The sequence below is a fragment of the Amphiprion ocellaris genome, chromosome 3 (assembly GCF_022539595.1).
Source record: "Amphiprion ocellaris isolate individual 3 ecotype Okinawa chromosome 3, ASM2253959v1, whole genome shotgun sequence".
Taxonomy (NCBI): domain Eukaryota; kingdom Metazoa; phylum Chordata; class Actinopteri; family Pomacentridae; genus Amphiprion; species Amphiprion ocellaris.
Genome location: NC_072768.1, coordinates 18,413,458 through 18,538,036, shown reverse-complemented (window position 1 = coordinate 18,538,036; position 124,579 = coordinate 18,413,458). Strand labels below are relative to the sequence as shown.

General features: G+C 39.4%; 1 protein-coding gene and 9 non-coding genes across 14 annotated transcripts; all 10 read left to right on the top strand.

The window, feature by feature from the left end:
• The first annotated feature begins 5,808 nt into the window (after nucleotides 1–5,808).
• shisal1b (shisa like 1b) lies at nucleotides 5,809–120,444 on the top strand. 5 transcript variants are annotated; one of them, XM_055009148.1, is made up of 6 exons: nucleotides 5,809–5,904; nucleotides 43,704–43,745; nucleotides 71,126–71,253; nucleotides 97,254–97,464; nucleotides 103,500–103,713; nucleotides 108,131–108,449. In XM_055009148.1, the coding sequence occupies exons 4-6, from the start codon at nucleotides 97,398–97,400 to the stop codon at nucleotides 108,447–108,449; spliced, it is 600 nt and encodes a 199-aa protein (XP_054865123.1). In that variant the 5' UTR covers nucleotides 5,809–5,904; nucleotides 43,704–43,745; nucleotides 71,126–71,253; nucleotides 97,254–97,397. The 5 variants fall into 5 exon arrangements, with proteins under 5 accessions (XP_054865123.1, XP_023134351.2, XP_023134349.2 ...); XM_023278581.3 differs by lacking the exons at nucleotides 5,809–5,904; nucleotides 43,704–43,745; nucleotides 71,126–71,253 and adding exons at nucleotides 78,341–78,521; nucleotides 78,604–78,742; XM_023278584.3 differs by lacking the exons at nucleotides 5,809–5,904; nucleotides 43,704–43,745; nucleotides 71,126–71,253 and adding exons at nucleotides 78,528–78,742; nucleotides 117,194–120,444 and having other exon boundaries at nucleotides 108,131–108,445.
• Nucleotides 8,967–9,107, top strand: LOC111574150 (U4 spliceosomal RNA). Its single transcript, XR_002746607.1, has one exon. It is a non-coding gene; the product is annotated as a U4 spliceosomal RNA (small nuclear RNA).
• LOC111574152 (U4 spliceosomal RNA) lies at nucleotides 9,608–9,748 on the top strand. Its single transcript, XR_002746609.2, has one exon. It is a non-coding gene; the product is annotated as a U4 spliceosomal RNA (small nuclear RNA).
• On the top strand, nucleotides 10,491–10,631 carry LOC111574149 (U4 spliceosomal RNA). The gene has a single exon (XR_002746606.1). It is a non-coding gene; the product is annotated as a U4 spliceosomal RNA (small nuclear RNA).
• Nucleotides 11,157–11,297, top strand: LOC111574148 (U4 spliceosomal RNA). Its single transcript, XR_002746605.1, has one exon. It is a non-coding gene; the product is annotated as a U4 spliceosomal RNA (small nuclear RNA).
• Nucleotides 12,827–12,967, top strand: LOC111574151 (U4 spliceosomal RNA). Its single transcript, XR_002746608.2, has one exon. It is a non-coding gene; the product is annotated as a U4 spliceosomal RNA (small nuclear RNA).
• LOC111574146 (U4 spliceosomal RNA) lies at nucleotides 13,623–13,763 on the top strand. Its single transcript, XR_002746603.2, has one exon. It is a non-coding gene; the product is annotated as a U4 spliceosomal RNA (small nuclear RNA).
• Nucleotides 14,504–14,644, top strand: LOC111574145 (U4 spliceosomal RNA). Its single transcript, XR_002746602.1, has one exon. It is a non-coding gene; the product is annotated as a U4 spliceosomal RNA (small nuclear RNA).
• Nucleotides 15,176–15,316, top strand: LOC111574147 (U4 spliceosomal RNA). The gene has a single exon (XR_002746604.2). It is a non-coding gene; the product is annotated as a U4 spliceosomal RNA (small nuclear RNA).
• Nucleotides 16,233–16,366, top strand: LOC129348626 (U4 spliceosomal RNA). Its single transcript, XR_008601250.1, has one exon. It is a non-coding gene; the product is annotated as a U4 spliceosomal RNA (small nuclear RNA).
• Nucleotides 120,445–124,579: the final 4,135 nt, after the last annotated feature.

Here is a 124,579-nt window from a genome sequence, read left to right as displayed (position 1 = left end):
AAACATGAAAGGGTCAGTTCACCTGAATGACAACACTAACAAGTCATCCTGTGGTGCAATCACACACATTGTTTTGTTTTTTCTTGCAAGTGGTTCAGGAATATGCTGCCACCAAAAAAGCACAATAAAGATTTTCCCTCCAACAGATGCTGTAGGAAAGTCGTAATTATTAAACATTTACGGTGGTTCAGTTTTTCAACTCAAGTGTCTTGCAAAGCTGTGACAGTGGGTCAGCCTGAAGCAGCTAAATGGAATTCAGTCATAATTAATGTTATTATTTCCATCTCTACTTTCCTACTCATTTCAAAATGTCTTGTGTGAAAAAGCCTATGGAGGTTTGAAATAGAGAGGTCAAGAGTAGAAATTCTTCCTGCCGCAATTCTACTCCAAACCAGCAAATGTTTGACACCATAATACCTTTATTTTATTTTCATTTTCACAATTTCAAGCAGATAGGAACTTTCCTACCGACAACACACTTGCCCATTTCTCACTGAAATTGCCTGTGCACGGGGACAGACGGCTCCTAATGAGTTGACGGCAGATGCTGTGGCTGTAGTGCTCCTGAGATGAAATGCATGGTTTCGTGAAGAGCATGTCTCCAAGGGATTTTTTTCCTACAAACAATCAGCTGTTGAGTGTGAGAGGAGAAGAACAAGTTTGCATGTAGACAGTCATTAGTACAGCAACAGGGAAGGTTTAGTACAACACTGTAGCAGAGGTATAGGCGTTAACATTAACAGTGGCTCAGTTGTTTTTCATTCATGTATCCACAGACAATACCAGGACCCTGACACTGAAGCAGCTATATGGAATTCAGCCATTATTATTGTTATTATATTTACCTGTGCTTTCTCTACTCATGTCAACATATAGAGGTGCAGGACTGTAGTCAGGATTTATGAAATACTGAGATCGGGAGGTGAAATTCTTCCTCCCGCAACGCTACCACAAACCAAAAAATAATGTTTGAAACCATAATACCTTTATTTTATTTCACTTTTGTCTCAAAATAGACGATTTGAAGACTTTGTACAATGTGCAGTTTGTGTGTAACTGTGGAGTATAACCGTCTCCTCAGCTCTTTTCTCCACCTTCCAACAGGCAATATTGAGGACATGACCTCCGCATCTGAGCAGCCACAGCCATTTCACTGCAGCTGTTCACAACATTTGAAGTCCCTCCACGGTTATCGATTCAACCCCTAAAAGCTCATCTCCGTGTATCAAAGTTATTTGTTTAGAGGTTTTTCACTTGAATATAATCCCGTTCTGCCTTAAAATGGTTTCAATGTACCTCTGCGCTGTCGCTTCCTCTAGAATGCGAGGCTCTATCATGTCCCTGCTTGTATCTACATCCACTCCGGCCCGATCACTGCAGCTCAAACACACCAGCTCACCTAGAATTCTGCTCAGACATTAAAACTTCTCTGCATGTATGTGATCCAGGAAATCCGCATCCGTGTTTTTGACATTGTCGTTGGTACACTGTAGTTTCAAGGTGGAATTGTTCAGTCATGGTGATGACTGTTTGTTGTGCATATGATGTGTCTTCCAGCATATAAAAAACGCCATATAGCAACGTATAAAACTTGATTTTTATCATCTTTTGGGGTCATTTGAAAATACATCTTGCATTGTGTGCCTCTCCAGAAATATCACGTTTACTCAGGAAAATCAACAGACATCACTGTGGACAGCTCCTGCCATATATTGTGTTGGACAGATATACACCAGCTCCCAGTGAAAGCTGTTGACAGGGAGGTCTGTTAGTTTTCCAGGGAGAGATGCGTTGCTGTTGAGTTACCATTTGTTGAGCATCACCCTACAAGTTTCCATTCCTGCTGCTTTGGGGTGTCAGCTACCTTTAAACCGAACTGACAGTAATTGTAAATTAGCTGTCACTACAAACTCTACGTGCAGCATGTCTGTTATATTTTAAGTGACTGAGTGTAATGATGTTAATTGCGCTTTTCCTGTTAAATAAACAACAAAACAAAACATAAATAAACCATTGGTATTCCACACAAATGAACACAGATTAATGTGGAAAGGGAATCTGGGGATACTGCTGGGTATAAATATATTTTCTGAAGCAGCCACTCCTCCTTTATTTATATTTCACTGAGCCCCATTTGCCTATGTCCTTACAAGAGCCGTATTAGTAGTCATTATGACACAAATTATTGGTGTGCTCGCTCTACCTTGAGCTGTTGAATCGTTAATCACAAGATGTATAATTTTCTAGCTCTTAAATCTAGCTAAGTTTTCGAAAGTGCAACAATCTTTCATTGCCCCGTGAATATGTAACAACCTCTAAATCGGCCATATGTCTCGGTCTCTTTTAGTCTGAACTTCACAGAATCTTGACACATTCAGGCAGCGAGGGGCTTAAAGTAGCATTGATTTCAGATATGGGCCATATGTGTTTAAGTACTGCTCAAGCTTGATTGGCTCTATCGTCACCCAAGAGGCTTTACAAATAGCTCCTCTTTCTCTTCGAGCCTACTATCACATAACGCTGCAATTCGGCACACTGAGTTTTGTGACTCCGTGTCACGCCTTGTTGTGTGGCTGGGTGTCAGTTTTGTGAGTGATTTATGGGCATGTAAATGAGGCTGTCTGTTGAATGAGGGAGATGTGCTGCCTTTGCCCAGCGGCTCCCGGAGCAAAGATTGGAGACTGCGTGGGTGTGAGTCAGTCCCTAACTGCTGACACAGGCACAGCGCTGGCAGAGATTCACAGAGCAAGATGGGGAGATGGCCTTCACAGGTCCTCACATTGACTGATGAGATCAAGAAGAAAGTAGGCCAAGCCAGACAAGTGTCAGGCAAACACACACCCAGAGATAGAGTGAGAGAGACAAACACTCCCCAATCACACGTAGAACTGGGAGAGTGGAAAGTGGCGGGGTAGTGCCGGGTTGTTGTGGGTCTGAGTTCAATATGTCCAGATCGGTTTGTCTAAAGAGTAATAGGCTGCTGAGTCTTCGAACATGCCAGCCCAGGGGAACTTGGTTGTAAGGGAAGGCCAAGTCAAGGCTCTCTAAATTCACTAAAGTGGAATAGAAGTTCACTTTGTTCTACTAGATAGGCTGACTGTGATGACATTTTGATCAATGCGCCTATACCTTCCTGCAGCTTGCCTTTATGTTGCTTGAATAGTGATGATCTGTTATCATGCTGGTGTCAAACACTACCATTTGTCATGCAGAGTCCCTTAGCTGGCCCGGCCTGTAAAGCGTTTGACTATCAACATATTATACAACCTAATTTATGATGCCGTATTTCAGTTGTCCATAATGATGTAGTGGTCATATCACATTCAAGGTTCATAGTTCAGCCTGTCTGCCATGTGGACAGATTGCCCTCTGTTGGCCGCAGCTTGTACTGTCTCATAAGCTCATTAACAAACAGGAGTGTAACAATTTAAGTCCTCCCTAGCTAGCTTCTTTAAGTAGAATATAAATATTGCAGTGGTTTATACTGTAATTGTATAGCTTTTTTTAAAATTGTGCATGATTTGTCAGTGTAATGCAGTGTACTGTCAGTTCTAGCGTTCCTTAACATCCTATTACAACTGTGTTTCACTGTATAGCCATTTATTCTGTTTATACATCAGGGTCCAATTAGGGGAAATTAAATTACACACACACAAACACACACACACACACACACACACACGCAGAGACGCATTTGTATGAGATCAACTCTTTCCCTAACTCAAACCTATTTCCAGCCATTTTCCCAAAACCACATCTTAACCCTCACCTCAAACAGCTCTTTAACTCTCAGATGCATAAGTGGGTCAAAAATGACCTGATGAGGTTTTTTTCTTGCAATATCTGTGTAATGAAAAGTTTTTATCATTTCATTTTCCAGCTATTCCTCAAGAAACATGTTTTCAGTATCCTTCCATTTAAATGTTTAAGCTATGTTTTATACTTTTGTAATATTTGTATTAGTATCCCAAGCTCTTTATTGATGATAATATCATACAAGAGGTGATGCAGTGCACAAACATGAAGGGATGGAGAGTAGCAACAGATAGAGGAAAAGAGTGGAAAAATGTCAACAAAATGGTTGTTGAGATTCTTCTACTGCGGTTCTGTGTAATATTCTTCTTTTTCAATTATCAGAATGTTCAAAATATAAAGTGAAAAATAAACATATTTCAAACATGAAATCATTATTGTGTGGACAAAATTGTAATACAAACAAACAATACAAATTATTATTCTTAACCAAAATGGCATAAAAACACATTGATTCTTATACAGGTCATTTTTGACCCACTTATGGAAGAGTGTAGGGTCCAATCACTCGTGCATCTAAGGATTAAAAGGGCATAAAAATATGAGGACAGTCCAAAATGTCCTCAGTTAACACTCATTTGCACAAATAGAAAAACAATACAATCTGCAGTCCAGTACAACAACACTAATTAACAAGTGGTTAATTATTAACAAATATAATATTAGCACCTTGTTTTTGACCCTGTTCCCACATTTGTGTGTCACTTAGCAGATCTGGTACCATACATATGTTTCACGTGTGTTTTATCTGGATTTTTTTTCTTTGTGATTACAGTAAATAATTTGCATTTAGCAAGTCTTGGTTAATTATATGGGTATGCTGTTTTTTTTCACTCATACAGATGGTGTAATTATTGTGAATTTATGTCACACTAGGAAACATTGGACTTGCATAGAGGATGCTCTGTTAATTACATGCTATTGGGTAAATAATATATATCACTTGACCTTGGCTTACATTTAAAAAAAAAAATGCACTACAGCATTCATTTTTAATAGAGGAGGTTGAATGAGTTGCTGACTGTGCTGTGTTTATGCGGCTGTTAGCCAGTTCAGTACAGAATCAGGTAAATCTTATTCTACACACTCTCATGACTATGCCCTTGCTATGTAACTGTACTGTCAGTATGTATCAGTCTTGTCATTTCTTGTATCACCAGGTGAAGGTTGCCACATATACGGTAGTGGCAGAGACAACAGATGGAGCGGTTCACAGACACAGGAACTTGTCATGGTGGTGCGTGATAAAGGTGTGAAGAAAGACTCAACGGGGAGATAGGGGAGGGTTATTTAAAGCGTAGGCAACACTCTGAAATGAATGGCTTCCTGACCTAGCAAAGTGCACCTCCAGCTGTCAATATGACTCATAAGTAATCACGTAGGGAGGGCTGAGATGTGTGAGTAACCGTGCTACGCTAACTGTATGCAGACCTCACTTCCTTCACAAAGGCACGTGCGACAGGGAGACATCAGGTTTGGCATGAAACGGACAGACAGGCTTATGGTGCTGTTCTGACTCAGTCTGGGAATAGCCACAAGCTGGGAATAGCAGGGTGGCAGCAGCGTGTGGGTTGGTGTGAACAGTCTGCAAGATTGTGTGTCTGGTTCTGCATGTGTGTAGCAGTCAGAGGGAAAGAAAGAGAAAATATCTGAATTAGGAGATTGAATTACAAAAATGCTGCTTGGGTATAAAGTATATCACAGACTTGTAGAATTAATATGTAGACATATACTGTATAAATGTTCTGCTGCTTTGTGCCACCGAAAGTAAAATACTGAATATGTGGCTTTGACCTTGAAGTTTAGGTGGAAGCTAAAAGGAGCCATGAGCGACATTTGTCTTCTCTTATCAGATGTCCCTTTATGCTGCCTGAGCTGTCATTTTACCCAAGAAAAATGTCATTGTTTTCCTCTCTCTGCTCGTAACACAATCTAATCACAGTTTGCCCGGCTCATCCTGTATTGTCCAGGTGGCCCCAGTCTGAGGGAACAGAGGGACTTTCAGCATCAATAAATGTCTTTAACCAGGCTGATGTGATGTAGACCAGATTACACAAAGGCCCCTGTACGTCCCGCTACACTCATGTCGAGGTAAACAAATGCACAAACACTCCTGTTTGCATGCACCTGCTTTTAAAATCATGTGTCAGCCATGTCTTATTGAGTCACTAATCAGAAACTGAAAGAGGCTGTGGTCCTTGCAAAGGTCTGTAAATGTGTGATTACAGGGAGAAAGCTGCATCAGCCATGCTGGCACACACACAAGCTCTGGATTTAACTGACAAACTTTCATTTCCACAGTCTTACTGAAACTACTATGAGCTGCTGTACTGCATATAAGATGGGTTAGATCATGACCTGAGTATGACATTGTTTTTCCTCCTTTCTTATATGAGTGCTGTGATTGATGGTTCAGGGGGAAATTAGCTCTTGGCATATTGAAGACTGAGGGCTGTCCACTGAGCCCCCTTTGGATGTCATGGTATTATGTAGGCTGTCCAGCAGCCTGTGCTGAATGGCCGAAACAGCTAAGCCATCTGTTACACTCTATTTTCATCACTCTGTCTACCAGCGGGGAAGGCCACGGTCCAAAGAGACTTTCAGTTACTCTCACAGAGTCCTGTTTGTTCAACAGGTCAAGTTTAAACCTTGCAAGTGAGGGACCACCGAACCAGATCTCATTTCTGCCATGGCCCTGGTGATTATAAAACCCACACATCACTTGACTAGGCAGAACAGGTGATAAAAAGGAATATACTAATACACAAAAGTAGTCAGGTGCCTCAGAGAATTACAGGAGATTATTACTGTCACAGTTGTTAAATGACCATAAACCAATGTGTCCTCAAATTCGCTTTAAGCCAGGTTAAAAGGATCATCTTGTGAATTGAACTTTGTCCGTGTAGTATGTTCCTTGGGTTGAGAAGAGAGAAATTTGAGCTTTCCAGGTGAGGATGAAACAGAGGCTGACAGGATTCATTTGAGATTACCTAGCGCAAACATGGTGTAATCCCCTTATCTGCGTACTTACCTGTCCCTGACAGTGATCCAAGCCTACCTCTATGAGCCTCATTGGCCTGACATTCTGGCAGGAGCAAATCCCTGTCTAATGTGTCAGCCCAGGCAGCTTTAACACCTGGCACGCCAATGCTTATCTGCTGAGCACCCAGAAGCACCTGCATTATCCCACTGAAGCTTCACAACAAGTGAAAAGGCTTCTAATATCCACACGGTGAAATTACAGTTTGTGTTCTATGCACAGTCTGCAAGTGCATACCATTACTAAGGGCTTACAGCCTGACCAAAACACATGTACAATAAGAGACAAGCCTCATTTTAGTGTCCTTACCTCGGGTGGCTGACTCGGAGAGGATTTTAAATCTCTCCTATTATTTTTTAATTAATGAATGCCATTGCAGACTCATTGTATCCCTCTTCAACTCAGAGGCTTAGTAGTTAATCCCTAGAGATCCACACCAGTGATCAAATATGCCCAAGAATTTATGGTCTTTGTCCCCAAGCCTGTGCTCTGCAAAGAGAAGCTTTTGCATCCCTTTCGTGCAGAACTGTGCTTATTAATCTGGTCAGGATTCTGTGTTGACTTTGTCCTATTTATTTTCTCTAAAACACACACAACTTTTAGAAAACAGTTATATATTAAAATGAGGGGACGGGATGCAGGTGATTTAACAGGCGAATGCCTAAATAATTCCTAAAAACCAGTCACAGCTGCTGACAATAGTGCAACTTACCTGTTTAGAGCCTTTTTCGGGGACATTAACTATTCAAAGCCACGTGCTTCCAGAGCTGACAGTCTAAAATCGTCTCTGGCCCAGTGGAAAATGAATGGGCTTGGACATGAAATTTGTTTAGGGCAAATTCTGAAAGGTAATCCATTACATACACGCATAGTTAAAATACGGAAACTACAAGTTGTTTAATCAATTTCCTGTCCGGCCATTTTTTACTCTGGGCTAACATCACCAGAGAGCAGAGCAACTTCTTACAGGTGCTGATTGACCAGGTGGAAATTACTTCATCCTCTGTGCCCCATTTGGATTTATTTATTTGTGTTTGGAACATTACACTTGGAACATTTCTCAAGTTTTTCCTCCTGAAAGTTTTTCAAGCAGAAGTGAGCAGGTGAGAAAAGTTTTCCTCCCCATTAGCTTAATAATTGTATCAAAAAGGACGATAGTTGGAGGGACAAGCTTGCGTTTTCACGGTATAACATCAGTACATGCTAGAATATATTCAACTAAAGTGGTGTCTTCGCTGTATCATCAGCTCTTATAATTTTAATCGTGTCCAGACGGTGATAAATCGTGTTCAGCCAGTTAGGCGCCATTACTTTAATCGTGCTAATGGCTTCAGTTATGTAAACGTTATGAACCATTACATGCTGTATAACTGCTAACGTTTTCTTCGGTGCTTCGTACACATACCATATGCTGTTTGTAAAACATTAAATTTGAGGCCTTCTCGGCAAACCAGAGCAGGTTTAGCCCATAGACTGTATGGTTTAGCCTCGCCTGCACTGACATCTGGTGGAGGCTCGGTAGCATAGCCATGTCCAAACCTGGTGAACAGGAATTAGTCTTCCGGGACGTTGAAAATGCTCTTTTTCGAATGAAATTTCTGAGATTAAAAAAATCCTATTTATTATTATTAGACTAACGCATTTTCTTATTTTGTAGCACTATAATACTTAATTTCCCTTAAGGAAATGTAAACCCTCCTATACAGTAATTCGCGATTCAGTCAAATGAGCCACCGTAGACTGGCGACTCTCACAATCCGACTTTATTAAATGTTTGGATTTCATATTAGGTGTCTTATGGACTGTTTTGCAAAATCTCCGTACAGTATGATACAAACAGACAGTTTTAAAAGGAATAAACGTATATATAGAGGCGGGGCGGATATGACAAAAGACTGTGGGAGCTCCCATGATGCTTTGCGTCACGGCGACAGTTTAAAATACATTTAAACTTAAAAATGAGCAAATTTCAGCGATCGGCGGCGTTGGTTGAATGTACGTTTTAGATTGTGCTCTAAATGCCGTATGTTTTGTCTTCAGCTGATAAAAGTGTACCATTACTGAGGATTGTATGTAGCAGAAGGACACCCCCCGCCCTCACTGACTTCAAATCAGCTTTGCGCAGTGGCAGTATCGTAGCCTATGAGGTTTATCCGAGGCGCGATTATTGCTAGTTGAAAACTTTACCCAATACCCCGCCTTGACGACTTGAAATATAGTCGGCAATGGCAATTTTTGACGGTCTCTAAGGAGACTGATTTGTATGTTTACGAAAATACAGTAGACTGCTTAACGCTTCGAGTGTAGTTGCTGTGAGGTATGTATTTTACAATGACAGTTTTGCTTTTTGTTGTCGCAAGGACATTGATAGTTATAGTTTTCCTCAGAGACAGCGAGTATTTATCTCTAGCAGATGCTAAAGTAGTATTTGAGTGTTCTTAGAACAAGTATATTTACCGAATAATCTGTTTTATATCGTGTTTAATTTGTAGCATCTGATTTCGGCATGCTAACTGGCTTTTCTTTATCAAACGTTAATGCTGCCTGACTGGTTTCCTTTACAGAGACTATTCATTAAACACTATGTCCTCGGATGACCAGAGCCTTCTTGAGTCTCATCCAGTTTAGGCCACACCCTGTCTGTGACCTGGGTGTAGCCTGACTGGTTTCCTTTACAGTCACTCTGCAGTGTTTAAACCCTAGCAGAGGGCTATGTACAGATTAGAGACTCCCTCTCAGGCTTTGTTAAAATCCATTCTTTCGCAGTGGCAATATCGTAATCTATGAGGTTAATCTGAGGTGCGATTATTGCTGGTTGAAAACTTTAACCCAATACCCGCCTTAATGACTTGAAATATAGTCAGCAATGGCAATTTTTGCCGGTCTCTGTGGAGACTGATTGAATGTCAAAATAAAACGTATCCTGCACCTGTTGCACTTACAGATATTCGTTTGCTGGTGAATACTTTTTTTTAAGTCGCTTATGTATTATAGTGCAACTGTATTGCAGTCCGCTAATATACCGTTTTAACCTAAAAGGGACTGCTTTAGTTTTTGTCTGTATGATGCATTATAGTGTTTTGACAAGTCATACTTTTTATTCACGTCAATTAATTTGAGTATTTCTTTCTCTACATACTCTCCCCATTTTCTGTTTAGTTACATGTTTTAAATAGCCCGGTCAAAACTACTTCGTCTACGCGAGTGGGTTTAGGGGACATTAAACAGAGACGCACAGGATGGTACGTCATTTCCGAATATAACTTCATAACTTCTTTGCGTCTCTATTTAATGCTGTGCTGTGTCTTTACTTATCACTGTGGGTGAGTTTAGTGTTGGCTTGTTTGTCCCTGCCTTTATTCGTATTGATTACGAGTTACTACATGACTGTTCCACAAAATTACATCAATCGATGCTTCGTATAGCGACTGTATGAATATAGCATTTAAAGTGTATCTGAGTTTTATATTATCGATCTTTCCTTGCTTGCGTGGCAGTAATTATATTAAGTTCATCAGTAGGGATACAGTTGGATATATTTCGACATGATTTTAGCGTCCTAATGACGACCAGTTAAAACCCTGACAGAGAGGAGTGCTGCTCGGAGAGACTCCCCTGTCTGTTGACAGTGATTGCTATCTTTGCGCAGTGGCAGTATCGTAGCCTATGAGGTTTATCCGAGGCGCGATTATTGCTAGTTGAAAACTTTACCCAATACCCCGCCTTGACGACTTGAAATATAGTCGACAATGGCAATTTTTGACGGTCTCTAAGGAGACTGATACAGTTGTGCAAAAGAAATTTAAAGTATGAATAAAGCGCTTACATAGTAGATATCAACACATTGTAACTCTTTGTGATAAACTCCACTATTGACAATGAAACAAATTATAAGTAATGTTTGTATTCTTGAAACAAGTGTATTTAGTTTTTTGTGTTTTCTTTCCAGCAGTTGATTCATTTTTGATGAATTTCTGTTGTATTCTATTGAGATATGTATACATGTCTGTTGTAGATGTTGCTATGTTTACTTTTTAAAACTAATTTGTGAAGCATTTCACTTAGTTATTATTGTTCACAAGCATCCCAGGCACATCTATGATTAGTACCAGATCTGGAAATTCAATAAAATTACATCACCCTGTGACAACAGCAATTTCATCACATTTTAGTTGGCAATATTATAGTTACAATGACATTATTGTAGCCTGACTGGTTTCTTTTGCAATCATTCTGCAGTGTTAAAACCTAGTAGACAGGTATGTACATTTTAGAGACTCCCTCTCAGTACTTTGCAGTATTCATCCTTTCGCGGTGGCAGTATCGTAACCTATGAGGTTTATCCGAGGTGTGATTATTGCTGGTTGAAAACTTTAACCCAATGCCCACCTAGATGATTTAAAATATAGTCAGCAATGACAATTTTTGACGGTCTCTACAGAGACTGATAAGTTGTCTAGAGAAAAGATGTTTATAGTAAAAACATTAAAAGCTTTTAAACATAGGTGCTGCAATGTGTGTTAGTGACCTGAAAATTAGAATTCTCCATCAATAGTGTTGTCAAGGTCTAGATAAGCCTGGGGCTACAGTCTGATAACTGCACTATTTTCATGTTTTTTCAGAGTAAAGTAAATGTCAAACTGCTCTCTGCAAAGTAAGGTCACCCCACTTTGTTTTATGCTTACTCCATGGTCTACATCAAGATCCCAGTGAGAGAAGCGTTTCTCAGACTTTGTCTCTCAGAATTAATCTCATTTAAACGGTTTACATTGGCAGTATCAAATGTAAAGTTATGCATTGGAAATACTTGTTTTCATAAATTGAATGTAACAGTAATTTAAGTGACCAACCTCTTAAATGGTCAGGTCTTAAATAGTTGTTTTATGTATTATTCCTACTTTTGTGTAAAAGAAAAAACAATAAAGACAAAAGCACAGAGCTAGGCCTCAAACTATTTATTGAACAGTGTGTCATCAGATGCCCCGGCCAAACAACACCACTCTGTGACAGTGTGTGAAGTAATTATTCAAAATCAAGTGGTGTTACCTGACCTCCTCCTCCGCATTGAATGAAGTCTGGCAACTGCCTAATTTCTATGTTTTCATCTTTTGTCTCATCCAGCTGCTGGTCTTTAAGGAGACTGACATATTGTAAAGGAAAGATTTTTGGAATACTTTTACTGTATAAGTTGTTTAAAGCATAAAAGGCTTTCAAACAAAGAAACTGTGTGTTAATGACTTGAACAAGATCCTCCATCAACGGTGCTGTCAAGGTCTTGATAAATTACGGCCTGTATTAAAGTCTGATAATTGTACAATTTTCAAGTAATTTCAGGTTAAAATGAATATAAAATAATCAGATGTGCTTTCTACAAAGTAAGGTCATCCCACTTTCTTTTATAGTCAGGCCATGTTCCACATAAACATTACAGTCAGAGCAGGCAGGAAGACCAGTGGTCTATGTAGTTTGTGTCTTGGAATTAGTCTTATTTAAATGGTTTAAATTGGTAGAATCAAATGCAAGGTGTGTATTGGAAATACTTGTTTCATTAATTGAATGTAACAGTAATTTGAGTGACCAACCCCTTAAAAGTCAAGTCTTGGATAGTTGTTTTGTGCATTATTCCTTCTTTTGTTAAAAAAGGCAGAAGAAATAAACAAGAAAAGATTTAGGCCTGGGGCTATTTATTAAACAGTCAGGGTTATATTGACACATGCCCAGGCCCAACAACACCACTGTGCGACAGTGAGTAAAGTAATTATTCAAAATCAAGTGGTGTTACCTGGTCTTCTCCTCACTGGATGAAGTCTGATAACTACTTGTTATCTGAGCTTTCATTGTTCATCTCATCAAGCCAAGGCCACACCCTGTCTGCTGCCTGACTGGTTTCCTTTACAGTCATGCTGCAGTGTTAAACCCTAGCAGAGGGGTATGTACACATTAGAGACTACCTCTCAGTACTTTGAAGTAGTCATCCTTTCGTAGTGGCAGTATTGTAACCTATGAGGTTTAGCCGAGGTGTGATTATTGCTGGTTGAAAACTTTAATCCAATGCCCGCCTTGATGACTTGAAATATAGTCAGCAATGGCAATTTTTGACAGTCTCTACAGAGACTGATAAATTGTGAAAAAGAAAATATTTGAGATTTTTTTAAACAAAGCTATTGATGATGTGTCAGTAACTTGAAAAGTAAAATTTTTTTCCATCAGTGGTGTTGTCAAGGTCTTGATAAACTTTGGGCTGTATTATAGTCTGATAGCTGTGCTGTTTTCAAGTTATTTCAGGGTAAAATTAATATAAAATATGAGACACTGCGCTTTCTGCAAAGTCATGTTCTACATAATCATCACAATTGAGAGTAGGCAGCAAGACCAGTGGTTCTCAAACTGTCTAAGAATTAGTTTTATTTAAACAGTTTACATTGGTAGAATCAATTGTAGAGATGTTTATTGGAAATACTTTCATAAATTAGATGTACCAGTAATTTGAGTGTCTGACCCTTTAAATAGACCAGCCCTGAAAAGTTTTTTTTTTGTAAATTATTCCTTCTTTTGTGAAGAAAAAAAGACTTAGGCCTGAGACTTTTCATTAAACACTATGTCCTCGGATGCCCAGAGCCTTCTTGAGTCTCATCCAGTTTAGGCCACACCCTGTCTGTGACCTGGGTGTAGCCTGACTGGTTTCCTTTACAGTCACTCTGCAGTGTTTAAACCCTAGCAGAGGGCTATGTACAGATTAGAGACTCCCTCTCAGGCTTTGTTACAATCCATTCTTTCGCAATGGCAATATCGTAACCTATGAGGTTAATCTGAGGTGCGATTATTGCTGGTTGAAAACTTTAACCCAATACCCGCCTTCATGATTTGAAATATAATCAGCAATGGCAATTTTTGCCGGTCTCTACGGAGACTGATTAAATGTCAAAATAAGTTGTCTGATGCAACTGTTGTACTTAGAGGTATTCGCTTGCTGGTGAATACTTTTTGAAGTCGCTTATGTATTATAGTGCAACTGTATTGCAGTCCGCTAATATACCGTTTTAACCTAAAAGGGACTGCTTTAGTTTTTGTCTGTATGATGCATTATAGTGTTTTGACAAGTCATACTTTTTATTCACGTCAATTAATTTGAGTATTTCTTTCTCTACATACTCTCCCCATTTTCTGTTTAGTTACATGTTTTAAATAGCCCGGTCAAAACTACTTCGTCTACGCGAGTGGGTTTAGGGGACATTAAACAGAGACGCACAGGATGGTACGTCATTTCCGAATATAACTTCATAACTTCTTTGCGTCTCTATTTAATGCTGTGCTGTGTCTTTACTTATCACTGTGGGTGAGTTTAGTGTTGGCTTGTTTGTCCCTGCCTTTATTCGTATTGATTACGAGTTACTACATGACTGTTCCACAAAATTACATCAATCAATGCTTCGTATAGCGACTGTATGAATATAGCATTTAAAGTGTATCTGAGTTTTATATTATCGATCTTTCCTTGCTTGCGTGGCAGTAATTATATTAAGTTCATCAGTAGGGATTCAGTTGGATATATTTCGACATGATTTTAGCGTCCTAATGACGACCAGTTAAAACCCTGACAGAGAGGAGTGCTGCTCGGAGAGACTCCCCTGTCTGTTGACAGTGATTGCTATCTTTGCGCAGTGGCAGTATCGTAGCCTATGAGGTTTATCCGAGGCGCGATTATTGCTAGTTGAAAACTTTACCCAATACCCCGCCTTGACGACTTGAAATATAGTCGGCAATGGCAATTTTTGACGGTCTCTAAGGAGACTGATAAAGTTGTAGAAAAAAATGTATGATAAGGACGAAGTGCTTGCATCATAGATGTCAACACATTTTAACTGCTTGCAGTTTGTGATAAACTCCACTATTAACAATGACATAAATTATAAGTAATGTTTGTATTCTTGAAACAAGTGTATTTAGAGCTTTTTGTGTTATCTTTCCACCAGTTGATTCATTTTTGATGAAATTCTATTGTATTCTATTGAGATATGTATACATGTCTGCTGTAGATGTTGCTATGTTTACTTTTTAAAACTAATTTGTGAAGCATTTCACTTAATTATTATTGTTCACAAGCATCCCAGGCACATCTATGATTAGTACCAGATCTGGAAACTCAATAAAATTACCTCACCCTACGACAACAGCAATTTCAGTCTATTTCATCACATTTTAGCTGGCTTTTCTGCCCCAAACAATATTATAGTTACAGTGACATTATTGTGGCCTGACTGGTTTCTTTTGCAATCATGTATGTACATATCAGAGACTTCCTCTCAGTACTTTGCAGTATCCATCCTTTCGCAGTGGCAGTATCGTAATCTATGAGGTTTATCCGAGGTGTGATTATTGCTGGTTGAAAACTTTAACCCAGTGCCTGCCTTGATGACTTGAAATATAGTCAGCAATGGCAATTTTTGATGGTCTCTATAGAGACTGATTAGTTGTAAAGCAGAAAGTCTTTAGAGTTTTTTTTTTTTTAACTGTATTGATAGTTTATAGCACAGAATAGTCAGCAATGGTTTTTTTGATGGCCTCTAAGGAGACTGATGAGGTGTAAAGAAATAATGTTGTTTTTATTATTAGAAGTAATGTCATTCCATTTCCTCTTTTGCTTAGTCTGTGTTCCACATAAACATGATAGTGACAGCTACCAGCCAGACCAGTGGTTCTCAAACCGTGTGCCTTGAAATGAGTTTCATTTATATTATTTACATTTAGAAAACTTTATGTAAAGATTTTCAAATATAAATATTTATTTTCATAAATAAAATTTTTTATCAGTAATTTGAGTGACCGACCCTTTATATAGTGCAAGAGAAGATATTCAGGTGCTGGTGTGGGGAAAAAAGTTTCGCCATAAAATCTCACAGTAGCCCAAATAAATGGTGGTAAGACAGATAAATGGTTCCAGAACTATTTTTTAAAATTACCTTTTAATTGATTATAAAACATAAACAAAACAAATAGATTATAGTCTGTTCATAGAATATTCTGAGCTGAAGATGCTCAGTATGGTATGCACAATGAGTGAAATCATCATTTTAGTACCAGTGTCACTCTGGCATCCTATTTATTAAATGTAGTCTCACAACTTCCTCATTTCTGAACTTGTTTGGACATGTTTAGTCTCATCCAGCCCAAGCCACACTATCAATTGCTCAAACACACAAATAATTAAATATTTACATCTGTTGATGTTGATTGACACCTTGATCAGCAGCTGACTGAGGAGATGAACAGGCTTTCTTAACCTGCAACAATCATGCCATGACAGCAGTTTAACTTTAAACTGACTTTTCAGAGAAGTATGCACATATTGGAACTCGCCCCTCAGTTAATAAAGTGATTTGTCCTTTTCTAGTGGCACTGTGTTAGCCTATGAGGTGTATTTGAGGTGTGATTATTGCTATTTAAAAACTTCAACCCACCTTGATGACTTGAAACATAGTCCATAGATGTCATTTTTGCTGTTCTCTGAGGAGACTTGACATTATTGTTAACAAATCCAGGGAAGACTTTCATTAGGAATGGCTTTTAAGATTTAACATGAAATACAAAAAAAGGCCTTTTAAATGTGTTCTCCTGTTAAGTGCTTGAAATCTAGGTTTCTCCAATGTGATACAGACCTTGTACAATATTGCATTTTCTCCTATTTTTCTATCACAACTATTGTTTCCTAGTGTTTTCTCCATGTCATAAAAATAGATAGGATTGACCCATTAAATATATCAAGAATTTAGTAATTAAAGATGCTTTTTTTATTCAAGGCAATTTTATTTGGAAATTCACTTTGACAGATTGACACCTTTTATTTTACCTTTGATAATCTGGCAAAATTTACATAAGAAATGTAGGAAAATCTTCCTGTAATGTAGACATTTCCAAACAAGCATGATGTTCATTTCTAAGTTTCAGATCCAGTGTTCAAATAAAGATTTAATTTACTAAAACAGAACTGTATTTTGTCTACTTGAGTGTATTTTAAACTAAAGTAATACTGAAAAAATGTAGCACTTCTAACTGTTAAGTTGTTGGCCTGAAAATGCCTTAAATTTTCAGTTTAAAAAAGCAGTCAGCTCCATTTCCGATCTTCAGAATCAGTTACTTTTTAGATATTTCTCATGACCTCTATATCAGCAGCCTTCTTGTCCTCACTCTCAGCTGTTTTCATATTTGTGAGCTATATGAACTGAAAACTACTTTCTGAATGTCACTGACTATATTTTCGGGAAATACTTTATAAAATAGAATCATTTTGTCATCACTTGTGTCATTAATAGAGTATCCTCATTATAATGCAATGTACTTTCCAGAACAGCAGGGGGCACTGTAGGGTTATGGCGAATGGAAGGAGAAAGTAAGACTGACACAGATTAACATACAGCTGTATCTGTTAACCTTTTATCAAAGGGCCATTTAGTTTGTAGCAAGGTGTTGAAGAATTAACAGAAATGCTTTAAAGATCTTACACAAACTTTTTTGCAGCTTAATGGCGATTGCTGTGTCATAATCACCTGTAATGGAGATTCTCTTTCAAAATTGAAAATAACATTTGTCTAGTCATGTTTTAGCAGCCTGTAGAGACTGTTGATTGCAGTGATCTCTGATTAGAAGAAGGGTGGGTTTTAGGTAATCACAGGGGTTGAGGGTTTAATCAAGGCTGTGTTCTCATTTGGCAGATGAGCTCCGAGCCTCTAGTCACCCTGTCAGCACTCTTACACCCTTGCTGTCATGTGAATGTACTTAATTCTCTCACTTGCTCACACTGTCCGTATTTATAACTGTGATGAGGCTGACAGTTTTTACAAAATATTATATTCAGCTGTAGCACTGCTCACCAGAATTGAGGAAGCTATTTAATAAAATTGTAATTCATGGATTATTTTCCAAAATTGTATTACAACCCAGTGAATTATTCCAACTCAATAATGAATTTTCATCCAATTCAGCCGTATTGGTGTTTAAAAATTCATCAGAGATTAATGTTATCATAAGCAGTGTCAGTAGCTCTGTGTGTGAAATTAGTTTCAAGTTGTCTGCATGTGCATTTTCATCTACAGTATGGCAGTTAAAATATATTTTATCATTAGGACATGTTTCTGAGCAGACATGTAATTAGTCTGAGTTTCACATCAGTATCTATATCTGATCAGAGGTTCAGATATTTTGTAATGTGATTATTGTAATCTTGCTGCTTGTAATGAATCATTCCTCATCACTGGTAATCAGATTGTGGGAAAAAAATAGATAATGCTCTCAGACAAATGGAGCATTTGGTTGTCTTCATCAAAGGTGAAACTAAAGCTTTGAAGAATACTTTATATTTACATAAATTACTTGCAAGACGGCTCTTGCATTTAATCTTCATTCAGCATGACCCGCGAAGCTCTTGCTTTTACTGCCTGTTATACACATCCACTGAGCATTGATCTGCCTGCACCAAATGGAGCATCATGGCTAATGTGTGTGTGTGTGTGTGTGTGTGTGTGTGTGTGTGCGCGCGCGCGTGCGTGCGTGCGTGCGTGCGTGCGTGCGTGCGTGCGTGCGTGCGTGCGGTCCTCTTGACCTGCATGTGACCCAGTGTTTGATACACGTTGGGATGTAATTATGGTCTCAGACAAATGAAGTGAGATAAGCTGGAGCCCCCCACCCCCCCTCTGCCGCGCATTGCACACTTGAAATCTCTCGAACTCTGACCGTTGAGATTACACTGACAGGTGTTTATGTGTCAGAAATGAAATAGAAGGTATGGCTTTGTTCTATGCAAGTGACAGCTGGAGACACGCCAAACATAAACAAATAAATTGCACAGCATCACAGGACTAGTTCCTAGGTAACCATGTGACAGTGCCAGCAATTGCTATGGAAACCAGTGCATCCCCCTTCTCTCTCTTCCTCCCTCTTTCTGTCTCGCTCAGGTCTTTTAGGAAATGTGTGAGAGTATTCCCTTTCCTGTGAAATGGTTTTACTTTTCAGGTTTGACAGTTGTGGAGGAAGACACCATCACGTCACAGAAAGTAATTTCCCTTCATACTCTGTACAAGATGTTGAATAAATTCAGGTCGGCTTCTACACTAAAGGCTGTATACCAGGGGAGAAAAACATTGTTTATAATAAAATATCACAGGTAGGGATGGCAAGGCTTTCTGAAATATTAACTCTTTTTTTCTATAGCCACCATGCAATTAACTGCCCTGCTTTCATGCTTTTCTTCCAACTAGCATAATATGAATGCTGTAATTAGCATGAACTCCATTACAAATGAAGACATTTTTCAAGATCAGAGTAAACAAAAACTAGTTTTAATCATTTTCCTCAGATCTTTTGTTTCGCAAGCTAATTTGCAATCTGCTTTGCAGCAGGTCTTTTGTTTTGATCCTATTTGTCACAAATCCAGTTACGTACTACTCCATGCTCCAAATGGAAAACCAAGCTTGTCTTCAAAGACGGAGACATCACAGCCTATTCTATTTTTTTTTTAAAAAGCAGGTGCAAATCTAAAAGAGATGCTTTGATTTGCGGCCAATTATGGACATCCTTTTTGCTTCACCTTTCTGTGAGTGCTCTTCCTCTTCTCTGAACTGAGCCCGTTATTCTTGGCAGATAACCAGAAATGTAGAGATCACACGAATGAACAGAAACCTCAAAAGTTATCAAGATATTCAACACACCCAATTAAACTTGTTCCAATCCTCTAATGCCATCTCCTTCCTAATGGCTGCGTGGCGTACAAGGGGTTGCCCCCAATTAGCTGTCTCCTGTGACACCCTGACACGGGAGGTAGCTATCGTGATTGTATTTCAGCTTCAATTACTTTGAAAACACTTCATCCAGGGATAACTGTTTCCCTTGACACTTTGTTCACCTTTTTTCTGTTTTCTCTCCTTTTGATTGGTTAAAGATGTCAAAGGGTTGGCCATCTTGCTTAGGAACAAAAGAGCTTTAAATTGTAACAATTACAGTCATGTTGTGCAATGATTGGCAGTTCTGTGTAGATGAATAATCTGTTTTTATCTCCTGCTATGAAGTATTACACAATATGCAATGGTTTATATAGCACTTAGCTTTTCTTGCAGTGTTCATAGGCAGCCACAGACAGTAGCGTTAAAGAAATTCAGGCTTTTACCTTAGTGCAGGTCAGGATTTTCTTGACTTAGATTGGGCATTTGGGGCGTGACTACTGTTAACACAACAATAAAATTTGTCACCGTAAAGTGAAGACAATATGACTGTGTTACCTTTTTTGACAAAAATCTATACATTTTCATATTATTTCTGGTCAATTGATAAAGGAAAAAGACTGTTTTTTAAATCCTGGAGGACATACCATGAGAAAAATAAGCAGCCAACAGCATAATGGAGCATTTATAGCATAAAAGTGCAATGTTTGTATGTATGTATATGTCTCAAATACACCTATTCAGGTTTCATATGGACCAAATGGATGGAATCAACCCTTTCAACTTGCAAGGTGGACTGTTCTGTATTGCTCTACTTATGGATTTTCCTGGTTTGAACACATGTTCCTCCAGTTATACAACATGCCATTGTTTAGTGTGGAGTAGTTTTCCAGTGTTTGAGCAGAGTTGTAGGTGAGCTGAGGTGCTCAAGCTGCAGTAAGCTGCAAAGGGATGGTTTGAGAGAGAGATGCAAATGTCATAGATCCACACATTCTAGTGGAAGCTACCGTGTAATCATGTCTGAGCCATATTGTGGCAGAGAGGGATATATTTCATGGAAAACACTTCTAAATATGTCATTTTAATACACAGAGGTGAGTTTTTAGGGGTTTAATCAACGACTGGAGAGGGACTTAAAATATGGACCGTTGTAGGGACAGACAGTCTTTATGGTTAAATCCACAGATGCTACAAGTTTCATTCTTTATTATGTGTAAACTGGGCTAATCCTTCTAATTAACTCAGCAGGCTGACAATGAATAGTCACACAGTATAATTGCAATGTAACTGGGATGTCCGTAACAGGAGAATTCAATCTCGAGTTGTATAAGTCCTCGACTCCGTGCTGAATGTTGTTTGGAATGACAACTGGATGCCGTATAAATAGCGTGTAGATTTTGTAGGTTGCTACAGTATTTAATAGCTGTGCAATTTGAAGTTGGTGTGTATAGTAGTAGTGTACTTGTATGTGCATTTATGCACGTGTCAATGTACTGGTTGCCAGAGAAGGGAACCCCAGCTCCTTCAGACTATTAAGAGCAGAGCCCTGGTAGCCCCTGGTAGCCTGTGGCTCTCAGAAATAGCTTTTTAAAAGGTACCCGTCTCCCCTGTTTCCTCAGGATCCAGGTGCTTTTAATTGGATTTCTTTGACAAGATTATTGCCTGCTCTCAGGGCAAACTGGGATTGTGTGCAGTTTTAACAAGCATGCCCATATAGCCACTTTAATCATAAGTAAACTTCACAAAGAACTTTGATTTGATTGGAAATTACAATGTGACCAAATGTTGACCCCCTCCTCACCCACTCACCCTTTCTACTGGTGCAATTCCATGTAATCTTCAGTAAAGCCCATTGAGACTTTGAGTTTTACATTGTGAATCAAGTACAATATACATGTATATCTTTATGTAACACAACGACTTGGGAGAAATTAGAGACCCAGCACTGCTGAATATTTCCACGGTCAGTTTATATAACCACCTTCATCAAGGGATGAGCTAAAATCCCTGATGTGTGGACTGTATAAAAGCTTTAATTCCCATGGTCCCAGCCTCTCCAAGGTATTTTGACCTTCTTAAATGAAACTGAATTGAGGAAGAGCATGTACTAAAGGCAGTGCGTTATACCAACCAGCCATATAATCCCTTAGAAAATGGCTCCTTTAAAATCCTGTTATTACAGCAGAGCAGGTCCCGGCCTGGTCAAGGCAATTAGTCAGAGGAAGTGAACAACATTTCTGTGTCTGAATGAGCGCACGAATTGATAAAGACAAAAAATAACATCTTTTCATGCCAATTTGAATGTTTTATTGTTTTGTCTAATTTGAATTCATTGTCCCAGGCTACTTGGTGCTCATTAAAAGAGAAGAGGCTTACATGAGGGCAATTACTATATTAGTTGTTCTCACTTGCATGATTATTAACACTCCTATTTTGTGATTACATTTTCTAATTGTTTTGTATTTTGCTTGTAAGAAAAATGTGCTCCTAAATTAGTGCATTTGAGTGGTGGTGGTCCAGTTCAAATGCTTTGGAAAATTCTCAGAGAGATTTATGCCACTTTAGTTGTTGTAATGTTTTTACTTTAGCCAATGTGAAGAGCCAGAAGAATAAAAATCTTCAGAAAGTGCAGTGAGTTCACTCTCTAGAAGCAAAGTTTAATTATGTCATTGTTAAACACATGGGAATGTTCTGCCTGTTTACTGTTTAATGACTAGAAAATCTGAATTCACATTAAAGGAGCTGTTCAAGTAACTCTGCTGCAAAATGGACAGGCTGTGAGATATTAATTATGTCCAGAATTTCAGAACCTATTGTACAGTAAGTGCGTGGTCTTTGATTGTATTCTGTCACAGTGCTGCTGCGAGGCGTTGTAATTGGCTGACAGCAAAGTATGAAGTGAGACATAGGTGACTTTTCTTGAGGCCTGGGAATTTTAACAAGGTGCAGGGTTTTGAGGTTGGGACATCAGGTGGGAGTTTATTAAAGTAGTACTTCCAACTCAACTGTGTCACGCCCCCCTTGCTGTGTCTCATCTGTTCTTGTCTTTCTACTTGTTATAGCCAGCTAAAAATGGCTTCTGGTGCTGCTCGCGCTAATCTAACACCATGTGATTTTTTTCTGGGAACACTGGGGTGTTGAACAAATTGGAGTGTGATGTCCCTACTAGGGCTGGGTAATATAGCTAAAAAATTGACATGATAAAATGTTTTATTGCAGATGATAGGGATAATTATTGACAATTTTTAATGACCTATTTCTTATAAAGTCCAGGAGAAAAAACTTTTAATTTTAACTTAACCACATTACTTTGAATTACACCACTTTACCATTTACCAAAGTACTCAGGTCAGAATTTTTGATGTTAACACAAGCACACAAATAAATACATTTACACACCTCAGTAAACATAAGTAAGAATAAAGGAATAATCTTACCTCGAGATACATTAAATAAAAAAAAAAACAAACAAAACAAGTAAGCAATCATACACAGAGGTTGTTCAAGGTCCACTACAGGCAAAGGGAAAAGATAAAATAAAACGTATAATAAAAGTTAAATTAATTAAAACCAATAAGTAAAACAACACTAAAAAGCTTTAAAAAAGGACTAGAAATAAAAAAAAAATTAAAGCATGTTAGAGATCAAGTATAAAATAAAAATAAAAATTTACAGACAGTTTAGATAAGGGTGAATCTAACGAGAACCCTGCATGCGTGGTGTTCTCGGTGGGAGTCACAGGTTCTTGGGTGTTTTTAGACCGTGAATTAAATTGTGAGGTCAACCACCAATCCACGCTGGCCACAGTCGCCATCAGGGTAGGTCCGCCTGTGTCAGACCTGGGCATCCTTCGGCCCGCGGGCCACATCCGGCCCGCCGGATGACCCTGACTGGCCCGTATGAGGTCACTGGAAAATATTAAAAGCCAATGCAAATGTATTTCATCACAATACATGCAAACAATACGCCTGCACTGCTTTTATTTTGAAAGATCTGCTAAGTTAACGTTTTTTCGCGCGTGCTTTCCATACTTCGCGTATGCGCTGATTGGTTTGTTGGTCAGCTAACGGCAAAAAAGAAAGATTGATTCCGAATGCAGAGTTTTTAACAAGGCATGGACTTCCAAGTATTTCTTCACTGAAGTCAGAGGTAAAGCTGTGGGCTGGTTTGTGGAGAACAGATCGCGGTGTATAATCTGAATCGACATTACGAGACCAAACATGGCGGAGAAGTACAAACATTTGACTGATACAGAGCGGGGAGGATGTCTGAAGGTTTGCTAGAGAAACTGCTAAAGCAGCAAGGATTTTTTGTTTAACCAAAGCTCACATCAAGGGATGCAGCAGTCAAGACGAGTTTAGTAATATCCTACAAAATCGCCAAAAACAGTAAGCCATTCTCTGATAGAGAGTTTATAAAAGAATGTCTGGTGGACTCTGCAGCGTTTATATGCCCGGAGAAGAAGGAGCGTTCGTTAATGTGACCCTTTGGAGGCGAACCGTAACGAGGCGGGTGGAGAGCATAAATCTGGAGTTTCAGCTGCACAACAAAGTGTACGATTTTGACGTTTTGTCCTCGGCTCTGGACGAGAGCTGTGATGTCCGTGACACAGCCCAGTTACTCATCTTTGTACGTGGACTAACAAAAACCTTTGAGATGACGGAGGAGCTGGCAGCTGTGCAGCCAATGAAGGAACCACGACGGTGAGTGATTTGTTCACTGAGGTAAATACATGCATGAACAAGCTGGGACTAAAATGGGAGAATTTAGTTGGTGTTGCAACTGATGGCTGTCCAAATTTGACAGGGAAAAATGTTGGACTTTTGAAACGGATGCAAGATAAAGTGACTGAAATAAACCCAGAACAGAAACTGATATTTTTGCATTGTATTATACATCAGGAGGTGCTGTGTAAGTCAGTGCTAAAAATCAACCATGTGACTCATGTTGTAGCTAAAGTAGTTAACTTCATCAGGGCAAGAGCATTGAATTACAGACAGTTTGTTGTCTTTGTGGAGGAGATGATAGTGAACATGGTGACCTTGGTTACCAGACAGCTGTCAGATGGATCAGCCTGGGCAAGGTGCTTAAACGAGTTTGGGATCTGAGAGCAGAGATTCAAGAGTTGGGCATTGTACATCATTGTATTGTTTCATTTACTGTTTTTATTGAGATATATATTGAGCAGAGCTTTTAAGTGTACTGGTCTGGCCCTTAACAACCGTCAAAGTTTCTCATGTGGCCCCATATGAAAATTAATTGCCCACCTCTGGTCAAGGGACTCCATCTACCAAGGATATGATATGCTGTTTACAAGCTAGGGAGGGAGCACAATTAAGGTTTTGTTCATGCAACTAAATTTTGCGTTTTACTTTTGTTTTTATGGCATTTCTGTCTAATGCTTTCAGTGGAACTATCAAATACTGTAGTCTTTTGAGCGACGTTCCTATTGTTATTTATGAAATGTCGCTAGTACATGCTGTTCTTGTTTCATTGTCTACGCCTAGTCACTGCCCTGCAAAACTCCAGAAGTATCAAGTGTGAGAAATGTCTGAATTGACACCAGTTTTTGCTCAACTCAAGAGCATTCTATGTTAATCTGTCGAAGTAAGTGATTACGTTCATTACAAATCAAGATTCCAACACTCTGCTGCACTTTTGTGGTCCAGACTTAAATATCTAATAATATGGATTGCCATTATATGTTAAACAGATATTCATGCTCCCAAGAAGATGAAGCCGTCTGACTTTGCACAGTCCTGTGGTTGATGTTTGTTTATGTGCATAAAATGTCTGTGGAACTATGGGATGGATTGCCATGAAATTAAGTACACACATTTATGTCGCTAAATTTTGCTTACTGAAAGCCTATTCATAAAGTCGTCATCGCCAACCAAAATTCACTTCATTAGTAGCAAAGGAAAGATGTTTCAAGAGACTTGATGTTCTTGCCAAACAGTACATTGCTATTCCTGCCACCGTTGTGCCTGCAGAGAGAGTTTTACACTGCGGGGTAAGTGGGTAGCAGGCAGTTGGTGCCTTGGCCAAGGATGTGCTTGTTTTCTTTTACAAGAAATAGACTCAAACATAGCACGTACAGGCTTTTCATAAAATCTGAATGTTGCAATTTTGTAATACTAAGCACAAATGTGCAAGAAATCAGAGCAATTATTTATGAAAGACACGTTTATATATTTGTGCTGTTGAGGTCTACTTTATGCTGGGATCTTGGTCCTTGTACCATATTCAGATGGATGAGTTGACATGTACATAAAACCATCTTACACTTTGAGAGACTACCATAACTCTTTATTTTTAATAAAATACCCATTTCTGTTGTTTATTTTTAATGGTAATGTATAAACACTCTTGTATCACCAAAAATAATAAAACTCCAGTTGGTAGTCTTGTAAGATTTTTACACTGAGGAAAATTCAACTGCAGGCTCTACTGCAGAATACAATATTTAGTACTAATACAGGCAGAATTTGTTTTGAGAAGTCTGAACTTAACATATTGAGTGTTCCACTATACACACATTTTTTTCCCAGCTTAATTTAATTTGCGTTAATCTTGGCACTTACTCCACTTTAACATTTATGTGATATACATAATTCATATTGAAGCAGAATGTTTAATATAGCACGGCAAGTACATTCCCACTGATGTTGTGGTGATATCTCCCATGAAACATAATTAGAGGTCATAATCATTTTTGCTCCTTTATTGGCAGATAAATGGGTCTCCTCAGGGTCCTGCTGGTCTTGAGGAGGCTGCTATAGTTTCTATTCTTAGATAATATGATTTGCTCAGGTGATATGGAAGTGTCTGTCATTTTTTAGGCCTTATCATGTTGGCCAAATTTAATTATTAGCACTTAGAGATAACTGACTAGAGCACTAATCAACAGGTTTGCATTGTCTCAAAACTGAAAAGGAGACTCTTATATTTATTGTGGCAAAGAGTGGTAACGACAGCAAGCAACAGAAATGGCTGTGCTACATGTGTGATGCTGAAAAGGGTGAGATTACTGAGTGCTTCTTCACAACCAACAGCTTTCACCCTCTATCTGAAACTTGTCTGAGAAAACACAAGCAGCTCAAGCTGACCAGTTAGTTCTTGCAGCCTCGATAAGGCATCTACTTTGCCCCATGCTGTATAGTAGCTCTACGCTACAATTCACATTTTTGAAAAGGTGCATGTCAGCCATGGCAAAGTGGGATGCACATGTGTGCTCCAAAGTAACACACAGATAAAAATCCCCATTTAAGTTTTCAGTGCACTATAAGATGTTCTATATCACAAGGCTTAATTACCACATTGACGCCTGGAACAATGTGCACGCTGAAGGATGAGTTAGATTGACTGATAGCATATTAAGGTTCAAAGACAGTGAAGCCCATGCGAAAAGGAAAATCAGACAGTAATTGAACCCTAACTTTATCTAATAGATCTTACAATAGTGGGAACAAGAGCAGATAAAACTCTCGGCCACAGCCAAGATCAAACTGCACATACTGGTTTCACACAAACCTCACGAAGTGACACAATAGGCAAGACGTCCTGATGGAAAAAAATCAAATGTGTTTGACAGTTTAATTAGAATAAAACCCATTTTGAATGTCAGGAACCAGTCCTGAATTTAAATGGAAACCCATTTTTGCTCCTATGAAATTAGTTGAAAATAACGCTCTATTGAAAGTCTCCAACAGCTTTGCCATTTAACTACACAGACTGACTCAGCATGTCCCGATCTTTTGTTAGAGAAAGAATCATTGTTGTTGGTGTCAACCTGAACCATGGGGGCTGAACACCAGTCAATGAAACTACTCAGGTTTGACATTTGCCGTACAAAGCTCCTCTGTATCAACACCACTAAGTCAGCTCAATCAGAAAGCAGATTTATTGACATATGAGGAATGTCAGTTCAGGAACCAGCATGCAGGAACAAGGACTTAGCCAGGTTTATTATTGTTTCTGTCCTAACCTTCTAGCTCTTCCTATGTGAATGGCAATTATTTCCCAAAGAGCAGGCTGATCTGGGTCTGGTAGGTCACAAACACCCACACAGAAACCTGGGAGTGATGGAGCATCAGTAAATGGTCAACATCCAGAACAAATCTCCTGTCAGACAGGTTCTCATTCCACCTACTAAACACAGAGGGAAAGACATTATCTTGGAGGCAAGACTCCTGCATTTTAGGACACAAACAGCTGTACAGGATCCAAAACCAGAGACAGAAAAAATGACCAAAAAGGGTCTCGATCATTTTCTTTCTGTCAGGAACTGCAATTGTGCCTTATTTTGGGACGTGTCTTTTTAAATTTTACATTACATTGAAAATCCACCCCCTTGATAAAGTCTGACTCCTGTATTTAAGTAAAAACAGCCATATTCTTTGTTTACAAACTTGTGTGCATGCAACTGTATGAAATTAGTATACATTTTTTTCAGAAAAAAAGACATTTTGTTGCCAGCTAGACAGTGTTGAGCACAACAAAACCATCTGAAAGCTTATGTAACAAATACTAGTGATAAATAAAACCTATGGATCAAATGAAATCCATGCATTTGGTAATAGTATGAACAGTAAGCAATTCAAACTGCGAAGCAACAACACCATCTGGCCATACTTCTGTTTGTACTGTATAATAGTGATGATGTATTTTTTTGGAATATGCTCATACAAAACAATCAACGTAATCATTTCAATAAAAACATTTAGGGAATCCACTCAATGTTTTTCACTTGGTGAGTTGAGGAAGTCCAGTGGTGTATCATCATTGGAAAGAAACAGTTAAATACTTTTACAATACTGTGAAATCATAAAGCTTCCCTCAGTGGTAGTTGTGTTTCAAAAGTAATTATGTGGTAATTGCACAGCTTTCAATTAAACACAGAAGAAGCTTCTCAGGAGAATCCCATTTACTGAGAGAGACAGTTTGAGTCTAATAAATCACTTACAGATTAACATCTTATAATGTGGCAGTTTGAAAGTCAACATGCTTACCAGACAAAAAGGCACCAGAGACTTTGAACACCTTGTTCTCTCTTCAGACACTAATCAGACTAGAATTCAGGTTTATTTATAGTCTGTTTGTATCCTGCTGAAAAAGTTGGTGAAGGCGATATCATATGACCTTGTCCTTTGTTTTGATCTGGCCTGAAGCTATTGTCATCTGTCACTTTCTCCTTTCTGCAGTGGATGTCTGAATTAAAAGCAAATGCTTGAAACATGATGCGAAACACTGAAGAAGTGTAGTTCTAGCAGGAATGAGCAGCATTATACACATGGACAAAATTGTTGGTACCCCTCGGTTAATGAAAGAAAAACCCACAATGGTCACAGAAATAATTTGAATCTAACAAAAGTAATAGTAAATAAAAATTCTATGAAAATTAACCAATGAAAATCAGAAATTGCTTTTGAACAGTGGTTCAACAGAATTATTTTAAAAAATAAACTCATGAAACAGGCCTGGACAAAAATGATGGTACCCTTAACTTAATATTTTGTTGCACAACCTTTTGAGGCAATCACTGCAATCAAACCATTTCTGTAACTGTCAGTGAGACTTCTGCACCTCTCAGCAGGTATTCTGGTCCACTCCTCATCAGCAGACTGCTCCAGTTGTCTCAGGTTTGAAGGGTTCCTTCTCCAGACAGCATGTTTCAGCTCCTTCCACAGATGTTCAATAGGATTTAGATCAGGGCTCATAGAAGGCCACTTCAGAATAGTCCAATGTCTTCCTCTTAGCCATTCTTAGCTGTTTTTAGCTTTGTGTTTTCGTTCAATTATCCTGTTGCAAGACCCATGACCTGCAACTGAGACCAAGCTTTCTGACACTGGGCAGCACATTTCTCTCTAGAATACCTTGATAGTCATGAGATTTCATTGTATCCTGCACAGATTCAGACACCCTGTGTCAGATGCAGCAAAGCAGCCCCAGAACATAACAGATCCTCCTCCATGTTTCACAGTAGGGACAGTGTTCTTTTCTTCATATGCTTCATTTTTACGTCTTTGAACATAGAGCTGATGTGCCTTGCCAAAAAGTTCCAGTTTTGTCTTGTCTGTCCATAGGACATTCTCCCAGAAGCTTTGTGGCTTGTCAACATGCAGTTTGGCAAATTCCTGGCTTTTTTATGATTTGTTTTCAACAATGGTGTCCTCCTTGGTCGTCTCCTATCAAATCCACTTTGGCTCAAACGACAACGGATGGTGTGATCTGACACTGATGTACCTTGACCTTGGAGTTTACCTTTAATGTCTTTAGAGGTTGTTCTGGGCTCTTTTGTTACCATTTCTATTATCCATTACATCCATTTGTCATCAATTTTCCTCCTGCGGCCACGTCCAGGGAGGTTGGCTACAATCCCATGGATCTTAAATTTCTGATTAATATGTGCAACTGTAGTCACAGGAACATCAAGCTGCTTGGAGATGGTCTTATAGCCTTTACCTTTAACATGCTTGTCTATAATTTTCTTTCTAATCTCCTGAGACAACTCTCTCCTTGGCTTCCTCTGGTCCATGTTCAGTGTGATACACACCATGTCACCAAACAGCACAGTGACTACTGTAACCCTATAAATAGGCCGACTGACTGATTACAAGTTTGTAGACACCTGTGATGCTAATTAGAGGACACACCTTGATTGAACATGTCCCTATGGTCACATTATTTTCAGTCTTTTCTAGGGGTACCATCATTTTTGTCCAGGCCTGCTTCATGAGTTTATTTTTTTTAAATAATTCTGTTGAACCACGGTTCAAAAGCAATGTCTGATTTTCATTGGTTAATTTTCATAGAATTTTTATTTATTATTACTTTTGTCAGATTCAAATTTTTGCTGTGACCATTGTGGGTTTTTCTTTGATTAACCGAGGGGTACCAACAATTTTGTCCACATGTGTATATTTCTAATCCTTGGGTTTGTTAAAGAGTGAGCTTGTAATGCTTGTCCTTACCTTATCAACTACTGTTTGTGTGCCCTTGAACAATGCTTTGTGACCCTACCTTCTCTAGAGTGTATCACTAGTAGAATTCTATCAGTTTTATATTTTATTGGACAGATTATTTTTTCTTTTAAACTATCACAGCTATCAATCTCTTTAGGAGATGTTGGTATTGAAACAAATTCAGAGAACTGTAAACTCTCTGTGCAGTTCTTCAAATGAACTGACAAAAGAAACACTCAGAAGACAGAGACCTTTCACTTCCAATGCAGAATGGATTCTGTGTCGCTTAGACCCCCACATTTTGTTTTCAGAACAGTTATGATTTCTTTTGGCTGTTAAAAATTATGTTTTTAAAGACATTTAAATGTGCATAGAAGTCACAATTGGAGGATTGCACATCAGTTACATTGTGCTATTGCAAGTTTTACAAGCATCGCATGATGACGCAGCGATCATAGTACATTTTGACGAAGACAATGGTTGCTTCTCCTGTACTAGTCGAGTGATGTGAGCATTATGTCACTCCAATGATCAACTAAGACCTTTGCCATAGGCAGAGCTGTAGCTGACCTGTGGGGAAGAACACAATGTTTGTGCCATCTTGATTCAGCAAGTTTCTCCTTTGTCAGTCATGTAAAAGGATTTACCGGTAGAATAACAAGCTGTGGACACAGAAGGTAGAGCTACAGACCAGCAGCTTCTATCCCTGGTCCTGCTGTGACTGTTTTCTTGTACAGTTTCATTGGTGGAAAAGTACGCCATGGGACAAAATACGTAATGACAATGTAATGAAACCGAGACACAGAAACTACTCAGCAGTAGTGGTACATGCTAAAAAAAAGTTGTGAAACCACATAAAGAAACACTGTTATAAGTAAAAATGTATCACAAAAAACTAAAGTATCAGTTTCAAAGACTGTTTACAAATGTAGAAACACTCGTTTTACAGAATGGTCACTTCAGAATGGGTTATACCATTGGATTATAATGATAGAATTATAATCTAAAATATAATGTCTAACTCTGAATAAGATATATGAAGGGAAAACAATCAAGGGATTCCAGCTCGAATAGCATTTGGGATGGTCTGCTGTGCTCAGAATCTGTCGATGCTTAGTGTAAACAGGACTGGCAGTGAAAAGCTTAACAGGAAATCAGTCAACATCCCCTACAGCTTTGCATCAAACTGGGCAAAAGTAATTTAACCAGAACTAATATGTATCTGAGTGAGGGAAATTCTTAAATGTCAATACAAGCACAGAGGCAGCCAAGTTTCCAAGGTAGACTGATAAGGAAACATAGGACTGTGCAGACCCTCAGCTTTAATATCCGAAGTGAAAGAGAAGCAGAAACAGGAGATTGGCTGTTGTGTAAGTTAAGTCGTCTGCTCTTGTTTGAACGATTCCTCCAAATAGCAACTCGACAATTGATGGTAGATAGATTGCGAGAAAGTGTACAAAGTCACTTCCACACAATGTGGATTTCAGTCAAACACCGGCCCATGCTGTGACAACCGTGTTAGAGTCATTGGGTGAGATAAATGGTCTCCTCCAGAGACAGATTGCGAGCTGTTAAATTTAGAACACATCACCACCCAGTCAGTGCCTCCCAGTAGCGCAGCCAAAAAATATGTTGTAATGTGTGATCACCTTAAATCTCTAGGAGCCACAGCAGCAATTATTCTTTTTGAGTGAAGGAACTTTTACAGAAAACTGTATATATTTGTACTTGTGCCAGCACTTGTACCACCAGATCCAAGTTGCAGTTTTGGCTTGTGAATAGCTTCTTGCTTGTAATATCTGCCGATCTGGCCCTTTGTTTGGTCTCGCTCTAAATATCTTAATACAGTTGCATAATGTGCAGAAAAATAAACACAAAGAACACTCAGCAGGTCAGAGCTACTTTGGAGATGATGCACGTCTTTCCAACATCGAATCAATAATAATCACAGCAAGACAGCAGTTTGTTGGCACATTACACACAAAATTTTCTCTACTGCCGTAGTGCCTCCCATTTCTTGAGACGAGATAGAAATTCAAATGCAAAAACATTAGCTTCTGCTTCCTGTATGGATCCTGACTTTAATTCATGGGGCTTTCTGGTCAAAAGGGCCTACAAACTAACTTTTAATGGTGCCGGTTCACTGATTCGAAACCTTCAAAAACAAAACCTCAACAATTTTCTGCTTCATACTTTCAACCTCCCTTCTGTTTATTTTGGCTGCCATCCACAGAGCCATCTGAGCCACCAGCTCATTGACTAAGACCAAGGCTGACTCCCTCAGCTTGTTGCCCGGGGTGCTTGTCTGCCATCCATGCTGACATGCACAGCTCAGGCCAGCTCTAAAGGGTGGATGAATAATGGACGACTGCAGTCCAGAAGTTTTTCATCTCCCCAACCAGTGTGCATGGAGCTGTCTCTCTTTTTTCAGCCTATAACTCCCACATCAAGAGCCAGTGTTTCCAAGGATGTGTTCACTTCACCACAACACAGAAAGAGCAGAAATGCTTGTTGTGACATTTGCTTTGGACCTGCAGTTTAAAAAGCTCTTGTTAAAACTGTACTTATTGAGTAATTCTTTTGATTACAAGGTACATTGTGTGCTTTTGTATTTGCGACAATCCCAGTTGCATTTTTTCATATATTCCACATGCAATGAATCTGCTTTTAGCTAGATAAAAAATACTGCTGTTGTGGAATCAAAAAAATGTGCCAATAGCAGTTGCTAAGAAACTGCTGAGGTGTTGATGTCGGACAGTGATAATTATACTACTGGAATGTGATCACTTGTGAATAATTTATACAGCCTGTGATGGAGAGACGAGCATGGGGAATGTTGCGTCCTCCATATGTGTCAGAACCAAAGTAAACACAGTGATGAGAAGTCTGCTAATGGAGCCACTTGGAAGACCTCCGGCATAGCCAAATGAAAGATAGCCTTGCCAGCGAGTGTGATATAAATAAGTGTTATATCCATTTTGGCTTGAGGAATCCTCAAATGGAGAAAATGACAGAGTCTACATCAGGATTCAGTGGGAAACACAGCAGACATTGTAACAGCTTGTTACCGCAATGAATACAACAGCTGTCATAACTCGCCAAGTGAGAACTGAAGGGCTGCTCCGTTTTGTTGAGCGAAATTTGAATTGCTTGTCTCCTTCAATATACACATTGTTCAGATTTACCTTGGCTTTTGTACAAGAGAATAAATTGAATTTCTGTATTAACACTCCTTAGTAAGGTGTTGTTAACTGGGGTCATTAATTTAATTTTTCCACATGTGGAACAGTTGGTTGTGCTGCATTGTGAATCACCCAAATCCATCAAGTTGCATTGCGTCACTGGGAGTGTTTTTCCACTGCATAACAAGTTTACCTGAACTTCTAAAAAAGCTTCACTACTTCTGTAATAAACACACTCGATTTCCTGGAACTTCGTCACAACAAAAGCATCCTGCCGACTCACCAGTGGAAAGTTTTCGGTCTTAAGCAGGCAGCAAGAGGAAATATTCAGTTTCCATCAGCCACAACTGGTCTTTGATATCCCAGAGAACGATCAATGAACAGGAAAATAAGGAAGATATCCAACACACTCTGCACTCATACAGCAAGCAGACCGAACAGTCACAATGATACAATTGCCCATCAGCAGCCGTTCAAGCTTGTATTACCAATAAGGCAAAGTGCCAATAGAGTCCTCCAGGGCCGCTGAAAGCCCCAAGTTCATTGTGTGTTAATTGCTTTGTGCTAATTTAATTGTCAATTTGTTTGTGTAGATAATAAGGACCTGAAGCTGCCAGTCTGTTTCAGAAAAAGTAGTCGCTGGAAACCCACTCACATCACACCTTTCCAACATTGAATTAGGGGGGATCTATGTCTGAAACAGATAATCCGACGTTCACAACCACCATGACTGGCTGGGCAGAGGGGAGAAATGATTAATGGCAGATGGCCGCCCTCCCTCAGTCTGGTTCTGCTGGATATTTCTGCTGGAAGTTTTTTGTCCCACTGTTGTGAAGTGCTTTCTCAAAGTGAATCATTGGTTTTCTCCCTGTAATATTTATATGACAAGGTCTTGACCTTATTATGTCAGGTGCCCTAAGATTACTTATGTTGTGAATTTGTGCTGTATAAATAAAAGTGCTTAAGACTGAATCAAATTAAATTAGCAACATTCAGGTTAAACACATCCTTGGGTAGTATTTATCAAATTACAGTTGAATAGAATTTCCTATATTGTCATTGCAATTTGCAGCAAAATTATGGTCAATTTAATTGAATACATTTTAATTATGTAAAAACTTAATGCTCAAATAATCTGAATGTGCCCATTAGGAATGGTGCATGTGGTTAGATTTGATTTGGTTGATGGTAATCACACAACCCACCAACTACAAACAGATTCTCATTCAAAGGCTGCTGAATCGTGATCAATGCAAATTAATGACATCACATTTTCCATCTAAGCTTCACCTACTTCAAACCACAAATTAAAAATTAAACACTGAAATTTCCAATACGATGTTATAAAAAAAAAAAAAAACCTGAGAAAATAATGGATTCATGTAGGATCCAGTCACTACCAAGAACTTGATTGAGACTGTAAGTTTTCAGGGAAGTTTTAATGACTTTAGAGCAAAACTAAGAAGATCAGTTACTATTCTAGTATAGGTATACTGTACAAAATGTAGAGTGGTTGGAACAGACAGGGTTAACAGGGGCCCTTTACCATATGAATCCGGTCATGCAGCCAGCCACTAAATTTAGCCTATTAACAAATACAGCTGGCAGTATAGCAGCACTTAAAAGTTGCACATTGTTGTTGCTGGAAGTGTAAAATGGTTATAGCTGCATATATTCTGTACTAACTACCACCGTGGGGTTGAGTTAGCACATTGGTTTTTCCAGCGGGTGTATTTGAAGAAGATATGATATGACAGTGATATACTTTTCAGGCATTTTTTATATACTGACTGCCTACAGCAGTATCTTGAATGTCAGGACCAGCACCGTATCAATTATTCATCGTTGTGTGCAGCATGTTAATATCTCAATGTAGTGGACTCTGGTTGGTGTTACAGTGTATGTAGCCTTTGTAGAAATGTCCATCCACCTGAATATAACAGACAAGATGTGTAACACTTGGAATTTCTGATTGTATTTGAAGTAACTAAATTCAGACAGAAACACCTGTACTGCAGCTATTTGAACTCCAATAAAGATACAGCCACAGGCACAACTTTTGTTCAAAGCCAGTGGATTGCAGGCACCCCTGTTGTGTGTGTGGCAGCTGTAAACACACTCCTCTCAGTCAGAGCGGACAGGCCTTACAGGCTGCAGCTAGTTCACTGATGTGACACAACATGAACTTGCCTAGTGGCCTCTTCTTCGCTGCCAATCATTTTATTTTTGCTCATCATCTCCTCCTAAATCTGCCCAGAACCCCAAGCCAATCAAAGCAGGGCAAATGGGATTTACTTCAAAGGGCAGTCCTTTCAGAGATGCATGAAAAGCAAACCAATAATATTCTATGATGAAAAGGGGAGACGTACTGTTTTCCACATCAGTTTCTCATCCGTGCTTCATTTTTCCTGCATGGGTATTGATTTTGAAATGAGAACACCTGTGACTTTCTTTACTTTGTTGGCCCGAAAAAAATCTCTTTTTCACTATTTCATTGTTTATGTACGTTGTGATTGGATTGAGATGCATGGCGACCTGGCTGATTTCACCTCTCAGAAGATGGTAAAAATAACAGTATCTGACATTTTGCTGTATATAGTCATGGTTTAAACTGTTCACTTTTTGTAAATGTCATAGATTACATTTTGAAGAGAGGTGCTGCGAGAAAAATAGGTTTAAAAATCAACACGGCGTCTCCTTCAGACATGTTGGAAATCTTGGCATTTACAGAAAGAGATTTAGAGATACTTTACTGTACATATTTCTATCTTTTTGTGTATAATATAAATAAAAAGTACAATAAATGATAAGGAAAAGACTAAAAAAACAGGAAATGCTATCCTGCTAAACAAAGATGATGAACACTATACCTGTATCTGCTAAGCATCAGCAGTTAACGTTGTCTTTCTCAGCATGTTAGCATGCTGACATTTCCATTTAGCTGAAAGCACCACTGTTCCTAAGTACAGCCTTACAGAGCAGTTGGAGTGACTGTGGGCTCGAAATCGTGTCTGCAGAAAACAAAGAAGCATCAGCAAGTTCAGTAATTTTGCCTCAGTGAAAGTCATAAATATTTCAACCACCGAATAACAGGATTTCCTGATTGAAAGAACTCTTGATTAACTCAGCTGCACATTATGACCCTCATCTGATAATGAGTCCTAGTTATTGTGTCGTCTTCTGGGAGTAGCTTTTGTTGTCCTTCGTCCAAGTTGTTATCCAATCAAAACAACACAGTGGGGTTCCTTCAGTACATGTTAACTCCATTGTTTCCCTTTACGAGTGATGCTCTTGTCTGTGATAGATAATGATGGAAAGAGTGTCCTCTCTTGGATGGGGAGGTTGTTTCCTGCAAATGCATGCACGCGAATAATAACACAGGCACATGCACACAGCCATGTCCAAGCCTGTGGGCGGGACACTTCTGTCTGCTGTAATGATGCCATGTACGTTGAGGCTAAAGGTCAGCCTGTGTCCTTTTGTCTCTCAGCAGTACGAGCTGGAGGATATGTCCATGGTTACCAGTGCATATCAAGCAGACAGTCACCAGCTCAGCACAGCTCTCTGAGCTAGGTTGAACCTTACCGCACTCAATACGTAGCATGACCTTATATAAATAAATGTTTGTCTCTATTCTTTGTTGTGTTGTATCTGTTCTGCTCCAACAAATTAAATTTGCAGGTTTTGTTCTGACTTTACAGGCAGTTCTACTCTAAGAGAAGCCACACAAATGTGTGTGGACGCCTAAGATAAAAGCTGAAAGCAGGATCAGTAACGCTCAAATTCTTAAGGGGCTGTAAATTTCCCCTCTGGCTATTTTCCTCCAAGGATGAAATCAAAACAACTTTCAAAACCTCCCCACAATACATTGAGCTTAGAGGAGCGTCTATTTTTATTTTCTAAAAACTCCCAAAGAAGCTTAATAGGAACAGCCTCCTGGTGCCCTGTGGTAATAGATGTTCTCTCAGATGCTCTTGGCATTTCACGGTCACATGCTTCTCAAGTTCAGTAACTTCTTGCAGGTGTAAGTGCAAACAGATTATTGTATTTTGAAACTGATTTGAGCATATACATATGGATAATTTTAATAGTTTAGAGTTGGTGATTTTTTTTTCTTCAATTGACTGTATAAGGTAGTCAAATGTTGTATTGTGCATATTTCATGTGTCATGCCCTGTAAAGGCTTTAAAGTTTTACCCTTTACTCTTCTAAATTAAGCAGGTTCTAGGTTAACTCTTATCCTTATAATGTAAAAGAAATGTTATTGTTGTTATTTTAGACCAAAATATCAGCTTGAACACCAGTATCAGTTTTCACATCCAAGCACAATGCATTAACTCCGTGCTCTGACCTTGTAATGGTATGTTATCTGTGGCAGCAAATGATAAGCATGTAGTAGAGAGCTGACGGCTATGGCACTGGCTTTGTCATTGTCCTGGTAGCTCACTCAAGATAATTAGCTGCGGGAAAGTGGAGTGTCTTGTCCTTTCAAGCCTGTTTGTTGATCAAAGGCATTTGACGGACTCAGTAATCCCCACTGACTGGCTAGAAAGGAACAGGCGCATCAGAGTGTGGAGTGGCAGCTGACACACACAAGGACTTCAGACGTTGCAAACTGTTTGGTATCACTTTAGTTCATGTCTGAGATTTTCTCATCACAAATCAGAGAGCTTCTTGTAGTTGCGTGAAGGATGAGTGTTTGATTTTCAATTGTCAAATAATTCCACAAGTCCATTTTTATATCACAAGTCCCCTCAAGTCCTCCAAAGTCTAACCACAATGAAGATGTAAATATACAGTTAGAGTTCATTTTCACAGGAGGCTAAATCATTTCATAAAACAGCTAAAGAGGGCAGTTTTTAGGACATGTTTCCCATACAGGATTTGGTAGGGAATTTGACACTCGCTATTTTCAGCCACAAAGTAATACACCTTAGGTGCTACTGGGAGTATTTTCTGCAGCAGGACAGTGTTTGTAGGATGGACAAAAATAAACTATGGTGGCTTTGTTTGTGGTTTATGACTTTCTACGCTTTCTATTCCCACACTTTTGTGTCTCCACTGTAACTTTGTAATAAAGGCAAAAATATGAAAAAACTAAGGATAATGGGAATTTGTGGTGTAGCAATTTCACTTTGCAGACAATACTCTCATTGGGTTTGTTGACTGATGAAAATATGTAATATTTCTAGCTTCATTGTTTAAACATGCATCAGTTTTTTCATTTATTTTTTGGCATTTAGGGGCAGCTGCAAATAGCTGCAAACACTGACATATGCTGATCAGCCACAACATTCATACCAGTATGCATAACAATGACCACCTCATTGCAATACAATGTTCTGATGGGAAATGCTGTATCCTGGCATTCATGTGGATGTTACTTTGGCACGTCCCCACCCACTTAAACATTGTTACAGACCAATCAGACCCCTGATGGGAGCAGCACTCCCAGATGGCAGCGGCAGGACAATGCACTCTGCCACTGTGCAAAAACTGCTCAGAAAAACACCCACAGTGTTGACCCTGCTTTTAGAATCTGACTGAGCATCACTGAGATGCACCAGAACAAGCCTGATCCATGGAGGCCCCACTCTACAACCCACAAATCTAAAAGACCTTCTTCAGAGGTGTGGTGCCTATGATCCGACAGGTTAGAGCTGTTTTAGCAGCAGAAGGTGAAGGCAGGCGGTTTTATTGTTAAGTTTGATTGTTGTATTATCACATTATAAATATTTGAAATGATTTTCTCCATATTCTGCAGAAATACAACAGTGTTCGTATGTTTTTAGAGCTATGTCTGTGACCACCTGACAAACCTAACTTCAATAACCTCTCACCTCTGAGAACAAAAAAGTAATCACAAGTGTTTGTGTTAGAAACCACACAACACACATTAGGATAATCAGAGATCTTATTAACAAACAAAAGCAACACATTTCGAACAACACTTCATCAGGCTCCTGAAAGTGTGTATTAAGCCAAAGGCTTAAACATGCACACAGTATGTGTAATGATTAGCAGTGGCACACTGGTGTGCAAAATAAACCTCGCCGTCTTAGGCAATTAACAGAGCTGCAAATGTCACCAAAAACAAAATACCTCTTTCTGACAGAAACAAAAACCGAATGAAAGAAACAAAAAAGGAATGACAATAAATAATCTGATAAAATTAAAAAAAAGATGCCTCTTTAAACCTTTCGTACATCCTATTTATCCTTTTAACTCTATTTTGGTGTTCACTAACTCCTGAGGGGAAAATATCTGACTCTAGCTGTTGTAAACCTATCTGTCTGCTGTGTGGTGCAGGGCAGGAAGAGTACAGCAGGTTATTAGAATCATTTTGCAGGAAACCCCTGCCTGCTGTGGAAAGAAATGACTGTGCTCAGTATAGGTGTATGCTGCAATGCTGTGGGTTTGCCTCTGGAAGTGGCCCCTTTATTGTAAAACCTGAACATATCGATAGGTACATTTTAAAAAGAGGAGAATTTTGTGACAGGATATTTTGTTAGTTTTCATTCCAAATGATTTAGCATAACTGAATCTAAATACGGAATGTGGGGGCCATTATTCCCACTTTTCTTTGAGGAATTCTAAGGGCCAAAGTTGTCTCTGCAGTGCAATAGCCAGTTCCTTAGCTCTTTTGCACTCTTTTGGTCTCTGTCTCTCTCCATCACCTTCTCCCTTTGTGATTTCAACAGAGGCTCTTGAGCTGACAGCTTAAATGGGTCTTAAGGAGGACAACAAATACCATTTAAAATGGCAGCCTCTGTCACTGGGGAGTTTCTTTCCACGTCTGCTGATAAAGCCATTTGGGAAATTAAGTGAACAGCCAGAGTTTTCTAAGAACATCTTGCGGACAACACCACTATTGCTCCGAGAGAAGAGAGATAATGGCTTATGTGTTTTCAGTCACTGACAAAACTGCATTTAAATTCAAACTTGACAGTTTTAACAGATAGTTTTAGATCAGTGAGTGTGATTTAAAGTACCAGACTCCCTTAAGGGCAAAGATTTGCTCTGTGAAGCAAAAGATTCATTTTTGTGAGTGGAATTTAAAATGTAAATTAGTAACCTCACAATTAGCCCTGCCAAAGTGTTTAACTTTTAAGCAATGCAAGAGATGGTTTTAGCTGAGTAAGCTGTCAATAAAAAATAACAGTGTAACCTAATAACCATTTATTTAAGAAGCATTAGTATACCATCAAATATATGATCAAGTTTATTAAAGGATAATTAAATATGATACTAATTTTTAGACTAATATTCAGATGGTGGGTATTTTGGATTCATGCATGCATTACAGTACTACACATCCTGGGTGTTGTTTTTGTAGCTTTTGCTCCATCTTTATCACTAAAGAGTGCCATGAATCGTCTGAGTTTACATTTTAGATCAACAGTTAAGCAGTTGCTTAATAACTGCAGAAAATCAGGATTATTACCAAACTGCTTGCTTAATTTATTTATCCATAATTCTGTGGCCATAGTCGCTCTAGTTAATTACATACATACATTAAATTTTGAACAAAAAAAGCCATCGTCTTACGGTGGCAAGAAAAAGTATGTGAACTCTTTAGGACGTCCTGGTTTTCTGAATTAATTTGTCATAGAATGAGCTCTGATATTCATCTACAACTCTGGAAGTAATTATTTAGACTGCTGCGACTACCAATGTTTGTCTCTATCTTTGCTTTTCTTGGTGGAGCCACACTGTTTTCTTTTTAAAGTTGAAATGGACAGCTGTTTTATTGGTTTCGTGCCAGTTAGCAACAGCTCTCTTGCTGTATCCATCTTTGTTAATCACCAAGATGGCGGTCTTTTCATCATCTCACAATTCTCTTCTTTTAGGCGTTGTTGAATTTACATAGCGTATGCACAAAATAACAGATTTTTTTAAGTGTATCCCTAACCCTATCTAATGTGCATTTAAATTTTTAGATTGTTTCAATGCATCACAATATTAAATATATTTCATGTACTGAAGTATAGAAAGACTTTATTTTGATACATTTTAAAAGATCCTTTATTTATTTAACCACTATGATAAAATTCAAACAAAATCATCAAAGTTGAAGCCCTTTTGTGTAAACAGGTGGTCTTATAATTATTTCCAAAGCTGTACATGACAAGTATAGACAAACAGGCATAAGCTAATTGCACACAAACAGTTTGAGTCCTTTATGTCTTCATCAAACACACCGATTAAACATTGTTGGTGGAAAACGTAAGTGAACCCTTAATTTGTTAGCTGATTGAACGTCTTTTGGCAGCAACAAACTCAAACAAGTGTTTCCATCAGCTGCATAACAGGCGTGAACAATGTGCAGGAGGAATCCTGAACCTTTTTTCTTTACAGAACTGCTTCAACTCAATGTCTGGTGTGAACTGCTCTCTAGAGGATATTCCTCAGTATCTCTGTTGTGTTAAGATTTGGCCTCTGACTGGGCCACTCTCAAAGGGAGATTCTCTTTATCTGATCGTTATCTGTTAAGGGTCATCTTTCTGCCTCATAACTGTGTGATAGTGTTAAACCATGAAAAAGTTGAAAAATCATTTTCCCCTTGATGACGATAAGCTGCCTTTACGCTGGCTTTAGCTGTGTTTTTTTTGTTTGTTTTTTTCCCCATCTCATTGTGCATTCTGTGTTGCTTCTTAAGCCACCTTAACTGGGCAGCCACTTGTGGTAGAGTAGCCAAAGTGCTAAACCATCTGTATCTACCCCTTCATAGACACACTTGTTTAACTGTAGATTAATAAGTAGTCTCTTGGATTATACTTTGCAACTCTTTCCAGTTTTATGCAAATTGGCGTTTCTAGATGGTAAATGTTTTGAGGTCCATCAGCAGAAGCTTCTTGTGAATAGCAAACGCTATTTGACGTATGTCAAAATAGGTCTAATCTCCACCTCTAGTCTTGTTTTGTCGACTGGACTGCAGGTCTGCAAACTAACCCAAGGGTTCACACACATTTTCCAGCATACACTGTATATAATGTACTCATTATGGACAAGAACAATACCATAATTTGTGTGCCTTATTTAAAATATATTGTGTTGGTTTGAATTTGCAACATAAATGGAGATTTGACTATAACATAAAATTACATATAAATGCTTATAATTTCAAAATCACTTACATCTTCTTTCCAGTGCAGCTTAACTTCTGCTGAGTGTCAGTATGTATTAGCTGATGTTAAACATGTTTATGATGCTGTGCCATTCTCATACTAAGAAAAAATATCATAGAGGTGACTGAATTTGTGTCATATTTTGATTCGTTCAGGGCTGAAGTCCCTTTGGCTGTAAACATGCATAACGTCCTGATATTGCCGCTCATATATTAATTTATACATAGATATGCTTTTAAATGGCAGCTTTTCAGCGTAAACCCACAGTGTTGGCTACCTAATGAATTTGGTGTGTGAATGACAGCTAAACCTGTGAATTGTCAGTGTACCTTTCCATGTTTTGACGCTGTCATGTCTGGATGAGAGTCAGGCAGCAGGAACGCTGCACATCTATGTGGCACAGCGGCATTAATTAGTTTGTCAGCCAGGAATCGCAGCAAAGCAAATTGAATCTGGGTGTCATAAATCGGCTTGCTGCACTTCTTGCAGGGCAGTTACATGTGAACATGCTAAATATTATTTCAGAACCCTTGTCAAAATAAACCATTACGTAAATGCAGTAGCTGGAAAGAGATCTGCAATAAGTAATAATAATCAGAGATGGGGTAGCAATGATGTTATTATCAGGTAATACAATTATTGATTGTTTAAACATGTTAGGATTTATACTTTTTTGGAACAAAAGAGCTCATCAAACAGCTATATTAAGTACCCACACATTGGAGCTATGAAGACTACGCCCCACTTTAATACAGAAAAACAAAGAAATACTGTTCTTGCATGGTGATCAGTCAGATCTAAATGTTTCCGTAGCGAGTTTAACTTGTCTGTAATGTTAAAATGTGACTTATTTGTGTTAATTACAGGCTACCTTCACAGGGATGGAAGGAAGACTCATATGGGAGGAAGTAAGTTCTGATGCTGTTGATGCAGGTCCCATTAGTCCTCAGAAGAGGTCAGTAAAGGTCATGCATTACATAATACCCCTCCAAGTCAAAATATATTAAAATGAAAAGGCTGAATACTTGTTCCACCCCTGGGTATGCTTGGTCTAAACTTAACACCAGTGTGCACATTAAAGAGTGTGGTGTAATGAAATCGCCTCAGTCTTTGGAACGGTGTTTAAACTCCATATCTGCCAAAGCACACAAGGGAGATCATTAAATGTGAAAAGAGATTGAGTCCCATTTGCCAGCCACCTTACCAAACTCTGAGACCATCTATTAGTTTGGCACGGCAGTCCTATCTCTGTTTATTGCTCCATCTAAACACAAATGTCAGTAACCGTGAGCTTTGACACAAACAGAGAACCCTCAGTGGCCTGAGCCACCATTCTTTTCATGCCATGGCTGGTGTGAAAGGCGCCGCAGTCCAGTATTATGCAGACGCTCTAATGAATTTGCTTATAAACTGGTGTTTCAATAACATTTCTGTTCCCAGAATTGTGAGTATATTTAAGATGTGCTGCTTTATAACATGTTCACTGAGAAGTCTTAAAAACAAAGACATGGGTAGCATGTGGAAATGGGATCATTAAAAGTTTCTGGTTCATACGCTGCACGGGCTAAATCAAACAGTGGTAACATCCAATGAAAATTTCCTCATCCCTCATTACTATAGCCACCTGAGTACGGTCAACTGAACTGAACTTCGTGAGAATGAGTCATAGCTCGCCTTCTGGAATAAATGCACTCCGTGTGTGGAAGTTCACCTTTGAGTCATTCAGATCATTTACAGACTTTGACACTTTGCAGGGAGACAGACCTTCTGTGCTGTTATTGTCTAAATCACGAAGCTCAAACTTGGCTCGGTAATTTATCGAAATCTTCCTCTGTTCAGTTTGTTTAGCTGTGCTCGTATAGCAAAAAGGTTTCCGTCAAATTCAGTTGACCTGAGCAGCACTTTGCAGACAGGGGTGGAGTCCTGCTGGTGCTGTGCAAACTCATAGTTAAATTTTAATATTGAAGTTAATTTATTAACATAAAAGGTCAAGTTAACCTTGAATCACAAAAACTGCACTGTATGATTAAATAGCATATAGATTTGACTCCAATGTTCAATCATTCACTGCTATATACTACACATTATAGTGAACATTTAGACAGTTTAAAACGTTTCTAATTTTGCATCAAAGCTGATATATTAAGAGTTGAGAAACTGTTATTTTTACATTTAAAAAATGCGTCGTGCCATTTTGTTCCAGGGTTGAAATTTTGAGGAGCCATAATGGTATGTCCATACTAAAAATAGTGGACAAATGCAGTTCACTAAATTGTAAATCCTGAGTGGGTTCAGACACAGCATGCTTGTTTCAGGGATTCTTTCATCCACAAAAATACTTTTCTTGAAAAAATTATTATTGATTGCATCATTATATAATATGGAAATTCTCAGTTTAATGCATAACGCTTAGCCTAACCAAGTTTTATAAATAGCGGCCAAATGTAAGCTTAGCAGGGAGGATGAAGAATGGGAAGGTCATGATTCACACATTGCCAGCTAGATTAATAGAAAATACTAGTAGAAAGAGAGATTGACATAACTGAAGTCAAATCAAAGAAATAACAACTCTTCTATCAATACATATTATTTAATCAGTGTGAAAAACATTAGGTTAACTGCCGTTAGCCATGTTAACTGTATCCATGTTAGCTTATGTTTTTGAGCTAACATGAATACAGTATTTGGATGAGGAGGTAGAAGACACAGGAACTTCAACAGTAGTATTCCTACTATATTGTAGTATGGCTCTATCCCAGTGTGTCCATCTCATATAAACCATTATATCCCTGCCATCCCAGAGCATCACAGAAGCCGGATGATAAATCATCATGATCCCAGGGTCAGTGTGACTGTCTGTACTGTGCACACTGGAGATAACTCACAGGCATCATGACTCTGGAGTCGCGGGAAAACAATCAAATAAAATGTAGTCCTGCCTGTGGATCAGTGAAATGTACTTGGTGTCCCCTGATCACTATTATTGTTTGGCAAACTGTGTTCTCTTGTGTCCAAAGTGTTAACATGGTCTTTGGCAATGATATTGATTTTCTCAAACGGTCCAAAGACAGCTGTGCCAGGATGAGTATACTTTTGACTTCATATTGATCTGGATGTTAAATTAGGATTACATAAGATCATTGTGTATCCAGTGCAGCACTCTTTACATTTCCATGCACTCATCTGTTTTTTTTACATGCATGTACGCCTCCATATAGCTTATGTTATACTGCATAATGACTGTCAGTATGTGTTATCCTTAAGGAACTTTACCATTGTTTCTCTGAACAATCCATATCCACAGATGCATGTAGTTTGTATTGCAGCTACTTTGTACTAAAGAAATAGTCCCTATTAATTATCAACAGCATGGTCTGTGTGAGTTGACAAGGGGGTTGAAAAGGATTCAAATATGATGAATAAAAAAGGAATAAGGGATGCAATATTCAGATAAGATTTTATAAAATGCAATAAAAACGTAACAGTAGTTCTGTATATATAAAAAAAATATCTAACACTGACTACACACAGTACATTGACTTCCAAGTCCCAGAAGTTCAGTATTCATTATTTGGGTCCAAGGACCTTTATTAGCTTTCCATAAAGCCAGTATTCTATTATGAATGTGTAAATTACTGTGAAAACAATGTGACAGTAGTCAGTCGCTCATAGGTTCTGTAGGTTCTCTCAGCTGTCTCATAGCATTGATTTTAACTGCAGTAGGCTTTATAAATCCACTGTGAACTACCTACAGTCAGTAGACAAAGTTAGGGAAGTAAACTGCATCATTTAATAGTATTGTATCTAACATTTCTGCATTGCTGGGGCTTCTTTCATTCTGCTGTTTGTATTGATCACTCATGATGGATTATGATTATTTGAGTACGATTGTTGTGACTACAGACAACAGCCCTTGACTCACATAATGGCAAAAGCAATTTTTATTCATACATGTCCAATGTGCTAAAATGCAAAGATGAAATCGAACAATATTGGTATAATTATGAGAAAATCAGTAACATAAATAACACAGATAAAGGAATACAAGTAAAATGCTTAATCTGAGTCAACAAGGCATACACCCAGTGTACCCCAAACATACCAAACCCCCAAAAACTAACTTGGCTATAAAGATTACATTAGCTAACAGTACCTGCATCCATTTCATTTGAATGAAATGACACCATGTGAATATACTTGACTAAACATAACTTGACTAAAACTTAGATATAGATTTTAATTGTCAGTGAAAACGAAGGCAAAAACTCCCATGATGCTGCACTACTTCACAATGTCATGAAACTGTGTGCGTGTGTATGTTTGTTTTTTTAGCAGAAATTACAGACTGTGCATTTAATAGTTAAATAACTTCCTGAACAATGGGTGGAGACCAAAAACAGAGCTAAAAGACAGTTAATGTTGGACTTACTGGGTGGACACTAACAAAATGGACTCTAAATGAAAGCTAATATTGCTCTGTAATTATTTCCAACAGGTTAACCATGTCAGCTCAAAAAATAAATAGCCCCAAAATCTATTATTGCAGGTTTAAGTAATTACACAGTGAAATTACAGGATTTTTTTTATATCTGGTAACATGCATGGTGTGATCATGAAGCAGATTAGAAGTTGAAGATGCATAACTATTTTTATTCCTCTGCAAGGTGAGAGCAAAGGTGGAGGTATGTTTTCACTGCTGTTGTTCTGTCTGTCAGCAGGATTACACAAAAACTACCGAGCTGAATTTCATGTAACATTCCAAGATAGGGCAGATTTAGTCTGCCAGCGATTAAGCAGAATCTATCTGGACAATGTGCTCTCCCATTGAGTTTCTAATTTTCAAATAAAAAGTTATGTGAATAGAACAACACAGGTTTACACATCAGTCTTTCACCCCTTGCTTTTGTTGCTCCTCTGGAGAAAAGGGTAAATGACATTAAACAACTTTCTTAAATTAGGCCATCTTGACATTGTTGGCAAGATGTCAGCAAAGGTCAAGCTATTCTTTTTTTTTAAATGCGAAGCAGGGAAGCTTTGGGTGGTATTAACATATTAATGATATGCTGTTCTCCATATAAATAGGCCTGGTGGATAACTTAATTCTCTCGCCAGTTAAAGGTCAGTCACAGTGCAGCTTGTCAGGGTAGCATGAAAAAGAAAGAATAGCAAATAGCCTGACAGAATGCAATGCTGTGGTACCCTGTGAAAGGTTTTTTTTCCCCTATTTTTGCAAATTTCTTAAATGCGTCAAGAGTACTTTGCGGAATATTATGATATGCTGTAGAATTTCCAAATACTAGCTTATAATATTCTTAATAATACTCTGTAAAACATTCGAGCTTTCCCAAGTGTCATTTATTTACATGCCTGTGGCACATTTCGTGGTCTGAGTGGTTTTTCATGCCCTGCTTCCATGGAAGCTGAAGCATGAAATAAATTTTACATGAGCTGAAGCTAATCCACAGCGGGCTGATTAGGTGCTAAAAAGGGAGTAATTCACCAGATAATGAATACAGCTCGATAAAAATGTTCTGCAAATGTCAATGATGACGCATAATCCCTCAATAACTGTCACATTTTTTTTCTTCTCCTATTCCCCCCATGGCTTTCAAGTCACCTCCCTGTAATTCAGAAAAAGTGCACATAGTGAATGGTATATGTAGACACAAACATGCATGAAAAATGTTTTTCATGCAACCAACAACCTTTAGTAGCAATCTTCCACCAATCTTTCATGAAGTGAAAGGAAAGACGAGTGTTTTACAATTAGCACCGCTGCGTAGTGGCAGGTTTAAGCTCTCACACACAGCTTGACATGTCATTTAGATTAAGGTTGCAGCCTGAACATTTCCCACTCTTCCATGCTGGCTCATAATAGCTGCTCTTACGGTCCAAAAAATAACAAAGTAAACAGCTGTCTGAATAAGGAGGGTTTTCTAGCATTTTAGGAGAAAGAAACAAAGAATAGGAAAGCTCCGTGGAGGGGTGAAGTGAAGCAGGATCATGGCTGGCTGAGAGAAGGTCCAGGTTACAGTCCGTTATCTTCACAAACACACCAGGACACACACTCCCATCCAGGAAACAGTGGTGTGCCCATTGTCTGCTGGAGGCGAGGCACTCAGGTGACAATATGACAGTCGGTATTGTGTGCCAGTCCTGAGACGGGTACTTCATAATGGACTGGCAAAGCAGTGGCAGCATGTGGCACCGCGGGGCTGTCAGCACGATCTGTCGGCATGCATTGGCTGGGCAGATGTGACATTTAGCTGGCCGTTGCCCTGCTGGTCCCTCTTCTGAGCTGGAAGAGGAGATAATGACATGGCTCACTCTCCTAGTTAGAGAAGTGCTCTGTGTGCCTAATGTGACACATGACCTTTCACATTCATGTCACAATATTTGTCACTCTCATTTATCACAAGCTCACCTTGATGAATTCCCGTGCTCTCTTGTGGCCACAATCCTTCAGCTCCTGGCTGAAGCTACGAATCGATATTGAAATGTCAGCTTCTGCATTTTTGTGTGTATGTTTATGTGAGTGACTGTGTGTGTGCTGCAGTATTGTGATGCAGGGTGCACATGATGAGTATAGCCTTAATCAGTGGTTCATGATTAAACTAAGAATACCATAACAGCAGCAGAGAAGGTGATCTTGGGATTCACTGAAAATGAGAAAGAAGATGAAAGCATCTCTCAGCCTTTTTCGGTTATCCTGAAAGATAATAATCCTGTATGAGCAAAAAATAAGAATCTCTGAATGTCATGCGGCTGCAAAATAAGTCAGTGGTGCAGCACTGAAGTCAGTCTGTGGTTGTTCTTGTGTTGGTTAAAAAATTAATATGACAAAGTTAGCCTTATTGGGCAAGTGTTAAATTTACATTTACTTACTGTAGATTAAAGTATTTTACACTAAGAATTTTGGACAGTTAATTACTTTTAAATTTTCATATTTGTATATATTTTAAAATCAACAATAGAATTATCTGTTAATCTGGAATTAATAAACTAAAGAATTGAAACAATGTGATTCACCTTTCGAACTCCAAGCAGTTTCTGGGCTTTTTTTGTTCCTGACACATTTTTACTCATTTACAGCAATATAAAGTCTTGTACCCGGAAACACCATGGCAAGAAGTAGATAGGGGGGAAAAGATAAATAAATGCAGTATGCTTTCTTTTTTCTTTTTTCCCCAGAAATCTTATTTTTGAGTAGTTCAAAGGTCATCAGAAAGATGAAAATCCAACATTTTTTCTTAAAAGTTTCTTGCTAGGATAAATGATGCGGTTTTGGTGATTTTGAACCCACTGACACATTTTGGCATTCAGAAGGTTAAGAAACGATGCCAAAAATTCACATGCTATGGCTCTTTGAGAAATTACTTAGACAAAACGATAATGAAAATAATTTGCAGCCTTTGTAATCAAAATGATCTAGTATTATCCCAACTGAACAACTCTCTAGCAAACATTCAATTCTGAACAAAATTTGTAACACTCATCATTTGGAAACAGACAGAAAAAAATACTGTGGCCTGTTCGTCTGTCTTTTGCTGTCGAGCATGTGTGTGGAAAATGATGCCCTGTGCCCTCTCTGCTGTCAGTCGGAGCCTACTCAGAGTAGACCGCCAGAAGATGAGTAACTATTCCATCGTATGACATGTGTGCTTCCTTTGGCAGGTGGTGAAAGTCAGGGAGGAGATGGAGGAGGGGTGATGGCAGTGAGGTGGCGATATACAAAAATCTGGAACAAAGTTTAGTTGCTAAGGCAGAAAAGGGCCTCTGGAAGCCGTGGGGTGGCTTTGAATCAGATTCAAGCCGTGCTATCAGAGAAGTCAAGCAGTTCATTATTGCATGAAGTGCATATTAAAAGGGGATTATTGACGTGAAAGTGGGCTCAAATGCTAATCCTCTTCAACAGGTGCAAGAGTGTTGATTACAGGAATGCTATGAGTGGTTCAGTGAGTGTTGCCTCGCTGCTGCTGTAGATAGTAATGAAAAATCTTTGTTCTGGCTTAATTATTCAGTTTTCCAACTGTGATACGAATGTGATGTGTTTTCATGAGGTTTGCTACACAACACAAAAATCACCACCAAACAGCAATCAAAAAAAAAAAGTGCTGGAAAATTCAAAAGTTCAAAGGACTCCTGTTGTACTTGCAGAAAATAGAGCAAACACGTGTTTTTGCTTTTCCAAGAACAATGGAGAAAAGCAAGTTCATCAAGGAACTGTCCAGTTGTTCTGTTGTTCCAGCAGCTTTTCAAATGTAGGAGTAAATGCTGAGTCACTGTGGATGTGATTTTTAAATTGATAGTCATTAAGACGTCTTCCCTGCTTCATTATACATTCAAGATTATCATGAGGTGATTATGGCAGACCACAGGAGAAACAGGGAAACCTTTCCAACAAAACGGAGCGCGAGCTCAACAAGGGCAATCCTCTCCACTCTCTGGTTGTCATGGTTACTTATTATACTGGGAGGCTGAGTGGAGGGATGCACATTTTTCAGTCCTATTGGCTTTTTGCACACTTATATGGTATATGTCATATCTGTATCTCCATATTTAACTGTATTTAAATGTGCTATATGCTTTTATCTCTATTTTGTGCCTTTATTAAACTGTAGACTGATTTAACTATTGTACATAATGTGCTATATTTATTCATTTTGGATGCGTAAGAAGATCAGGCAAGGGACCGTTGAGGAAAATTATTCTTTTAGCAAACTTGGTTACATTTACATTTATTTGAATGTTAATTATGTATATTGCCCCCCCCCCCTTTTTTAAAAATGAAATTAAAATCGTATGCACATTTTTATGCATGATGTTGCATCTAGATATTACCAATGATCTGTAATGAGATTGTATGTAGACATATGGGCACTGCATCCACTTTTTAATCCAAAATGATAGATTTGAGAGCCAGCCAGCTGGATTTTTTCTTTAGGGACAGACATGTAAATAAGTCTTGTATGTCTCAGACAAGCTGTTTCTACATTACTGATGCTGCCATTTCAGCGTGAGCACTTGCAGAGCACAACAGGACAAATATTGCACAAGCTGCCAGATGGTGGCCCAACTGATGCATTCGTGCCATAGGGCATACACTGGCACAATACAGTCGTACTTTGTCAGGAGGGGTGTTAAATACACAGGAAACTCATGGGGACAATTATACTAAGTAGTACTAATGAATTATAAGTACTGTAATACATCAGATCTTGAATGCTTTGTGCACTTGAAACCACATTGATAATAGAAAATGTAACATAAATTATACTAAATGCACCTTTTGCCAAATGTGTTCTGTAATATACATCAGTCTTAAATTCGACCTGACTTCCGCAAAGTCCACAAATCTTCTCCTGTAAAACAGATAAAATCAGCTACTGTGAGGCTGTGATCAGTTAGCTGTAGTGAATGGGGTTTAGGTGATGTGAGTCAGGTAAACACTGGTTACCTCCACCACTACAGACACAAGCTAATCTATGGGATCGCAGTGGGAATTTATAGAACTCCCTCTCAACTCTGCCTGCTACGTTATCTCACTTTGGACAGCTGGCTAACGGCAGTGCGGTTGCCATGGAAACTTGCTCAATTTCTGACTGAGAGAAATAAGAGACAGAACAATTTTTATCATAACTCTGAAATATAAGGGAAGCAGTGGAAAGAATCTCTGCTACTTCCATGAAGGACAGTTTTCTTCTGACAATACAAACAACTGCCCCTTGTGTTTGAAGATGCAGAACTGTGGGCAGAATTTTACTGCCAGGAATGTCGAGCCTCTGTAAACTACATGTGACCCCTGAGACACAGATGCATTTCAGAGCAGTAAAACTGTTCTACACTGTATGTTTTACAATTGACTAATTGCTTCACTGTTTGTTTGCCAGTGATCTCTGAAATCTGTGCCTGAAAACAGCCGCAAGGCACGCTGCCCACTTATTAGAAATAAAAATATACAAAAATGTTTTTGTACAACTAAGAAATTAGGGCTTGCACAGATGGTTCATATTTCCTGTTGCCATTGAACTCCCACTAAACCTTTCCTGCTCATTCTCTCTCCTTCCTTTTCTACCTCTTTCCGAATTGAAGCCATTTACAAACTCATGATGAATTGCAGGTTGATCCATAGACCGGTTTAAAGTGTCTTTGGCACTCTCAAACTTCCATTATCCTGTGTGATATAGGTAAAATATTATAAGGAAACATACGGATGTTGTCATAGGAGAGAGTAAGTATGTTGCCGGTGGGAAAATGATCAAGACTACAATTTTTTCTCAGCTATGTTAGATTTTGTATTATTTTGATTTTCAGTGTTTATAATAAAAAACAATTTATCACACAAGCTGTCGGGAGAGCTGCACTTGGTGGGTGTAGAAGCACAGGGATCACGGTGATTGACTGATGTAATAGCATCAAGAGTGGCAGTATGTCCACACCAAGTGTAGCTACTGCTCCTACTGACTGTAAAACTGAGCCAGGCTGTCTGGTGTTAGATGTTGGTTAGCTGCTAATTTCTCCAAGAGCTGAGCCATTAGTGATTAAAAACGTGGCGGTGGGGCAGCTTGTAAACCTTTACAAAACATGATGTGGAAAAGTCTTGCAGCATGTAGCCAAAGTAGTTGATGCCTCTAAAGGTTTGGCTGGAAATGGAGCAACGCTACATCTACCTGATGGAGTACAGTTACTGTTCTTTCAAATGTGATCTAGGTACTTGAATTGAACACAACTGTATATCTATAAGAGCAATTGTAAAAGCATTGAATCATTACAACGATTTAATTTGAAATAAATACAAGAATATAGCCACAAAAAAAGGAATTATCTGTCCACATCTTCACTGCTCTTCTTGTGCATGAATGTTTTATGGACATTCAGTGCTGCACAGCTGTATTCAGAAGTTTTTGCAGTTTGATGTTATCTGATATGCGTCCTGTGTTCGAAGCAGTGCTGCACGTCCATAGTGTCTCCTCAGTTTAGCCATTTGTGGACTGTGACAGACTCTGATGTAGTGAAGACTACACAGCCCTATAAGCCGAATGAGTCACAAAGCAGAGGTGGATTCTGACACTGTCCATGTGAAGCTGCCTGAAAGCCGCTACTGATGATGCTGCTCCAAAATATTTGAACACATCCAATTATCTAATCAAACAAGCAGTGTGAAAAAACACGGCCGAATACAAAGACTTGGATAATACAAATCTTTGCTGTTGATTAAATTTTTGTTACAATACATTATAATCTGAAAAAGAATGAACTTAGCAACATTCTTTAAGAAAAGAATGCAGACAGCAGCCAGTTTATGTGGTACATTGCCTGGTAATAGCAGATGATGTAAAACTTCAACTGCAATGATTTTAAGTGAAAATGTCAAACATTTAATGGTTCCATTCTTTTAAATGTGAAAATTCACTTGACTTCAAATATATTGAAAATATCTATCGGTTGTAGTGCTAGAGGAAAATGTAACACTGAGCAAGGAAGGAGGAAAGGAGGAAACATAAGGAAGCTTTAGTTTTTATAATACCACTGCGATATGGAAATTCTTTAAAATATTCTAATGTAAAATACTGTGTTTTTACTCCACTGTATTTGTATATAAGTTATAGACAAATAAGTTTAGAGATTAAGAAATAATGTTTCATCGTCAAATAGATAAAACAGTAAATACAGATAGTAACCCAAATGTGGCGGAACTTCTTGTTCCCTTGCCCCCAGAGATCCCCAGTTCCCCAAGAAGTGAGATTTATCTTCTGACTTTTTGGAGTAGGGGTGAAAAAAACATCTATCCATTAGCAGTACAATTCTACAGTTTCATTTAGCAGCTGTGCTCCCTGTATCCTATAGAGGTTGCATAGGTTGGAGAATATCCCAGCTGACACTGATCAGGAGGTGGTGCGGAGTCAATCTCAGGGCTAACACAAGGAGACAGACAACTATTCACATCCGCATTCACGCCTACACCTAATTTAGAACCACAAGTTAAGCTACCATGCATGTCTTTGGACTGTGAGAGGAAGCCAGGGCACCTGGAGAAAACCCACGTAGGCATAGAGAGAACATGTAAACCCCAGCCAGTTGGCAGGTTCAAACCAAGACCCATATTGCTGTGATGCAACTGTGCTAACCACTGCACCATCATGCCACCCTGGACTAAACCAGATGACTGTATAAAATTAGATAGTTATGTCCAGTAGTTAAACTAGGTTCACTTTCATCAAATATGAATACATTTTTACTTTGCACATTGCATTTAATGTAAAGAATAATAATATGTCAGTCAAGGGAATTTATGTTGTTTTTTTTTAACGCACATTCATTTGGGTCCAGTAATGAGCTGATTAGAGTTTGACGTTCAAATACCAAGAAAGACAACTGTGACTTTACATGCTAATTAGAACAAAATTTTACACAACTGTCTAATAGGGTAAAATGATGGTGTGGTGACAGTTTATATCCAAAAGGTCAACTTCACTGTGGCAACATAATGTTCTGCAAAAACCCTTTGCCAATATTCAACCCTATAACTCAAAAAAGTAAGGAGAGATAGCGATCATATTTTACATTTGAGTGGATTGAATGCTGATTGTATCGATGTTTTGTGCAGCTGGGTTCAAGATGTGTGTGAAGCAGCATGGACATTTGAAGTATTGCCTTCTGTTATGGCTGCAAGGATGTGTTCTATCAGAATCAACTTTTCTGGCCAAACATGTCAACACATACAAGAAATTTAACTATGTTTTTTTTTTGTTTCTCGTAATGAACTTAGACAGTCCAAAGTCTTTACTATATGTATGTGTCTGGACAGACATGGATGGAAACTGAACTTTGATTGGTTGCCTGACACATACCACCATAATACATAAGGTGTTAATTCTAGTTTCTGATGTTTACATTACATCTTGATGATAAAACTTGTTTTACTAATAAAACTCAACTTATGTCAAACTGGTTTTACTTAAGTAGGGTTTGACATTGTGCTTCTGCCAGTAAATGTGAATAATCATTGCACCACTATAAGTAGTCATCGCTATATTAACAGGTGCTACTGCTTTAACTTGTTTTCATCTGACGTATGACTGTATCATAAACAATAGTTGATGAAATTAATGATAGTCAAGCAGGAGTAATATTTAGAAAGACACAAAGCAAATGGTGCTCATTGGTTTCCAGAGGCTTCAGATCAAGTCACATGAAAGCTCCTGTGACTTTACCCAGATGTGCTGGATATCTGCCTGAGATTTTCCATTCTAAACATCTAGGCACAGGTGTCTGCCTCCTCTCAGAATCATCCTGGTAATAATCTCTCTGACTTGCTGCTATTCCCAGACTAATTGATGTCTGAAAAGCAAATCTATCCAGGTCCTAGAATAGATCTGACTTCCACCCACTCACCTCGCAAGGAATCCAAAGTGGCGTTTGTCCAGCTCTGGAACTCTCCTGTCAGTGTGGTTATAGTGTATGACTAGAGTATAGTACACGTGGATGAGTCACTGAAGCCTCTGTTTATTTGTGCCTCACATGGGGGCAAGGTTTCCTGTTGAGAGAGGTTGTGAACAGTTTTACACGAATGTCAAGAATCTGTAATTGCAAAAGAAGCTTGACAATTGAAGCTGTTTTTTTTCTTTACAAGAAACCAAGGTAACAAAACTTTTCTGTATGCTGTGGAAATGCTTGTGAGATTACAGTACAGTTCAACAGGCAATCCAAGTGGATGTCTGTCTACATGAGGGCTTTCTATATGAAAGCAGATGAAAGTGTGTTACAGGGGCAAAGGTGGACAGGATAACAAGTGGCTCCCCTGACCTGCCTGCTGGCACTTTGGGCTGTGCTCCCATAATATGCTCACCTGCCAACCTCCACCCCTGTCAGCCTCTGATCCCACAGTCTTTTATTCTCATCTGCACTCTGAGTTACAATTGTCAAAAATGGAGCTCTCAAATTACAGTCTTGTAGAGCTTAAAATAGCCAACAACTGCATGTGTGTGCATGTGTGTACATGTGTGTGTGTGTAGGGAGTGTGGATGGTCCTGTTTTTGCGTCAGCCCTGCCATGACAACCAGGGTTTGCTTGTGAGCATCTCCCCTTTCCTCTTCAAATGTTTCTTTTCATTAACATCAAAGAAACTGTACAAACCAATACTGCTAATTGCATTCTGCTTATGGTGTGTTATGTAATAATCAAGCATCCAAACATGCATTTTGAAGTAGGAAACATTCACACACACAGTACACAAGGGACAGCAGAGACTGACACAAGTATTACATGGAGGCTTCATTGGTTCCTCTCTCTCCTGTTGTCTATGTGTGCAATATTCATAGTGCCTCTATTTACAAACCGCTGATAATCAGCTATTACGGATGAGGGCTAATCGAGGTTAAGATATTGAAATTCAGCAACAAAGCAGACAACGCAGTTCTCTTAATTACAACAGAATATTGCAGGGAAGCGTTACGTTAAAACATGCGGATATAAAACAGCTGAAGTGTGTCAAGTCAATTTTCTGTCAAGTGACTGACAACTACAGATGCATTTCTGCTTCATCAGCCTGGTGAGACATTCACTGTCAGAGGAAATGCCTGTAACTGCTTGTGTACTGCCAGTGAAGTACTTACACTTGATATATTTCACACAGAGCATGGTGAATCCCAATTTTCAGTCTTGATCTGTCACATCTGTATGTTAAACCTGCAAAAACAAATCTTTTTGACTACTTTTTGGTTAGGTTGTGAGCACATTACCAACATTATGTCCTCTTTTAAGCCTATATGGCAAACTGTTAGAAAACTGTTCTCTGTTTACACATCCGGTAGACCCAGTAGATACGCATAAACCCAGGATTCACTCTTCCATCGCATATATTATGCTCCACCAATGTGGGAATACTCGAGAAAAAAATGAGGGCAAGAAAACAATGAGATGAAAGATGTCTAACGCTCTGTATAGCTGAGGGGGCTGCAGAGTTGGGTTCATACGACCAGCAGACCCTTTCACATTACATCTATCCACTGTTATTATGATGCTGTGGATTATAGGCGCTGTGGGCTACTCCTATGGCCCTCGTGGTGGAGGTTTGTTGCAAGTCGTAAAAGCCGTGCAGGTTCAGAAGCATGTGCATATTGTCATTACTGCTCAACCTGTTGCACCAGCTCTCCCTTCTGTGCTTCCAGACGGAAAACCAAGCACCACTAGTCCAAGTCTGCCGACCCCCTTCAGGCCTGGTTTCAGTCGAAGGCCCTGCTGTCCCACATCTGTCCGCTTTTGGCCACTTCATTAAAGACTTGGAATCACTTTGTGTCTGGCATCTTGCCTGACTCCAATTTGACATGCGAGACACTCACCCATAATCTACTGACCCCAATAACCAAACTTCCAAGGTCCCGGAGACATGCAAACCCCTCTGTTATGAAGAGGTTACTCATTCCTAAACAGAAATTGTTTTCTCATGGCTTGAAGCTCATAAAATGAGAAAAATGAACAGAAAATAGACTACACAGATTTAATAACATACTTGAAATTCTTACTTCAGACAATGTAATTCTAATTAGAAATAAAATGCAAGTCTTGCAACCATTTTAATTTCTGTCATACTTCTAAAAACAAGAGCTGTCAAAATGCATGTGATAATGAGGCATTTCCACAATTTTACCTTTATACTTTAATAACGCTATTAATGCAGGTTCTGTTCTTTTTTTATACATTAGAAATAGTGAAGGTGTATTTAGATTCCCGATCCACACTCCATTTCAGTTGGTGACAGAAAAGCACCATAACATCTTTTACTAACCGCTATAAAAATCAAGAAGAACGCATTAGCGATAGCAATTACTAAATGGATAGCCACAATCTGCAGGCTAATGGACATAGTGGATCATGATTTATACAATTTGTATCATGTCCAGCGACTTAACTCATGAGCTGCCCTTGAGATCCACAAGGCCGTCGCAAGGATACATTAGCTGCATGCATAAACAGAGAGAGCAAAGCTAGCTAAGGAGTTGGAACTCAAGGTGATGATTGCACAAATGCTCATCACCCAGTAAGCATCAGCACATTTCTTTCATTCACACACCCCCGCAGAAGGCAAATAGCGCAATCAATGGACAACCCGCTTCACCACCTGAGTCACGGCTGCCCAGTAAAAATTGTGACTATCTACATAAAGTCACAGGGTTAGGCTCAATTCATTTTTATTGTTTGACCAAAAGGATGAATGACATCACATCTCTTGATCCATGTTACAATAGTTGTTAGAGTTAGTCCATTACAAATCATAGTATTAGGACCCATGGTTCAGTATGCTTTCAGTACAGTAGCAAAAACAAGAAATTGTGAGCGCATTACTATTGAGCTTTTGCAACCCTCGATAGTGCCTCACTAAAGAAGAGCATCTGGACCCAGGGATGGCTATTATGCTACATGTGGCTTCAGACTCACCAAGCGGACAGCATGTAAAGCTGAGCAATTTACTGCAATGAAAGAAAGGTATTTTCACAATGTAAAATGCTTTCAAATGCAATTATTTCCTATTTGTTAATTCCGCCTGGCTGCTCACATTTTTTGAAGCTGAAGGACGCTGCATGTCTCTCCCTCTGCGCTGTCAACATTCATCTGCCATCTTCAATGAACAATCAAACTACACTTGGTTTCTTTTCCTCTTCCATGATTCAGGCCAACTGTGCATACGTATGTAGATGTGTGTTTACTTATCAATGCACTGGAGAATCGGGGCTGCCGCCAAACACTCGACCTGTGTACTGATCAGCATGTGCTGTAATTGTTCTTTGAGATTTAGTGGGCATAAAACGGAATGCTCCATGGTTGTAAGTGGCTGAATAATTATTACCTTTTGTTGCTCTTTTTTTGTGAACAAATAGTTAGTAGTGGTGTTTTTAAATGCTTTATAAAAATTTACTAACAGTGCACTGGGGCAGCGTGGTGGTACAGTGGTTAATCACCTCACTGCATGAAGGCTCTGGATTTGAACCCGCTGGCCAGCTTAGGTTTTCCTGTATTTAGTTTGCATGTTCTCCCTTTGCCTGCGGCAGTTTTCTTCTGGTGCTCTGGCTTCCTCCTACAGTCCAAGACGTGCTTTGGTTAACTCCACTAGTTCTAAATTTGCCGTGGGTGGGAGTGTGAGTGTACACGGTTGTCTGTCTCTTTCTGTTAGCCTTGCAGTGGACTGCTGACTTGTCCAGGGTGTCCCCTGCCTCTCACCCAGTAACATCTGGGATTGGATTCAGCCCCCTCATGTGCCTGCCTGGATGGACAGTCCAAAACCCAGGGACATTCAGTTAATCACAAAAGACAGAACTGACACCAAAAACTCACATTTAACAAGTTTGGCTCTACTCATTTGTTTGACATTTTTATTAACAATGATGAATAATGAATCACTCATGATACCTAGTAATTAAGAATGTGCCAATCAAGTTTTTATGGCTCTGATACCAATGCCAGTCCTTCCATATTAAATATCTTCGGTTGCAGAATCAAATTCTATACTGATTCTTATGTGAATGCTGATCAAATGTGTATCTACCGCATTGAGAAAAACAGCTAGTGACTGCTACAACAAACCTCCTTTTTCCTGTCTACTTATTTAAAATACTAGTACAAAAATATAAATCTGTCTGAATACATGTTTAACTGTAAGAACGCATCTCTTGAAACTGCCTCTGATGCTGATCTTTAAGACATCTCTACTATTACTAACAAAAAAATGTACCCTTTATCCTGTGCATGATATATAAATAATACATTGGGTTCTTGTTGAACTGGGCCTGTGACATTGTGGCAGCACAAGGCCAAAACCGGAGCGAAATACAAACCTAAAAAAACATATGCATTGTCAGCATGCGGTAGATGCTGATCTGAATGCAGAAGGCTTCAAGTATTAGGTCAGTGGCTGTGTGTAGCGTCTGTCTTGTGCCATGCTGAGTAAATGCCTTGTGATTCATGACATATCAAATTGAAATCACCTTGTCTGCTATATCCAAGTCCTGACAGAGGGCTTCTTCCTCCCATCAGTCTCAAAGGGACACACACACACACACACACACACACACACACACACACACACACACACACACACACAAAGATAAAACACAAACCCTGAGGTGCATTAAGTCTAAAGAATTGACAGATGGAATCAAACAGTGAAAGCAGATGAAAGACAAGACACAATATGTCTGTTGGCGTGAGCATGTGTCTGTGCGATCAAAGCTAATCTCACCTTTCCTCAAGGTGATCCCAAAAAGCAGTGTCAATGTTCACTCAGCAGATGTTAGAGTTTGAATACATTGCTATGATTTGAATTGCACAGATCCCAAGGAAGCACAAGGCACAATGCTACCAATCCAAGATGGAAGGGACAACAATCAGTTTTACTATTTTCTATTTGTGACAGAAAAGTCAAACCCCTTCCTGCAAATTGTGATAAAAAAAACATAATTTTTATCTCAACTGCGGACCGTTGGTGGAAGCCTTGAAGTTGTAAGATTTGATCATTTTACCACATCTTTTCATAGCACTCACAAAGCATTTATCACATTTAAACTGAACAGGATAATGTATTTGCAAATCAGATTTTGGTTTATCACTCTGTCAACTCTGTAGTAATCTCAGGACACCTCACTGGTGATTTAGTACGGATTCTCAGGCCCTCTGAGCACTTCCATGTTCACATAAACGTCGATAATTCAAATATTGTCACAGCACAAGAGGGAGAAAGAAGATGATTGATATTTGCCAAGACTTTACACAGGGCTTATATCATGTCTCAGTTCATGACATTTCTCACTAAATGACATGTTGCAGGTCTGCTGGGAGCTATGAGATCTATACTGCTAATAAATCTTGACCATCTGTCTTCCTTGTTAGGGTCTCAGTGATAGTGGGTTCTCAGCCCTAACTGGGAGTCAGTCCCTGAGAAGCAATGAGCAACATGGGATGACTTAGATTATGAGTGTGTGACTAGCACAGATGACAACTAATCATGGCATTTAGATTAGCAAGAACATAGATAAAGTGTGTGTAACTGGCTTAAAAGTCTATTGGCCACTTACTGCAAATTCTGTTAAACATGGCACCTGTTTTTGCACCGCAAGTTTTGAGTAAAAAACTCTTTCCATTTGAGATTTGTTCAAGTACAGAGTGTTTGTTTTTTGCAGATCTAGTTTTTGCAATAGTTCCTTTTTGATAGAATTATCATCACACTGTTTTCACACAGTTTAATTGGTTTTTCCTGTACTCCATGTCCGCTGTTCTTTTCCGTGAGCTATTAAAATTATATTGTTGGTTTCACAAACGGTCTTCGAGTTGATGATTCATTCTTGGATGATTTGAGAGCTTTGTCTTGTGTAGCCAAACCCAAGCACTGAATGGAATAACAAAGCTCTGTGCATGAGAGGAGCCTGCTTCTTTTAACAGCATGATTTTGGGCCAAACACCAAGGACACCAGTTTAAAGTAATCAAGAAATGAGCTGGCAGGACAAATGTAGAATTCTCTGCAACTTTCCCCCCTCTTTTATAGTAGTTAGTAATTTTTAGTGGCAGTATATTTAAACAAAAATGAAATTCCCCCTTTTTTGTTGTTTGCTTCTCTCGAAAGCTCAAAAATTAGAAAAGGTTTAGTGTGCTTCTCACACAGTTCCTCAATACAGAGAGCCCTCCGGTTCACTCCAGTTAACAGATGGTATTTGGTATTATAGTATGTCATATTGAAGTACTTATACACTTAAAATACACTACAGTGTAGCCCTGTCAAGTTTAGATGCAATGGTTCTTTCACCTAAATCAATCAGCAGCCTCTGGAGCTAAAAAATGAAGCTGATGCAGAAGTATCAAACACTGCAGTTCCTTGAATGCCCACTGGAGGTTGGCTCTAGAAGCGAGTCTATCATCATAGACCTCCACGTTAAAATGCCCAACTTCACTGAACATGTTAGCACCCTGATACAGAAACTGTTTTGGTCTCTGTAGCTACAGTACTTTCCCCATTCATGATAACTGTATGACAGGTGATTTTCTATGCAAGTCATCAGATTAGATTGTATGAAGACATAAAGTTTTGCATAATTACTCCTCCAAAAAATGCGGCGGAGTTATGTGACAATCGACATACGTTTGCACAAAATTACTCAAAAACGGAAAAACGGATTTGGATGAAATTTTCAGAGAAGATCAGAAATGACATAGGGTCCACCTCATTAGATTTTCGCAGTGATGTGGTTTATAGTCTGGATCCACGGATTTGTTAAGGATTTCCATATCATTGCAAGATAGTGGCATGGCATCACTGTAACTTTGACAACAAGTGAATGCTACGTCAGCTGCCTGCTGACGATGACATGATTATCTTCCTACTACAAATCGATCATTTCAGACTTATTGGGACTTATCTGTCCGAAATGATACAAGGAACAATTGATTAAATTGTGGGGGTGTTTCTGAGTCCCATCAATTCCCGTCGCCCGCTACATATTTAAGTCACGCGATTCGGTATCCATACATAATGTACACATGCGTAACACATGCCTGTGCTCAGCGCAACATCATTTTTTGTTAAAGATTTCATCTGTCGGAAATGACGCAAAGACTGAGCATGCTTGGTGGAGTACTGGGCTCTCTGAGTGCTTTTCTTGTTAAAGATGTGGTGGGTGCCATCAAAAGACATCCCATGGTTCAGAGAAGTTTGCATGGCCCACCTCAGCTCCACTCACGCTCCAACTTATTGCTTTTTTTAGATTATCCCAAAACCTATGGATTCGGTTTACTGATCAGCACTTCACACAAAGTCTAACAATAAACATGCTTTTTAACCATACATTGATACAGACACCTGGCTTTGTTACGAAGGTAATTGTACTTGCCTGTGTACTATGTGTGTTACTCGAGTGTTCCACTAGAGGGCACACTAGAAAACTCAGACCATATATAATGTAGAAATTTGCATGATGTAAACAATAAACATGACATTTGAGGAGGTTAGTTCTGAGCTAATTCTAACATCAAGGCTCAAAAAGCTCCAGCAGTGTCATCATAGTGTGTTGAGTCCCTAAATGCAGAACACCATGACAATGTTGAGTATGCTTCTGTTTTTATGTACATTTGAGAAATTGCCCCTACACTGCCCCTACTATTCATGTGCGTATTGTAACTTACAGGAACAAGGTATTCATTTCTGTAGACGCGTAGACATCATGCGCAATAAAAAACATAGTTAAAAGCAATTATATCCCTGGTGTAGCTTTAGCTAAGGTTGATGGGAATGTCATTTGTTTCGCAGGTTTAGGTCATAAACAAAAAAGGGAAAGCTAAGACATCACCAGTAGTGTTGCAATTGATGCTGAAAGGGACATGACTGCAAATTTCACGAGTTCATTCAGAGATTAGAGAAATATTTCAGTCTGGACCAGAGAGGTCAATCGACCCACTGTCTAGCTTCTTATTTAGCCTTTGAACACAGTCTTATTCAGAGGATGGAGCCTGTAGAAGGGCACTGGTGGAAAATAACTATACATATTTACTTTAGTGCTGTCCTTTAGTGCAGTTTTGAAGTATTTGTATTTCAATTGAATGTTTCCATTTTCTGCTAATTGAAAGTATTGTATTTTGTGGTCCACCACATTTATTTGACAGCTGTAGTTACTTGTAGCTTTGCAGATAAGCTTTAAAAATTATGTTCAGCACATTCTATGATGCATTAAATTACTTTTCATTAAACGTGACCACCTACAGTACTGAAATTTGAAATTCTCTTCGCAGCTCAACACATGGACACTAATATACTCTCTCTCTCTCTCTCTCTCTCTCTATATATATATATATATATATATATATATATATATATATATATATAGATATATATATATATGTACAGTATGACAATATAACACTTGTATTTACTTTTACTAGTGACTCTTTTAGGGGACATTTTGCAGATGTCCTAATTCCACAAATGTTGTTTTTAGCAGTGCATTTTTATTTTGTTTTTACGCTTACGTCAAAGTCAGGAATTTGTGTAGTTCCATCAATGTACCATGAAGCTCCAATTTATTTTTAACTTGTGTGCTTTTGTAGTCAGTTTTGGGGCGTAGTTAGTGTGCCACTTTCACTAGCATGAATTAACTGTTTATGTAGCATGAAGTAGAGGTGCTGTTGCTATGGTAACCTGCAGTTTAATATATCTTGTGCACTAAATTAGAGCAATGGTGAAATTGTTGACTGAAACTAGGTTGGAGGTTTCCCGTTTACAGTTTTAAGAGGTGCCTGCCACTCAAACAGAAGCAAAGTCTCAGCTGCTGTGAAAATATCTTTGCATGCCCACTTTACAGCATCATTAAGACTAAGCATGGTTATAACATTTAATAAATGATGCCATAAGGGATCATTTTATGGCGTGTTCTTATCACTATGCACCTGTAGACACACTAATGGGTTTTCATTTATCAGGAAAAGCGATTGGATGGTAATTACACAAGTTAATATTTCATTCAACCAAGGTCTTGTTGGCATCAGCATTACATGACCTTCTAGGAGTCTCTCAGCAAATTTAATGTGGCTCTAATCAGATTCCTTGTGATTGACAATCAAGCTAGAGCGCACATAGAAGATATAAATATAGTTGGTCTTCACCTATCTATACACCACACATCCATTCACACAGACCAGCAGAGACTACGCAAACATATTAACAACATTAGACCGATGCATAGCTTGCACTCCTTAAACATGCACTCAGACCATCCTTAAATATGTCAATAGGGCAAAGAAGGTCTAGTGAATCAATAGTTATGAATTATTCTGATGATTATTTATGTTGTATAATCTTTCGCCCTATATGCGCCTAGTTATTGAGCTGCATGCTCTTCAAAGTGCTTCCTTTATTCCACAGTATTAACCATCAGTGAAGGGGTAGAACTGTTTTAAAAGCAATCTGGCACACTCACTTGATCTAAAATCTTCAGCGTTTTATCAGCCGTTCAAGGCTGCCTCTCAGATTTCTTTATTTAGCCACTTATACTGTATAGCCTTTTCTGATCATTCTAATTAAAGCAAAGCAAACAGTATCTGTTGAAAGACCAGCTGTCAGTTGCAACAGTTTGCTCATACTATGCTTATCCACTTCTTGCTTTTTATAAATAGAGCATCCAGAACGTACTATAATTGATTTCATTAGAGCTTGGGGGAAAGATATGAGGTTCAGATTTGTTGGATTTAGTTAATGATAAAATATTCTTTCTTTCTTTTTTTCTTTTTTTAACATGTCATGTCAGCATGCCTTAGCATCCTGTAACTCAGACTTGAGCGTATGACTAGTGAGGTCTTTCAATGCCATCACACTCGTGGTCAGAGGTCAACTCATCAGTTATGGGGAACGTGCTTCATTCACATCCTCTAGGTCACCTGATGTCATACCGCATGACACACCATCACACACACACACACACACACACACACACACACACACACACACACACACACACACCATCACACTCACGACTTGGCTCTTCAATGCCACTGAATAGCACTCTAATGACCTTGTGCAATCACATGAAAAGGCTCTCATGCTGATTGACAATTAAAGTGGCGATCATTATTCCTTCTCTAATCAGCGATAATTTAAGAGTTAAGAACTCTGCCACAGATGTCTCCCTTATGCTTCTTTGTTCCTCTCAATGTAAGTTACTTGTACTGCCCAGAGTTTTTTTTTCTTTCATTTTAGCAAATTATTGAATGAGTTATTGCAATGGATCTTAATTTTTTAATGATTGCAACTACTTTTTGAGCATGAAAAAGCTTTCCATGCTAACAAATATATAATTTGCATTGTATTGTGGTAACAGTGGTAGAATTACCTCTCAAAATTAGGCATTTATTTATTTGTGAAGCAATAGGGCTATAATTTCTGAGAAAAGTAAACCACCAGAGTTCTTATTTCTAGCCAATGGCTGTGGTATTCATTGGCTCTAGTTATGTATTGACACAAATAATTAAGGGTAACCCCTTTGGATAGTTTGGACTGCAGAAATAAACATATTTGGTCAGGCAACACAGTGGTAATGTTTGTTTATAAATGTTCAGATTTTCAAAAAATGTTTCACTTTTACAAGAGAAAAGAATGTGAAAATGAATTTGGCAAACATGTCAGACACAGGTTTGGTTGAAGTGTCAACTTTTTGCAACAGAACTGATGTCAATCCAAACTTTGACACGGTAGCACTTTTCTCTAACTAGGTATTTTTTCTGATCTGTAAGACTACAAAATAATGTTGTTAGTTAATTATATGCCCCTTGACTTCAAAAACAATGCTAGTCTTTCTACTGTAAATGGTAAGCCACATAGCTGGACACGCCAACAAATGCACTGTTAGAGCAGATAAATACAAAGCTGAATCCATTTAAAGTCTCTCTTTAGTCATTGATTAAAGTCCTAAAATCAAATGTCTGTATATCAGATCTACATATTTTTCTATGAAAATAATCCCTCTCTCCCTTGAAATGACTTAGATGTAACTCCACACTGTTGCTTCCACTAAAATGTGCAGATATTTGAAGTCCATGCCTCTCTCCACTCTCTCCTCTGCTACTTGCTGAAGCTTAAGCACAGCAGCTCACCTACAACTCTGTTCAACACTGTAAAACTACGCTTCACAATGGCAAGTTATAATATTGGAGTGTTTCAGTCATACATGTTTGACGCAGGAACCGATTCCGAAGAAGAAGAATGATGCAGAAAGTCACTCTGCAAATTGACAGGATTGATTACTTAGTTTAGTTATATATATATGAAAGCCAAGATGTCTAAATCAGTGTTTTTCAGACTGTCATTGGTGTGCTGCAGTTGGAAGGCAGAAATGCTCAGCCATGGTGTTGACTGCTTATTTTGCTCATGAGCTGTCTTACTGCATAAAAAAACACCTTATAGACATCTTCAGTTGGTGTGTCTGGTTTTCATACAAGCTTAAAAAAATAATCAGCAGCCTCCAGTTCATTCAAATGCAGCATACCACTTTATAGCAATAGCCCTGTCCACATACCTTTTAATAGGTGGTGAAATCTGAAGCTTGACAGGCCTGTGGTGAGTGTATGAATGCAGGATTATGCTTAGATAATGGCTGTCTAGTGAATGGTAAATAGACAAAACAAATTTAATTGACTGTCGATATTTGTAAAAAAAAAAAATTAAATAAAAAAACTAATAAAATGATCTCGCAGTGTCACAAATGGGTTTGCTGTGGTTCTCTGTTTAATTTCACTGTGAATTCATTAGACATCCTATTTTGAGTTGAGACAGAGGGCATGGTTGCACAGTGTGAAAGGGTTGGTGACAATGTTGTGTTTTACAAGTTACAAGTTCCTGTTGTACATAAATCTGTCTGGGAAAGGGCACACTGTGGTGGCAGTGTTGTAGTTACAGAGGAAGTCTGAGAGATTTGGTCCCCACAGCAACTGACTGTTGTGTGGCTATCCCTGAGCTATTAACTACTGACTCATTTTAAATCCCTCTGGATAAGTATGTCTCTAAAAGCCTCAAATATAAACATGATATAAAGAGTCCTGCGCAGTGCTGAGACTCTTTTGTGTGTCCTTCCTGTAAAAGGCCTCGTGGAGGACTTCCTTTAAACCCTCAATAGATGTTAATGTTTGTGCCAGACACCATCACAACTTCCTCTCTACAGTTCAGACACAGATGCCTGTTACTTTTATGGAAAATCTAAGGATTAAAATGAAAAAAACGTTCACTATTCCTAAAAACATGAGTGGAGATGATACCCTATAATTCAACAGACTTTACGTACCCCTTTGGTAAATTTTTTTTGTATACAGTTATGTGAAAAAAATAGCACATCCCACTGAAATTGTTGACAACATATATAACAAATAAAGGTGAAATCATCAAAAGACATAAAACTGACATTTTGAAATCATTTTCATAATTTCAAAACATAGAAAAACAATGTCACATAGAACAATTAAGTGCATCCCCACATTTGTCACACTGTAAAATCTATAAAATTAGAAACAGGATTAGTTGCGAGTGATTATAACCTTCTTGGAAGTCTCTTTTTTAGACCTCTAACGTCGAAGGTCCACTTTTCTCTTTGCGATTGAAGTGTGTGTTGTGTTATCATCCCAAGATGTAAAGAGCTTTCTCTAAGGCCTTTAGAAAAAAAAGGTTGAGATCTCAGAATTATCTGAAATAAAACCTTCCACTCTATTAAGTGCTGTAAACTTGAAACAACCACCAATTTGCCCAGAACTGGCCATTTGATGTAAACAGAAGTCTCAACTTTCAACACAGCATCTGCAGGTAACTCTACAGCTATTGGTGGTGCATCTCCAATCAGAAAGAGGTTGCACATGTTTGACCTGCAGGGAGGCAAAATGCCTTTGCTGTCCAAAAAGAACATAAAAGCAAACCTACAGTTCACCGTTGAATATATAGACAACGACCAGGTCTTTTCTGGTACAAAACATCATGCCATCTGTGACTCACTGTGCTGGAAATGTTATGGATTAGGGCTTCCTCTCTGCTTGAGGGAACTGGGCAATTGGTCGGTGATTCAACTACGAATTCTGAACCATTTCAAAGAGTACTTAAAGATAATGTGAGGCCATCTGTCCTAAAGCTGGAGTCAAACAAGAAGTGGACCTTTCAGCAGGATAATGATCCTCAACACACAGCAAATCCACCGAGGAATGGCTCAGACAGAAGAAATGGAGAGTTATGGGATGGCTTACTCGCAATCACAGTGAAGTGTGTGGATTTCAAATGGGCACTTTGTGCAAGAAAACCCTTAAACATCTAACACCTGAAAGAATTTTGCAGGAAGTGTGGTCAAAAATTTCAGCAAACTGATACCAGATACGGATAATTGTGTACAACGCCTACAAAAAGTTATTTCTGCTGGAAGTGGCAGTAATAGCTTCTGAGACTAAGTGCCTGCTGACTTTTTCCACAGAAGAATAGTGCATCTATTGATATTTTTATTTTCCTTGTGGCTATGTTCCAGTCTGTCAGTTTCAAAGTGAACTAAATGTCTTTTTCATTCAAATATATTGAAAACAACAATTTACATACATGCCCAATTTCCATACTTACTTTTTTTACATGACTATACAGTACTGTGTGAAATTTTAAGGCACTAAAAGTAAAATGAGACTGTTTTCAGTTTTATAGTGTGGGAAGTAAACAAAATCAATATTTGGTGTGAGCAACCTTAGCCTTTGAAACAGTCCTTGCACATTGCAGGGTACTACATAGTTGTTCTGGCATCTTTGAGAACTTGCCACAGTTCCTCTGTGGCTTCAGGATGTCCGGTTGTCTTTTGTCTCCTCATGTAGTCTTAGATTGACTTAATGAAGTTGAGATCAGGGCTCTGTGGGGGCCAGACCATCTGTTACAGGCCTCCTTACTCGTGTTGTTGCTAAAGATAGTTCTTTATGGGCCTGTATGTTTGGGGCCATTCCCATGTTACTCTCTGATGGTGCTGCATGATGGATAATGTAGAATCGGCACATTTAAAGAGCTAGAATTTTTCCCAGCACTGCAGATCTCAGGTTTATTTTAATATAGTGCAACTTTAGTGTTAGGTGCAGTCTTAGGATTATAGTCACATCAGCAGGATGGTATTAATATTGGCTTTGTGGGTCTATTGGACCACTGAAATGTCTCAGCAACTACTGGATGAATTGCCATGACATTTTGCATAGTCCATCACAGTCTCCAGAGAGTGAATCGTACCGACTTCAGTGATGCCCTGATTTATGCAATAGTGTCACCATGAGGTTCATATTTGAGCAAACTTTTTGATTGACATCCCTCTACAGCTGTTGAATATATGGCCATGAAACTTCATACAGAAATTCATGCGTCCCTCAGAACGAATTATAGTAGCTTTTAATCCGTCAGGTTAACATTTTGTCTAATATTTTGGTTTATGGCAAAAGTCTTTCAGAACTAATGCTTTCTGTGAAGTAATAACAAGCAAATGTTGCTGTTACATGCTAAACTAAGAAGGTAAACATTTGTGAGTATATTAGAATGCTAACATTAGCATTTAACCCAAACAAAAAAGGAGTCAGTCACATCAGTTAAGCTTGACAACATTAATTTTGGGGGGATTTCGGAAATTAAGCCTTTTATTAACAGAAATGTAGATAATAGACAATATAGATGTTTAGAATTTCATCCTCAGATAGATAGATAGTACTGATTTATTTTCATGTACACTACACCTGCCTTATAATGTGCATGTTCCCCTTGTGCTTCCAAAACAGATCTGACCTGTCAGGGCATAGACATGGAACCTCGGGTGGTGTTCTGCGTGCGGTGTCTGGCCCCAAGATGTTGGCAGTGGTCCTGTGAATTGCAGGACGGGGTCTCCATGGATCAGGCTTGTTCTGGCGTAAGTCACAGATGCTCAATCAGATAATAGTGTATGGAGATTGAGACTGGTTCACCATCTTGCACTCAATGTCATGTTGTGCATGCTGGGCCCCAAGCAGGTTTTGCGGTATAGCGGGGCTCATTCTCCATTGGGGAGTGCCTTTGCCATTGGGGTGGGTTGTTGATAAATTTAGGTGGATGGTATTTGCTAACATAATATCCACATGAATGTCAGGACCCAATGTTTCTCAGCAGAATACTGCATTTTAACAAGATGACGATGTTGTACGTTTCATCTGTCAAGGGTTTTGTTATGTTTTGACTGACTGGTGTAGAGATTGTAAGTCTATCTGGAAAATTTTAAAACCCTTGAGGCTTAGAGTGGGTAAAGGGAAACTGTAGATGAGACGTTGCAAGGTTGGGAAAGCCTAATTGGATATCTTAGAAGTAGACAAAAGTGTTCAGGAGGTCAGGAGGTCAGTTTGTGTCTTAGACCACTACACGCCGTTAACAGATTTTTACCCAACAGAATATCAGACTATCAGTGCAGAGACCATTTTCATTATGTTAAAATGCTATGTATTATATAATAGATATACACTATATTAGGAGATAAGGCATAAATGACCATCATAAGATCGCCATTGCTACCAATAACAGTTGAGTTTGGCAGTGTACTGCTTGCGTCCTCTCCTGAATGCCTTTCTGTGGCCCAAATTCGATACAGGAGGTCATTTCATTAGGAGTTAGATATGTCTTTCCTCACTGAGAGCACTCCGGGTCGACAAGTCAGAGAGCTATGAATCATCGTCTGAGACATGAGGAGCCAGACTTCCAGGTGTGTTAGATTTGACTCGGGCAGACATAACAAAAGCCTCTTGCCACAAAGATTTGCAGTTTAATGTTGCTGTTAAACATTTTTGCATCAATGCCAGGATGAGTTGTATTTCATCTTAACGTCCTGGATGGTCCCTCAGAAGTTCCTTCTCTGGTTTTAATTTGTAGCAGCACAATGCTGAAGCTATCAGCTGGGTTGGCATGGTACAGAAGCCTGAGCTATAAAAGGCTTATTAAAGGTAAAGCAGAAAGTTCTTGAAGTACCACTCGTTGTAAAAGGCGGCATCTGAATGACTTTCAGTTTATCTTCTTTCTTAAAATGTTATAAGGCTTCTAAAACACTAGATAAAAAAACATCAAATTCAACTAGTTCTCATTAAAACTATAAAGAGCTCATTTTCCTAATTAATCTTTGCTGCATCTGAAGGATTCTTTACTTTCTAAAACTTTATTAGTTGCAGAATGTGGAGAAGAGGTCAACATAACATGCCATCTGTTGCTGACAAGTCCTCTGAACTAGTACACTTTCATGTTAAATGCTATAGTCTGAAATAAGGAAAGCAATGCTATTTCACTCCCTCATTCTTTATATTTAAGTTAAACCTGTCAGAGAATCCTTAAAGCCGCTAATTTGCATCCTCACTGTTCATCAGCCATGCTGCAGTCACTTCCATTTTTACAGCCTGCATTCCTGAAGCCTTGTTAAAGACCTGCCCAAAAAAAAAAAAAATGCTTTGTGGCCGGTGGGTCTGGCAGAGAGCGAAATTGATCTCAGCTCTGAGAATCCCTACATTGTTTTCTCACTAATTGTCCTGGATCAAATCACAGTGAAGGCATTAATCACCGCAAAAGACACGAATGCTTTTGAGGTGAAAAACTATTAAACTTTGCCAAAAAAAACCAACTTCATTTTAGGGGGATGATCGTAGTAATGATGCATAATCTTTATTCACAAACACAAAAGCAATTCCAGTCCTTTATGAGAGCAATAACAACGCTGTGACCGTGACGGTGACCACCGCTGGGAGAGGGGCTTTGATATTTTTGTTGAAGTCTGCAGTGGATTTTCACATTAGGATCACTGCAGACAGTCACACAAATTCTTTTTGAAAGCTTTTCCACAAAACCTCATACAAAATTTAGGTGGACCTCCAGTTTCATCCGTCTCCATCAGTTTGACTGACAGTTGCTCTCCTAGTGGGGCTTCACAGTGAAGTATCATGAAAGGTGACTGTGTGCTCTGAGGCTTTGCTGTTTACACACAGGTGGGGATGAAAAAGTCGATGCACTATTGACAGGTGCTAAATATTTTATGTAGCCGTCCTGTGTCATCTGACATTTCTCTTGGCCTCTTCATCTTTTAAAAATGTTGAAAAAAATAAAGACTTTAAAGGCTTTGTTCAAGAAAATGATTTACCTACCATTGTGATATCTGAAACTCTGGCACATCATACACTACCTAGAGGCAAATTTCCCTTTAATTTAATATTTGAAGTCCATTAAATAAACACTGAAAATTGATAAAGACAAATCACTGCGTGGAATGTATTATAATGAAATCATCTGATTATTAGTATAGATAGGCCATTTTATGATATCAAATAATTGATATAATTACAGCTTTTGGAGACACTGCTTTTCCTAAAATGATTAGGGCTGCTAATAATTATTAAGGCTTTAAGTAAAGATTGTTTTAATAACTGATTAGGTTGTTGATCACTTTTATCATTAACTGTTTCAGAATTTAGATTAGAAAACTCTGGAAAAATATTTTTCCAAAGCCAGATATTAACAGGTAATTTATTATCATTATGTGAAGAGTATATTTTGAGGAAAACTGAAATCTTTATACAACAATAAAATATATTTTTTGATTAATCCTCCTTTGATTGACTAATAGGTTAATCAACTAATTGTTTCACTCCTAAAAACATTCCTTTTTTCCTCCAAACGAGCACTGTTTCATGTCTAGCTGGCATTCAGGTTGGAATCCTGCACCAGTCACTTGCTTGTTTTTCTTGTTTTGTGTTTGGACAAATGTGAGTCATTCAGTGATGAAGGTGAAATGATGGTGGAGAAGAAAAAGTAACACCATAGCTGACCTAAGTCCTGGCAACATGAGGACAGCTCAAAGTTTGGACACGAGTGACTCGGAGAGAGCGAAGCTATTTCAGTGCCATGCCAGAACCGATTTGTCACTTCGCATGCAGCAGGAGATGGCATCGATTGGACATATGACAGACTCACAGAAAACAAAATACAGTGCAGGTATGACTCAAAACCTGTCCAATTCTTCTGCAGTGTTAAGTCTGAAAAGCTCAAAGCAGAAAAAATTGTCTTACTCCATCGGAATCTCAGGAAGTCCATCAAAACCATTTAGTCTAAAAACGCCATTTGAAGCTATAGCCTGCAACAATGAAAGCAATTTTTTCCGTGTGTATTTATGCATATAATCTCACTTTTTAGTTGAGAAATGCAGTTGCTCAGCTCAGAATAATTCATAATATCGCCTGTTCAACAGCATAGTAGTCTGTTCGCTACGTTTGTTTGTTTATGGAGGACAAAGAAAAAAAATGATTATCCTAATATTTTTCAGATGGCTGAGCAGTTTATGATTGAATCTTGTAATTGCTGATGCTAAGTGACACCCCATTGCTTTCAAGATGGGGTTTACAGCTTTGCAACAAGCAACACTACCTTCTAGGCAATTAGGAGAACACAGTTAACTGAATTAGAGAACACACATGGACAGCTACCCGTCAGAAGATTGACTAACGAAGAGCTAATGTTGTGTCTGATTGTTTTTCAGTCTGATCACATTACAGGGGTGATGTTGGGGTGTCTTTGCACACTTCTCTCTAGCATAAGCCCACTTTTCAAAAATACACTTGAAAAATGACACTGAACTGTAACAACTCGTTTGGGGATTTAAATGGCCAAATTTTCTTCTTTCTCATTGATCTTTTGTACTTAAAACAAATGGAAGAACTGCACCTAAATTCCTAAATGTGGCATCTGATGACTGATGGAGTAATTAGAAAGCAGCATGATGCACTTTTCTATTAGCAGCATCAATTTAGAGACCAGAGGACATGCAATGACTTGTAGGGATTTGCACATTTCCCCATTCCTCCTCTGACCTCTATCTAGTGCGCTTAAGCAGGGCCCCTGAGAAAAGCTTGACAACAACATTCACTCACTTTATTGCCATGGGACTACACTACATCAGCTGCAGGACACTTACTCGTAGCAGAGGTACGTTTTGCATAAGAACTTAGACCCTTTCTAAAAACCACCATGTCAAATTTTCTACAAGAGAAAATAACCCAACTGTAGAGGCGGGTGTTGCAGAAGGGAAAGATATTGCAGAGAGAAAAAGGGAAAAAAATAAAAAAACAGACAAGCCTATTCAAAAAGTAATTTCCTTGCACTTGGACCATATAATTCTAAGTTCAAATCTGTCTTTTTTTGAAGATTCAAAGTCACATCTGTATCAAATACTGTGGAGATTTTAATAGTGGACCGTGTAAGCTGATCCTCTACAGTTATGGAGCCTCCTAAAAAGATTCAAAGAAATCTCCTGGAGCTTGGCTTAAAGGAGGGAAAGGCCACGCTCGGCGGAGTAACTCCTATCATTTGAATCTCCCAGAGGAGGGAGGGGCCTTTAATAGAAAAGGGAACTGCGGAGGAAATTTTCAATCCCATCTGTAAGAAGGCACAGGTATGATAGAGGTGATGAACACCTCGATGCTCGTTATTACTGGACCCGGCTGCATGGAAGACAATTCAAGCAAGGAGCTTGTCGTGAAAGTGACCCTGCACCCCAGCATGGTCACCGACAAATTGTGTGCTCTCTAGTCCACAGAGACGACACACACATGGAAGTGAAACATTATCCTTTGTCTAGCCACTGCAAAAAAAAAAAAAATACTGATCTATTTACAGTATAAAAGACATGAGTGTTCTGTCTGATATACAGTCATCACAGGCATTATCTTGTGACTAAGTGCCGCCAGTGAACTATCCACGTAGCTTCCCCGCTTTGCATTCATTTGTCATGACCTCATTTCCCGAGTACATTTCAAGGCAGTCAATATTTCATAAGAGTTGTAAGGGAAATGTGTAATATTTACTATCTGGCACTGTGGATGAGTGTTCCATATAAGAACTCACAACTCCAGCAAGAATTTCATCACAGCTCCTTTCTGTGACAAATAAAATGATGTTTTACGGTTTTGTGCTTGTTTAGTATTTATGGTTTTTAGTTTTCATGCAGCATAAATGCAACGGGACTTTTAAAAAACTGACTTAGGCAGGTTATCTCAATTGTGAAGTGAATATTTTGACAACAGCACCAAGAGGAGGCATGTGGATGGATTGTAAATGACTACCTATGAGTAGTTATTATGGCTCTGCTCGCAAACTCTACATGCAGAAACAGAAACACACCAATGTGGAAAAATGATGTCGTTCCTCTGCATACTTCCCCCTGGCTGAACATCTTACATCCACCACCAGACCCACCTCAGGCCTGCCTGTCAGCTCATCCTCCCTCCGACAGAAACCGGACCTTTCCAGAATTCCCTGCTTCTGCTGCATGTGACCATGTGTCCGGGAGCAACACCCACCAGTCCATACAGCACAGAAGCCACAGAGCTCGGCGGGATCACCTCTCACTCGCCCGGTCAGTGGGCGAACGTGCGGCGTCAAGATGACACGACCATATGCTCATACCCTTCATTTCCCCGCTTTGGAGAATCACGTCATATGCGATGTGACTGAGGCTTTCTGTCACCGTGATGTGCGTGTCAGTCTGTGTGATTTGCTGCTTTCTGACACTTTATCAACATAATTGAGGAAGCTGTCAGATTGGCCCCTGAATCACCTCTCGCTGATGCTTGCGACCCGATTGATCCACCACTTCGTGTGCATATTGATCCAGTGTTCACTGTGCTCAGGGGAGACACTTAGGCTCTGTGGCTGCCATGTCACATCAGGAACCAGGAGAGCGGAGAAGAAAGGCAGAGTATCGCGGATACAGCATGTTTCATACATACAGGCTGTGCTGCACTTGCAAGACCAAGTCACCAGAGACAATACTGGTCGCTCTTTACACCCCTAAATGTTACAAAACCAGCACTTCTCACTAGTGTATTCTTTAGTGACGTGAAACCAGGCGTACAAGTTTCAGTGGAGTTTTTTAATTTAATTCTGCCCTATAGCACAGCTAGGAGGTGATCGTAATTCACCCATTGTCCATTATCATGCAAATCTGTTACATGATGCATATTGAAGCATCTCATTAACATTTTCACACCAATGCAATACGACTGCAATTAACCGTATCGAACCATAGAACCATTATTAATTAATCATTTCACTCAATATTTAATAAGCTGAAGGCAGCAAATATTGAGTCTTTTTTCAAATCTGTCAGTTACTTGAATAAAATAATTGAAATTCAAATTTTGTTGCCACCAACTAATCGATTAACTCACTAATTGTTTCAGCATTGCGATTTGTCTCATCATTCTCTTCTCAACAGATTAATAAGTTTATGTTCTTTTGAAAATAGCCCATTATGGTTTTTCACAGTCCAACATGATATATTCAGATTGGCAGCAGTACAAAGATGTTTAGTTCATCAGATTTGACAAAGTAAACTATCAAATTTTCTGATTCACTTTCTGTCAATCGAGTCTCTCACTGTCAACTGATCTACGCTGTAGATTAGGCTCAGTGTTCTGTTATTGTCTGCTTTTCCATTGATCAAATACTTTGAGAACAATTTTCCCCCATGTGTACAAGCCATACAATTCTGTCTTCAGGCAGTGATTCACTTAATTGTCCTTTTGTGTTCTCTATACTTGCAAATTGGAATAGTATCCACTAAATATGCAGAAGCCCGCTTCTGTTTGTTTTGTTTATTTGTACACTGAGTACCCAAAATTAAATTGCAGCAGACTCCCTGTCAGTTGGAATAACCTCTGGACAGGCAGCGTCGGGAGAGAGGAGATTAGATTAACACTTGCTAAGATGAGTGCAAGAGAGAGGGGATTTAAAAAAGCACCAAACTCCGGGTGATTTCACTCATGAGGGAAGTTGAGCGGAGAGCTAACAGGAAATCTTTTCCCTCAAGAGCAAACCAAGTCTTGTTACTGTAAAAGCAGCTGACCTTGTGGCTTCTGTCGGGAAGGAATGCATGCAGAGGAGACAGACAGGGAGATAAACAGGAGCTCATTCAGTGCAGAGGATCACCCTCCAGTGCATACGTACTCTCTCTCCCTCCCTCTCTCACTTTCTCTGTGACTCGCCCACTTAGTATCATTTCATCTCTCCCTCTCTCTCTCTGTCTCTCTGTCTCACTCTCTCTCTCTCCCTCTCTCACTCTCTCACACTCAGTCGCTGTGCTCTGACGGATGGGGATACACTGCCAAGGAGGACTTAGGGGTGAGAAGAGTGTGTTTCTTTTCTTCTCTGGTGTGTTTTCTTTCTCCTCCGCCTGACTTCCCTCATGAGCTGTTAATTCCAGCCCCAGTCCCAAGGATGAGGAGGATCTATTTGTGAGGAAGACACAACAAAGGAAGAGGGAACAAGGAGCAACAGGGTGGTAAATTCTGCGAGAGGGAGTGAGCGAGAAGATCTTTTCTTTTCCTCCAGGCTCAAGCAAGGTTAGTGAGGAAAAGCTGGTTATCGTTAAAAGAAAATTGCCTGCTGTTCTGCCTCTGTTCTTTACTTTTACTTCCAACAAGACATTTCTTATCAGAACACTCCATATTCATATGCTTTCCATCCCTCTCTTACAGCTCCAATTAAATGTCCTCACAGAGCAGTTTTCTAAATTGGGAACGTTTTCTTTCTCAAAATTAAAAGTCCCATAGTTACGTTTTAATGGTATTGCTTTTTCATACAGCAAGTCTCCAGGTTGATTATGGAAGTTTTACTCCCGGTCAACGCTACTGTGTAATTTCCCAAAGGTGTACAGTACAATTCTCATTTGGAGTCTCTCCTTGGCAAGGTAGTAGAGAGTGAGCTGCAGGAAAAGGCGAGGACAGCTCGCTCTCATCGCCACTCCTCAGCCGTCACTTTACACAGGAGGCAATTAAGCGGGATTGGCAGCCGACGCTGCCGGTAACTTGGAAACAGGCGTGTGGGAGACGCTTGGTGGCACATGATAGGATTTAGGTTAGAGAGGAGCACGGGAGAAAGGAGATTCCCTTTGTTCATTCACACAAAAGCCTGTTCCTCTGTGGAAAAATCCTGCTCTCGCGTTTGTCTCGTTTCTGCGTGAAAACTGGTCCAGGGGCAGCAGTTTCTGAGCTTTTATGATTTCTCACAACAGTGAACATTGTGCCAGTGTGTGTGCTCTAAGGGCATGTGCATAGAAAGTGTGTTTGTGTGCTGCGTCTGTTCATGTCTCTCTGCTGTGTGTTAAAGGTCTGTTAGGTGAACCCTCACCTTTAATACCACAAGTGGAGGAAATTATTCATGCTCTAAACGGGTCAAACACAAAGAGAATAGGAAGAAAAATTATTTAAAATAATCATTCTCCGCTTTCGTACATTGTGATCACTGTATGAACCATAATAAATGAGCAGCTTTGCAATATGTGTGATAAACAATCTCCTGAAGGACTCTGCACAGCCTTTGTTCAGACTGTATTAGTTATAATATGTGACTGAAAAACTCTCTTTGAGACCAATAAAGACCCATTTTGCTCATTATTTGCCACAAAATCTTCTTGTAGCCATTTTTCAGCATGGACAAGATAAGTGCCTTGGAGATGGGAAGGTTGGCCTCTGGCTGCTGGCAACAAAGACCTTTAATGGAGGCTTAACTGAGCTACTGAACAGTAAAGTTTTTTTTTTTAAATGTAGGCTGTTGGGTAGAGGGGCAGTTCGATTCAAAATGTACTCAAGGAGAGGACAGGGGATCGAGTATTGTGCTCTCACTGTAAACACAGGTGGAGGCATAGTGGGGCAATTACTCTGCACTGTGTGTGTTTTGACACAGAAGGAGAGCGATTGCATAAGCTAAGCCCACCGTGTATTCATTTCAGTGACAGGGAAGTGTTGGTCCACACTCAGCAGTATGTGTTTGTACAGAAACCCCTGAAGTGAAGAATTAGATTTTATAAAGAAGCATACAGCAGCACATCAGTGCAGTGATCGTTCTCGTTTTGTGTTTAGTCTGGACTTTATGTGTTTGTGTGTTCACATAATCACAGTCACCTCTATAGGAGTGACAGAGCATCAGTAAGGTCAGGACGTCCTGCTTTGGCCATCAGTCATCAGAAGACTGTTTCATGTGTCACCTTGTCTCTGGCACACACACACCACTGTTCTACTCACATGGACAGTTATGGTCCATCAGTGGCTCACTGACTTCCCCGACTAGGAGGAGTCATTGACATTGAGAGGGTGCTAATGTGCGCTTGGTGCACACATTTCCTCACACATACAGTATGCACTCTCTTTCCCCCCAGGCAGACAGTATGCACAAATGCACACATGCATGCACAAAGGCCAAATAACCCTTACAGCCACTCAATAGTGAATGCACACACACACACACACACACACACACACACACACACTTACATCAGGGAAGGCGGAGCACAGAGACGCTTCGTGACCAGTGGCTTGGCAGAAGCCCTCAAGGTGAAAATTTTAAGTGAGGAGCATTTCAAATTCAGAACAGATGATCAAACTGGTGTCAAAACTGCAGAGTAGCTGGCAGCACCAGATGCAGACAATCTTTTGGCAGAGGAAGTGTTTCTGGTGCCTGAATCTTCCAACATAAAAGTCAGAGGCAAAGAGCTGAAATTAATACAACTGTGGTTATCGTCATCTCACGGACGGTGGTTCTTATCACGGTCCAGATGAGGTAGAAAAAAAAACTTCTCAGCTATACTGAGCAGCGCCTTTTCTGTTCTGCTATCATCACAACACCCTAAATCCAGCCATATATCTAGACATATCAGAGTGCAGACAGAGTAGGTTATTTAGGAGTGAGCACAAAGTGAAACTTCAGAGTCTATCTTTGTTTATGGTGAGATTAAAGTGTGTCCCCAGTTTATCACAACTAAACACATGCAATTTTCAACTGGAAAGTGAAAATCCTGCCTGCTTTGTAACTGCATATTCTCAAATTTCCTCCTTGTATGATTTATAAAAAGAACACTACTTAGCTCATTACCCAATTCATGCCGCTACTGTACTAAATCTAATACCACTTGTATGCAGCATTTCGTAATCTGCCATTGAGTTTAACTCCTCTTTTTAACACCACTTCCATACTTACATACCACTCCATACTAGGCAGACAGGCCAGCCATGAATGAATGAATAAATAAACAATCAACTAAAGCACACTACAACAAGTTATTTGAGTGATAACCCCTAAGTTTGAGTGCCCAGTTCCCTCAAACCCTTGGTAAACTTTTTTGTTTTAGCATTTTTTTATTGCTATTCTGACCCACGGTTCATTTGCGTAAAGCTGCTCCTATTAAAGCACAGCTGCAAACCACATTGGGCCCGATTTGACATTCACAGGCACGACTATTAACAGGTGGCTGGAGCCACACGAGTCCAGCTGAGGGGAGCAGTATTTCATGTAGACACAAAATATGTTTAAAAAAAAAAAAAAAAAAAGCAAACATGCGATTGTTAGGGCTGCAGTCTATGACAATTTTCATTCTCCAATGACTGTTTTTTTATGTTAATGAATTCAGCATCCTAAAAGTGTTTGGAAATAGTAAAATCATTTTTTAGACCCCAAGATTAGATCCTAAAATTGTTTCTCGTATCTATCCAGTAGTCATTAGTCTGACTCACCAGATGTAGGCTGCAGGTAAAAGTCTGCACAGTCACTTATTTCAGACGGATTTCTCCTCTCCTTCAGTTATCTGAGTGCTAGCGTTTTCAAAATCCACTTTGCTACAAGAAACGACAACATCATCCTCCAAGCGGCACATGCTACACTGGAAAATTTCAAGTTTTGTCAAAGATTTGTATCATGCAGTAGCACAGGCCTGTCTATTTCAGTGAATTATCTCAAAATGACAGTGCTCGCCTTCCAAAACAGTATCGCGCATGAATATTTTTTAGGGAATAATGATGTTGCATCCTTCGTTTAGTTCCATGAAACACGACTGTGATTGGTTTAATGAAGCAGGCTGTGTTTTTCCCCTGAGACAGACTGATAGTGAGGTGATCATTATGTTGTACAGAATGGTCTGGCTAGCAGAGACTAGTAGTAATGAAGCCAAATATGCTGGGTATGAATCTGAGAAAAGCAGCAAATTTTACAATTTTGAAGCTGTTTCATATTTTTGCTTGTTGAATGACAGCAAATGAATTACTGAACTGTTGGCAGTGAGCTTTCTGACAATCTACCAATTAATTGAATTTCTGCTTTGTTTGTCTTCCGTGTACAGATTTAGCTGGAGTCCATCTTAGTTTTAATTCCGTTGTAAATATAGGCCAACCTCAACAGATTTCACTCAAACTAACATCAGATCACCTCCTTCAGGTGGACTCCACTTTAAAACCCCATCTTCTAATTTTAGATTGACATGTTCTTTGTATAATTACACTTTAGTGGTATTTAAAATTCAACGCAATTCAAAAAATCAGCTAAAAAGCTAAAGAAAAAAGTAAGCAGCACTGATCTACTTTTGTTTGCACATCTGAACAGAACAAAGGCTTTTATCTGATGTTCTGAAAGCACTGGATCCCTTCATCTGCCACCCACCTCTCCAAAAAATCATATTGAACAGTTTCCAACAGAGAGTATAACTGATTAATAACACCAACAGCAGCAGTGGCAGCCAAATAATTACATTCTCCAGCCCAAAATAAACAGCAGCATGTAGTCACTCAGCGAGCACAGAAGTGTCTTGTTTTCCGATCTGCTGTGCAGAAAACTCTGCATTCATTTGGTTTATCTGGTCTGTCATCTTGACATCTCTCTCCACAGGGTTCACACCGAGTTCCCCGGCCCTGGGCTTGGCTCTGAGTGTGTGTCAGTGGGTGTACAGTGTTTCCTACGTGCGCTTTAATTCATGTTAGCTACACATGTATGTGTGTCTGTGCTTGTTAGAAAGCAAGAAGAGTTAGAGTGTGTGCAGTATAGTGTGTGTGCACAGTTGTAGGGAGGAAGAGAGAAAGTTAGAAAGAGAGGCAGGTTCCTTGGTGAAGCTTTGACGGTGCCTTTGATGCCGACTTCCCTCCATATCAGATCCCAGCGAACAGATGATAATCTGGCGAAGACCTAACACACCATCTCTGCTCATCAACTGCAAACGTTCACTCTCCCACCGTGTACTTCAGTGCTGTCACCACGAGATGCTGGAGGCAGAAAGCCAGCAGGTCCATTATACTGTCAGTGCTAATATCAGTAGCTTGATCCACACGGTGGCTGTATGCATGCTGACCCCTCTAGGCGTACTGTAACACTATTGTTCTCAGCAGTCATACATCTTAAAACACAAACATGGCTGCACTTTTAACTCATTTTGGCCGGTTAAAACAGCCCATTAAATGCTTTTGGCTACATCTAAATGTTAAAATGTCGAGGTGCATGTATTTTCACGCTTGTCATCTGTGTCTCTGTGCATTGTTTTGAGCCGTGCTGCTGTGTATTGTTTTTCTCTCGCTCTCTTTCTCTCTTGAGGGGTGGGGGTGTTTTGCATCAGGAAGGCACTTCCTCTTTTGTGCAGCTACTGAAATTAGGCTGAAGGAATAATCAAATAACAGACAAGCAGCTGAAATTCAGACGCAGGTTTACCCACTGGCTGTTTTGAATATTAATGCAGTGTTTGCTGTGTGTATTAGTGTGTGTGTATGTGGTCGGCACAAAAGGCAAGAAGGACATTGATTCAGACTCCTTTGAGCATTAACCCATCTGAAACAGTTAAATCATATCTGAATGGTTGTTCACAGGAAGACAAATGAATGCTTGGGAAAATCAGAGGCAGGAAAATATTTACTGGGGTGGACCTGTTATGCGAATCAGTATCTGTGCTTGTTTGTTCCCATACATAAGTAGGAAGCTTCAACTGTATATTGTACTACCTTCAGCATAATCAGTTTCTTAGGAGTTCTTAAAAACCTTAATTGTCTAAAAAAGGTTTGGGGGGACTTTTCCCATGGGTGACACTTAAAAAAACCCTCAGAGCATAATTTGAATATTGAGTTTTCAATCTTTACGCATGACCCCACGCACACTGTCAATTCTCATTATTGGGTGTAGCAGCATCTGACCTGTGACCAAAACATGCTGCTGCTAAACCACATGGACGCTTTGTTGACTTGTGTTTAACCTTCAGTTGACTTATTCCACTGAATGACACCTTAGATCAATGTTACTATGTGTCAAGCAATGAGTGAACCCCTGTAGTGATCAATATAATTCCTACTTTGGTCACATCTAAGCACAAAGGCGAATCTTTGTCTGAGAAGTGAATGTAATTATTTTAGTGCTGTGTGTAATGGAGGAGCACAGGAATTATGGCCTGTAATTTAATGCAGTTTTGTAAAAGAAATCAAACCAAACACGCTCTAATGTAAACGCCTAGAGATCATGAAGCTGTGAAGAAAACCCCACTTGAGGTGTGTTGATTTAAAGTGCACAGCAGATACAGCAGCTTTCAGCTTGCAGAGTAAACTATAAGATAAGAAAGGCTCCGTGTCTGTACTAACTCTGCGTCTGCTGTCATGTAAACTGAGAAAAACCAAACAGATCCGCATGAAAAAATTCCGCTAAATGTGTGACACTGTAAGTAGAGAAGAGATTTGGTCGAGGAGCATATAGAACTATCTTTTGCGAGTTATTTTCATCACATCTCTAACATTTTCACCTTCACGTACACCTTTTGATTTCATCTGTGGTATGAATCCTGCAGTTTTAATGAACTCAGCAGGTTAGACTCCTGGTGCTAATTTACATTTGCCCCAGTCTAAAGTCGCTACTGGAATCATCCAGAAGAAAAGGCAAAAAGACAGATTATTGAATTTCCCTGCCTTTAACAGCTTCTATGTAAAAGCATTGGTTTGCCTGACCTCCTTTAGTGCGAGGTGTTGTTAAGAGAGAGCAGCTGTGACTGACAGCTGCGATGTGCTGGGTGTGAACGAAGGGTTAAACGCTGATGTCAGACACTGGCTGTTGATTACAGAGCCGGGGGTGCAGCAGAGCCTCTGTCACTTTGGCTCAGCCTTTCAATATAGAGGAAAAAGCTTTTAAAAAGCTGATAAAAGGAGCATGTTGAGGTGGCGGTATGAATGCATCTACCTGCACAATGTCAACAAGAAGTGGCAGTTGCGGGGAGTGAAGGAAGAGCTGGGCACGCAACCTCTCCATTAGATGCTCCCTTTAGTATTGCTATTGCTTTCTTGCTGAGGGATAGAAAATAGTTTTAGACCATCTTAAACTTGTAGACAGATAGTCAATAAAAAAAATAATTTCTGAGCACGTCAGTGGTTGTTGACCTGTTGAAGCAGGATATGGTATGTCAAAAAAAAATACAGAGCAAAGGTTTGTTTAACAGCTTTCAGAGCCTTCAAGAATATCTCAGAGATATTTCTCATTGACCAGGGCACAAGTAGAGGGAGAACTCAAAATATCGAAAAGTACATGTGCACTCTCACTCGCAGATGGATTTTTTTTTACCGTTACTCAAAGAAAATGCTCGCTTTTTGCAGGATTCAAGCATAACATTTGAACCTTTTAATATTTTAAAACACACACAAATCAAAAGCCTCAAACAATATATCTTCATTATAAAATGTTATTCAGTGTAATAAATCATAACACTTTCAAAGGCAGCAGTACTGTGACACTTTAATAAAAATACAGTTTGGGTCCTCTGTGTGAGCAGTCATGTGCAGTTCTCTGGGATATGTTGTCCTGACTCTTAAAACAATCCATTTCTTCTAGTTTCTCTATTCACTGGTGGCGGACCTCATCGTTAAAACACAATAAAAGTGCCGCTGCCATTGGTACAAAGCAGAAAACGTATGAATGCGGATGAAAGCTGCGTGTGTCTGTGGGAGATTGTGCTTTTGTCTCTTAAGTCAGCCACCACCAAGCCAGCAGCTTCACAAATGCCCCACATCCACAAAACCATAATGTCAACCCTGCTGCTGTGCATGTGTGTGTGAACATTTGATCATATTTGTGTGTTTTCGCCATGCTGTCAGAGATGATGTGCTATATAAAGCCTCACTATAAGCCATGAGTCATTGTTGGCTCAAATGACTGTATTTTTTGATTCACTGTGTAATATACTGGCTCACTATAATCCTCTCTCCCATAATGGCTAATAATTTAAACAGGCATGATAATCACATCCATATATTGTCAGTGAATAATGGCAGGTAACTCTGGTATTGTTCATTTTGATAATAAAAAATCATTCCACATTCTCAGAAATCTCTCAATAGAACCTTTTTGTGGAGATGTCAGAGCTTTTAGCGCAAAGTTGTATTATCAGGGCTTAGAGTTGAACCTAATGGCATTCAGGGAGCATTTCAGGACATAATAGGAAGTTATTATTCACAGAAGGGTCGCCAAACTTATACAAACCGAGCTGAGTTCACTCCCTTTGGGTCAAAATCAGGACAACTTCATTAATGAGGTGCAATCCCACTATGATGGCCAGTCAACCAACACTTCCAATAATGACTGTTGGAACCGCCAACAAACGGTTCTTTGCAATTTAAAGTTTTTCTAACAGGCTGTATAAACTGGCTGCCAAAACACCATTAGCATTTGGATGTGAAGCAGTGTGGAGCATTATCTGTTCTCATCTGAGGTATTCTTGGCTGCACGGTGTGGGGTTGTCTATAACCACTGCCCTCTGTGACCTCTGAGACCTCGAGGTGTTCGAGAACTCCCAGGTTCACTGCGGTGTATCTATCAAGGCTATTTTGGGGCTAAGTTGGACAGGGTTTGGTCTTGGGTGTCAAACCTCTGAAGGCAGACTTTTGCTGAGGAGGCCATCCCAGGGTAAACCCTCCCACCTCTTTATGTTCAGTGTGCTACTTTTGGATCCAACACACTCGTAAAAGTCTCTGCAGATTAGGAGTTTTCTATTGATATTTTCAGGCACTGTCGGCAACGTAGTACTAACTAAGTACCAGGGTCTTTTAGTGACACGCTCCAAGGAATGGGTTGCACATTTAGAGTATATAGTGAATTTTTTTTCGGTATTTTACGTATTGATCATACTGAAACCTAAAGGGGAAGGTCACAATCCCCAGACAGTTTATTTCACTGGCAGCTGTAGTCCTGTGGTTGGGCGAGGCAGCATATCTGTGTCCATTTAGCTCTATGTGTGTTTTGGCTTTCTAGCCAGCAGACAAGAGTGTTTTGAAGACATTTATCATCTTATGCCCCAAGTTTATCTTGGATTTTATCTTGCACGGTTATATTGTGATAAAATACCAACCATTCATCGTTTCTTTAGCAATCTCAAAGAAGGAAGAAGAAAAATTAGAGGGCATGCCCCAAGTATGCTTATGTTCTGCCCGTCTTTTAACCACACTGTCTCCAGCATTAATGTTATCCTCTTTGTATAAATTTCCATTTCAGAATCACAAGGACTCGGATTTCTTATCACACATTTGTTGTGCAGTGCAATGTGAGTAAACATACACCAAACCCATCATAAACCATCTATCAGATTAGTGTCTTTACAGTTTCAGGCTTGTTAATAACTACTGGATCACACAGAGTTTCTCAAACTGCCAACTTTCAATGTCGTGTTGCCTCTCTGTCACGCTGGTCTGTCTAACCCTACAATATTACTGCAGGCCAGAGGGAGACAACATGGATTACCAACCAACGTGTTTTAGCTGCAGTTCTGTCATGCATTGCTGTCTCATGTCATGATTTTCTCTTTCATTTTTGAAATTCCCACCGGGCTGTTTGTCTGTGGGTAGAAGCTATTTTAAATCCAGGGTCAGGCGGATGATGACATGGAACATTTCCAAGAGAAACCAAATGAGCTCAGAGTGGGGTGTTAAAGCAAATCCAAACAAACAATGCTGGCTTGTGTCTGGGAGATACTGTCGTGCCTGTCTGCATCACAGACACCAAAAAGTCCACGGGATATGTCTTCCAAACCCCAGAGCCAATACACGTCCAGTTATTCTGCATGAGTCACAGTCCGACTACCAAAGAAAACTGAATTTGAGTGCCAAAGAGCTGATGCGTTGACAGATGAGGCCTCTGCAGCCTGCAGGCTGCTCAGAACCTTGATGGAACTGCAAGTGTTGGGAGCTGCTGCAGAACAATTCCTGGAAGGCTTCCCGTGGCCTTGAAAGTGACTGAACTGCAACAGCTACTGTATCTCCGTGACATTTAGCAGTCAAACTCAGCAACACCCAGTCCTCTGAGTCGCTTGATCAAAGTAAAACTATCAACACAAGAGGTGTTGCTCAGGGACAACAAAACTCAAATGCAAGCTAGGGTTGAAACTAATACTCACTATTTATATAAATTAATCTGTCAACTGCTTGGAAACCAAATAATTACCTGATGAAAGCTTCAATCATAAAATGCTCAGAAACAGTGAAAAATGCTCATCACAATTTCCCATATCTTCAGATAGCTAGTTTTGTCTGACGAAAAGGACTCAAAAAAATTAAAATAATTACCAGAAAAAAAACGAAAGATTTACATTTTACAAACAGTAAAACTTCAGCAGGCATTTTTCTTTAAATCCTAGAAATCATCTTGGGAATCTGTGATTTCCACTCCCATAATGGCAAGAAAAGCTTCTCCTGCTGAGGAAAACTGCAGAACAGGAATAGAGCTTTTGGTGATATTTTCTTTATCAGTGAAAGATATTACATTCACCATGATGAAAAGTGCAAAGCAAAAACACAAGTATCTGGCATGTTTGCTTGAAATTTGACTTAATAATCGAGTAGCCTTACTTCGAGTAATTGATTATTCAACTAATACTTTCAGCACAAATCAAAAGAAGTAGAAATCAAGAACTGCAGCTGCTTTTTCTCTTGCTCCTCTTGTTTTATTAATTGATACATAACCAATAACAGTACGATACTGGATGCTTTCATCCACTCTCTCACAAAGGCACAAGTAGCATCAGCTGGATTCATTCATTCTGCATCCCATGGAAACAAGATCTTTGTAGCTCTGCATTATGTTAGATGAGGCTCCAAGAATTTTCATGCCCCAGCTGACTTTGAGACCTTGATTGTATAATGAATTCAACTTATTAGACTCCAGTAGCTGTCTCATTAGCTGTCTCTCCCTGCTGCATGCATATATTTATTGCCATGCAAAAATTACAGATGAAATTCTCATTTGGTCAGAATCAGACCTTCTCCGATGAGCTACAGTGTGATACAAATCTCTGGGGCATTTGGATGTGTTATAATTATCCTTTTCTATATGTGGTGTAAGCTTAAGAGAATGTATCAGATTTATTTTCCCTCACTGTGGTTGTGATACTAGTTGCTTATTCAACTTGAAATGAGGCTGGAGCAGTGTAGCAAGGTGAAATGATCTGTGAGGAACCACTGCTGGGGGAGCTTTATTTCCAGATGGATGCTGATATTACCTTTTGCAGAAATATCAACTAAAACTCTCCCTTTAGTAGATTTCCTGATTCAATGTGATGCTGTACAGCCTTTTCTGTCAGGTGTCACAAAGTTTTTCATTTAAAACAAGTTGAATTATTATTCTGATTTGACTTGAGAGTGGATTTTCACACAAAAACATCTATTACTTTCCAATCTGCCTGCTAGATCCAAATTGATGATGAATTAAGGGCGTAAGACAAAGTGAATGTGGGAGGCAGGATGGTTTCCATCAACATGACGGCACTCAGCAGGTAGAAGCACAATGTGCCAGCAGCAGATGTAAGTTTGATTACAGTTCTCTTCTCATCTTCTGCTTGTGTTAAGCTAACAAACCATCACTAAGTCAAAAACTGAAACAGACCACCCATGCGGTAAGGTAGCTGCACCACACAATCGCTGAATCCATTAGGCTGCCATATTGGCCAAACTCTCCACAACAAGCTCCATGGCAACCCCGCTGTGTTTTTCTCCCTTGACTTTTTTTTTAAAGATCGACTGTATTCATTTCCTGTACACTACACTGTGGGTGCTAATTACTTGATGTAACATTTTTTTCCCCATGTCCTCTGTGACGTAAACGTCTCCCAGGCGACATCAAGCCACTAGACCAAAACACATTGCTGCTGCCGCCGGTCTTATTTTAGAACATTTGATCTGGAAAATTTATTCAGGTGATGGATCATACAAACCGAAGAAGATCTTCTGTTTGTCAGTCAAATTTATGTCGAATTCTGCAGTCCTGAGCTCTCAGCAATGCAACACAAGTGCATAAGCTGTTGTTACTCTGATCAGTTTGTAATGGAAAGATGCCAGATCAAAAACAGTGAAGAGGCATTAATCGGCATCTAGCTAGATGATCAACTGAAATCAATCCCGTTGTCCTGAAATCCTTTTGATTTATCATAGAATTTGTTTACAGTAACTAACTTTGGAGCAGCTTGTCCTTTTATCTTGGCTGACCGGGTTTCCTTACAAACTCAGAGCCATCTGGAAAAACAGCTTTCATTAGCGCTTTAAAGGCAATAAATTAAATCTAATGTGACACTGAAGGTGTTTAGATTCTTATCCATCATGAGCTACCATTCAGACTCAAATTTCTCTCTGCAGTGAGACCCCAAACATGCGTCATTTCTCCCTTTTTGTTTCTCTATGATTCACAGAGCACATACATTGATCATAACAACATTCAAACCACATTCTTAATATTGTGTAGGCTCCCCTCATGCTGCCAAAACCCCTCTGACTCATCGGGGCATCGACATGGGACCACTGTGGGTGTCCTGTGGTGTCTGGCAGTGGGATGTTGGCAGTGGATCCTGTGGGTTCTCTGGGTCACAGAGTGGAGCTTCAATGAAATTTACTTGTTCTGAACATCCTGTAGATTCTCGATCAGGTTTTGGTATGGGGAATTATGAGGTTCGGTCAATTCCTGGGCTATTTGTCATGTTCCTCAAGCCTTTCCTGAGCAGTTATTGAGACGCGGCAGTGCATATTGTCCTGCTGGGGGAGGCTTTTACCGTTGGCGACTGCCTTTGCCATGAGTGGGTGTGCTTGACTGGCAATGTTTAAATGAGTGGTACATGTCAAAGAAACATGCACATGAATCATGGGATCCAAGGTTTCCCAGCAGAAGACTGGGTTGTACTGAGATGATTAATATTATACATTTAACCTGTGAGTGATTTTAATGTTGTGGTTGTGGTTGTTGTTAATGTAAAAGATGCACATGGCCATCTTGACTCCACTCATCAGTTTTGAGGACTACTGTTTTGTTTAACCCTTTGATGCACAACATGGGTCAAAAGTGACCCATATTCAATGGAATATGGCTATCTCTTGACCCATGTTGCACATCAAAGGGTTAAGTTGTCAAGTTTGGACCCCGGCAGCTGCCATCTTGGTCTTTTGAAACTAGGTCGATGCAGCTGAGAACTCGAGGACACTGTGCATGCCCATATGGTAACGACTTGTCAATGAAAATGTGGCTCGCCCTAAAGCATGTCCTGCTCTATAATTTTTACTATGGATGTACCAAATGAACGTCATGCTATATTCAAAGCTCTTCAAACTAGAGGACTTGCTCTGTGTTGGTCATTAGAAAGAATGCAGATTGAAGTCACCTCTACATTGGCTTCATTTTTCTGACCTGGAGGCTACATCCATCTTTTTTTATACACAGTCTACAGCTGTAACAGACAAAAACATAATGTCTTCTAATATCCACGACTCCACTTCTGACACATGCTGTGTACACATCCACCAACCGCCTCTTTTAGTGACTCAGGCTCCCACTCCTCACGCACTGACAATGGTGCTGCACACAATTCAGTCCTCTGTTCCAACAATAACCATGAGATCACAGCTCTAAATCTCCCAACATGGGCTCATATCCTAATTGAGCACTGCAGGGCTTCTGAGTGACGCTCTAATGGCATCAAAAGTGAATGAAACCCAATTTATTATGATGACAGTAAAAGCGAGCATCAATTAAGGACAGGGCTCGTTGCAACACAATACTGATCAGTATTTGGATGCGAGCCCATCAGCAGACCCACAGTCACTTAGCTGCTGCTCACTCATCCCCTGTGTGAAGTGGGAGTCCCATCTCTAAACTGTACTTCACTCTGTATGCTCACAAACTCATCTGTTTTAGGGTGATTGATCGTGCACATTAGCATGGATTAAGGGCCTCTGTAGCAACAGAAAGTGTATTTGTTTTTTGAGGAAAACCTAATAATGAGGCACAGTAAGCACATTAATATCCAACTACTATCATCCATACAAGAGGAAAAAAAAGGTTATGTGAATACTCAAAATGACAGGCCCAAATGTTTCTTCTAAAAATAAATTTGAGCAGTACAGAGAGAGGGAGAATTGTAATGTCAAGTTTGTGCCTTTGCAAACTTGAAAGTTTCTCAGATAAGAGACACTGCAGGCCAAATTAAATAAATAATGACTTTTAGAAAGCATAATAATGTGTCATATACTTTGAAGTTAATGTCAGAACAAAAATAAGACTCGGACAAGCATGTTCATGAGACAGGCTCATCTTATCGCCGTGTGATCTCCAAATAGCCCAAAAATCTTCCACTGCACTTTTCCTCATCAAATCCCTGACAGATTTGGGTCTCTTGCTGTGTTGTGATGAAAAGCGTGGTGTTAGATTCACAGTGGTTGCCGCAGTAATTGGTCACTTAATATTTCCTTCTTCTCGCCGGCAACATGCCTTTGATGACCGCAGGAGTCCGTAAATTTTTTACATATTTCCCCTTGTAACAGCCTTTACATTCACTCGAAGGCTGGTAACGCGGCGTTGCCATGGTCTTTATGTATATTTTAGTTTGATCTGAGACATAAACAGCAAGTAGCTAGACCCTCCATCTGTGTTGCATGCCTGTTCAGCTCAGCAGCGTGTTCTATTTTCAGTCGGAAGGGAGCTTTGCACTGTGTACTGTGCTGTGTGTGCCTGCCTGCGTGCACGTCCGTGTGTTTACAGTACATGTTCTGCTTCACTACCATCAGGCTCATTACACAAACCCTTCAACATTCGCTTCTTCTTTGCAAACAAGCCCTGCACTGTGATGCAGTGAACCTTACCCTCTTATAGCCTGTACGACTCAGGGAGCAACGTGGCAATAATGTGACTCCTTGTGAAAATACAGGGAAGCCACGAAATAACATATATAAAAGCCTTGTCAGAGACCACAGCGGGAGAAATTTGAAATGGGTGGGAATCCCTCGTCATACTTTGCATGTTGTCATCTGACTGTATAATAAAGCTCTGACCAGAAATAAAAAGACTGGGAAAAAAAAACATATGAAATGCCACTCTAACAAGTCTCCTGGGACTTCAGCTGCTCGGCGTTCTGAGGAGGGAACAGCTTTTCTGATCAAAAATGCTTTTAAAGACTTCCGCAGAAACAGCCGCCTGTGCTCCACGTGAATATTCTGTCCAGGCAGTCCATCGTAACCACTTTGTATGATCTCATGTGCAACCATCAGCCCATGATGTCTGGATTACATAAGGAACATGGTTAGACGAAGGAGATGGAGCAGGACAGTTAGAAAAACAGAGAATAACTGACAGGTGATGGGATTCTCTAAGGTGTTTGCACAGCTTTGGTTTCCTGCAACACATTTGTTTATTTGCTGAGGGTCAATTAAACAGGGACTTTTTTTTTCAGTAATACATGATTCATATGGTTACATACCATATTTATAACCAGCAAGGGGCTGTGTTTTAACCAGAGCTAAGACAGTTGTATATTCTGTTGTGGGTGTTGTTCAGCCTGAAAAGAGAGTACATGGTAGACATGCTGAAGCAACTGGCCATATGTGCAAGATGTGTGAAAGCTGGGAAAATTGCAAAGTGCTCTCTTGTCCATAAACAGCCCACTCAAACCTCTATATTAACAGCAACATGTATATAACTAACAATGACTTTCATTATAGCTTTATCTCCAGACTATTTTATCTGTGAAGTGAAGAATATAGACAATATTTGATTTACTCTCATGTAGAACCTAAACAAACAGCCAATTCTCACATCCGAGAACCTGGAACTAGTATATGTGTGGCATTTTTGCTAAAAAATGACAAATAATCGATCATCGGAATACTTGCAGAATTTTTAAATTAATCAATCAGCTAAATAATTCAGCTCAACTTTTGAAGATAAGGACAGAAATCTTCAATAAAAAAGCAGTCAAAACAAACACTTCCCACGTCTCCACTTCACAGCTGGCACTAAACTCACACCAGAAAATGTGGCTACTTGTGTGAAACCGGTAAATGCATTTTTAATTTTTTTTATGTAAGCTGTTGCTGATCTCTTGCACCAGTGAATATTTCAACTTTATCACCTCCTTCTCACTACCACATTATCACCTCAACTTTAAAAGATAGCCGGTCTGTAAAAGAATGTCGAACCTGGCATGTCTGGCCTGGTGAGCAATGAATTGTCTGTATATTTCCAAGAAAATTTATGTTTGAAGAGGCACCCTGCTGTATCTGATTGTCTGTTCACGTGAAAGAAACAACATTTTTCCAATCTCCCTCCAAACAGAGCTTCGTCTGCACCATTCTTGGCTCCGAGGGCTCGCCAAAACAGCTCGCAAATAGTTCAAGAAAAAAGACAGTAGAGGGTGGTGGTGATGCAACATTAAACTGGATGTGATCCACCATTACATTCTTTTTCATCACGAGAGAAAGAACACCGATGGCCTTCTACACCCTTGTTGTTGCTCTTTGTATGTGGTTTTTATTCTGCTGTCAGCTGCCATCAGCTTCTCAATAATTCAGAAGCCAAGTTTTGTAATAGTTTCCATGCAGCTCGTGCAGAGAAGATATTTAAATTTCTCTGCACACATGCAACAAAAGAGCTGGTTGGCTTCTGGTTTGTTTCCAAAAGCTGACTGTGATACTATTATAAATGAATTTATGTTGTGTCAGTGGCTGACACAGGTAACACCAAGTCAAATTCAAACACACAGCGTATTTACACTAACAATGTAAAAGCAGCGTCACATGCAAATGGTTCAGTGGCAGAGTTTGCAATAAATTACCATAAACATCACCTTTAACTAATGCAGAGACAGGGGCCATTAATGCGTAATTTCCTCTGGTTCTTTTCAAGGAATAAATTTGCCAAAGAACAGAAACAAGCGTGTCTAAGCAAAATGTGCCGCCACCCCATTAATCTCACTTACCATCAGTGGACGGATAGCTATGACGGAGCTTCTAGTGGTGACTGTGGAGCGGTACTGTGGAAGGAGAATTCATGAAGTCCCACAATGCATCACGTACAAGCAAAGTGCTCTTCAGCAGTTCTGCAATGAAAACTCTGCACTGTGCTGAAGGAGCAGATTCAGTGTAATTCATTAAATATTTGGTAAAAACATCACTTTCTCGAAGAACACCACACTTTTAGTGCACGTGTAGCATTTTTCTTCATTGCCAAGCAGTTATAGAATTAAATATCTGGTGGCTGTGAGATGCTGTTTTAATCTCACTTCTCATTGGAAGAAAACTGATAAATGAGACAATTTTTTGTCAAAAATATTCATAAAAGAAAGATGTTTAACACTCATTTGTCATTCTAATCTTAATGTTCTGATCTGGTAATGTGATACATCAGTAGGTGTTATGTGTTCTTATAAGGTAGTAAAAAGGTAAGAATAGTTCAACAAACACCTTATTTCTGGATCCATAATTTTGTAATTTAAAAAATTATATCTCTTGGGAAAAAAATAAACAAACTATAATATTTGAGGAGCTGGAACAATGTCATTTAGTTCTAATGAAAATAATAATATTAATGTTAATATAATGTATTTGTTATTGGAACTGTATCCTTTCTGTTGATTTATATATTTGCTTGTGGACAGTTTATACATTTTGCATTTTCAGCTGACCTTGTATTGGACGAGAAGTTTTTCTTTACTTTCCCTCTTTTCCTTGAAACTTCTTGGATTTTATAAAATTATTAATTTATTGGTATTTGGCACTTGGACATTAGCAGCAGAACCTTTGGGTCCTGGGGGTTGTCTGGTTTGGACCACATATTTCGAGATTGTTCCAGTGCATCCTGTAGATAGTGGTTGGATTGAGGTCTGAGGAGTTCAGAGGCCGGTCAGTGTTTTGGGCTCTTTCTTGTGTCCCTTGAACTGATCCTGACTAGTTTTTGTGGTGGCAGGACACAGTTCCCTGCTGGGGGTGGCTGCTGTAGTTGGGGCCACAGCCATGGGAGGCTGCGCTTGATCTGCAACAATGTTTAGGTGGGGGCACATGTCAAAGTAACATCCACACGAAGGCCAGGACTCAAGGCTTTCCAGCAGAACTTTGCATTAGAGTGAGAAGATCAATGTTGTTCTCTTCATGTGTAGATTCTAATGAGGGCCGGGATGCAATACTTTATATGGAATACATCTGTATTAGTTTGAATTAATTTTGTGCCAGTTTGAATTTCTCCAAACTTGACTTTTTAAAAATGCGAAAGCTATTATTTTCCATCAGAATCAAAACAAGAATAAATGGATGTGACTCATTATCGAGAACCAAGTTTGTGATCGGAAACATATAAACCTCACTGGAATATTTGCACTTCTCACTGAGCCCTTTCTTTTCAGAGATTTTTTACTTTTTACAATGGAACAACATTTGGGTGGGTGGTAATGAGTGGTTGTAATGAGGTGGTTAATGTTTTTCACTTTACCAGGCAGCGCTTTCAATGTTGTGACTGGTGGATTCTGGACAAACTGTGTTATTTGATTAGCTGGAACTTGCTCATTTCTGTCACATTTGTTATTTATGTCAAGTAGTTGCCAAAGTAAATGATTAGTCAGTAATTTCACCATGGAAAAACCTTGAGCATCGGAGTTGTCAGAGTGCCAAATTCAATTAAACAGAATGCCCAAGCGGTCCTGTTATGCAAGCCTAAGGACAGATTTCAGGAGGCATCATGGGCGCTCACTGCCAGACAAGCTGTCCACACAGTTGGATGGAGCCTCCAGAAATCCAAATCAAACGTCTTAATCTCTCCTCTCCCTGCTTGTCTTGTTCTCATCAGGAGTCCTGACTCTCAGCAGCAGCCATGTGAGAGGAGCCGTCAGCGAGCAGAGGATGCCCACGTCCAGCTAAAGCAGAACAGCCCTCCCCCTCTCTCCTCCCTCCCCTCCTGCTCCCTCCCTCCTTCCCACATGAGGACAAGAAGATGACTATCACCAGTCGGCAGTCCTTCAATGTCCTGACGGTCATCTTCCTCCTGCTGTCCACTGCAGGTCTGTGACGTTTAGTGTGTGTTACTCAGTGACACTGCTTATCTGGCCCTTAAAAGTTCACTTTTTTAAAATTATTATTATTATTTTTTTTTTTTACAGCAGCCTGTAGACACTTACATAAGCGTTTCACGGTGTGCTCATATTACACATGCTAGGAGCACTTTCCACAAACTTTGTATTCCAACAAATTTGAGTCTCAGTCCTACGCTGAGTGAGCCACTGGTGCCACGGGCTAAATACAGGAAACGACCCCCCAACAATGTTTTATGGATAGAGGGAAATAGATGTTGACATCAGATGTCCACAAGTTGAGTCTGAAACACTTAACATCAAGGCACTTTCAAACATTTACTGCCAAAAACTTACTTTTACTTGGCAGGAAAATCTCTGAACCTCGGGGTGCTCTCTAAATGAGGCCATGCAGCATAAACTGTGAAGAGAGCACATTGTAACCCTGGAAGCTACAAAGAGAAGAACCCCGCCAACACATAGCTCTGAGACATGAAATGCACATTATGCACAAGGAAAAAGATGCCGACTCAAGTCTGAAAATGACAAAACTGGATGAGAGGAGGAAGGCGTGTTAGAGAGTGAAAGAAGAAGAAATCAGTGCAGGACGTCACAGGATCATACAGCAGGTTAGAAATGCATAATAATCAGAAGAGTGAGAATGTGACGTGAAGAACCACCTCATTAAAGAGCAGCCCAACACTCCACTTTCATCTTGAGAATGGCCATGTACACCAAAACAAAAGTATACCTCAAACCCAGAAGAACCGCTTTTCTTTTCAAATAACAAGTCCTAAGACAGTATGGCTATAAATTCTGGATGACTGCCAGAAACAAGAAGTACTACCTGAATTTTTACTGTCTTTGGCAGTCAGGAAGAATAAAATATGACTCTCCTCAATCTCTAATTCAAGGGTGTGGAGTACAAGGTTATAGCAAAGATTTGTTTCAGTATTTTTTCCATGAAAAGCAAAGGAATGCTGTTGTTAACATTACAGACCACAGAATGAGCTAGATGTGTAAAGAAAGAGACGAAATCTCTCCTCACACAACTGAAAAGTGTATTTGTGGTGTAATTTGTCATGGTGTATCAAGAGATGTAGTAGAGCTACAACTAAAGATTTAATATCAATCTGCTCATTTTTGATCAATCTGTTGAATTGTTAGTCAATAAAAAAGAGAAAATGAGTCATAAAGTTTCCCAGAAGCTACAATGACATCCTTAATTTGTTTGTGTTGTCTGGCCAACAGACAAAAACCTCAAAAACATTCAGTACAAGTCATTTTTCAAAGCTGTTTGTCATCTATTACCTAAATGGTACACAAAGTCTTTCGTACTTAGCTAAAGGAAAAGGGATGTGGAAATTAAATTTACAGCTTACCGAAAATCCACCTGAATGGAGTCAACTAACTTGTGAGTCAGTATGATTTCATTTTCTGGTACGTGCGCCAAATGAAATACAACAACACTGAGTTTTATGTGTCAGAACAAAGACAGACAACAAACTGCAGATGTGACTGCAGCCATAGATGAATAAATACAATGTGTGAGCACTGACTGATGTTCAGATGTTGCGTGTTTTGCTCCACACGCAGAGAGCCATAGCGGTTCTCAGACCGCAGGGTGTAAACAAACTCTAATGCAAGAGCCAGGCTGTTAACTGTATCCTAAATTTCAAGAGGTGTTAATGAAATTAAGCAGGTGGGTGTGTTTACAACTGTATCATTTCCACAAGCAGCTGTTGTTCATTTAGGAAGCCAGAGACTTCCCCTGAACTATTCTCCTTCCAGTTGCGCATCGTTAGAGGACTTTACGATCCACTTCCAATGCTGAGGGCCTCTGTTTCCTCACTGCCTGTTCACTTACCTACAACTGCTGACCCTCTCCTTTTGGTGCAGCGCTTTATGGGACATTAAAAATATGAGCTAATCACCGAACCGTTTCACCGACTTGTATAGTCAATGTAAGGGTCAAACAAAGGCTTTTGTTAAACTAAAAGCCATCCTTGACTTCTAATCCTGGCGTGTCCTTCAGCACGGCTTCATTTTACTCCCTCTATTGCTAAAATAAGGATTGTTGAAGTGGAGATGGCTGGCCTCACCAAGCTCATTATAACCTGAAAGAGCTCTCTTTCAAATGCTGATCGGTCTCTGTCTGAGATTAGTGAAAGACTTCTATCACCCCGCAGCATAAGAGGGCCTTGAACTAAATCACAGCAGCAACTCTTTAACTGAAAACCCTGCCACATTTTATAGGATTATTAATAAAAGGAAATGCACAAGACAATGACAAATCATTTACCAAAAAGGAAATTACTAAATAAAATGTTTGAGTGCACTTCACATTGAGTGGTGTCATTTAATTTAGGAAAAAGCAAATCAAAGAGGTTCATAGACAGCATTACAGGATCAGCCTATGACACACTTACAGCCAGAGTGACTCAAATCATATCTGTAAATAAGGAAAAAGAAGTGCCAAAGCTATATTTAAGGTAGTTTAGAAACTGTCACATAATCTTTTCACCAGTGAGTCAAGACAAGTTTACTTTTCCAACTGTAAAATGTCTAATTCAGCACATATATTGGTCACACTCTTGGCTGCCAATGCTTAGGGGTATTTTAAGAAATACATGTGTTAGTCTTGTTAAGTTTCTATTAATTAGTCTGAATTACTTTCATGGTTTTAGACATCTCTTGGGTTGTTTTAGGCTACTATTTAGGTTTCTAGAATGTACAGTATACAACAGCGGTAAGTACGATATCACTTAAATGTCAAACGTTTCAAAAGTAAAACACAGATCAGTGACTATAATGTTTCTAAGCTGACAATGGAGTATTTCTTATTATGAAAAATCAAAAACAAATACTTAAAAACATATATATTTTGAAAATATATGCAACAAATGCAACAAAAGTGAATAAACCTGTTATGCTATGGAGGATGGAGTCTGTCATCAAAAATCAAGGTGAACCAACAAAGTAATTTACTGACTTTTGTTGCGTTGAGTTCCTACTGTGAAGCCTGTATTTTTAGTATAGTGAATCTAAACGGTTAGTTTTTAATTTAACATAAGAGCAAATACTTTACATGATGCAATTTTGAATTATTTGACGTTTAAGTTATATTTGGCAGGGCTGCAGTCACTTCTGCTGTTTATTTTAAATATTTTTCACTATATTTTAACCACATTTCTGTCCAGTGCTGATTTATGGCATGTTTTGCATCAACTGTCTTCTGTTTTTGTCAGCATCTCCCTGTTGTTGCTGCTTATCGTGGCCCAAATAAGATAAGAATTTTAATGAGGCTTTTCTTGTTTAAACAAAGGTCAAATAAAATGTACTAAATACAGGCAAACACAACTCAAGCACAGTGCATAAAGCACGGAAACACGGGCAGCACCAGCAGCAGTATATATCTTTATTACTCTGTATGTGTTTCCCAGCCTATTTATGCCTATGAGTAAGTGAATGAGTGCATGAGCACATATTTAGGGCAGGGAGAGAGTGTATAAAGAATGATTTTATGCAGTTTTTATAACACTGCAGCACAGCTGTCTCCAGGCAAACTGCACCATTCATTCTTGGCCTTATTATTAGTAATAGAGAGCGAAAGGATGCTTGAATGGTGATATTGATCAACTATGAGGGTGTTGAACAAGCGGATGTGTGCGGGTTGATTGTGATTTGCAGCAACAATCATCAGCTCCGTAAAGTGACACTCAGTTTTTCTGTTCAGTTTAATTCTAAGGGGCTTTATTGGCATAGAATTTGCTAATTGTTGCCGAAGCAAAAACAGATACAAATATTATAAAACAACCATAATATGAACATTAATAGAGCTTTAAGGGTGATGTATTTTAATAATTTATTTACAGTATATCATACGCATGTGTGCTGCCTGTTTGTAGGTCAGTTCCTGTCCCTAAGGTTGTGTCATTTTCATACATACTGGGCAGCTAGATGTGCCCCGTTTCCTTCTCTTATGCGTATTTTTATTTTTGGGACCTCATTTTTAGTTCTTTGGAATCTTAAATTACAGAGTTGAAGCAGTTAAAGTAAATGTTCCTTATTTCATTTTCATGTTTTACCATCAAATGTCTCAGCCTCACCTGTTGAACAATGATCACATATTCTGTTTGTTTTTGGTTGTCTCCCTTTTTCAAATGCAAATTTGCGGTCACAAAGTCTTTACCTGGTTAAGATCAGCCTCAGAAGAGGTTTTCTCTGCCAATTCACCATCTCTTTCTAGGGCCAGATTACATTTTTATATACTTTGGCATTTAGTTTCTTCTTTCCAGCCTTCTAAATGGATTTCTTTACATTTAGTTGTAATTTGGTTTACTATGATTGCTGCTTGGACAGCAGTGTTATTGGTGTAACTCCTACTTTATTCAATCAATGATATGATTATGGTGAACTGGAGCCGAGACATCTGGGATATTTTTGAAAAATCATTATATTAGTTTTCTCCGTATTTCTGCCAGGGCTCAGTTCTGACAGTATTTTCTGCTATGTCCAGCTGTTGACGCACTCCTTATACAGTAGGAAATATGAGAACAAGGTCATACCATAACACAAATACTTCACGCTGTCTAGGATGGAGAGGTCAGGAGCATCACAGCAAATAATCCCATACTTAAATTGCACCCCTGAGGTGAACACCTCTTGTCTTGATGAAGAATTGATTTCGTTTGTCTCAATTTTAACAGCACACATTGATTTAATTTGATCATATTTTCCCACTTATACCACAATGTATAAGCCTGTAACAGAGGTCTTTGATGCCAAATAGATTCGAAAGCTTTCTTAAAATCAGTAATACGTGAATATATTACCAGCTGTTGTTTGTGTACATGCTTATTACTCAAAGTGGTTAATGTTTTGGGAAGAACGCAGTTTGATTTTTAATCAGGATGGTGTGTTGGTAAAGGAAACTAGTATTTTTTATTTAGAACTCTACACAGTAATTCACCCAGACAACGTCTAAAAACGAATGACTTGGTACCTACTAGGTCTGGTTTGTCCCTACTCTTATGAATGGGGGAAGTGATCAATCCTATTTTCAGTCATTGTCTGATCGACTGATAATTAAATCTTATCACATGGATCGTGGACTGCTTTTGAAGTAGATTCCTGCGATTTCAATTTCAAACAAAACCTCATAATTTGGTGGGTTCCGTGACAAAAAAAATGTTTTTCTCCCTTTGAGACAGTGAGGATATACAGATTTATCTTCCCGTAAAGCTGCAGGGACTTGAAAGCAAAGTCACAGATGAATGCAAATAAGCCGCAGTAGCATTTGTACCACACATCTTTCCTTTGCGCCATAATGAACTGACTATGTCGCCACATTTCACTCCATCTGCCACGAAAAGTAATAGCATTTGTAAAAGGACTTTCGCTCTGATGAACTGGTAAAGAGAGTCCAGCTTCTTTCATTGGAGTTCAGTTCAGTCATATGAAGAAAAACAAATTCTGATTCTGTGTGATTCTTTATTCTGCTTTCCAACAAAAACACCATCTATAAATTTATAACATACTTGTTAGTAAATTCTGTACGTGGTCTGAAAAACATATTTGGTGTTTCGATGCAGAAGCACTGACCTAATAAATTAAATGTATTCTATGTTTTGGGGGTTGTTGTGTTCCTCCAAGAATAAAACTGACAGTGCTTTTGCAATCATGCATAATAGGATGTCTCCTATCTGATTATTTTTGCAAGTACACTGAGTTTGTTTTTTGTTCCTTGTCCTACACAGTTATTGTTACATGAATTCTCTTCAATCATGTCTTTTCACAGGCTTTTCAAGAAAACAAAAAGCATTCAGTACTATGTTTTTGTAGTTTGGTTGTTGTAGGTTGAGGGGTATTTCGTTGGTAGCGGCTTTCAATCAATAAACCAAATGAGGGGTTGTCATTTTTCAGAATTGTGAGACAATCACTACATTTGCCTCGAAGGTCATGGGCAGCGATGAGTCTCCTGAATATCACATCTACATTTTTCGTTGTCTTCTCCACCACTGCAGCCCGCTCAGCTCATTACCGAGTGTGTGAACCCTACTCTGACCACAAAGGGCGGTACCACTTTGGCTTTCACTGCCCACGCCTCTCCGACAACAAGACCTACATGTTCTGCTGTCACCACAACAACACCGCCTTCAAGTACTGCTGCAACGAGACCGAGTTCCAGATGGTCATGCAGATCAACCTCACCACCACCTCAGACGGTTATGCACACAAGTGAGTAAAAATCTGACCCCTTAACACTGTCGATCTGCCCAGTCAGGTAGCCTGCGCTGTTTCATTTCTTAGTTTTCAGTTTTATTTGTTTTAGATTATAGAATATCATTAAAGATCTATATTTAGGTAAGGCAGAATAACATGTCATTGTTGTAATGTCATTGGTATCTACATCCCCAGCCATCTACCAGCATAAGGTGAAGAAAAGGAGGGAATGCCCCATTCACCAGAAATAGCATCCTGCTGCAGTGACTAAAATAATAAGGAAGTCATTATATAGCCACATACTGCATCTACTTTCTAGGTCATTTCATTGTGACCGAGAAAGTCCCCAGAGAGCGCATACTTCCGCCAAGACTGCCACTTTGTTATTTTAATACGAGAAAATACTCAGTCTATATTTAATCTACATTAAAACACATGATGACGGACACCTGGAGAAGATGAGTGACTCCATAGATGGATTACCAAATGGGAAATTGTGTCTGCCTGTTTAAAATGACTAAAATATTTTAGTTTTTTTTTTTTTTTTTTAAAAGACAGGGCCCAGTGGAACTAACCGAACTTCGTCCTTGAATAATAAGTCACATCCATTTATTCTTGTTTTTCCCCCCAATAAAAATACACACAGAGATTCTCACAGCAAACAAGGACTGTCACATTTTCAGAGTCTGAATGAATGAAAACTGGCATGTAATTCATTCAAACTAAATCAGACGGGATCCATATAAAATATTGCGCCCCAGTCTGCCAGTATAGTCTACATATATCTTCTGCCAAGGCGAGAGCCAAGGCTGTTTGTTTGTTTATTTGTCTGTCAGCAAGATTACGCAAGAACTAAAAAAGCTGATTTTTTTATGAAACTTGGTGGAGAAATGGGCAAAGGAAGAGAACATTAAATTTAGGTGACATTCAGGATCACTTTCTTTAAAAATGCAAGACGGCATTGCCATTTGCACTCTCAGACTGCCCTTCCTGTTTCCTGATCTGTGTCATTTAACCGGGCCTTATGTCCTTAATCTTGCCATCTTACTGGTGATGGCCTTTTTATGAGCTTCTCACAAAATGTCCTGAGCAGAAGACGCAGATGTTCCTCTTATTTCTGCTTCCTGCACTGCCTCATTGGGTGGCAAGCCAGCAGGTGAGTGCTCAGTTGTTGTGATTAGTATAGATTACTGATCAATATAGGGTCAATACAGTGTGCAACAGGTCAAACTGTTAGAGAGATGTAAGAAAGCCTTTCACTGGCCCTGAAGGGAACCACTTCAAACTTTCCGATACACTCATAGACTAAATTTTTAATTTGATCTGGTCATTACAGTACAAATGTTTAATTATCCATCATTGCATCCCTCTCTTCTCTGACAGCCAACGACCAACTCCACTCCACAGCTGTAAAAGGTTTTGATTTCCTCTGTGGTCAGACTGCAGGGCACACAGCCCACTTCTCACAGAGTACAACCTGGCACTTAAGAACTACTTTTCACAAAATTAACAAAGGGCCTTGTCCTTTTTGGTACCTTTGCCATCTGGAATGTTGAACCCAAAATTCCTCATACTACTAATGAGTCGCTATCATTATCAGATCAGATTGGTTTTCCTCACTAGTGTCTCTTTAGTTTACTGATTGGTCAGTAGGATATACACCCCTCCATAAGGCACACTTTTTTCCTATATTCGAAAAGTTCAAATCCAGCCCTAGCTGTCTAGTCATTTTTTAAGCCATCGTAACTTCGTGTTTTGTCCAAACACTAACCCAATATTCAGTTTTTCGGAATCAAGCTGATGATTACCAAATTACTGCCGTTCAATGCATTGAAGAGCCTCTCTTTTTTCATATGAAAAGATGTCACTCTGACATAACTTTGCTGACAAATTATAGGAAAACACAATGGCAGGTTTTTACTTTATTCAAGGTCATAAAAAATGTCTTCAGATTTCAGCAGAAACAGAAAAAACTTTTACTGGTTACATTGTTCTGAAAATATGGAAAGCAGCAATGAGGCAAGATGTTTACTCCTATGACTCATTGTTAGGGGCTGAAATTTAAAGTGCTGCAGTAATGGCCACACTGTGGCACTTTCCACACCAAAGGCTATTCACTTCATCCTCTGCCTCTAATGGGTCTGTGCATCAAGTTAGACTGAAATCTGTTTTGTACTCTTTACAATCCTGCTAAAACTCAAACAAACAAACACGAGCAACAGCTAACCTCCTAGGCACAGGTAATTAGGGAAAAGCATGTTGTCCTATATCTTGAGGAGCTTTATGCAAGCAGCTGTGGTGGAACAAACAGTTTCAGAGCTGACACTTCCTCAGATCAGATGAAAACAGACGGTTTTATTCTGCAGACTCACAAAGGGTTTTACTGCCTTGACAGTATTGTACTCATTGACACTGTTTGGCTCACAGAGTACATTGACATTGATCTACACCTACAGAGGCCTTCATGACCAGCACAATAAAGAGCACATGCTATGAGCAGTTGTTGTGTTGGGAGTGGGACGCCTCCACATGATAGCTCACTAAGGCCGGCGTTAAGTGTTAGCTATTATATCAAGTAATGCTATAGTGTACTTGACTATATTACAGTACAGATATCAAATACACAAGAATTATCGTGCAGTGTGGTGTTATTAAATGTATACTGCGTTATACATGCCATGATATGAGAGATTTTCTCCGAGGACACATAAACCTGAAGACACACTTCCTGCTTGCAGGATAAATAGATTTAAACGCAGTGAGGGACACAGAATAATGTGCCTCTTGTTCTGTGGGAGCTCTCAGTAGGAGGTTTGGGTGACAAAACCACAGCTCTCTGTACTAATGCCCTCCCAGCATGCCTCTGTCTCAGATGGTTCACACTGCCCTGGAGCAGGTCATGATATTTCATTTTTAGTGTCAGATGGCCTGTTGGGCCACTCTTTCATCTTGGCTCAATGGCTGAAAGGACTCAGGGTTTGATATTTACCACTGGCCAAGCGAGTCAAATTGGCCATAACTCTGCTCTTTTCTCACTCTGCATGATGAAAATGGTGTTAGAGTGTGAGATTTACTGCAGTTCAAAGTAAAACTTAAGGCATTTGACCTTTGAGGGTTCCGCCAGTGTATCGCATGCATTTTAGGAAATAGCTCTTCATGTAGTTGCACAGTAGCTGAAGTGGTGCAGAATTGAAATGGATTGAGGAGCCATCTGAGAATAAATGTTGAAAAAGGTAACAAGAAAAGCTTAAACCTCTTACAGACAATCAATTTCATCTGCTTTCTTTCTGTGTTAAATGTTGAGTACTGTTGGTTTTTAGTTGTGTGGTCTTGATCAATTCCTCCAAAGACTGTGCACATATTCTTGCTGCTTCCCCTCAGGCTGAGTCCAGCGTAGTCGTACAGGGAAAGCCTGGTGGACCCTTAGGAGGATGTAGAAACTAAATCATAGGCAAATGTCTCTGATGCAGACGTGAGGAAAGGTAAATGCAGTTAAGGAGACATTTATGTCGATTTGAGTGCAGTAATGGCATTCGTCTGCTCATTCATGCAGCTCAGATGTTTGTCTTAAAGCAATTTCTTCAGATAAGTATCCCAAAAGCCTCATCATTTCCAGTCAGTAGCAGATTCACTTGATTTACCGAACGAGAAGTCACTTGGACATCCCTTTTTATAAGGGCTCCAATCATTGCAGTCCCAACAATATTGCGTGTGGCAAAATAATAGATGGCTTTCCCTCCAAATAAATCTCTATTTTCAAGTAATATCCTGTGTCATCTGTGTCTCTCAGAGTCAGAATAGTTTTTCATTCCATCCACTTGTGTGATATTGTCCCCTCAGTGCCAATTTAAGCCACTGTGTCACACCCAGAGTTGATTTAACATCTCTGCTTTTGCAAATGCTGCTGCTGAAACTTATCAAGGAGCTGTTTTCTGAAGCTATTTCTGCTTATTCCCCATGTTGTACTTTATGGATGTGGTTTGACTAAGATAAAGTTCAAATGTGCCCCACATAAATCCAGCTGGATCATGTAATACATGTGGAAAATTTATGAGAAATGAAAAATAAGAGCAGCGATTTTCATATAAACCATGCAGGAGCCAGAATGAGATGGATTAAAAAGTCCCTTGTGCTAATGAAATTCTTTGTCCAATTTAGGAAGGAGAGTTTAAGCAGCAGCAAATGGAACAGATGGGGGATTTTTATATATTTATTTATACTACTAGTATTTATCAAGGGAGGATTTGATGAACGTCTTGGTCTTGCCACATGAACAGCAAACAGTCACACCTGGCAGCAGCATCGTAGCTTTTGGGATTTAGGGGCCCAGCTTGAGGGTATCTGGGTGGTAGCACTGAGCATGTGAAGAGTGTTTATCATCATCTTTCCCAGATTACTCTGAGTTAATACTCCCAGTCTGTCTCCCCTGCAGTAATTATACGGCCCTAGTCGGGGTATGGATCTATGGCTTCTTCGTCATGGTGCTGCTGGCCCTGGACTTCCTCTACTACTCAGCCATAAATTATGAGCTGTGCCGGATCTACCTGGAGAAATGGGGCTTGGGAGGACGCTGGCTGAAGAAGGCTCGGAGTCAGTGGCACAGGTCCATGCCAGAGGAGAGCGAGGCCCAGGCCCAGGCCCAGGCCCAGGCCCAGCCCATGGTTCCCAGCCACTACCAGCCCCGACACAGCCTCCGAGGGGAGAGCCACAGCCCCACACTCCTGCCCTACAACACCTCCACCGCATGGTGAGTCGCTGCCTGACACATGAAAACTGCCAACCTGCAGTTTGGCACAGATGTCGACTATAGAACTGCACAAATAAGGAAGTGCCAGTATATAATGTATAGTATTAAGTAAATATTGCAATTAGAAGCCAACTGATTATCAGGCCAGCCAATTACCAGATCAAATTCTATGATTTTCAGACTATCAGTATAGTTTGTTGGGGGTTTTTTAAAGTGAAATATTAAAAATCCACGAACTGCAAAGTAGCTTGGTGATTAGCACTTTCGCCTTGCAGCTAGAAGGATCTTTCTGCATGGAGTTTGCATGTTCTCCCTGTGCATGTGTGGGTCTTCTTCTGGTTCTCCGGCTTCCTCCAACATGCTGAGGTTAATTGATAACTCTAAACTGTCTGTAGGTGTGAATGTAAGTGTGCTTGTTTGTCTCTATATGTAGTCCTGTGACAGACTGGTGACCTGTCCAGGGTGTAACCTGCCTTCACCCTAAATCAGCTGGAATAGGCTCCAGCCCCCTAATAAGTTTTAAGCGGTGTATAGATAATGGATGGATGGATTAAAAATCCACTGCTTTGACTCAGATGCAGCCACCTGTAGTCACTCTGTGGACTTGAGCAATGTCCCGCCCACACCTAAATCTGACTGGTTAGACACCACAAGTATTAACTCTAAAGGATTGTTTGAAAACCTCTCTTTTAAGCAAATACATGTACAACATTATTGAACAAAGACATGTCAGCAATGTTTTTTGTTGAAATTTTTATTAAATTTAAATACATTTTGACATCAAGATGATTATTTTTACTATGAATGTGTATCAAGTCCATAAACATAATAATAATAATTGGACCTGATATAACAATACTGTTCAGTAACATTTTTAAAAAATGCATCTTTTGTGTAGTCTTTGTTCCACTAATTGTTGCCCTACTTAAAAGCAGTAACAGCATAGCACTGCAATGACCAGTGAAGTTATTCTGAACATGTTTGTGTTGTTTTGTTTTTTTGGTTAATTTAACAAAGCAATTTATAAGTGAAGAGCGCACACAGTGAGATGCAGGCCACTGTGAGCCTCAAAACATGTATAAATGTTTAATTTATTAAAACATGCTGCGCTACTCCTCTAATTACCTTAATTTAGTTAAGAGTACTATGTTTATTTCAGAGCCTCTATTAATTTTACCTCCAACGCACATTTAGGTACCCAGCTGAAGCTACAACATCACAGTGATGGCTACAGAATTTCTATAATTGGTAAAATTATGTTTCCAGTCAAAAAAAAAATGCACACCAGTTTGTTTATATCTGTTCACTTTCTTTTATAGTTCAGAAACACAAAACAAAAACACAAGAAAACAACTGAAGCCTTCAAAGGCGACAGCCATACAGTAGGATGAGTTACACAGACTTGTGCTGACTATTGCACAATAAGATTTGTTGTGCTCTGATAAGCATATTTCCAATACAGACTCTGTTGCTGTTGTTCAGAAAAACAATGAATGAAATAGATTCTTGGAGTCCACATTCCGCGGTCCCTCTAAGAAATGTTGTTTTACATAGTTTCTTTTTTGCACAGTTTCTCTTTGGATCTCATTTTCTTGTCTTTGTATTTTTCTTTCTACTCTGTTTTGTTACATAGAATGTAACAAGGCAGGGAAACCATCTAGGAGGACAAATTAGAGCATTTTTAGCATACTTTCCCCAAGCCAACAGTGAGGAAGCTCAAACATCAGGCTCCCTGCTTCCTTGAATTCCTCGTTAAGAGCTCCATGCAAACATCACGATAGATGCAGCACACACACGTGATTACAGCCAATCAGCGACATTATAACTGTTTCCTTCAAAATCAACGCAGCAGTCTGGATTACAGACTTTATTATTTTAAAAATCTACCCTTCTGCCACCAATGGATAATTTTCTGCAAAACATCTGATCTGTGTTTTGCTTTCATCTGAAAATAGCTGCACTCTGTCTCTACTTCTACTTCTTTATAAAAGAGAATTTTTGGGTTGAAGAAATTTCTTGGTTTTAAGTCTGACCGGCTCATTAGGGAGCTGTCATTATTAATGAATAGAAAAGTACAGGATAATGTGAAGGCTCCACTGGCCGCCTGAGGCGCCTAACTCAACCTGAATGAGCCGACTCTGAGTCACATTGGAAACCATTCATGGAGTTTCTGTGGCAAAACACCATCTGCTATCCTTTCAGTTTATCTTTTTATTACCTTTGAGAGCAGTCGCAGGAGGTGCGTTAGGCTGCATGTGACTGTTGTTAAAACATAGGAGATGATTTACGATGCCAGGAGCGTACAATAACACACTGTTGCCGCAAGGAGCTTCTCTTCTTTTGCCAGACATTGTTCAAACTTTCATAATATAGCTACACAATCACACAGCAGAGCCTGAACAAACTAACATTTTCATGCAGTCAATTTTTCATTCAGTTCTCTGTCTCAGACACTGTGCACCCTATCTGTCTGACTGGAGCTCAGTGTCTTCCTAGAGGTAGACATCTCTCTGGGGTCATGATAATTTAATGTGGGCAGAGATTTGACAAATGGCTGTGAGAAGCAGTGTGGACTGTGAGAGCCATAGATAGAATAGCTGGGATGCTGCAAAGGGATCCTGGAGCTGCTCTGCTGGTGGAAATATGGTTAACTAAGACTGGACATATCCACGGAGCCTCCTCATTAGACGTGAAGTCAGTTTGGTATGATAGGACTCATCAATCCTAGACTGGCTCGGTTGACCTCTGCTGGCAGGATGCCAGCTTTGAGCCAGAAGATGTCTATTAAAAGGTGCTTGAATCTGCAGCAAAATGCTCATTGTCTAAGTGGGCCTGGAAAACGAGAACATGCTAAATTCATGGTAATTCATGCTGATGATGAGTAATGGGAACTGCTTCCAGGCAGATAGTGGTGTAGTATTACCATGTGCAACTGCTTTTCTAAATAAAGGTGTGACCGCTTTTTAATAAACAGGACACCATTTACCAAGAGCTAAAAAGGCTCATGTATAATCACTCACATCAGTAAAAAAAAGTGACAGGTGCTGGGAACTAAATTCAGCCGCGAGCAGTTTCTGGGGCACGATTAGAATAGCCTGTTTAGCAGTTTCACACAGCGGAGCACTTCTCAGAATTCAGATAATGCTTCTACTTTTTCATAAATGTGCTAAACAACCAAAATGTGTGATACTGTACGTATACAACAGTTGATGTTGCCTACACAGTGTCTCATCAGATGGCCCGAGTTTTATTTGCGGGGCCACAGATCTTCATCCCCAGAGAGGATGCAGGGTAATGGCTCAGAAAACTGGGTCCACTTAGTTGAACATCTGCAGGCCAAATGTAAACAAACAGAGATGGGGTCAAGTCCCACAACTGGCGTGGCAGCATCTAAAAACAACCCGATCACACAGCAGCTTAGGAATCCACCACAAATGGTTACCATTGCAGCAGAGTAATCATGAAAGCGAGTCGAGAGTATCAAATAATTTCTCCACATATACAGAGAAAGTGCAGCTCGGTGTTCAGCATGTGGGATTACTGCTTACCATATCTTACCATATCGCTACGTGAGCAGGCTGGTACTGTATGTACTGCTGCAGATCTGCTGGGGGTTCAGTGTGGGCGGCCTGAGAAACTGTTATTATTTTCTCTCTGTGGATACCCTTTATTAAAACCTCTTATTCACATATTCACTTCAGTTTGAACAGATAAAGGAACCTTAACCGTCTCATTCTTCACCAAATGATGTACGAATCAGGCGAGAGCGAAACAACGGGTCTGCCAAGTCAGATATTGTGGTTTATCTTCACTTGACAAGAAGGATGCACTGTGCACACTGCGAGCAGGAAATTGCCAGCAGATGGGAGTTTACTCACAGGGTAATGTGGCACTTACAACCCCGTCAATGATAGATAAAAAGACAATATTTCAAAAGCTACTGTCTGAAAGTCAGTCTTTTCCTGTATTAATACATGGCGTGATTCCTGGCCTGGGTGCATCTTTCTCTGCAGTCATTGCTGCTAGTTTGATTGATCTGCACAGGCTTGTAAATCTAGTAAAATGTCAAAGAATAAAGACCCGAGCCTTCTAATGCAGGGATTCCCAACTAGATTTATTTGTACTGTAAGAGGTTATTTTGCAGTTCAAATGTTGGGCATTTTCTCAGCTAATTTGAAAAGCTTAAATAATGAGTTTGGAAAAAAAATGTCCAATATATGTGTTTGGGAGAAAATAAACACACAAATAGGATTGGTCTAAGCTTAATCTTCACTATATTTATTGTCGTGGTAACCAATAATATACCAGCTATGATGACTCAACAGGACAGATCTAAAATCCACTTTGTTGTAACACCAGAGCAACAATTGCGCAGTTGTTTGAAAGTGAGCACAGAAGGCAAATCTCTTCTGTGGCTTTGAAACAGAGGCCACTAAAACCTGATTAAACTTACTTTTAAAGAAGGGCACCTAAGCTGAAGCAACAATTCCGGGATCACAGTCTTGAAATATCTACTTGTATATAATTTGGGCAGAGGTAAGCCAGGCCTCCTGTTTCTAGTCTTTATGCTCAGATAAGCTAACTGGCTGTTTCAGTTGTTTTTGCATTGATTTCTGCCAAATAAGGTCACACAGACTCACTTCCTTTACTATACATGGAGCTGTTATGCTTACTGTCATGCATAGTCACCTTTCTGAGGCCCATTCTGAGCCAGGAGAAACACCGGATGAACTATCGATCAGTGGGATTGATTTTCTCATCTAACTCTCAGCAAAATGTCAGACTATTCCTTTTAAATACCCAGTTTAAAATCCATTTAAATTATTGCATCTGGCAGACGAGGGGTGGTGAAAATGAAAGAACACAAGCTCATCTGACCGAGCTGTGGTGGTACAACAACTACTGGGAACCTCTTCAATAAGATACTATAGTATCACAAGAATAAAAACATTTTAGCATCACTCGTCTTTGCGGGATTCTCATGCCAGCCTTCAAACAGCACTGATCTCAGCTGTTCCTGGAAGTTCTTGCTCTGTTGCCAAAAAGTTCTCAGCAGCTCTACAGCCCAGCCTGTTATCCACCCATGGCTATTAGGGCATTAAAGTTTTGGCCATGTTCCCAGTTTGTGCCCACACCTCGTCCACCTCTTGCAATTAGCGGTACTGAGAAGCATCTTCTTAATCTGGGCGTCCTGACACTACAGGGAAAATTTAAAAGATCTAGCAGTGAGAGTCTTCTATATCATCACCTATTTTGTATTCCTTGTGTAGTGTGCCCGCTCCGACACTCTCCCTCTCAGAACTAAAATAAATCTGATCCGCTGCTGTCATCTCAGTCTGGCTTCGCTGCATAGTTTAAAGAAATTTAGTTTGTCTTTAGTCAGTGCTGATCATGACTTACTGTGCAAAAATAGCTGTGCAATCAAGATTGAAAACAGAAAACCTGCTCCTTTGCTCATGCTTGGTGGCAGAATTAGAAATGCGTGACTCGACACTGGTTTAATGCATGCTGAGCATCTGCCAGAAGTGTCATAGATAAAAGTGTGAGAATTTAGATGTTGGGCAACATCAAATGACACCACTGCAGATCAACCAGAACATGTCACAGAGTCTCTTGACGTTTGATAAATCCCTTGGCACCGATCTCTAGCAGCCCCTGGTGCCAGTGTCCACCCACTCACTCAAGGGTGGCAGCTTACTGGGCCAGCTGAGCGCCGCCATTGGGTAGACTGGTCCATGTGAAGTGGCATCTGTCACCACATTCAGCATATACCTGACTCACCCGCCGTCGTAACACTGCCTCTTTACAGTCAGCCTTCAGTGACTCAGCGTTAACACCCAGTCTGGTGGATTCAGACTCTATCACAGTCTGTCTGGTACATCACTTTGGTCATAGGCAGCCGTCTCTAATGCCAGCACTTAAACTCCTGCTCAACTGTCTGCAGAGCTGCTATACTTTTCTCAACTCAGGTGGGCTGAAAAAAGCATTTTGCAATTTTTTTTCCCCTGTTTTTTTGTGTCAGTACATGATCAAAGCCTAGCTCTGTCTCCTGCGTATTTACATCCATCTTTGAACTCGCTGGCTGGTTTTCTATGGTAATAATAGAATTGTACATTATGAAATTATTCCTGGCCTGTCTGTCCACAGAGCGGCATGCCAAGACCTTGTCCAATTAAGCCAACACCGTCCATGTGGTGTGAGTTAATTAACATCATAGATGCTACAAAGGCAGCCAGACACAGAGCTCTGCCAAAGGGAGAAAACAGGAGAACAGGTTTACCTCTTTGAAAGTTGCAGAATGACTTCTGGCATCGCCCAAAGCAAGTGAGGTTGTTGCAATTTTTTATGCCTATTTTTGTGCATAGTTTGTGATCTTTTATTAGATGTGTTGTCACGCATTTACTTTGTATTTTAGTCATTCTATCTAGAGTGCAATAGAATACCCTTCAAGTCCTAAAAGCCCCGTGTGTCACTTTGCTGATAAAAAAAAAAACAACAAAAAACATTCCTGTGTCCTTCCAAGAACGCAAGGTAAAACATCAGTAAGGTGAGGAAAGTGGAAACTTTTATTTTCCCATTACACTATAGTTATATTATTTTGGGCAGCAGAAGTGGGCTCGGTGGATGTGATTCATAGAGCCAGGGTGGGCTTAAAGTCTTTACAAGAATTACAGACTTGTAAAATATTCCTGTAAATCTGATTGCTTTTTGAAAAGCAAAGCTGCCCCATTTTATTAGTTTTTGTGTTTCTGGGCCTTGAACTGATTTTCGAGCCAATGTGTTGTTATATAAAGATCAGCGTGGAACACGAAGCACAGAGCACACACATCGTAATCTGAGACCATTTTCAGCCATGAAGCTAAAAGCATGTCTGTGCTGTTCAGTAAATTCCAAGCGATTTTTTTCCCAAACAACTTCTGTGGCAACTAAGTGGAATTTGATGGCGCAGACGTGAACTCCAGGCTATAAAATGGCTTTTTGGAGAGGATAAAGCAACAACATATCCTCCATTTCTTAACTGCTTTCATCGTGTGATCCATTTGTATGAGAGCTTTAAAAAAAAACTATGTATGTGATCCTACCACATATTTTCTTCATTTGCTTGTTTTTCTAGAGATTTAAACCATATCTCATGGCCTTTATCAGTAGATGGAGTATGGCAGTTGTCATGGAGATAGCTACATTGTTATCACATGTATGGAAATTTATTCACATAGTAACAGATGACATCAGCTGAGAAAGGCTCCAGCTCCCCATGACCCTCTAAAGGATAAAGGAGGTATACTGTAGCTGATGGATGGATGGATGGATGGATGGATGGATGGATGGATGGATGGATGGACGGACGGATGGATGGATGGATGGATATTGGTGGTCCTATATGGATGTGAAATCATACATCTGTCTCTGGTTACAGATGGATTCTAGTGGTCCATGTGAATGACCTCATCAGTCCATCCATCAACTCACCTTTCCAGTCAGTGCTGTAACTGTATTGGTCACAGTAGAGGTTTTCACGATTCCACTGTGACTTAAGAAACCAGGCTTTTACTCACTTTTGAGTCTCTGTGTCAATATGTCTGATACCCCACTGGGTCTGAGTTTTGTCAGCTCTGGTCATGAAATGCATTTTAGAAACCACACAGCTTGAGAAGTATGCTATTAAATCACATTTTCTTACTGGGATTTGATTCACAAGTAACAAATTGGTTGGAAACGTTTTATGCTCTGTATATCCATTACTCAGAGGGCTACAGAATGTTTTGTTGCTGGTGTAGGAGGTGAAAATAGGACCTTCAATAAAGGCATGGTATTTTCTCAAGACAGGTGTGTAGAACAAGGACAAGCATTTCAAAAAGTCTCCCATACACTGTCCAACTTGCAAAAGTGCATTTGTCCGTGACATTTCAGTGCCAGATCTTCATCAGGCAAATGGTTTGGTATCAAGAGAAGCCGTCGTAAATACGGATTGGCTCCAACCAGTCATGCAGTTTAATGTCTACATACATAACTGAACAGTGAACAGGTCCCATTGGTGAATGAACCTGGTAGTGTGTGCATATATATATATATATATATATATATATATATATATATATATATATATATATATATATATATATATATATATATATATATATATATATATATATATATATATATATATATATATATATATATATATATCCCAGACTGTGTGTGGCTTGACAAGGAACATCAACAAACTATTGTTTAGTAAAAAAAAGGGGGACATGCAGATAATAATATACCAAATGTGTATATGCAATGTAAAAATCAGAGGAAATAAGTATAAATCCACTTCTTGAAACTCATAGGGAAAAGAGTCCAACATTTTATACCTGAGATGACCTCTAGATCACAGACTGCTGTGTTGTTGGCTTCTGTTGTTCATTCAGTCTCTTGAGTCTTCCTGTTTCACCGGTCTAATGAAAACCAGAAACGTTTTATGAACCAAACCAGAGCCGGTTACATCATCTGACGACAGAGGTCATCCTGTGAGAGACATTGGTTACATGCACAGTACAACGACAGATACTGCATGACAGAAAATCCATACTGAGGTTCCCTGATTACAACTAAATCATCTTTATGACAAATCAACCACTCCTCATAAAAATTCCCACATTGGATTAAAAGCTTCTGAAAAATTGTAAAAATGTCTTTCATTTCTATGATCAAGAATGAACTTTAACGCTCAGTCTTTTTTTATTTGTTTCTCCTGGGCAGAATGATGCTGTGAGTGGACCAACAGAAGAGTAGCAACACCTGGTTTCCTTACATGGTACAGAGGAGATGTCCCACAGTCGCCCTTCTCTGGACCACAGACACAACACCGCTGGTGGGTTAGCCATACTGTAGTAGTTAGAAGTGACTACTGCCCCTTTCTAATGAGCACAAAACACCCCTGGACTGACAGAAGCAAGCCTATATGGCAATTAGAAACAGCTGAACAAAGGCTGCGAGGACACAAAGAGGATTGCACTGCTGCCGCCACAGCAGAGGAGAGACAGATAAATTCAACTGCTCACAGGGTTTAGTGATCCCATGAAACGGCTGTTCAGGCCTGGTGTATCCCACAATAATCTCAGATGAACTGGATAAACTGTACTCGCAAGTGAGAAGGCTTGCGTGTTTAAAATGAAAAAAAAAGGCAAAAAAAAAAAGCTCATCTTTCTAGATATAAAATGTTTATTACACTGCTGTGTCACTTTGTGTTCAGTAGCAGTTAGACACAGTTGTGGGTTATCTATTTGGTGATTTATTTATGTGAACTAGTCAGAGAAATATATGAGTGGCTAACTTTCTGAACATGTAACGGCTTAGGTTGATGCTGAGCATCTCACTTAGAGTAGAATGTTTTTGTTACCTGCTGAAACCAGACAAAAAGGTCTGTGCAGCCATGTTGGAAAACAGTATCTTGTATGAAATGTTTTAGGATCTCCTTCGGCGAAACAAGTGATTTCTCTATATTGTGTCTGACGAGGACATACAGTGTCACTGCTGTAGGTCGAAAGGTTTGACATGAGGTCATCAAGATTTCTCTCTCTTCACCCAAAACATTGATGAGGATCAAGGATACCTTCACAAGTTAACATAAACTTACGAACCCTTCTGATATCCAGACTTATACAGTTAGTTCATGACAGTTTCCTCCGTATTTCCAGCGGCTCCTCTGAATTTCCTCAGTAATGGAGCTGCCTGAATCAGCTTAATTAGCAACATGATGCTAGTTCTTTATAAGTTCTATATCCCACATTGGTAATAGACAATTGTAAGCGATTAGCCATAATAGAAAATGAAAAAAAAATAAATCCATTAACCCCCCTCACTGTCAGCAATAATGTACAGTAGCTAAATCAGAGGGATGACATGGTACTGTATGTAGAAGTCAGAGGGGACGGCCAGATGAGCAGTGTGTAATCACTGAGGTGTATCGTGGACGTTTCGGCTCAGTTTGCAGTTAATAAGAAGGTGAAGTCAATGAAAAGGACATTTCTGGATGATGAACTCATCTCAAAAAGACCTCCAAAGATTTCTGTGTCAGCTTTGTAAGAGAAAAAGGGTTCAATAATGATCAGTGTGTGAAGGAGAGTTCTTAGTTTATGGCTGCAGCTAATCATTACTTCCACTCTCAGTTGGGTGAATGCTGCCCATTATAATTTCCAGCAGCCCAAGGTCATGTGTTTGAATGTTGTTTTATTTAACCAACAGCCCAAAAATTGAGATTTTGTAAGCAGTGATTATGTGGCATTTTGGTTTAACAACAAACTGAAACAGCGAATAAATTATGAAAATGAAATGATCTCGTGCCACAACTAAAGATTCATTTCATTATTTAGTTATTTACTCAGTAAATTGTTGAAAAATACCTCCAGTAGTTTGACGTTGTTGTTGTCTTTTGTATTTAAACCAACAATCCTCATTCAGATATTTAAAGAAACTATCACTTGGACAAAGAAAAGCAGCAAATCATCACATCAGAGGAGCTGAAACTATAGACCAGTTTGGCATTTTTGCTTGATAAACGAATGAACAATCCATCTATTGGAATAGCTGCAGAGTTGTTATCAGTCTACTAATACATAAACAGTTTCAGCTCTACAATGAAGGAAAGTGTTTACCCTCACAGCTGAATTAGCTTCTGACTTATGTTGTCAGTAGTCCATAAATTGCTGTTGTTTCTTTTTGGGGAAAAGCAGCTGTCAGTTGCAGCTTTTACATGAGCGAGGAGGTGTGAGTTACAGCAGGAGGAGGGAGCCCCAGTCCTCCACCTGCAGCTGGTAACCTGACAGCTGTTGATCCTGCACGTTCACAGGATCCCTAGTCGGATGAAAAGCTAACGGGAGGCAGCCGTGGAACTTGAATCTTGCCTTCATCTTTCACTTCTCTGCTTCATGAAGTTTAAGTGGAACCTAACGGAGCTGCATTCGAGTGCTGTGAAGGGGCCTGCCAGCGTCGTCCCCAGTTATCAGCAATAATATTCAAATTTACTGAGTTGTTAGCGCAAGTTAATTCCCATTTCAATAGCTAAAGTTTAATTGCGTGTGCGCTCCAGCAGACTTGTGCCATCGCTTTCAGGGGCAGAGAAACGGGATGTGTCCAAGTGAAATAATTGGCCCAGAGATCAGCAGTGGTTCAGAATTACTGTCTCTCTATCTCTCTCTCTCTCTCCCGGCTAGCTGCCTCCCTATTCCCACAGTGTGAACAGCAGCAGCAAACAGGAGGAGAGATTTTTAACAGGTGCAGCAGGACAAAGGACATTTAATTAGTCCTCAATGCTGGATAAGTGGGGAAAAATCTGATGCATTAAAGAATATGTTGCCTTCCAGGGCTCCGTGTTGTGTGTTTTGACCTGTAATAAGGCAAAAGAGGTTTGTTCTTATCACCAATAATGTATTACAGTAGTCACACCCAGGGAATTCTAAAAGCTTCAGTTTGCCTTTCATGAGTAGTAGCAGGGTCAGCTATGGATTCCCTCGTGGACAAATGAGGAGTCTTTCCCCTGTTTTGTTCTGTTATTTTTTATTTTTTTTAATGTTACAACTTGGTTTTGTGATGTTTTCTGTTTTGTTGAAAACAGTCGACTCTGGCCTGATGTGATGTGGTACTGTAAATCGTATCAGCTCAACCCTCTTCCCATATTACAAAAAATGTTAAAAAAAATAAAAAATAAAAAAAATAAAATAACAGGAGGATGGGAAGAAGGAAGCACACATCTGTTTCAGTCTCTCCAGGTTGTCATGGTAACAGTTGCCTTACAGTTGAATACCCACCTGTACACAGAAGCTTTGTAGTGGTTGATACCTCACTTTTTGGGTGTGGTGGTGATGATGATAATGTGCACCACGTTCTGTCTATGTATTTCCTACTAGATAGAATGTTCAGTACCGTTTTCAGTTGGATTGTTCTTGCACTTGTTGACTTTGTATTGTCACGACAGGGAGAAATAAAGTTTTATCTTTTCCAGTGTGTTTAAATCCATTTGTGTCAAGTCCTCTTTGAAAAAAAAACACCAAAACCAAGTTGCTACGGCAGCCTGAAACAGACAAAAGTTAGTTTGAGGTTATTAGAGTCTAAACTATGTATTTTTTAAAATGCTGCTTTTAAAAAGCATTCTACTTTAATCCCCCGTTTGTCTCTAGCTGCTTTAATTTTGTCAACTCCTGAGTTTTCCTGTCTTCTAGGTTCCTGGTGAACACATTTAATCATTTATCCATGTCCTGTTTTACTAATTTTTTGGCAACCTTTCATTTTGTCAACTGAATTGACAACTGTGGTCTGCATATTTTAACTGGTTAGGTAGCTAATGATCATCAGCTCCATCAGTCAGTGGAAACACATTGTGTCCAGCTGTCAGATTTAGAAATGAAATTAGAATAAAAGGCAGAATTCTTGTAAAAAGGGTCTTGTATATGCACATAGTGATATACATTATACTATCTTAAAGCCACATGTTCCACATATAAAGCATCAGCTTGCTCACCAGAGAAATGATCCATGTAGAGTGCAGTTTAGAGTGAATTATAAGGACACCTGCAAGATCCACCTTACCTGAGCAGACCATTGGATTCGCTACCAGGGGTCCAGTCCGGGATTAATTTAACCCTCGTGTTGTCCTGTGGGTCAAAATTGACCCATTTTAAAGTTTGAAAATGTGGAGAAAGAAATTTTTCACAGTGAAACTTCTGATGTCCACATTTTTAACATTTGTGGGAAATCTTTGAATATTTTTTGGTGGAAAAAAAGAAATGTTAAAAATGTTTTTTAAGAACATTCACAAAAACATTTTTTGTGAATGTTCTTAAAGAAAATATTAGAATTTTTACTGATATATATGTAATCACTTTAGATATTTTTAGGATTTTTTTGGAAGATTTTTACTCATTTTTTGAAAATATTTACAAGAATTTTCTTTCCAAATTTGGGGGATTTTTTTAAAAATAAAACTTTTAAGGGAAATTTTTAAGGAATTATTTGAGTTTTCTTCCTGAAAGTTTTGCAAATTTTCAGAACTGTGGGGAATTTTTTTTTTGCTGAATTTTTGGATTTTTTGCAGACAAGGAAACAATATTTTGGTGAAGGAGAGTTAAAAGATTTATATCTGCTAAAAGAGCTGCTTGTTTCTTTTTTGTACTCTTCTCTATTTTTTCCATCTTGGCCTCGGAGAGTTGCAGCATTTATCTGCTTTGCGACAGCCAGTCTGAGCTCACATGCCAGTGAAAATTAGCTTGTGCATGAAAAGTTATTTGGACACAGCTGACTTCTCACACCTGGACTGGCAAAACACACAGATTTGCTTTGCCTTGACATGAACTCTTTTTGAATAGCGAAGAGCGGCATGCAAAACGTTCAGCTAGCAGCACTTTTCATCAGTTTAACCATCATGTTCACTGGTTAAAATTACAAGAGACAGTGGCAGGTCGTATCTGGTGTCACTAATTAAAATTAATTCTGTGCAAAATGGGGGCAAGCCAAAAAAACACTTGTTCGTTGTCGGGTTTGTGTGTTTTCTGCAAGCCGATGTTTGGGCAGAGCCAAAAGTCTTTAGTAAGGAAGAAGTCTGACTGTGTAACACCACTGTACAATCAGAGTGGTCTCTGTTTTTCTGTACTTCCAAGTTATCAGATGCCACACAATCTGTTTTGACAGTTTAAAACTTATTTTATTTCAGCTCGATGGGAGTGATACTTCTTCCATGTTTTGCTACTCATTGGGTAAATTTCAAACGCTGCACTCTCCACTTAAACTTCCATTCAGATCTTATCAATCATTTAGCATCATTAAGCTAACCAGTTAATTGCGCTGAACCTCCACTAGTTGGATCAAAGCAGCTCATAAAAATAAGGTCTGTCAGGTAGTGAGCTGCAATTTCCACATCCAGATTTATTCACCATTTTGGTAAAACCCAATATTAAAGGACTGAAAAACTAATTTGGGAAGATCTTTACATATATATTAACAGGACTCTGTCTGGATGCTGGGCTTATATGCTAGTTGTGTGTTTTTGAACTATTACGTCTCAGTGTAAAGCAATATTATTTTTGACTAGGTGTCCTGAAGTGCAAACTTTCCCAAATCCAAAAGAGAGCAGGAGAGAGCTGTTAATGTTACCTATATTATAATATACTAACATCCAGGATCAGCTCCTACACAGAACACACTGAATATGCTACTTTTTAATCATTTTTGTCAATGTAACCTGTCTCACAAACTGTTATAGTTTACAAATCTAAAGCCTTTGATTTGTAAATGGTTAGGTTCTTAAAGTAGACAGTCTGTTAGCTAGACAGACATTAAACGCTCAGTTTATTTCTTTTTCTCTGAAGCCTTTGGTTTTGGTAAAGGCCATAAAAAAAGAAGCCATCCTCCTCCCTATATGATGAGTATTGCTATTTAGACTCAGCTTTATCATGCAGAGAAATCCAAGATGACGTAACTAAACTATGACTGGACTACAGGGATTTAGCAAACAGTCAGTGGAAGAGGAAATATAGATTAAGTTTTCATTTATTTTATTGACTCGCTGAGGTAGAGAGAGGGAAAAAGTTTGATCTTGTTGATTAACTTATTAGAGGTTAAAGAGAAAATCTGTATGTTATTGAGGTATTCAGTGGTGTTCTTTACTCCACCGATGACCTTTCACTGCCTTTTGTCTATTTCAATACTTCATAAGCCTTCGAATGACTGAATGTTTGCTTTTTATAAAGTCAATCAATACACCATGAGGAGATGTGTCCAGCCTTGAGGCAGTGACCTTTTCAGGCTCCAAAACTAGCCAGCACAGAAGCATCATTAAAGCAACACCTCGCTTCAAATCAGACACCTGCAGCTGCCGGCCTTCAGCAAAGACGCCGGCAGCCAAGAAGTTTGTTACCACATTGTCAGGGTCCCTTTGAGCTTTCCTAATAAGCTCTGGCTGCTACTTTCACCCGTCCCTCATCTTCCTCTGCCAATCAACCTGCAGGTTTCAGCTCGTCAGGCTGCTCCTTCACGCTGCCATCTTTTCTACACTCGATCCATCTGTGTCCTCCTCCTTCCTGTATGCCAGTAACCAACGCTCTTCCCATCTGCACATATGAAACCAATTGCCGCCATCCATCACCATTTAAAAACCATTGTCTGGATTTCTACATCCTGCTGTTATTGAGGAGCCTGAGATACATCCTGCCAACATTTATCTATTAAAACTCCATTAGGCTTCGACTCTCCAAAGCCCTGTCTGCTCCGGCCGGATCTTCTGTGGCACTGACACCACATTAAGATCCATTTTAAGCTGATATTAATGTTACCATTCAACTAGCTTTCATAAGTAACCACGGCAAAGAAATGACAAAAGTAATACATGACAGCTCAAGAGCGGCTTATGATTTGCTCTTCTTTGTCATATTCTATTAAAGTGATGTAATTGTCTCATTTTAATTCAGTTTGAATCAATGGTCTCCAGCTGTTTTTGGTTTGTGAGACTCCCAGTCGCTTGTCACAGGTTAGATACTGTATGTCTACACGTAAGATTTTAATTAATGTTTATTTTCATCAAGTAGTCTTCTGTCCTTCTCAACCCGCCCGGCCAGCAGCAGATGGGTCCCCCCACATTAGAGCCGGGTTCTGCTCGAGGTTTTTTTCCCTGTTAAAAGGGTGTTTTCCTTGCCACTGTCGCCTTTTGGCTTGCACTGGGGGTCAGGCATATGGGTTCTGTAAAGCGTCTCGAGACAATTTGACTGTAATTGGTGCTATATAAATAAAATTGAATTGAATTGAATTGTTTTGTCCCTTCATCAGTTTAGTCTAAAAGTTATCAGAAAATAGTGAATAATGTCCTTCACAGCTTCTCAGACTCAATAGTGACATCTTCAGAGGTCTTTCTTTATCCAACCCAAAGTCAGAAACCCAAAAATATGAATTCATTATCAAAAGAAACAGAAAGTATTCACATTTAAAACCAGAATAAAAGCTGTCCCAACTGAATTTTTGGTATTTTGCCTGAGAAATGACCAAACATTAAACTATCCTCAACATAGTTGTGATAATGAGTTAAAATAATTTTCTGTATATTAACAAGTCGATCATTAAAAACTTATTTCAGTTGTCACCAATGTCCCCTGTAATTTTTCC

Excerpts from the sequence above, each read along its gene's own strand:
- shisal1b (XM_055009148.1), top strand. The coding sequence starts at position 97,398 with ATGACTATCACCAGTCGGCAGTCCTTCAATGTCCTGACGGTCATCTTC. Across the intron at positions 97,465-103,499 it reads CCTCCTGCTGTCCACTGCAG|CCCGCTCAGCTCATTACCGA; the intron begins GTCTGTGACGTT and ends CCACCACTGCAG. Across the intron at positions 103,714-108,130 it reads TCAGACGGTTATGCACACAA|TAATTATACGGCCCTAGTCG; the intron begins GTGAGTAAAAAT and ends TCTCCCCTGCAG.